Here is a 144,179-nt window from a genome sequence, read left to right as displayed (position 1 = left end):
CCTGGATGCAAATTCAGAACCTTTGCACCAAATTTTTCACATGGGCCTGTTATAGCACCACCAGGAGGCCGCTTTTTGCAAAACATTTTTTTTGACAGTACTCCTACAGATTTTGTCCAAACGTCACGCGAATCGGTGCACAGTATCTCTATAGTCATTACACGAAACCGGTCATTCAGATTTTTCATATTCCATCCTGATTGGCTAAGAATGGCTTCTAAAGTTTGCAGGAGTGCTCCGTTTTGAACAAAATGCCTCAAATCATGAACACAGCTTGCAATTTCGGTGAAATTTTGCACGCACATTCCCACTATGCCGAAGAAATGCCACTTGAACATTTTCAAATCAGCCTCATGGCGGCGCTATAACATGCCGATTACTGTTTTTATCTATAACTGCACCGATCTGTGTAAAACCTTGTATGTGCACTCCCTAGAGGTCAGGGAAAAACTTTTGCCTGCATTTTTCACATCTGCCTACCAGGAGGCCGACTTATATAAAACCCATTTTTTGATATTACCTTGACATTTTATCCAAATTTCACGCAAATCGGTAGACATGATCTTTATAGTCATGTGATCAAGACGGATCTGTTTGATCTTTCATATTCCATCCTGATTGGCTAAGATTGACATCTAAAGTTTGCAGGAGTGGCCCGTTTTGAACAAAATGTTGCAAATCATGAACGCAGTCCGATTGCGGTGAAACTTCGCACACACATTTGCACTACGTTGACAAACAAATGCCACCCTTCCAACATTGCCCTATTATAGCACCACCAGGAGGCCAACTTATATAAAACTCATTTTTTTATATTACTCCTTCAGACTTTATCCAAACAGCACGCAAATCGGTACACATAATCTCCACAGTCAACTGATCAAGACGGATCCGTCCGATCCGCCAGATTTTTCACATTCCAGCCTGATTGGCGAATTCCGAACATTGCTGCCCCACACTATCCTACCTGACCTGGCGGAGGACCTGGGTTTCACATGTTTTTTTCAACATTAGTATCAATTATGATGATATGATGTCCAGTCTGACATTGTTTTTACATTAATTAAAGTCACAGATCTCATTATTCACATTTCACTATTACTAAGGCAAAAAGAGTAAATAGGACTGAAATACACATGTAGGTGAAAGGTGAAAGTAAATATAAAAAAACAACTGAATTGACCCTCCATTGCAATAAGTGCAGTAAAGTCTGACTGCTGTACGTCGTTTTAAGAGAAACAACAGTGCACTGTTCTGCACAAGGTTTTTGATGTAGATTCTTGTCCTTGTGAAGAGTCAGTAACTCACATGACCTCCAGTGTTTGAATATGGTTTATTTTAGGAATGCAATTTTCTATGGTCTTCTTCAGTAAAGAAGCGTAGGAGAATGGTCTCTATTCAGTCATGTCTAAGGACAAGAACATCAGCATTAATGAGAACAGATTGCAGCTATTTGTTCAGCCAGTCCAGTGTGCTCCATTGCCCAACAATTAGTCTAGCAGATCACCTTTGGTACATTTCAATAACGACATTGTTTCTCTATCTCTTTGTCTCATCAGTATCTCTCATCATCAATATATATCTTGAATTGTGTTATAACTTTCTCTCTCTCTCTCTGAAGCGGTGGCAGGTAGCAGACACTCCACAGTGACCGGTCATTTCTCTTAAGGTGCCAAACTGTGTGTGAGATGTGGATAGACAGGTGCATGCTGGGAGACTCTATAGGAGAACTCTTTGGCATGCTGTGGGTTTTGTCCCCATCCTGTGACAGGCATCTCTGTGCAGGAAGTCCTACTGTTTGTCCTGGATTCAAAACAGATCAGTGTGCGACAGTGGGGGGGGGTCCATTTGATACAGGACACATGAGAGAGGAGATGTTTGACACACAAGGCCGATCTGTTTTTCCATGTTGGTGCACATTTTGGGCAGGTACCCAGGTAAACCATACGTAAACGTTCTTCTGCACATACTGTATGTAAATGCAGAAAGCCACACACACACACACACACACACACACACACACACACACACACACACACACCCCCCTTAGGTACACACATTGATGTGTCCTTATGTGTGTTAGTTGCCCAGTTCCTGTCAAAAAGAGAGTGCAAGCACTTGCAGTCGAAACAGTGAGATTGCATTGGGCCTCAGTCTCAGGGGTCGGAAAAGGTTTATTCATGACGCTGCAGATTTTTAATAGACTTAAAGTAAGCATAGTTCTCAGCCACGTGAAATCATCCCCCGAAAGCACAGCAGTAAACAGCAGACCTCTTACGCAGTAACTTTTCTCAATTTTTTTTTGTGCAAGATAGGCTGCTTGCTTCAAGTTTGCCCTCAAGAGTCTCGCCTCGGCGCTGTGCCTACAGCGTCCCACGCCGCCTGTAGCCGCATCACTCACCTTTCACTCACTCTCCGTCTGGTGTGTTCCCTGGCCTAGAGACAGCGGGGCCACAGGAGCCAGTCAGGAGACTAGATGAAAAATCATCCTCCTGCTCACCTCGCTGCACTGCCAACAATACTTTCCCATCCGGCCTCGAAAACCTGGAACTGCGTCCCGAGTCTGTTAGTTTGCATGAGACACAGTGGAGCCACGACTCTCAGCACATCAACCCAACAACCCCTAACAGGTGAACTACAAAAAAAAACATGATTTCATGGAACATGCAGCTCATCAAATCAGGTTTCAATAACATCAACTCACAACAATCCCCGACGTCTCCGGATATTGGCACTGAAGCCCCAAAATCATCTCACACAAACAATCAGGGTCTTAAGTCTGAACATATTGGTCCAAATTGTCACTATGCAAGTGGCTGGGCCCCAGGCTCTTTGAAAATCAAGACATTGATGTGACAGTAAATCAATACTGGAGTGGATCGCTGTACAGCCAGCTTTTATCACCATTCCTAATCACAGAGCCCTATCTGTTAGGATAGGCTATTGATGGTGCTTTCTTCCAAATAGCCTGACATAATGTGGCTTCCAGACCAAAGTCAGGAAACTGGTCATTGTTTGGAGGTAGAATTATTTAACACAGGGAAGTTGCCATCAAACATGTTAAAGAAGCATATTTGGTTATCAGAGATTTAGGCACTTATAATAAACCACTCCCATGACATATTAAAACGTGTACACACTTTATATGCAAGTATTTTTTTAATGATTCCATGATTCCTTGCATCATGACGCAACTGTCAATTGGCAATACAAAAATGTCAGGCCCTGAGTAGGCAACCTGGCCTGGCGGGGATCTGTTGACTTTTCCAGTTTGAGAATTTGAAATGATTTAAGGGATCACCGGCGCCAACCCTTACTGCTAGATCATTTCGATAGATAGCCCTTTATTGATCCCACTGGGGAAATTCAGGTGTCATAGCAGCCCCACAGTAGGAATGCTTTGACTTCTGCTGTCTATTTGAGCACTCATTTATTGTTCCCTCTGTCAGTGGGGATAGATTGGAACACAAGGGTGTGAAGGAGCCTATATGAGCAGAGGCAGACAAGATGTTTTAAAGTAGAAACACTTGACAGCTTGGCATAGATGTCACTTACAATCTGCCAGATATCAGTGATTAATTACGATGGGCAAGAGGAAAGATTTTATCAGCTGCAGTGTGAATGAAATATCTCTGTGAGAATTGGGAGAGGGGATTATCAGCACCTATTAATGCATCGTCAGGAGAATGTAATGGGATGATGGATATTATTCATCCCTGTTCGGATGAACAGTGAGGATGAGAACGGTGTTCTCTGACAAAAGGCTGGGTCTGCAGCCCAACATCATAAGTACAGGCGTGGGAAGAGATTCCTTCTGTAGAGTCAGGCAGGCAGAAAGAAATAATGATAGATCAGAATCAGTGTTGGTACTGTTTAATCTACAGTACATCCAAATGTCTTGTCTAGTGTTTGTGTTGTTTGACGTTTTCAGTATCCTGAGACTTTCTAAACAAACTGATTCAAAAATTAAAGGGGGGTATATTAAGGATATGCAGGCTGAATAAATATTTAATACGGCTGGGTAATTAGTATCGTAAAACAACAAATTAGTCAAACGTTAAAGCAAGTTGTTGGGTCAGTGATGTCAACTTGAACACTAAAGTGTCATTCTCTGTACTAGATTAAATACACACGTTTTGTTTGAGTATAAACAATTAGAAAATTTGGGATATAAAACAACACACACCACATACTTACACACAAACTCAAAATGTCCCCCCCCCCCTCTCTCTCTCTCCTTGGCCTCAGTGAAAAAGCAGCCCCATTCGTCTTGCCCCTATCTCTCTCTCACCAGTTCTGACATTATGCGACAGCGGAGCGAGAATCTATGTTTGGTACTAACATCAAACTGAACCCACAACATTACTGTTGTCTATCCTTTGAAGTGCCAGGAGCCAATCTTCTAAATTCAGGCCATGTATATCTGAACGAGTGTCAGGAAATGCAGACATTCAAACAAGACGTTTGGCTCCCTTAGATACGAGGCTGCAGCATCACTCCAGTTCAGTTCAAACTTGTTTCACCACAAAATAGTGCAGTAGATGTATCAGCAATAAGGAGAACAACTTACATTTGAACTCAAACATTTGAATGTTGTCACTGCAAAAACTATATCACACACACACACTGGATCGGCTGTAGAGTACAGTACATCTAGATCCCATAACCTGGATGGACGCTGTAAATGTCTAGTCGGTTAAAAAATGCAATGAATCAACTGTCTTCATTTTGGTATTGTTCAGATAAGAACTTAGTTAAGAACTACATAATGACCTAGCTTGGCCTAGGCAATGCCTGTGGTATTGACTTTTATGATGTCTCTCATATAGATATGGAACCTTGTGTAAACTCTAAACACGTACCTCCTATTGCGAGGAAACAAAACCTACACTACTTGTAGAAGAATCCATTATTATGTTGCAACGGTGGCGTTTGTATTGGTATGTGACCTGCACACGTGGCCTTCTAGTGCCTTCCTGTATCTTATTTTCAGGAAATTTAGTCATAATAAGTACAAATATATGCAATTCTAAGCTCTGACCTACAGTGTTGAAATCAGAAGACTTTGCACATGTCACATGAGAGTGTTGAGAGAGTTGATTGATTAGTTGACAGTGCTGGAGCCTGAGTTGCGACATTTAAGACAAGTCACATGATTAATCAACAGAAGATTCCCCCACATGGGTAGACCAAACCCATATAAATAGAGTGGATGCTCACTAAACAGTACGAAGTGTCCAGCAGGCATCAGTGTTACTAGTTACCAGGGTGTTATTGCTGCGTTCGTCATTTTCCATTGCGAGCTCCGAGAGACTGACGGTAAGAATTGAGAGTGTTTACATGACGATAAACGTATGTATTTCTGATATGTTTTACAGTTTTGTGTGTATATCTCATGTCAGTAATTTGTTGTTGTGTTGTTGATTCCTTTCCTAGGTTTATAACCTACTAGCCTAGGACACAGTAGTTTCAAGATGGCGGGCAGAAGGCTGCACAAGGAACTCGAAGAACTTCGCAAGTCTGGAATGAAAAACTTCAGGAGCATTCAAGTCGATGAATCAAACATAATGAAATGGCAAGGGCTCATTGTTCCTGATAACCCTCCTTATGACAAAGGGGCCTTCAGGATTGAAATTATTTTCCCCGCCGAGTACCCCTTCAAGCCTCCTCAGATCACGTTCAAGACAAAGATCTACCACCCCAACATCGATGAGAAAGGGCAGATTTGTCTGCCTGCGATCAGCGCGGAGAACTGGAAGCCAGCCACCAGAACTGACCAAGTAATTCAGTACCTCATCGCCATGGTGAACGACCCGCAGCCAGAGCATCCTCTGAGGGCATGCCTAGCAGAAGAATACTCAAAGGACCGTAACAAATTCTTCAAGAATGCAGAGGAGTTCACAAAGAAACACGGTGAAAAGCGGCCAATGGACTGATCATGCCCCTCCTCCCCTCCGATGAGCGTGTGCTCCCCTATCTCGCTCGCTCGCCCTCTTATCCCCCCCCTCCCTTCATCTCACTCATCCAACCAAATATCTTCTTCCTGCCTTCTCGCTACCTATCCCTGCCCTCCCCCTTTCTCTCTCTCACGCACACTCACTCTCTCTCCCTCCTCCCTTCCCAATACACCAGCGGTTCTCAACTCCTCAGGGTTCCTTGAGCTGGGTTCCAAATGGACCCTTACTGGTCCGTGGCTCTGAGAGTGTGCAAACGGAGCCGAGTTTCGGTTGCGTTTGCACACTCTCTAAGTTACGGGGGTCCTTGAAATGAGAAAGTTTGAGAACCAATGCTTTTCACACACACACACACACACACACACACACACACACACACACACACACACACACACACACACACACACACACACACACACACACACACACACACACACACACACACACACACACACACACACACACACACACACACACACTCCTAGCAGGCCAGGAGCAGCTCTCCTGAAGTACCAGGGCGATGGTCGCCTACAGCCTCCCTCCCCACCCAAGGACTCGCTGTGGATCCGACATGGTTCCTCCTCCAAGTCCTCCTCCCCTCTCCTCCTCTTCTCCTCCTGGTCACGTAGCTCCAGGCCATTACTAACTTTCTACATCTTTTTTTTGTTTTATGTTTTTTTAATTGTTATTAAAAAAAAAAGCTGACAAAACTTGCAAGAAAAGGAAAGTGTCTAAATAACTTTTTCCAATAAAAAACAAAACCAAAATGCATTGAAGGTTTCTGTTTTAGGTTTTCTTTTCCCCTAAGCAGTATCATGCAAGATTTAGCAGGCCACCCCCAGCGCCGACCTGAGTTTATCCGAGTTCTGTTCCATGTTTGAGGAAATGTTTTGGTTTGATTTATCCTTAAACCTCTTTTTCTCTTTCCAAACCATCAGCGGTGTATCTTTTACGTAATGCAAAAAAAAAAATCTGTATAAATTGTCTTGGTTTAAAAAAAAAAAAAAATTATGACATAGCAAGGTTCTGGAGGTGTGTGATACTACCCCCCGCTCCCCACATTCTTTCACCCATCTATCCTGAACGCAGCTTTGGACGTGCACTGTATTCTGTGGAGTGAGCCAGCTCTCAGTTCCCCCCCAAACAGTAGAATCATATCACAGTACACCTGATATTCAATACGTTGTTTAAAAAAAAAAGAAAAGAAAAAGGAATAAAAAGGGAAAAAAATGAAGGTTGAAGTCGTGTGATGATTAATTAATTTAAAAAAAACTTTACACTCCGAACATGCTGAGTTAATCCGGAGAGCATAATGGTGTTTTTTATTAATGCTTTTTTGTGTCTGTAGTGCCAAATTAAATGGCACAAAAAAGCAGGCTCTCTAAGCCGGGATGGTGTCCCATGACAGGTTTTGTTTTGTAATGTAGATATAAGTTAGAGATGATCTGAATCCATAGTTAACACATTCGGTGCCAGAGTTTTATTAAAAAAAGTGACGTTGAGTGCCAGAGATCTCACCGTTTGTAGCGCTACGCTGTTTACAGCTGCAGACTCCACGGCGAGCACCCGATTGTAAACAATATATGCGTGCACGATGGTGGATGGTACTGGCTAACACCTGGAACAATAACATCTCTCACGCGAGTCACCACGGCGGAGTGATCTCGGATCGAAAATGAGTGGTTTTCCCCAATGTAAAAAGTTAAAAAGGCACTTATGTTTGGATGAGGAACAAGGAGCCATTTTGCTTTCTGTTTCTCCTAACCCCTCTTGGTTCGCTCATTAAATTATTCCGATTGGCACTTAGTTGGTACCAACCCTAAACAAAGCAGGAATTCCCTTCGATGTTGAGTTAATACTTTGTCCTGCGGCGGTGTGGTGAGGTGAAAATAGCCGTCTGTCTGTTTCCGCCTCGAAACACCGTTGTACGACGCAGAATACGTTAAGCATTAAACCCACAGCGCATGTATAACAAACGTATAACAGGAGCCCCCTTTTGCCATGCATCAGTTGCAGATATATCCTTTTTTTTTGCCGTGCGTCAGCGCAGCACCAGTTGCAGATAATACTTGTTCAATCGCCCAGCTGTAAAAGGGAACCTAACTTTGTCACATGGGGAGGAAGTTGGAGAAGGAAACATGGTCCCCCAGGGCTCTGTACTTGGTCGCCTCCGTTTCCCCCTCCATCTCTTCACTGAAAAATACCCGGTCTACAAGCTCACAGCACATCGCAATGCAACTCATTGTGAGCTTGTAGATCAGCTATTTTTGCTGAATGTTTGCCTTTTTTTGCCTAATGTTCTACTATGACCTCACCAGAATAGGGATGCTAGGGTTAATGTGGTTAATTGAGAAGAGAGTAATATATTACTCAGTAGGGGTGTGCCGATACACTAATTTCACCAAACGATACGATACGATATTTGGCTCACAACTTCGATACGATTTCGATACGATACGCACTTTTTTTATTATGAAAAATATATGGGGGAGAAAAAAAGGAAATGCAAACAAATAATTCTGTTTTTTTGCATTATTCAGATATGCGAACTACAATAGCCGTTTTGAATATAGCAATAGTGTGACACCTGACCCGAAAAAAAAAAAACATGTTGTCACCCTTTTCACCTCTGGGCTGTTTGCATGCCTGATTATTATTATTGTAAAAAAAAAAAAAAAAATTAAACGATATTTTGTTTTCTTCAAAACGATACATATCGTCACGAAAACGTATCGCGATATATCGTGGGACGATATATCGGCACACCCCTATTACTCAGTACAACTTTTCACATATAATAACAAATACACAAATGTATACTGGGTACTAAATTGATGCTGTACACTAACAACACTTTCCCTTGTGCTTTCTCATGCAGGTTCAATGTGAACATTAGCTGCGTAACACCAAACATGGCAACATGTGGGGGAGTGAGGAGCGCTCTGGAGGAATGCCCTTCCAACAAGAGCAGCCATTTACGGTACAGTCACAACTTATATCACAGATACAGTGTACAACACGTGAAGATGGAGTGACAATGGAAACAAGCCCTTAGGGCTTTTTGTGTTATTCTTTTAGCATCATTGTATAATTGTACCACTGTACTTTTTGCAAACTGTTAATAAAGTATTCAATTAATCAATCAATCAAGACGCAAGATGATACATAATATAACACATGACAAAGCAAGATAATCATATACTGTAGCACATGACAATGCAAGATAATATGATACAATGTGTGTTAAAAAGCCATAGAAGTGTGAATCTAGACATCAAAATCTTCCACAGTGACTATTTTTAACTAGACTTTTAGAATCAGTGTGCCCTTTAAAATGCATTAAAAGTCAATGATAAATCTCCGTCTTTACTCTGGCACATTTGCACATGAATTACTGAGATTTGCTACGGTCTCTCTCTTTTAGCTGACCCTATGCTGTGAGGCTGACTCTTTCACACCTACAATCATCGCCACACCACCCTGCAGCAGATCAACCTGTTGGAGATTGGTGGAGACATCACTTTGACTTCTGTTTTTGTCTGCTTGTGTGTTGTGCTCAAGACCACCACAAAACCAATATCACTGATTAGTCTTTCATTTACTCTACTGTAGGTCAGAGCAGGATATCTTCCCCTTTCTAGTTTTCTTCCAATATCGTTTAATTTACAGCAATTACTTTTTTTTAAATTGTTTTTAAGATGTTAGTTCCATAAATAGTCATTTAAAACTGACGATAGCTGACTGCTTTGATTATGCCTTTATAGGGTTACGGTTATAACTTTACCGCATCCCTGTGATACTACCTAAGGCCTTACCTTGAAGGTGAACATTGAGACAGAAATATGCTCCTGAGCCATTTCAAAGCCATTGTTCAGTTTGGATAAATCAATGTGAAACTTTGAGCAAACCTCTTATGACACATATGTATACGTTTTGCCTTGTATCCTAATCTTGGAATAATTCTCAAAATGTAAAAGGTTGTTGGATTTGTAAAATGTATATAGGGTGACTACAATGGTTAGCAAATATCTAGTTATTTAGTTATTCATTTATTTGTCTTGACATTTTATACGGAAATGCATTAATTTCTTTGATATGGCTTATATTAGTCATTATATTATGTAGTGCCTTTTAACTTAAAAAAAATGCTGAGGCACTGCAGTGGTGATTTAGTTGCATTTGATGAGTTTCTTTTTTAGGTCGACCAATGTCCAGTAGATTAAAATAGTATTAATAAATATACAGTGTCTGATCAGAGCCGTGAGGCATCCAGAATATTTCAAACATGTGCCAGGAATTGCCCCCCCCAAAATAAATTATACATAATATATATACAGTATGTGCCTGTGGCCACCGGGGTCCCCCGACGTGGCCCCTGGTGTGACTATTTTCATGGTCGACCCCCGTCTGTGGCACGTTAGGTGAGGACTGGAGCAACGGTGTGCCTGTGGCCCTCGGGGGCCCCCGACGTGCCCAGTGGGGGCTGTACGTGGCCCCTGGTTCGACTATTGTCAAGGCAGACCTTATGGGGTTAGCACAATAAGCTGCAGTCTGTGATGTTCAGAATAGTCGAGCAGCAGTCAAACAATGGAAAAAGTGCTGTGATATCATATACAACAATACATGAAATACCATAGTATGGCCCCAACGAGGCAATTGGAATATTTCCTACAGTAAAGTGAGGTAGACTTGAATATAAAAGTCATGTCTGTCTGTCTGTCTGCTTGCCTGCCAGTCTGTCTTTAGATTGGATGGGGGCAAAAACAAAAGCTTGCCGCAAGCTGGTATAATATGACTGTGTCATTTCTTGTTTCACCTATTGTTTGCCAATTTTCTAATATAATTTGAATCTCATCGATCCTCACAACAACTGTTCCGACCTGCACTTGCATTATAACCAAAGGTCTGTATTATCTAGTTTGTGACGGAATAATTCTTCACTACTTACCAGGTCCATCCAAAGCTACCCTGTACAATATATACTTTAAGTCCAACAAGGACAGAGAGAGAAAGAATGTTTACCAGACTGAAGCAGAAATCAGGGACAAAGAGTGTTTTCCTTTTTGATATCACAGGTGGAAATTGCATTTTTCTTTCTCCCGAGGGCTTAACTTGATTTGTTCATCTTTTTCAGTTTACTTTTCTGAGTCGAAACAGCCTTCGACCTCCTATCTGTTGTCAAAGACTGATGTGTTTACAAAGCAGATCTTGCATGCTTGGATGGGTCACATCTCCGCTGAGAGAATGTGCGAAAGTATGGCGACACAAACGAGCCTCTCAGCGCACAGTTATCATCAAAGTGAATCCTTTAGTTCACATTAAAATGGGATGCATACGGTGCGTTTGCATAGTCAAAAACCTTTGAAGCTGCTCTAAATAATAGTCCTCTATTCTCCTCTACACCAGACCACTGGAGAGGAGAGGCTCTCTCATACCAACACATCTGCTACACTTATCATTCAGCAAAAAAATGATTTAAGGGTGGGGTAAAAAATATTCTACAGTTGTATTTCATTGCCATAAACAGTCAGTGAACTCCAACCAAATGTGTAAATGAGCCATTCAGATTTTTACGAGTCAGATTTATCCTCTGACAGAGCAACTTTCATCAAAGTGTCAATGTTGAGAGGCCTTGACTGTGCCAAGCACCCAGACAGATTTATAATTCAGCCTCTTTTCAGTGGCCACATTACACCATATTGTCCTTAGAAACTTATTTTTTCCCGCTCAAACTGTGGATAAGATTGTTTTTTTTTTGTTTCCTTCTGGTCAGCGTGTGAGTGCATTGGTCCTGGCGGTGGCATTGGTTTTGTCTGGGTCACCTTGGAGGCGACACTAAGGTATTAAGAGATTATTAGGGATGGCAGCTTCCCCCTGTGGAAGATGGGGGGTTTGCTGTGTGCTGCCGCATGCTCGGACCTTAATTGGCTGCGGTAACGGACAGCACCCAGCCGTCTGCTGTCCACACAGCAGTCAGGAGTCGAACCCTTTACAGCCACAGCCCGTCACGCGTCCTCTCAACCTGAAGGTCACAGCTGTAGGCCAGCATGGGAGGAAGAGCAGGTCTTCAGCACACTGTGGTGAGGCGTGTTTCCACAACAACCCCTGGATGAGGGTGAGGGAATGAACACATGGGAAGTAGAAAAGTTTGGGGTCAGGGTGAACAAGTCCGCCGGTTGTCCCACCAATGTATTTTGGACTCCCATCTGAGGCAGCAGATGTTCTTCAGAAAAGTATAGGGACGGAAATGAGCCCAGCAGGGTTCTGGTGACAGAGGCAAGCAGCCGATAAAACACTGAAGACTCGCAGGTTAAAACGCTGGAATAACTGTATGGTGCAAACGGACTGGGACAGGACCGATGCCCAGGGCCAGGACAGACGAAGGAGAAGAGGAAAGCGTCCAAAGCTGGTAAATTACAGATGAGATGCTGCTGTCCTTTGTGCATGTACAGTATATGTGATAAGAGAGGAATGTGCAGTAAAGAGCCAGAGAAGAGAGAAGCATAGTGTCCTCAGAGATATAGAGACAGAGCAGGCAAGAATCTTCCCCAAAAGGCTTCCACTAAACAAAAATATTGCTGATTAAAATTGTGCATCTAATCAAGTTAAGTCATTAAAATGTTCCACCCAGACAACCTTGTGTCACTGACAAAACATAGCCGGCAATTCTCTGAGGAACGCAATAATAGAAAATTAGTGTGAAGTTCTTGCCTTAATGAAGTATAGATTTGTTTTCTGTTAAGTTCCATTTACATCTTAGTTGAATTAAATGTTTTCCTGGTAGCCTTGAATTACTCTTCAAGTCCCCAGTTCATTTATAGTTTACATCTGCTATGAATGGAGACAATAAATTGAATAAAATATTTAAACTATACTTTTATAATTATGCTACGTTCACTTATCTTGGTGTCATGGAATAGAACACACATTTTCTTTTTTCTTTTTCCAGTTCTCATTTTTGTGTGTTTTTAAAGCGTGGGCAGTGATAATTATAAAAACTAGCAGACACCAATAAAATCATTTGTTCACACATTGAATATTGGTTGTGAAGACTGCCTTGAACCTTTGATATCATTTTTCATAGGCTATATTTGTTGTTACATCGGGGGGTGACTGTCAGTATTACAAAGAAATGTGTTCCAACGTTCAACATGTAAACACACACACACACACACACACACACACACGCACACAGTCATGTCTTTCGCCACCTGTAATACCTCACACATGCACAAGCCTTTAACACAAAAATGTGCTTGTATCTGAGAACATAACAGTTCCACAGAGATAATGTAAAAGGTGTCTCCATCCTAAAAATTAGAGGAAGTGAGAACCTCACTTTATCGTGTGAAATCTCAGCCCTCAGAACTCACCTGTAAGTTCTGTCTCAGCCTTCCAACTGGATATGTACCAGTTCTCCCTCTCTCTCTCTCTCTCTCTCTCTCTCTCTCTCTCTCTCTCTCTCTCAGACTATAATTAGGTGATGGGAGCAAGCGTGCAAGAAGTTTCAGGAGAAAGTTTCCATTACACCTGCAGGTGCATGTCAGTCCATTATGACACCCATCAGCAGCTCAGGAAATGCATTATGCATTTAGCCCGACTGTTTTTCCTCCTTACGATTAGGGTGCGCTCTCATTCATTATGCCCCACCGTCTCACGCACGCGCGCGCACACACACACACACGCACGCACGCACGCACGCACACACACACACATGTCCTCGTTTACTTCAAGGTGACATGTTTGTCCCAACTTTGCTTCATGTTTGTCCCAACTTTGCTTCATTCTGTTTACATCCAAGCACCTGAATGCATGTACAGCAAAGGAAAGATCCTTGACTCTCTTTTGCAATAGATTATTTTTTTGACAAAGAAATGAACAGTCTATACATGTTATCTAAAAGCAAATCATCATTTCCTCCTATACTTTATTATCTATCTGTACAGTATGATATGGATTATTATTATTATTTTGTTATCTACATTAACTCTGAAAGGCAATTTTATGATTGACCGTAAATTCAACAGAAACAAGATGTCTGAAACCTTTCGATTTTTAAGATTGTATTTTGGACATCTGGAGATGTATTTTTTTTTTTATATATTCAAATGCATGGCAATGTTTAAGAATACACAACATTAATTATTGAAGAGCCATGACTCCTACTGCAACCCCTCAAGTTATTTTGTGGTAGAACAGTTATTCTCTACATTCTCCATGGCAATCGTTCATGTAGATTTGAGAGAACATATCAACAAAAAAAGAAAATATCATCCTCATCTTTGAAGATTCTGCTGCACTTGATCATGGGTCAATACAACTCCAACTCGGAATTACCCTTCATTATCATTCATCAGTTGCTATCAATGTACAAATACAATTTGCATAAATGTTTGTGTGTGCATAAACGCCCACGCACGCGTGCACCCGCACACGTATAACTGAGAGACCTGCCCTCTCTTCTCCTATAACCAGACCATTCCAAGGGGAGAAAGTAAAGGTGAAGTATGGAGTTTGAAAGTGTTGAAAGTGACGTAAGATATGACTTGAGTTGACACCTCACTTTTCCCCACTTTTTTTCCTTTTTTATATAGCTAACGGCTCAATATAATTCACTTTTGACAAACTTAAAGTCAATCCACTGTTTGGATTAAGAACAAAATTCACCTCTGATTACATAATTATGTATTCATAAGCTTTCAAATAAATGATTTGCATTACAGTGAAAAGCAGTAGGGACAGAACGTTTGCAAACTGCTGGATGAAAAATTGTCCCTCTGACCCACAAAGGCCAGGACAGGTAGAGTCTATAATGAGCAATAATTGCAGGCTTGTCCTGTTTTCACATCTTACAGAAATGGACCACAATCATTATGAGTGAATAATGCTATTGAACTCTACCACTATTAAAATGGTCAAGTCAAAATGTAAAGTAATTGTAATTAACAATGAATTTGCAAGTACTGCAGATTTAGAATAGTCTTGTAATTGCATTGTATTGTATTATACAATATTTATAATTAAAAGGAGGTAAAAAAAAACAGTCAGCAGCAGTGCTAATATACAATACCAGGAGAAATGATTAGGAATGTTGCTGTCGATCAAGATTTCAAATATGTGAACATGAGTTGAGTACACGTCTCGCAAAAAATGCTAATGTAGACAAAATGCCCTTCAGAGCACCTCCATTTTTCATTTATTGCTTATGAACAGACTCTACACTACGGAGGTATGGGAACAGAGTCGGTATTATTGATTGAATATGCCAATATGAGGGTTACATGTCGGCTTTCCAACATGTCGCCTTTCCGACGGTTAATAACCCTATACCTAACCCTAACCCTAACCGCACGCGGAAGCCACGTAGTCGGAGTGGCGGGATGTCGGAATGGAAGGCAGTTCCCCAATATGAGAAATTATATTTTTATCCAAAACTCAACCAGTGACTAGAAAAGTGTACAGAAAGTTTCTGACATTTGTGTCAAAAAGCAAAAAACTCAATAAAACTCAAAGTGGAAAAAGTGTTATCCTCGCTAAACCACTTAAGACATTTTAAAGGCTGTAAAAGCAAAAAGTCAAATGAAGGTTGCATTGAGTTGTTGCCTTTGTCTGTTTTGTTTGAAGATACTGTCTGACTTCTCAAGCTTTCTTAACAGTGGTGTCATTGTTAGGTTGGTATCCTAATTTTAAAAGAACATTTTGTGTTTTATACTCTATTTATAGAGAGTAAAGATACAGGATGCAGAGGGCAAGGACATAGGAGACACGATACATGTCGGATTCAAACTCGAGACTCCTGACTCATCAGATATGGTCAGTACACTATACCAGACTAAACCAGCAACCTCCCACCACAGCTAATTTATTTTTATATCCCAAAGTTGCCATTTGTAGCTTATCAAACACGTAGTGAAACGGTGCCAAGATGAGCAGGTAATTGATGTTGTAATGGCATTCAACACAGAGGACAGAACCATTGCTACTGCCAGAGGTCGATGCCAGAGGTAGTTGAAGACTTCAAATATCTTGATGCCTGGACTGCCTCAATAAAACAGGATCTGAAGATCCGGAGGGCACTATCTGGAATGCCTTGTATGGGATGAGGAGAGTGTGGAAAACTGATATGGGAGATGACCTCAAGATGGCGTCTACACAAGAATGCTGTGAATGGCACTTGATGTCACAAGGGGCGGACCACACAACAAATGTGGACCTCTACATTGGCCTCCCGCAGGTCACGGACAAGGTCAAGGAGAGAAGAATGCAAGGCTGGCTGGGCACTGTGTCTGGCACCCGGAACTGATGGCAAGCCCACCGACACTGTGGGAGCCAACCAGAGGCACAGCTAGGAAGGGAAAGAGGCTCACCACCTACATAGACAGACGGTGACAGCGGAGCTAGCAACACTGCAGAGCTCCGGACACTTATGCTGGATGGGCGGGAGTGAGGGGTAGCAATCCAGGAATCCTGAGTTGGTGTCGGCTAGTCCGCACTCTCGCATCGCATCGTCGCATCACAGTTGATGTTGAACTGGTCTGCCGGTCGTAATTAAACCAGCTCTAATACGTGTGCCACTGTAACCATGTGCTTCAAAGAGAACATAATGGCTGTCATCCTACTCACTGCAGTCATTTGGAAAACTAATTAAGTCCCCCCCACATATACACACACACACACACACATACACCCACACCCCTGAAGCTTACAGTGCACTACATAGGAGGGGGAGGGTGGGGCGGGGGGGGGGGGGGGGTTCCAAGCTGCTCAGGGCTTGTTTGTTAAGAGAGCGGAAATTTGGTTAAACTCAAACAAATATCAGCCCTCTTATCCACAGCAGGTTGATGAAACAAAGGCAGCGGAAATGCGGTTGGTTTTTAATTTCTCACAGCGTTCCAATGCATCATCTCCTGCAACAATCTGGATGCATCCAAGGATGGGGGGGGGGGACAAGACAACAACTAAATGAGTCGCAAGCATACTCCAGCTATGGTCCCTGAAGGCAAAGCATCCGGTGCTTGCAGCGTGTTTTATCTAAATTAATCTGTTCATGAGCCTGCAGATTGTGTGGATTTAAAAATAATCGTGCACACGGACAGGTGGCGGCTTAACTTTTCACTTTCTAACCGTTAATGCAGTTTTCTTCCACAGTCTAATGAGCTAATTTATGGTTTATGCATAACAAATAGCTGCTCATAGATATTAATGAGATATGGTTGTTTGATTTTGTAATCCTTTCAGTGTCATGATATGATATTAATAAATGAAAACTATTAGGCTTGCATTTTATATCATCGCTAGATGGAGCATAATGGACAGTCTTTCTAAAAGAAAGGATTTTTCATTAACACCACAATCTAAAATTTCACTTGCAGCTGCTGAAGCAAGAGCGTCTCACCCCACTCCCCAGTTTTGTATTTTATTTCAAGATTATGTTTGGGGTGCATAATTATGACACTCATTAAAAACCATCTATGCTGAAATGGCATCAACGGGGAGAAAATATCCTTGGCAGTAATCCAAGTCATTAGAATCCCTGATGACGCTTTGTGGAATTGGCTTTTTTATTAGCAGCCAACTACAATACAGCAGAGTGGAAATATTACTGTAATAACTTATAATTATGTGTGAGACTAACTATTAATTTGAGTCAGAGAAAGAAGCTGTGACCCAGAGAGGCAGCAGTCACCGAGGTAAACAGAAGCTTCTCACCACTCATCTCTCAACATCATCACAGTACTGAACAGAGGTTTAACAGTGAGCTCACATGTTGGTTCAGTTCAATACAGGCTTCCTATTCTGATGCAGTCTATTAGGTCCAGTGGTACAGCGTTAGGCAGCAGCCACAAAACTCAACTTGAAAATGCATGCAGTCTGAATTTAATAATTGGACATTTTTATCCCTGAATGTCAGCAGAAAACTCACTGGCAAAAAAAGCAAAACAAAATGAAGGTATAATTAAGGTAATATAATAGTATTAAGTATAATAGTCCTAAACCAATGACAATTATATTGCCAATTTTGGTTTCCCTTCAGGCTTCTATTGCAATGCTAATCATCTTGATTTGAAATAAAATTTGTTTACAGCTAAGGCATTTTTTTTACCAAATACCTCAGTGTCAATATTGTGGTACTATTAAAAAATATTTACTCAGTAAGATTTTTGATAATCATCAGTAATGCCCATATAATAACTGAGGGATAAAGGCAAATAATAGAAGAGCTAGACCTGTCTAATGCAGCTTTTAAAACAAGAATTGATGCCAAATCACGATATTGATATCCATAATCCCAGGATCCCAATATCTCATATCACGATATTGATATAATATCAATATATTGCTTAGCCCTTATTCACTGCAGATTTACCAATACACAATGAATAGGCCTATAGCTACAGGTATGTATACTGTACTACAATCATGTAACATTTTGTTGCAGACTAATCCAAATGTTATACCAGTACTAAAAATGCTTAACTAATGAACCCAAAGATCCTTGAAAACGTCCAGGTTGTTTCAATTTCAATTCACAGTTCCTCATAAGACTGCAGAAAGCCCTCTCCACCAAAGAGATTAACAACCCCTCTGCTCCTGAGTGATGCATTACCAACTTTTAAAGTGTCTCTTTAAAACGGAGAGAAATTGAAGGTCGCCAGTATCCACATAAGTACCATTTAATCTTTAAAGACAAAAGGCAAAGGCAGCGTCTTGGTTTTGGTGTATGAGAAGGTGGCTGCGGGCCTCAAGTACTATAGCATCTTAATTATCCATCCATGGCTGGGATGTTCTCCCTTCTTCCACTGCTGAATTCAATCTACCGCATGTAAACTCCATCTCACTCCTAATTAAGAGTGTCTGTCCATGTGTGATATTGTTTCACATTTCAGATACACACTTTGATTTCAACGGAAATGAAGAAAACGGAGGGTGAACTTGTTTGCAGGAGCGAACAGCCGAACACACAAGACACACACGTGTCTGTGTGTGCACTCCTGCTTTTACTGTATGTGCACACATTATTGCAATTGGGTGTAGTATGTGTGCGCAATACACAGTTACACACACAGACAGTCAGAAATGTGGGATTCTGGCTATTTAAAATATAACTAGTGTCTCCAATTTAGCGCACGCATGTAACTGTTTCGCATAGCCACTGTGATTTCACATCATGTGTATTCTCTATATTCTCTGTATTATTATTATTATTCATATATTTTTCTCTTTAATGTTCTTCTATAGTTAACTATATCTTATTACACTGTTTATTGCTTTCTATTTGTATACTGTATCTGTGTTGTACTCAGGGCGTCCTCGCAAAAGAGAGCTTGCTCTCAACGGACTACCCTGAATAAATAAAGGTCAAAAAAAAAAAAAAAAAAACTCACCTCATTCAAAATTCATAATTTGCGGATGTCAATAAATCTGGTTCCGTTTCTTGTGCATTTTACAATTTTATTGCATTTGTGTGAGAGTTGATGTTTTTGAGTTTTTGATTTCTCTATCATCTAGAAATCAATTTGCATAATGTACAGGATGCAGCAGTATGGTTTAAAAATCAAAAAACAAAGCAAGGAACTAAAGTGAAGACAAAGAGAAAAAGAGTATTTGTTGACATCACATTGTGTGGGGAACCAAGACACACATGAGCTAATTAATTCAACATACTTGAGTTTGCTTTGGATAGACGACGATCTTAGTTAATTAACATTTGCTAGTGGATCATGAACACAGACTCTGTTTTCATCATTTTCCCAGAAGTTTACGCAGGCAAACAAACACGCACACAGACAAACACAAGCTATCGTCTTGTTGGCCATATGTTTTTGAGTGTTGGGTGACAGATGGATTGGCAGAATCTCAAGATGGCTGTGTGAGGTTTCTAACTGCCAGGCTTTATGGTTAAGCAGCCAGCAAATTAATCTAATTAGAAAATACATTCCTTTGGTAAGCAGTCCCTCAGGCAGAAATCATCATCATTTAAGCGGCAGGCCTAGAGAGAAACGGTTGGACTATTCAGATACATATCTAATGCCATTGAAACCATGATGTGTGAGTTTGATATTGATCATGGTCATGGTACAGTTATTAGATTTATACATTTCTTTCCCCTCTAAATACATTTCTCTCATTTGTGCATATCTGCGTAATTTTAATATATTGTGAAGCGTTTTAGCACATGGACATTAGCACAAAAAAGTCATGGTTCTAGAAACTAAACTGCCGGATCACAAACACAGATGGATATGTAACGAGCAGCATAATGATACAGCTACACATAACAATTATTTCAGACAAAGCTTCAAATGGTGTGTGTGTGTGTGTGTGTGTGTGTGTGTGTGTGTGTGTGTGTGTGTGTGTGTGTGTGTGTGTGTGTGTGTGTGTGTGTGTGTGTGTGTGTGTGTGTGTGTGTGTGTGTGTGTGTGTGTGTGTGTGTGTGTGCAGTGTGCCCTCCACACACGTGTTGTGTGTGAATGATGTGCATACAGCACGCCCTCTGCATACGAGTGACTGTGTACTGATACACACGTAAACCCCCTTTGAAGCGTTTGTTTGCACAGCGAACAGAACAGTCTCGCAGCATCTCAGGGTGCTGTGAGACTTCCCATCAGGCCAGTTAATGAGGCCTCTGGGAATGGACGCAGAGGTGTGTGTCCATACACACAAGGAATGGACCCATGGAGTGTGTTGGTCCACACACACACACACACACACACGATGTGAGAGAGAGAAACACTATGTGTATGTGCACGTGTGAGAGGGGTATGTTTGGGAGTACATTATTGTCTCCGCCAGGCCGAAAGGCATGGCGAGAGAGTATGTTTTGCCCCCTGTCCGTCCGTCCGTGTGTCCGTCCTGTCCGTGTGTTAGCAGCTAATCTCCGGCACCGTTGGCCCGGTCGCTCCGAAACTTTGCACACACACTCCCTGGATGCCAATTCAGAACCTCTGCCCCAACCTTTTTCACATGGGCCTGTTATAGCGCCACCAGGAGGCCGATTTGTGCAAAACCCATTTTTTTACATTACTCCTACAGATTTTATCCAAATCATGCAAATCGGTACACAGTATCTCTATAGTCATGTGATCAACACGAATCTGTCCGATTTCCCATATTCCATCCTCATTGCCTATGGTTGGCTTCCAAAGTTTGCAGGATTGGTCCGTTTTGAACAAAAAGCCTCAAACTATGCACGCAGCTTGCGATTTCCGTGAATTTTCACACGCACATTCCCACTAGGCTGAGGAAGAAATGCCACCCTTTTCACATTGGCCTGTTATAGCGCCACCAGCAGGTCTAATTTAGCAAAACACATTTTTGGAACAAAATGCCTCTAATCATGAATGCAGTGTCTGATTGCCGTGAAAGACCTAAGAATAAATGGCACCCTTTTCACATTGGCCTATTATAGCGCCACCAGGAGGCCAGAATAACGTACCTGACCTGGCGGAGACGTGCTCCGAGGAGCACTTTTTCTAGTCTTTCTATGTCATGGGAAAGGTTGTTAAACTTGCAAAAGTACTGTTCAACATATAGTTCGTTCATATTGATGTGTGTGTGCGTGTCTGTGTATCTGAGTGCGCGCGTGCGTACCATTGTGTGTGTCTTAAGTGCCACGTGTTGCACTGTGTCTCCGGTTTGTGTTTAATTAGTGTAATTGGTTGCATTTTGTGTTGCAATCAGCTGCAGCCGTGCTCATAGGGACGTAGCGTGCCAAACATGGCGAGGCGTACTTCGCCATGTTCAGCACGGCGACTCGCTCGCCCTGAGCTCGCTTTACGATTCTGTACCTATCGGAAAGTAACTCGAACGGTGCCGACTCGCTCGCCTGATCTCACTCAGCGGTGCCTCTCGTGGCTCAAGTCATTGCCCAGCTACTTCCTAACTTAATATTAGGGGCTGTAGGGGGCGAGTGTTCTGCGCCGGCGTGGCAAGTGGTCCGCCGCTGGGGCGAGAGACTTCCGCTCAAGCGGGGTTCACGGCCGGTGGCAAATGTTCCACTAAAGAAATGGGGGCAAGGGTGTTTTGGGGCGAGTGTTCCGGTTACCATTTATACTTGTCACACACCAAAAATAGCTGATCTACAAGCTCGCAAGGCGTTGCAGTGCGACACGTTGCAGGCTTGTTGGATCGGCTATTTTTGGCTCAGGGTTACAAATGGTCAAAAATGGTTAATAACAGCTTTACTGCCGTCCTAAAATGTTGATGTCCTCACAAGTATAGTAACACAAACACGTGTCTGTCTGTGTGTGTGTGTGTGTGTGTGTGTGTGTGTGTGTGTGTGTGTGTGTGTGTGTGTGTGTGTGTGTGTGTGTGTGTGTGTGTGTGTGTGTGTGTGTGTGTGTGCGCGCGCGCGCGTGCGTGCGTGCGTGCGTGTGTTATTCACCAGCTCAATGGAGCAATTTACATCAACACCAGGGATCAACCTATGACAGAAATGAAGCCTAAAATCCATTAGGCTGTGGATCAGTGAATCACTCAGCTCTCTGGTGAATCTAATTGTTTTCACTCTTCCTTCATTGAGCCTAAGCGCCCCCCCATGCTACTGTAAGCCTGGTTGCATTCATACAACAGAGCTTCTCAAAGTGGGGTCCGGGGACCCCCAGAGTTAAGCACATATATGGTAAGCAATACTTCAAAAACAGCGAAAATAGCCAAAGTACAAGCTCACATCGCACCACATCCGCGATGGAATGTGAGCTTGTAGGTCTGGATTTTTAGCTATTTAAAAAAAGAAAATAACACAAAATAGGGACACCAGGTTGAAAGTGGTTAATTTCACTATCAAAGTGGTTAATTTCACTGTCAAAGTGGTTAATTTCACTGTCAAAGTGGTTAATTTCACTGTTGTGTCACCAGCTAGAAGGCCATGTACTGTAAAAATGGCTATTCATCAGCTCATAGGTTCCTCTCTAGTATAGACGCAGTTGTAGAATTCTGTACTTAATGTAATCGAACAACCAAGCTCTTATGGGTGTCCCTGGCCCCACATGTTTTCATATGGGTGGTCTGCGGCTTAATACCTATCAATTTGGGGGACCTTGACATGAAATTGTCAAGGTCCCCCCAACAAACACTGCACTAAAGGAAGAATGTCGACCAGAATCAGTCATTTTCTCTGACCCTGAGAGAGCTGATCATCAGTCGTGGCTTATGAGATGAGAAAGAAATTAGAGTTGGACAATCTATCAACACATAAAACATTTTACCAATCTAATAATAGGTTAAATGGTGTAAACATTTCTGTATGTGTTATTTACTATTTCACCGAAATGTTGATGTTTGGCTTTGTGCCATTATTATAAAAGCTAAAAGTTATATATTATGTATTTATTTGGTCAAGATATATGTGCAGTGTATGTACAGAACAGTGCAAAAATAAAGGGCAATATTCATTTTAGTACTGCTCCGAGTATCACGCTGTGATATCATATTGACAAATTTAACATGAGAAAGGAGTTTAGGAAAACATGAAGAGAGTTGTTTTCCTGAAATGTTCCAAGGAGCGATGTACATGCTGGCATTATGTGATATGACACTAAATATTGACAGCATTAAAGACTTATATAGACTTATATATATAGATTTATATACTGTAGAGTGAAATACAATTTCTGGCTTGAAAATGTGAAAAGGTTTTCATTTGCTATCCAGAGATGTTAATGATTTCCACAGCAGTAAATACCTGGAGAAAGAAAAACAAACATGACAGTGAAACTGAAACGCATGAAATTAATATTTATATTGAGATGGCAGAAGACAGGGATTATCTTAGCATCACTGGGTGTTTATGGCCCAGACAAGATGGATAAAGTGAAGGAGTGTGATATGGAGTGACATGTAGCTAGAATAGGTAGTTGGTCCCATGATGAAGAGCAGGTTACAGGGGAAGTTCACCCCAAATACAAAACAGTACCGAGATTTCTGACGTTGAGATGTATGGCATCAACATAGCCCAAAACAAAGTGTCTGACAGTAAATTTGAAGAACTCAACTGCAACATCTCTGCCAAAACTCACGACCCAGTTACTCGTGATAGTCCATAGGCCTCATTGTGAACAGTTTTCAATTAGAACAATTTTCTATTAAAGTGCCTACCATCTGTCTGCAGAAGGTGTTTTTTGTCACGTCTTGTGTACCGGTACATGGCAGTAAAAGAAGGTAGAGAACGTCAATGAAGGTAGATTCCTGGCATGCTTCCTTCTGTGCGGAGAAGAGCTGCACAATTAATCAAAAATACATGTATTGTTTTTACATTTTTATCTTGTATTGTGTTAGCACAGTCTATGCGGAACATGTCCCAACATAATTTCGCTGCTTGTACCTGTATGAGTGAGTGACAAATAAACCCCTCTTGATTCTTGTGATTCTTTTGTAATTCTGCAGTATATTGGGTCAGTGTTTAAGTTGGTTCTGAGCCAACATGCCTTCAAACAGAGCTACAACAATAAGTATGAAGTTCTTTCAAATCATGTGTATAATAATGACCAGGCTTTAATGAGAACAAACTGACTTGAACTTTCCAGTGGCTGGAACAGTCTTTAAATAGTAGTTGAGAGATGCTATGAGATATTTATTCATTTCAGGGGGGAATTTATTATAGCCTCTTCCTGTCTGCCCATAGCAGAATACTAGAGAAAATTAATTATGCACCACCTTGATTGAGTTTTTGCTTCTAATTGCTACAATTTCAGGCTTGACAAAGCGCCGATTGGCCAATTTAAGCAGAGGTTAATGGGTTCTTATTATGGTTAGATGTCTCATTGCACAGTGACTGTGGCTGAACAACAGGGGGGAGGTGACTGACCATGTCTCTGAAACAAAGACAAATGATTCACTGATCTTCACTGAGTGGACCATTCTATTATGTTGCTCTAAAACCAAATTGGAAAACTTTTTCGGTGTTGAGCCTTTGGGTTCACTAGAAAACAGTTTAAAAAAAGTTGTGCTGCCTCTACAATCAGCAATAACTTGTTAGTGTCTAATTCAACTAATGGCTTTTTACTGTTGATGCATACAACTTGACTTCTGGCTTAGCTCTCTTTTCATTGTGACAAAAAGAGAGCTGAACCAGAAGGCAAAGCTCTTGATCTACCGGTCAATCTTCATTCCTGCTCTCCCCTATGGTGATGAAATGTGGATCATGACCGAAAGAACACGGTTGTCTCCACCCTCCTAAGAGATGGGTTTTCTCATCTCCCTTAGGGATAGGGTAAGACGTTCAGTCATGCGTGATAGGGCCGCTGCTCCTTTGCGTAGAAAGGAGGCAGTTCAGGTGGTTCAGGCATCGGTAACACTTTAGAATAACTATTCGTTATAAGTAGTTAATAGATCATTCATAAACTGTTAGTTAATGAGTTATTAATGACTTGTTAAGCATTTGTTAATAGTTAGTTAAGGATTAATAACAATGCCTTATAACTACTTAATAGATCATTTATAAACCATTAGTTAATGAGTTATTAATATCTTGTTAAATGTTTGTTAACAGCTAGTTAAGGAGTTGTAACCATGACTTATAGATAGTTAATAGATTAGTAACAAACTATTAGTTAATGAGTTATCAATGACTTGTTAAATATGTTTTAATAGTATGTTAAGGATTTATAAATATGTTTTATAGATAGCTAATAGATCACTCACAGAGTATTAGTTAACTGACTTATTAACTGTATGCTGATTATTTATAATGTCTTATAAATGCCTTATAACTGGTTCATAGATCATTTATAAACCAATAGTTAATGAGTTACTAATGTCTTGTCAAATATTTGTTAACAGCTAGTTAAGGAGGTATAACTATCCCTTATAGATAATGTATATATTAATCACAAACTATTAGTTAATGACTCGTTAATAACTTGTTAAATATTTACTACATGTATGCTAAGGATTTAAAACTATGCCTTATATATGTTCGAAGGATTATGAACAAGCTATTAGTAAAACACTTACTAATGGCTAGTTAAGTATTTGTTAATAGTTAATATATGTTATTGGGTAGTTATTCTAAAGTTGCAACTATTCCTCATTTACTAACATGAGTTAAGTATTTGTTAATGGTTAATTTATGTTATTGGGTAGTTATTCTAAAGTTGCAACTACTCCTCGTTTACTAACATGAGTTAAGTATGTGTTAATGGTTAATTTATGTTATTGGGTAGTTATTCTAAAGTTGCAACTACTCCTCATTTACTAACATGAGTTAAGTATTTGTTAATGGTTAAAATATGTTATTGGGTAGTTATTCTAAAGTTGCCAGTACTCCTCATTTACTAACTATTAACAAATACTTAACTTACCTTTTACAAATGATTTGATTCCCATCTACTAATACCAGAGACACGTTGTACTACAGCAAATGGGTGGTACAGAAATTTGATGTGATACTGTGGACATATTTCACATTTTGGTACCTCAACCTTGCTCTATATTTTACAAAATAAATACCACAGATGAAATAATGAACAATGTATGTTTAATGAATAAAGAAAACAGTACAAAAATAACAAATGCATCCATCTAAAATAACAATAGCAAATAAAGAAATAGTCATATCAACAGTAATACAGTAATTAGAAATAACCAAAAGGAATACCTTCATAATCCCATCATAATCCACCTTTACAGTCCAGATTAAATATAGCTTTAGCTTTATAGCAGGCCTTCTGCAGTAAGCAGTATGGCCACAGCAACACCATGTGCTAAGATTGTAGCTATGCTAATATTGTAGCTAACAGGCTAATAAGTGTTCCCAAATTATAAATCTTACTCTTTTTCATCAAACAAACAAAAACTAATTATTTACATTAACTAATAAACACAACAGTCCATACAGTTTTCATGGTTTTGCACTATATCACCTGAAATGCATAAAATAGAATACACAATGTGTACAGCACAATGGCCCCTTCTCTTGTGTCTTGTTCACAATAACTGAACAACATCCTGCTCCTTTCAAAATAAAAGGCAGTTCAGCTTCAGAACTCCATTGAGACACACTGCCATCTACTGACACAAAGTGGTATTGGTACTACACTACAGACAAGTATAGCTGCATGAACTGAACAGTTTTCCTTCATTCAGTAGAAATAGCAGATTAGAAATAGCAGATCTACAAGCTCAAGTGTGAGCTCAAGAAAAACTCAAGAAAAATGCCACTCAAGGTGTTTACTGGGCCTTTTTAGAAGCAATAACCCTCAATTTGAAATTTGTGAGGTTGCAATTATTTTCTTCTGTTTCTCTTCATCCAGAAATATCAGATCAGGAATAGCAGATCTACAAGCTCACAAAATGTTGCAATGCGTCTTGCTGTGAGCTTGTAGATCTGTCATTTCTTATCTACCATTTTTGGCAATGTTCCACGTATAAGGATAATTCCTTTTAACAGGTCGTTCATGAAAGTCCTTGCGGTCTTGTTTCCAATGAGAACCTGTGAGCAATTGGGGTTAAGAGTCTTGCTCAGGGACAAATTTCATATCATCGGCGCATATGCTGGGATAGCCTGGAATCGAACTTGGGGCAACCAGGGCCTCTGGTTCCCTAGGCGGGCTCACTAACCACTCAGCTATGGCCGCCCCAATGTTCCATGTATGTTCCATGTATGTTCCATGTATTTTTATTTTATTGTTGTATACAGTTCAGCAGTTCATGCAACTTACTACACTAGTCTGTAGTGTAGTATCAATACCACTTTGTGTCAGTAGATGGCAGTGTGTCTCAATGGAGTTCTGAAGCTGAACTGCCTTTTATTTTGAAAGGAGCAGGATGTTGTTCAGTTATTGTGAACAAGACACACCATTGTGCTGTATCTGATACATTGTGTATTCTATTTTATGCATTTCAGGTGATGTAGTGCAAAACCATTCAAACTGTATGAACTGTTGTGTTTATTAGTTAATATAAAGAATTTGTTTGTGTTTGTTTGATGAAAAAGAGTAAGATTTATAATTTGGGAACACTTATTAGCCTGTTAGCTACAATATTAGCATAGCTACAATTTTAGCACATGGTGTTGCTGTAGCCATACTGCTTACTGCAGAAGGCCTGCTATAAAGCTAAAGCTAATGTGTGTGCTGTATATCCACTGGTTAAAGCTATATGTAATCTGGACTGTAGAGGCGGATTATGATGGGATTATGAAGGTATCCCTTTTGGTCCCATTTCTAATTACTGTATTACTGTTGATATGACTATTTATTTATTTGCTATTGTTATTTTAGATGTATGCATTTGTTATTTTTGAACTGTTTTCTTTATTAATTAAACATACATTGTTCATTATTTCATCTGTGATATTTATTTTGTAAAATATAGAGCAAGGTTGAGGTACCAAAATGTGAAATATGTCCACAGTATCACATCAAATTTCTGTACCACCCATTTGCTGTTGTACAACGTGTCTCTGGTATTAGTAGATGGGAATCAAATCATTAACAATTGATTTGTAAAAGGTAAGTTAAGTATTTGTTAATAGTTAGTACATGAGGAGTAGTGGCAACTTTAGAATAACTACCCAATAACATATCTTAACCATTAACAAATACTTAACTCATGTTAGTAAATGAGGAGTAGTTGCAACTTTAGAATAACTACCCAATAACATATATTAACTATTAACAAATACTTAACTAGCCATTAGTAAGTGTTTTACTAATAGCTTGTTCATAATCCTTTGAACATATATAAGGCATAGTTATTAATCATTAGCATACAGGTAGTAAATATTTAACAAGTTATTAACAAGTCATTAACTAATTGTTTGTGAGTAATATATAAATTATCTATAAGGGATAGTTATACCTCCTTAACTAACTGTTAACAAATATTTGACAAGATATTAGTACCTCATTAACTAATGGTTTATAAAGGATCTATTAACTAGTTATAAGGCATTCATAAGACATAGTTATAAATAATCAGCATACAGTTAATAAGTCAGTTAACTAATTCTCTGTGAGTGATCTATTAGCTATATATAAGGCATATTTATAAATCCTTAACATACTATTAAAACATATTTAACAAGTCATTGATAACTCATTAACTAATAGTTTGTTACTAATCTATTAACTATCTATAAGTCATGGTTACAACTCCTTAACTAGCTGTTAACAAGACATTAATAACTCATTAACTAATGGTTTATAAATGATCTATTAAGTAGTTATAAGGCATTGTTATTAATCCTTAACTAACTATTAACAAATGCTTAACAAGTCATTAATAACTCATTAACTAACAGTTTATGAATGATCTATTAACTACTTATAACGAATAGTTATTCTAAAGTGTTACCCAGGCATCTAATAGGGATGCCTCCTGGGGAGTTTTTCCAGGTACGGCCAGCTGGGAAGAGACCATGGGGCAGACTAAGGACCGGATAGGGGGGATTATATCTCCACACTGGTCTGGGAACACCTCGGGATCCCACAGTCAGAGCAGGCTGATCTGGTGAGGGAAAGGGAAGTCTGAGGTTCTCTGCTGGAACTGCTACCAATGTGACCAGACTCCAGATAAGCGGATGAAGATGGATGGATGTGTAATGATCATGACACTGGATGAGATCGCAGCATATGAACACAGGACGTAATTAGCTCATAAACCATATAAATATAATTTATGAATCAATTACAATATAATAATACATACATATAGGTATATATATATATATTATTATTATTGAATCTTACGTCACTGTAATGTAACGTGAGTTCTTGGACAGGTTTATATAAATGTCTGTTTAATCAGAGAGAGATACATTTTAACTGGTCGGACAAAAGACACCACACATCATTACTTTCCTTGTTACAATAAAATTGGGTTTATTCAGACTTCACCGTTACAAGTATTTATAAAGCAACGCTTGGGAAACAGAAACTTATGTTGTGTATGGAGTTAATGTGGGGAGATAAGAAAACAGGAGAGAGAAAAAGTCACAGAGAGTAAAAGAAGGAATCGCATTGGAGATGCATTATTGTAAAACCTTCTGAGCTATGCTCAACTATAACAGATATTCTCTGGTAAACACAGTAACGTCGCCTTAAGATTAATGCACAAATCAAAATGGTTCAACACACCTTTAGACCCTGGATAGGGGCCTGAGTCCGGAGACTCTGGATTTCGGGAGAAAGGTACACAGCCGCGCTCTAAGCCCAACTTGGCACTGGTTCTAGCGAGTGGTCTCAGAGTTCGGGAATCTCAGTGTAAAGGTAATACTGAGTTGGCGTCGACGGTGGCGGAGGCCGGGTCGCCGAGTTGACCGCGGTGATGTCCTCTTGGAGAAGGGCGCATTGGTGCTCTTTCGGTGCTCGCTGCCGCGGGTAGACGAGAGTGAGGCCGTGGTAGGCCTCCGTGCTACGGGGACTTGTGTGTCCCTTGGATCGCGTCGTTGGTTGGATGGAGCCGACAGGAGGTCCCGTGTTGAAGAGCCCTAGGAAGGCTGGTTAACCCTCCTCGTCCTTGGTTGGTGATGGGAGAGCCAGGGAGATCATCCCTTGGCGGCTTTGAGCAAAGAGTGTTGTTCGTGTGGGATCTATATACCCTAAAACCCTTTCATGTGGTCCAATGTCCTTACTATGCTAATTCTTTATCTGATGTGGGATTGCTGACTCTGAGTCGCAGGGGGGGGGAAGCAGACCCTTCAGTGGATTTTTATGACCGAGGTCAGCCATGGGCCCCTTGGTTCATGCCCAGGTCACTTCTACACACCAAGCATCTGGAAATACAGCATAGTACTACATTTTCACATTATTGTCCATTATTGTCCGCATGTCTCTCCATGAGGTCACGTGTAATGTCTTCTTTGTGGTGAAAACATGATTCATGATTGATGCGCTCAAAAAGAGGGAGAAAGAGAGAGAGGGGGGGGGAGTTGTGTGTGTGTGTGTGTGTGTGTGTGTGTGTGGCCATTTGGTTGGCCTGGCTTTCTCCCCCCCTTTCCTGATCTGTTGTCTTATCAGAAGTGGATGGTGGTGGGACAACTTCAAACGGCTTTGTTTAGCCCCTTGTTGTTGTTAAAAGTTTGCTGACGCCACCGGCCTGGCTCCCAGCTGTTGAGAGGTTGTCCAGACGTTGGCTACAAACCCCCACTAGGCCATTAGAGGATCGAACCGCAGGTTCCGGGTCGTCTTATGGCATATAGGAATCTCAGCGACTGGATAACAGGGAGACAACACACAGCGTGGCACACATTCCATCTGGCCTTCTAGGGCGGCCACCATTAGACTTGGCAATAACCCTAAGGCGACATTGCTATAGTCTAGTGGCATGCATAAGGGCACAGAGGTGAAAGGACAGAGAGAGAGAGAGAGGAAAGAAGGTGTTCTTTCTCTATGGGATTCTTAGCCCGCCGGGCTTGGCTGTTGGCTAAGAAGGTTCTAATGGGGCCAAAAAGAAATCAATAAAACCATGCTGATATCAGGACCGTCTGTGTCCTAGAACCGGGGGAGTTAACTCTGGCCAAGGCCAGTGTTTACACGGTATGACATGGGGTTCTGAATCTCTATGGGGGCCCAGTAGAAGAGAAAAACAGAGAAAGAATAAAAACAAAAACATAGTGCCAATGAGACATTAGCCCAACATCTAACTGAACCTACAGGGTTTTCTTTGAAACCTAACAGGTGGTTTTGAGTAGGGCCACACTCAGTATGCGCTAAAGTTTTAGTTTGCTTGCCTTTCCAGAGGAAAGGGGAAGATCGCATGCTGGGATTTTTATAACAGTAAAACAAGAGCCCGTTTGGGCGGGTATTGCACCCAAAATTACCTTTGACTTAAAGTAAACTAAAATGCAAAAGAAAAATGTCTATAAAAGTGTAAGAATAAAATGCCAAAGCAAAATGTATATAAAGGTTTTTTTTTTTTTTTTTCAAAACAAAATACAACACACACGGCGGTCATCCCACCTTGTGGTGGGAAGGTAGTCCTACTTTCAACAGGCTAGGGCCTTGTTGGTGTCAAGATAAAGGTCGGGGTTGCTGTCATTGTGGGCCACCACGTCTGGCGTGGTAACCCTGACGTATGTATCGTCGTGCCCCCCCTTAGGTTGGTCACGTTTTATGAATGATAATGCAAACCATTTTTCAACATTTGACACAAAGTTTGAGAAACCTATGCGCAAAAAGTTAAAAATATACCGGACCCCCCTGATGTTTTAGATGAAACACGAACTATTGTGAAGTGGTGTCATATGAAGCATACGTTGGAACAAAGTGATTAGGTTCTCTCAAATTCTTGTCGTCACGGCCAGGGCTTTGCCATCGTGATTCTCTGGGGACTTCAGCTGGGAGCTGTTGTACCAACTCAGGGAATTCAGGTCTTGTCCCAGAGTTATACCGTGAGAGCGAGCGACCGCGGTCTGGACTACGATCTTGGGAGGAGGGACGATCGCGGTCGTATGAGGGGGAGCGAGGTTGGCTCCAGGAGGGAGACTGGCGGTCGCTTCTCCTATACTGACCACGGTCGTCTTGCCTTTCATATTGTTCCCAATCGTTTTGCTCTTGATGTGAGGGGTAGTCACCCGGTCCGTTGTTGGACCTGTCTGTGCGAGGGTGCCCCCCCCTCAAGTTCAAGGCTTTCTATTGGGCATACCGTATGGTCTTGGGGTTTAGTGCGATCTCTATCGAACGCTTCTCGGGCCAGGTTGCGGAGCTTGTTAGCTTGCGTATGTCTCGGTTCGACCCCAAGGGGAATTTGCTTTTTAATGGAAGGATGCAAATTACTTAAGAACAAGGCTTTAAAGTATTCGTTTTCTTCCATATTGGGTAGATTTTGATCGCCAAAGTACGCTCTACGCAGTTTTGCATAGTATACGTTAATAGGTTCGTCCTTTGAGTGGCGAACTCCTATGGCGGCGGTAATACCACTCTTGCTTTGGTGGTCGGCAAATTCCTCGATAATTGCCGCACGTATAGCCTGCCAGTCTTGGCGGGTTTGTTCTGTCTGCCGTCTAACAAAACTGCTGACCTCTCGGTTGGAGGTTAGCGTAATGAGTCTTAATTTGGTTTCAGACGTGACAGGGGCATATTCTTCTAAATGGTAGTCAATGTCCTCCAAATAGGTGTAGGTATCCACGTCCCCATCTGTTGTGGGGTTAAAGCGTGGGATAAATTTAGCAAGTTTTTTTAAATCGTCAGTGGTTAGGTGTTGACCGGCTGGGTTAGCGTGAGGAGACACCGTTCCGTTTCCTGACCTTGGGGGAGTACCTGTACCGTGTGGCACTGGCTGGGTTTGCCCCGGCAGGCTCAGGCCGGCTTGCCCGGAGGGGAGAGGCGCCTCATACCTTTGGACAGTTGGTGTTACAGAGGGTGGAGGGTGGCTCCCCGTATTTGGAAAGGTTTGACTACCATTTAGCAGAGCGTGACCTGGGCTAGTGTACATAGGGTGGATCCCCGGTAGGGGAGCCGGGGCTCCGCCTGACGGGGGAAGTACTTCTCTCCCTGGCGGGAGAACAGTGTCCCTATGTGCTAGTCTAGTCAAGTCATGGCTGGCAATTTGGTTTTCAATTTTTAGGCTAATGACCTGGTGTGTGGAGACTTCCAGATCATGTCTCAATTTTGCAATTAGAGTGTCCGTTTCTGAGATGTATTTATGCCATGCCTGCCTTTCCTGTGTAAAACCATGTATTTCCGCCCTTAAGGACCCCATGAGGCGTTCTCTGACAGTTACCGTACCCTGGGCGACGTTTACGTCATTCCGCAGGTCGCTAATTTGACTTTGAAAGTCAGTGTTATCAGTTTGAACATCCAGGAGTGCTTGGGTTAGTCTAGTTTTCACTAATTGTCCTTCAGAGAGGCGGTCTTGAAGGTCGAGCGCCTCTGTTTCTAGCTGAATTATCCTCGCGTCAGCGGGACCTGATTGTCCAGGCCCTGCGCTGGGGGAAGGTGGAGTTTGTTTTACGGCTAATTCCATCGTGGCAATTTGGTTTTTTAGCTGTACTATTTCCTGCTCAGCTGTTGTCAGCAAAGCAGCTTTACTTTCCAAATCCTTTACCTTGTCCTGTAGCTCATCGACCTGTTTCACAGAGGCCATCTTAATGGACAGGGCGAAAGGAGCGACTACTAGGGTTTGGTATTTGGTCCAAATACGTTCAGCTAGTGTTAGCTATTACTTTGGACAAAACTAGAAGGAGTGGTACATGCAGCAATACTGGTGAAGTAACAGTGGAATTGTACTTAGTAGGCCGTGTGAAGATGAGACAAGGTTTCCCTGATAATTATTTTGAGGTGTTTAGCTTTGTTTGAGACCTACAAATTTAAGAGGGATTATTAATCCCAGGTTCCTTAGTTTAGTTTATTTATTTTTTTTTAAATAAACGTTTATTCGGTTCGAATAGTAAAGTATCTTTGATTGAGAGAAAAGTCTTTGAAGGTTCCTTTGGGTTTTCCCCAAAATAACCGAGATTAAAAGAGGAAACAAAACTTTTCTTTAAAATTTGGAAAAACTAATCAGAGAGAAGTGAGAAAAAGTATGAAAAAAAAACTTTCAATTTGAAAAATTAATTTTTTTTTTTTTTTTTTTTTTAAACTTTAACTAAATTCAATCTCTAAAAATTAATCCAAAAAAAAAAATTTGTTTAATCCAAATTTAAAAAAAAAAAAAAAATTCTCTTTTTTTTTTTTTTTTAAATAATTTTATCCATTTATAGAAATTTCAGAATAAACGTGAACAATCTGCAGAGTATCTTTAGAAACCGGAACATTGAAAAATTTTCGGGAATTATAGCCGAAAATACTCTGCAATCGCTAGACTTATTGTGTTTCTTCTTACAAAGGAACAAAAATTAATAATCTGTTTCCAATTCTGAACTAAGATTAACTTTCCGAATTAAGCAGTTAACTTATTAACCCTTTACTTTAAAACGAGCTCAAACTTTAACTCAGAAAATTAATATGGTCCGTTGGGTTTGGATCAACCAGGCTCTGTCTGTGATTTGTCAATCAAATGACCCAGATGAAACTTTTGTCACTCCGGTTTTGTTTGTCAACTCACAGTCAAATTCTCGCCGATTCGAACGCACCGTTTATCGCTACAACCTCCAAATATAACACTGGATACCAGTCTGTCTTCACACAACGTCACCACAACAGATCTTTATCTCAAGTGAATTTCTCACTGGAGCTCGACTGTAGTGGGGGTGGAGTTCTTAGCTCCACAAAGCCTCTGCCCGTGCTGTGACGTTATCAACGGGGGAGGGGTGTGTTTACGCAATCCAAAATGGCGCCAACTGAATTGTCACGAGAGGATCAGTCAGCAGGTTGTACAGGCCTGGCGCTGTTTTGTGTTAAAAACACGACTTTCCTTCAGACAGCAATGTCGGCACAAGTTAAATTACGGATCAGTTTGAAGAGAAAAAGGATACGACTGTGGTTATTCCCTTTCTCTTCGTCTGATCTGTAAGCTTTTACTGGGATTTTAAGTGACTATTAAGCGCTATAATAGTGATTCACTCGAATTTCCCCTTCTCATGAGACTGTATTAAACTGTCTCAGAGGATACCAAAATTAACAACGGCTTACTTATAGTTATTAACTCATAAGGGTGTCTGTCGCTTGATCGACAGTGCAGTGTGCGTGATACTTGGAGCGTTACTCCAAGAAGTACCCGCACAAAGGGAGCCCGCTTTCCCTGGCTTCTGTGGAGCTCAGAGTTGGTGGAGGAGGAGTCCTACGCTCCTAGTGTCCGTGGTACGTGCTGTCACGTTGCCAACGGGCGGGGTCTGCTTACGTAATTCAAAATGGCGTTTGCTGGAGAATTTGTGAATGGGCTCTGTGCATTCTGATCAGAGAAAAAAAAACACACAGCTCTGTCGCTGTCTTTTGCTTCTTAGTCTATCTGTGGCCAAACACGATCCCAGTCTTTCACTCAGCAATCGTCACGAAACCAGTTAAATTACGGACCAGTTTGAAAAATAAAAGTACGAGTATTTTTCTTTTTCTTTATCTGATCTGTTAGCTTTTTAGGATTCTAAGTGAGCTGAAGCATTACAGTAGCGGTTCACTTTGGATCCTCGTCTCATAGACGATTTAATAAACGGTCTAAGAGGATACTAGAGATTATAACAAGCTTACAAAAGTTAATAAATCTCAGTCCAGTTTTGACGTAATTTTACCTTGGTTTAGCCTAGATTTGTGTTAACTAATCTCGCTTTCTCTTCTTATTAGAATTACCGGCTCGAGTTAATTACCATCGAGTGTCGGTGTTTATTCATAAATTGGCCATTGGTAAAAACTTTGTCAGAATTTAAAAGGGAAAGGCTCTTTCTAAGTAGCTAGTTTAAAAAGAATATTTTTCAACCTTTTGAGTGCTGGACTCACATTAAAAGAATACTTTTCCTTTTATTATCTCCGGGGGGAAATAACACTCTATTTTTTTCTATTGCCTGACGCACACACTGCCTGCAGTGGGACTCAGGGTTTAGTTAAAAAAAAAAAGAGGGCACGGTAATTTTGCTGACATACATCCTATCCAAGCGCGGTGCGCGGTCTGTTGGTTTTTGCTCTCACTGCTCCCCACGTTTGTTTTCAAACGTAGATGTTTGGTATCATTTGTCAACACAGTCTAGTATTTTCTCTCTGCTTAAAGACAAAAACCTGCCTCGTATAACGGGGCACCACCTGTAATGATCATGACACTGGATGAGATCGCAGCATATGAACACAGGACGTAATTAGCTCATAAACCATATAAATATAATTTATGAATCAATTACAATATAATAATACATACATATAGGTATATATATATATATTATTATTATTGAATCTTACGTCACTGTAATGTAACGTGAGTTCTTGGACAGGTTTATATAAATGTCTGTTTAATCAGAGAGAGATACATTTTAACTGGTCGGACAAAAGACACCACACATCATTACTTTCCTTGTTACAATAAAATTGGGTTTATTCAGACTTCACCGTTACAAGTATTTATAAAGCAACGCTTGGGAAACAGAAACTTATGTTGTGTATGGAGTTAATGTGGGGAGATAAGAAAACAGGAGAGAGAAAAAGTCACAGAGAGTAAAAGAAGGAATCGCATTGGAGATGCATTATTGTAAAACCTTCTGAGCTATGCTCAACTATAACAGATATTCTCTGGTAAACACAGTAACGTCGCCTTAAGATTAATGCACAAATCAAAATGGTTCAACACACCTTTAGACCCTGGATAGGGGCCTGAGTCCGGAGACTCTGGATTTCGGGAGAAAGGTACACAGCCGCGCTCTAAGCCCAACTTGGCACTGGTTCTAGCGAGTGGTCTCAGAGTTCGGGAATCTCAGTGTAAAGGTAATACTGAGTTGGCGTCGACGGTGGCGGAGGCCGGGTCGCCGAGTTGACCGCGGTGATGTCCTCTTGGAGAAGGGCGCATTGGTGCTCTTTCGGTGCTCGCTGCCGCGGGTAGACGAGAGTGAGGCCGTGGTAGGCCTCCGTGCTACGGGGACTTGTGTGTCCCTTGGATCGCGTCGTTGGTTGGATGGAGCCGACAGGAGGTCCCGTGTTGAAGAGCCCTAGGAAGGCTGGTTAACCCTCCTCGTCCTTGGTTGGTGATGGGAGAGCCAGGGAGATCATCCCTTGGCGGCTTTGAGCAAAGAGTGTTGTTCGTGTGGGATCTATATACCCTAAAACCCTTTCATGTGGTCCAATGTCCTTACTATGCTAATTCTTTATCTGATGTGGGATTGCTGACTCTGAGTCGCAGGGGGGGGGAAGCAGACCCTTCAGTGGATTTTTATGACCGAGGTCAGCCATGGGCCCCTTGGTTCATGCCCAGGTCACTTCTACACACCAAGCATCTGGAAATACAGCATAGTACTACATTTTCACATTATTGTCCATTATTGTCCGCATGTCTCTCCATGAGGTCACGTGTAATGTCTTCTTTGTGGTGAAAACATGATTCATGATTGATGCGCTCAAAAAGAGGGAGAAAGAGAGAGAGGGGGGGGGAGTTGTGTGTGTGTGTGTGTGTGTGTGTGTGTGGCCATTTGGTTGGCCTGGCTTTCTCCCCCACTTTCCTGATCTGTTGTCTTATCAGAAGTGGATGGTGGTGGGACAACTTCAAACGGCTTTGTTTAGCCCCTTGTTGTTGTTAAAAGTTTGCTGACGCCACCGGCCTGGCTCCCAGCTGTTGAGAGGTTGTCCAGACGTTGGCTACAGATGAAATTTGGCACACTGTTACTGTACCGCACTGCAGCACACCTATCCATACCAAGGTACACATGTGGCCAATACAACGATGAATTGAATGATTTATGATGAGTTGAATGATGTGTACTCAAATTTGACATCGCCATCGGCACGTCAAAACATTGTGATGGACGATGGCATCGTATAATTATAATTATATATTTTTGTCCTATATGTGGATTAATCAGGGATCAATTCGCTTAGTTTGCGTCTAGACTAGAGCGGATACGGAAACGGCCTCTGTGCTTGTGTATTGTGTGTGTGCAAATTACCGGATATACTGCAGTAGGCGGGGTCTAGGCCAGATCTGAGCACAGAGCAGTAAATAGAAACCGGACTGCATAACATTAATGAAAGCCTGTTGACGCACGGTTAACTTAATTGTGGGTTATTTGAATGAATACATTATCAAATGCTGCTAGCATGGTAACGTGTGCTGACTGGAAACGATATCTGTGTGAGCTGTACAATCCAACAAAAACTGTTTCTGATTTGATGAACATGTCAAGCGACGAATAAGCCATAAAAGAAGCTAAACGTTGATTCATTTCAACTGTACAATAGGTAGTTTAAAACGGCTGTAACGCTCTCGTTTGAGAGCGCAATACAAACGAGATTGAGAACGGAATAAATTGAATAAATATGTGATTTATTGTTACACATTTATAGATTTATAGTTGCAAAAGAATAGTGAAGCTGGCTGTCAACCATCGTCAATGGATGATGGTATCGACCATCGTTTCAAGCCTATGAGCCTCTTCTTGCTGTTGGGATTCTCTACTGCTGTATAGGGCATAGCAGTGGCAGCCATTTTCTTGTTCCATCGTTCCCGACCCCATTAATTTTTCCCATAATGAATTTCCAAAAATATTTATATCAATTATTTTAAGCCTAGAATCAAGCCATCCAGGATCCTGGTGATTCATGACCATAAAACGTGGTCTGTGGTCAATTTTCTTTTTCACAGAATCAAATGTTTTATGGTCATGATTCACCAGGATCCTGGATGGCTTGATTCTAGGCTTAGAATAATTGATATAAATATTTTTGGAAATCTCTAAATGAATGGGGTCTGGAATGATGGAACCAGAAAATGGCCCTAGCATGCACCTGTAGGGTATATGCTCAATAATTATCATCGTTATTGTTGCTGTACAGCACATACCTGGAGGTGCAGACATGGGTCTAATTGGCAGTGGACGATTTCACAGTCACACCATTTAATCACATATGTATTTGCTGGCTTAGACGTTTGGGGTCAGTGGAGTGCAACATTGCGGTGCAAACATATTATTCAGTGCATTATAGTGTTGTCTCCATAGAAACTGGCAAGCATTTTATAACATCAAGATCATTATTAACGTATAGACCTTAGTGTCTAGAAGGTCAAGAATAAATATAGAATGACTGTAAGAGTGTCTTGTTTAAATGCACACAGAGGATGTGAGAATGTAATAGAGAAGTAAATTGAGAGATTATTGATGTGTTGGTTACCAAGTTTCTTCAAGAAATACATCATAAAAACGCACCATGCACACTCATTATCCGCTCAAATTCTGCATTCTAAAACCATGGACTCACCCCGAGTTTATTTTAATCTCTGTGTTTTCAAAACAAAGTAATTTGTGAAGTAATCAAAGAGTTCACACTGTGAACCGAAGAAATTGACCATGGTGCTCTAGATGCAAATATTGTCTCACTAATGGCAGACAAACGATCGCAGCTGAGGCTAATGCAAGTTTTTCAACTAGAATAAATGTCAGGAATAGCTTCTGGGGTGTGCAGGGTTCAAGTAATACTTCAAGTTTACATTGTTTACTGGACATGACAGCCTGTGTGGGGAGGCAGGGCGGTCCAAATGTCAAAAGATTACCATTGTTAAAAGTTGGCAACTGGTAGTCTAATCATTATGGTGAAAGTGTTGTCAAAGGTTATTTGGAGAGAGGGAAGAAGGGGGAGAGAGAGAGAGAATGAGCAAGAGAGGAACATGGGATTATGATTAGCGATAATCATACATTTGATTAATACGCACATTTCCTCACAGATATCACTACAGTATGCCCAGCTCTCTTTATCTCTCTCTCTCTCTCTCTTTCCGTCCGTCTCTCTCACGCGCATGCACGCACCAACACGCACACATAGGCGGGTGCAGATATGGTTTGACCCAAAAAAAATTGGAACAAAAGGTTTCTCAATGGTTTATTGTAGTATCAGGTGTACTTAATAACATATCAAAAGTCTACCAAAATCGGACCACTAGAAATGTAAAATTTTCAAGATGGCCACCGCCAGTTCCTTAAAAGACCATTACTCCTCCATTATTTATCCTAGGCAAGTAATTTTGGTGTCTAACCCTATGTTTTGGTGATCTAGGAATCCAATTAGCTTATATAAATTATAGTGAAGTGATTATAAGTACAATTATGTATTGATAAGTACAATTATGTATTAAAAAATTGGTTATAAGGGTATTTATGTAAAGAATTAAGAAACTTGTCGTGACATAATGCCCAGCATTGGTGATTTTACTTATAATTCAAATTCTGTTGAAGCTTTCAACAATTTATTTTGGGAATAAATGCATTATTACTGCGTGGTACTGTGAAATTAGTGAAAACAGGGCCGCCGCGTGAAGGCTCAGTACCGCTAAACCCTATTTTTTTAAAAACTTTTTTCTTTCATGCTTTTGTATTTTACTTAGAAGTTCTGCCCGCGTTCTAGTACCCCCCCTAACCCCCCCAAAGAAAATGTCGTTTGGGGGTACAAAATCATGGGATTAAAAAAAAAAAAAAAAAAAAGTACTGTACTGTACTGTACGGTCTGTACTGTACTGTACGGTCTGTACTGTACTGTACTGTACTGTACTGTACGGTCTCTACTGTACTGTACTGTACGGTCTGTACTGTACTGTACGGTCTCTACTGTACTGTACTGTACTGTACTGTACTGTACGGTCTGTACTGTACTGTACGTACTGTACTGTACTGTACTGTACTGTACTGTCTGTACTGTACTGTACTGTACGGTCTGTACTGTACTGTACGTACTGTACTGTACTGTACGGTCTGTACTGTACGGTCTGTACTGTACTGTACTGTACGGTCTGTACTGTACTGTACTGTACGGTCTGTACTGTACTGTACTGTACTGTACTGTACAAAGCGCAAAACGAAAGCGAAACCTAACTGCAGCATGCAAACCGAAAGCGAAACCTAACTGCATCATGCAAACCAAAAGCGAAACCTAACATGCAACTGACACCGGTGACTGATTTTTTTCCCGCTTTCAGCCAGTCTGCGGATTGTAGTATAGATATTGTTTTTGTATTTTTCTCACAATTCAGTCCGTATTGTCTGCTACTACACCGTTATGTTTGGCAAGCAGTTTTGCAATTACAGTAGACCATATGCAGGAGGCTTTCTGGGGCAGCAGTTTTATTGGTCATAACTGGCACAAAGTGATTGTCCTCCAATCTCCATCCCCAATCCACCGGATTCATGTCACTCTCCATTTCAGTCCACACCATGATCTGGTAATAAACTCTTTGGCAGTGATATTTAGTCAAGGACTCTGTTGGAGGGAGATGTTCTGGGTTGACAAATGATTTGGCAGACACAATTTTCTTGCTAAGAAGTTTGTAGCGCAAAGATGAAAGTGAATCTGTATTCTTGCCACCAAACATAACTGCCATTGCCTTGCTCCCAAGGTCCTCTACCACATTTTTTGCTTGATTTGGGAGCAGATTTGGGAGCAGAAACCCATTCACCATATTGGTGTATGGTAAAGTCAGCATAGGACTGTGCAATGACACCATAACTGTCACCCATTTTCCATGGCAAGCGATGAATCAGGGAGCCACCATCAAGGACATACTGTTCAGTTGGTGGGATAGAATCCAGTATAGTTTTCTTTGATTCCTCGCTTGACAGTTCAGTCACTGCCTGAGCTAGTTGGGGTTTGTCAGCCTTACGGAATATTTATTTGGCTTCAAACAGGGCTGCAGGGAATGGGCTGAGCTCATAGGTCATTACATCTTCCAGTGAAAGGTCTCCGGTTTTTGACATAATCAGAAATCGTTGGAACAACAGACCAGGATCAATGGTTCGGTCTTTGGTAACTTTGATGCTAGACTCATCTGCAAGGGTTTTTGCCCGGTCTTTGGTTTGAATGAGATCCCAAAAATGGGCTTTCCAACATTTTTTTCAATGAACTCATTCCCAACAGTCTCAAACTCATGAATATTCACGTCTTCTTTGGCGACTACACCAGTCACAATGTTTCTCAGAGATGGGTCTAGAGAGAATGGTTTAAAAGTGCCACGTTTTTCTTTGATCTTTTCCTGGTCAGCGTGATCTCGTTTCATCCTGGAATCTGTGGATTCTCTGTGTTGCTCACTGGTCGTGTAGATGAGATCATTGAATTCCTGCATGGCATTGTTGTACTAGTTAACTTGAAATGGGAGACCATTTCAAAGGGTTTTAATAGAGTCACAAACTAAATATTGGAATTCACAATTATCTAATTGTATCTCTGCAATTTGGACAAGTCCAATGGATTCCTAGGCCCCAAAAACATACGGTTAGACACAAAAAGTACTTGTCTAGGATAAATAATGAAGGAGTTAGGCTGTTTTAATGATTTTTTGGGCATCGTGGACGCCATCTTGAAAATAACACCTTTCCAGTGATCAAACTTTGGTAGACTTTTAGTATGTTATTCAGGACACCACATACTACAGAAAACAGTTGAGAAACCTTTTGTTCCAATTTTTTTTGGGTAAGGTGCTTTTTTTTCATATATGCACCCGCCTAACACACAACCACACCCATTTCAACATTTTAGGGGCAAGGACACTTGACCTTTGTGTTGTCTGTGGTACTGTTAATACTTTGAGCGCCAAAGGCTGAAAGCCAGGACAGGAAGGCCATCAAATAAAAATATTTTTAAGTAAGGATGGTAATGTCGGTTGGTCAGTTGGTGGCATACTGAATAGTTCAATATAGTAGCAATTCTATCCTCTCCTCCAGTCTGTATGCAGTGTAATGCATTGTATTACTAGTTCACCCCTTTATTATTTTTAATTAGTTAGTCACTCACATCTACAGTATATCATGTAAACTTTACAGTTTTAAGGTTTGTGGCTGTAATATAAAAATCTGATTAAGTGAACAATTCTGCCTTCATACAAACTACAGAGATCTTGGCTAAAATGTTGGGTGGTGAAGAATGTTTCTCATCACAGATTAAAGGTAACCATCATCACAATTGTCATAGGAGGCCTACAGAGATGTGTAACCCCCCCCCCAGCCCCCCACACAGACACACACACACAAAATTTAGTGCCAAACTATGCCACCTACCTATCATTAAACTTGCCAATCACTATCTTGGCATTTTTGGAAAGCGTTTGATGAGCAGAAGGCTGCCCTTCCGTTGGACTGAGCACCTGTCCTTTTATCGCTCCATGTGCTTCCCTGGGCCAGCCTGCCTGCTGCAACCCCAGCCATTAAAACACACAGTTTGTTAAAAGTACCTCATCTCTACTTTATACTCTGTAAATCCTCCCTGACCACAACACTTTCATCTCATCGTCATCTACTCCTCTATCTTCTATCATTCATAAATTATAATTTTGTTTATGTGGATGAAAGTAGGAGAAGGATGGATGAACCTCAGTCAGTGAACAAGGGAAGTCGACAGAGGCAGCTGAAGAGATTAAAGAATGAAAGAAGAACCAGGAGGGGAGGCGAGGGGACAGCAATAAGACCTGCAAAATGTCTCTGCTCAGCCACCGTTCAGTTTGCAATCCCCCGCCCTTCGCATCCGCTCAATCTCTACCCATTATGGTCCATATGTCTCCTCCAGCCTGTGAAGCTGGAGGCATCACAGTCATTTCCATCTCTGCCTTTCTCTCGCCTCAAGTGAACAGCTTCACAGGTAAATGACAAAGCTGGAAGCAGAGCAGAACTTTCTGTTCCACGTTCAGGATGCTGAAAATTGCCCTTTTCTTCATTCTTCCGGATGTCTTTGGTTCAGGCATAGCTCCTCTGTAAGTGGATTCAAATGCAATCTTGACTACAACTTGTCCGCATTTTCTAGTGCATCCATTTGTGAAATTTACTGAGTTTACTGTGAACAATGAAAAGAAAAACAAAGTGTGTATCCTACATGTCCTACTGACGCAAGATGCATTCATTAACAGCACAGCAGAAGTATTCTAAAGCTGAAAAGGATCGATATGCCCAGTACCGCACCCGAGATGTTCATATGTACAGAGGCCAAGTTTAAAATAAGAATTGTATATATTAAATATCAATACGAGGCAACTGAAAAACACGTTTCTTTCTTCAATGGTAGTGGATGGAAAGAGAGGTTTTTTGTTCAACCAAGCAAAAGCAGCCAATGGGCGCGAGGAGGGGCGGGACCACGCACAGGACTTGACAAAGGGTCAATTGCATGGTCCCCCTGGGCAATGTTATCAACTAGAAGTTCTGCCCGCTACGCGGGCAGAATTCTAGTACCCCCCCCCCCCCCCAACCTCCCCAAAGAAAATGTCGTTTGGGGGTACAAAATCATGGGATAAAAAAATAAATAAAAAAAACTGTACTGTACTGTACTGTACTGTACTGTACTGTACGGTCTGTGCTGTACGGTCTGTACTGTACTGTACTGTACGTACTGTACTGTACTGTACTGTACTGTACTGTACTGTACGGTCTGTACTGTACTGTACTGTACTGTAATGTACTGTACGGTCTGTACTGTACTGTACTGTAATGTACTGTACGGTCTGTACTGTAATGTACTGTACGGTCTGTACTGTACTGTACGGTCTGTACTGTACAGTACTGTACTGTACTGTAATGTACTGTACGGTCTGTACTGTACTGTACTGTACTGTAATGTACTGTACGGTCTGTACTGTACTGTACTGTAATGTACTGTACGGTCTGTACTGTACTGTACGGTCTGTACTGTACTGTACGGTCTGTACGGTACTGTACTGTACTGTACTGTACTGTACGGTCTGTACTGTACTGTACTGTACTGTACGGTCTGTACTGTACGGTCTGTACTGTACTGTACTGTACGGTCTGTACTGTACTGTACTGTACTGTAAGGTCTGTACTGTACTGTACGGTCTGTACTGTACTGTACTGTACTGTACTGTACGGACTGTACTGTACTGTACTGTACGGTCTGTACTGCACTGTACTGTACTGTACGGTCTGTACTGTACTGTGAGACGTGCGTGGTGTGACTGTCTCCCCGTTTTTTTTTGCAATACAAAGCCGTGACTATAGCACAACAGATCTGTGTGTGTGTGTGTGTGTGTGTGTGTGTGTGTGTGTGTGTGTGTGTGTGTGTGTGTGTGTGTGTGTGTGTGTGTGTGTGTGTGTGTGTGTGTGTGTGTGTGTCAACATACCACCTCCGTGACTAATGTGATGCAACGGGACTTTTGAGATAGCCATGCCCAAAATAGGGTGCCTTATTCGGATACATGCGTGTGACGGCCCGCCCCTGCCGGTTCTCTGAATTTTTATTTTTAAATAGGCTCTGTCATGATTAAGTGACCACACATATGAAGTGAAACAACTAAATTCTATCCAAACTATATCTTATAAGTAAATTCCGTGCCTCAAAGAAGAAGTTATAGAGCTTTGTGAAGTTGAAAAGTCCGGAGAAAGTTGGCTACAGAAACAATGGACCGAAACAATGGCTGCCGTTCGTGTTTGAGCGACGACGCTGATAGGCTGGGAGAGTGAGGTTGGTTGGGTTGCCATGTCATGTCGAGGTGTTGTAAGCGTGAAGTGGGTGTAAATTGGTTAGAGAAAGTGCGTCGACGCATGCGCAGTGCGCAGCTTTGTGTTTTTTCATGAAGCTGGTTGCTTGTTGCTCGCGCACGATCTGGCAACAGCGGTGCATACGCATGCGCAGTGCGCAGTTTTTGACAAACACATGAACAAACAAACAAACACATGAACAAACACATGTTCAGCGAGTTTGCGGATTGTAGGTTAGATAGCAAGTTGCTACGTGTGCAGTTTGTGAATTAAGTCGCACAAATCACAATGTGGTGTTAAGTGGTGAAGCTGCACTGTACAGACTGGCTGCTTGTCATGTGTATCTAAAGAGTACCTCCATACATTTCCACTCAGACCCTGAGGGAAGGTGCATGAGACTGAAGAGGTGGAACTTTTTGAAGTTGCACCGCCAATCCAACCGATTATGTCTGAATCATAAAGTGTCGGGGGCTTTGTCAGAGTACCCATTGTACCAGTCTGTCTATGTCCCTTTTGTGAACGTCCTGTGATCAAGATGGATCTGTCCGATTTTTCATATTCCATCCCGACTGGCTGAGATTGGCTTTCAAAGTTTGCAGGAGTGGCCCGTTTTGAATTAAATGCCTCAAATCATAAAGGCACCGTCCGATTGCTGTGAAACTTTGCATGGACATTCCCACTAGGCCAAGGAAGAAATGCCACCCTACATTTTTCAAATCAGCGCCATGGTGGCCCTTGGATTATTACGCAAATAAGCCACGCCTATTTCCACCTGTGACTGGAATCCAAATGTTGCTGGCATGGCCCACAAATAAGCTCCCTGGCCTGGCGGAGACCTGTGCTCGGAGGAGAAAATTTTTCTAGTCTCCCTCTGCACTGAGTAAAAAAAAAAAGAAAGAAGAAGTGCTTCTCAAGAGAGCCCCAGAAAAGCATTCCGTTCTGATGTAGCCTACATGCAGGTTGGGCACTTTTGCGTAGGAAAAATGAACTTCTCTTCGGCAACGTCTTCGGCATGTCTAAAATATTTGACAATTAAATTGTTCAAAAGCAAACAAACAAAAGCAACTTGAATGGTCTATCGGGGTCTATCAAAACTCCTGACACGTAGTAATTAATCGTCATGTCACATGCTTTGATTTACACCAAGCGTTCAGAGTCTGCATCATCACAGACTGTCAATGCTAAAAGGATTTTTAGAAGAAAATCAGCTGCAGCCTCACCAAATGTATCCTTCAGACATAAGCTGTTAGTCTTATCCGAACACTGTACAGAGAGTGTGCAAACCTTTCACATTGGTGTGGTGCTTCTCTTATTTTTTGTACTCGATGATGAAAGATCAAACGTGTGTACATGGATGAAAGACAGAAAGAGAGAGTGTCCGTTACACGTTTCTATGAAGGGCTGTGAATGTGCCATCCATTGTCAGGGTTTAACGACTGTTAAACAGTGGTGTTTCAACGAGAAACTGCATTCAAAATGAGAAATAATCAGAGAGCTGCAGGAAGAGGACAATGTAGAGAGAAAGATCGGAAATGGCAGCCGCTTCTGTGATGATTTGGCTGTCATGTCGATAACAGGCCTGGCTTGTCTTATTCACATGTGTATACCGTCTTCCATTTTCTGATTTTCTTCTTCTTCCATTCCTGACATACATTTACATAATACCCCCAGCCCCATCATACACACACACAGTAAATACAAAATTAAATATACATGGCAGAAAAAGGTTATTGATGTCAAAAATCTAATCACGTAGAACTTGGCATCCAACTACATGGCTTTCACACTCCATGCGCGTTGAGTACAATGGAAACAACGCCTCCCACCCAGGCTTTTGGTGTCATCCTTTTAGCATTTATTTTTTTCAAACTGCTAATCGTGTCCAGTCTGTTACATCATGTTATATCTATGGCGTGAGTCGTCAGACATACTGTATCTGTGACGTATTACTCCAGATTTGACCAAGTTTTCAGCCTAAACAGAGCCCTATTACTTCCATTATAAAAGTTAAAGTTAAATAAAGTTTCAAAAAGTAGAAAACATAACGTGAACAGAGTTCACTAAGAGCTGGCCAGTGTCTAAATCTCTAAATAAAACAATATGACATTAATATATATGAGTGGAGCAGAACTCACTGCACTGCATTGATCATGTCTCAGAAATTCAACTTCAGAGATGTTTTATTTGTCAGTCCACACAGTGACCTTGGCTTCATACGTACGTGTTCAACACTCTTCATCTTCACCATGTAATAAATGTCAAAACAGGGAGAAATGATTGAATTAATAAATAAATAAAAATCATCCTGCGGTTCCATGTGAACGTGGGCAGAAATTGCTACAGTACATTGTGACAAAAATGACTGATATGGTGATTATGTTCCCTGCACACACCAGGGTTTCGATACAGGAGTCATTCTAGTGATTAACTTGTCAGGAAATCAGCAATCAGGAGCGGCCTAACAAGCGTAAACTCTCTGGAATTGGCAGGTTAACCACATGAACCCTAGCGTGACAGCGTCCCTGTTCTGGGTGGCGAACATTCAGTGAAAATAGCAGATCTACAAGCTCACAACGCAACGTGTTGGGAGCTTACTGATAATCTATTTTCGCAGAAGATATTTAGTGCTGAGCGGAAACAGGAGGGGGGCCTCGTATAGGGAGTTAGGTCAACTAAGTACAGTATATTAGGGATTAAGTGGTTAATAAGTAAGTATGGGTTTGAGTGATGGGTTTGTTGATATCCCACCATGTTCGCTTCTCATTTGTATACAGTAACTCTAATGGCTGATCGGTTGCCCTGGTTAGGGTTAGAGTTTTGTAACTCTGGTTGATCTATACCCTAGCCTGGTTAGGGTTAGAGTTTTGTAACTCTGGTTGATCTATACCCTAGCCTGGTTAGGGTATAGATATCAGATATCTCTTCCACAATCTTCTAATGCAACAGAGTCTGCCTCGCATAAATTGTGAGATTTATGCAAGGCAGCAAGCTAGATAGGATTTGACTCATTTGGTTTCCAGTTGGACTTATTTATGCGACTGCAAAAGGTGAAATAGAAGTGGGGGAGGCAGGACGTCTGCTTTATTTTCTACGAATTTTCAGCGCTTCCGATGTACCGACTGTTAATAAAAATGTATCAATATAGATGCCTAGATATAATATAGATAGCGAAAGCTAGGTAACAAAGCTTTATCAATTTCAAATTGGAACATTGTAAATTGTAGTCTTCCTTTGACTTATAATCAACAATCATTTACACATAATATGCATATATTCCAAATGATATATTATATGATATATTATATCACCCTGCAGCAGCAAAGAATATGAAAAAGCAGCACATCCATTAAAGTATTTTTAGCTGTGTGATGACTGCCGGTAATTTTTTGCACCCAGCAGCGCTTTGAAGCACTTATTCTATGACCCATTAAATTACTGAAAGACCTTTTAAATGAAGCAGTACGAACAGAACGCTAACAATTAATATGGTTCTGAACATCATCAACACAATCAGCACTCATAAAACCAGCCAAAAAACGACCATAAAAATCGGATTCATAGACAGTGACTGATAGCCCTTCACAACTCAAACGGAAAAAAATAAGCTTTGGGTTATAGAGAGGAAACAATTAAAGCTTCATACGCTCTAATGCAGTCTGTGTGGATATTATCTGTGGTTCAATAGTACAGTGGGCCTATAATATCAATATTTTCAGAGGCCATTAAGCGGCAGGAGAGCCATTTTTTTATCCTCATTTGAAGCCTTTGGCAAATTCGAAAGCTTTTATTTCAGCTGTTGAAACCCCCACTTACTGTCAAAAAAGAAGTTTAATTATTGCAAAAGCGTAGACAACAAAGTAACCACAGCCATCATACCTGCTCCAATAAGCTCCCTCATTATGATGAATTATCTATGCTAATAGACAAGTTCTCTGGGGTCATCATTTCATTTTACATTTCCACATTTCCACCTTTATATTCTGTCCTCCATTTCTATGTTCTTCCTCCCCTTTCTTCCTCTTTTTCCCCTTTTGCATAAAAGGACAATGAATTCACACATTATCCCTCAGTGTGTTTTAATAAGTTTTCTCTCTCCATTCTGGGTCTATCACTTTTATTCAAAACTCAACTACAACTGGCCATTTTAAAATGGCATCCATTAATACGTGATAGTTTAAAAAAGATAAAAGTGTCCAACAAAAGCCTCTATTCTTCGTCTCTCTTTTCTCCAGGAGGAGCGGCGTCCTGGGATTGGCTGCAGAAGACAAAGCATCCGTCCACAGAAAGGTCTGCTCAGCGGCAGACACACCGTGAATAGAATGGAAGAAGTCACTGCTCCTATTATTATTATATATTAAAGTGTGTGTGTGTGTGTGTGTGTGTGTGTGTGTGTGTGTGTGTGAGTGTGAGTGTGAGTGTGTGTGTGTGTGTGTGTGTGAGATAAGGTCTATTCTCTCAAGTACAGCACTGTCAGGAGCAGGACTCAGTCATTGGTAACAATAATGGTGCTCTCTGTGGATCTAAGGTTTAATCACAGTTGGAGAATAAAGTTTATGCACCAATGTGTTCAGGCTGTCTGAAAACATAACGTTTTCAGACAGCCTGAACACATTGGTGCATAAACTTTATTCTCCAACTGTGATTAAACCTTAGTTACTGTACATGTACTTTATGTGTACTGAATGATGTGCAATAGATCATACATAACCAACCGGTCTCATCTCGTGTAGACGTCCAATACTGTCCATACTGCTTACACCTGGTCTGACTCAATTCTTTACCATTTTGAAAACATTTTTAAATAGTGAAAATAGCTGATCTACAAACGACACGTGAGCTTGTAGATTGGCTATTTAAAAATAGTTTTCAAAAGAAATGCCAAAAGTTTAAGCATAAGGGGTATGGCGGCGGATTCATGAAAATGTGTAGTTAGTTAGTAACCTTGACCTTGGGCTTTGTACTTGGTCTACTCTTTTTTTCCCTCTACACCAAACCTCTTTGACGAAAATAGCCGATCTACAAGCTCACAACGTGTCGCAGCTTATAAATCGGCTATTGTCTGTGTTGTAAATTGTTAAATAAAACTGTGAATAAATATGCTAGGATTCAAGTGGTTAATGTAGAAAACAAAGATTTGGTGGCCCCCCTGTGTTGTGTCTCTGATCTATGTGCCCTGAGACAACTTGCTGTGATTCAGCACTATAATACAGTTGAATTTAGTTATATAGCGTTTAGCTAAGTGGTTAAATAATTGAAAAATGCAAGTGCATCATTAACACATTGAATGCCAATCGCGTAGATCTACGCGAACCTATTTAAAGCCGCAGCGTGCCAGTCGCGTAGATCTACGCGAACCGCCGATTCCCATGTTAATCGCCCAAGGTGCACTTTCCGATTTTTTTTGATCCATTTCCGTTTCCGGTTTTCGGTCGGAAACGGAATTATTCGGGTTCCGGTTTTTTCGATCGTATCCGCTTCCTGTCTGGGATCCTGTTTAAAACTCGATTTTCTCGGTTTGTTGTTTTTCTCCTCGCTGATCACTGTTTAGCGTGTATCGGCTGTAGCTTCAAGATGGCGGCTCGCATTTGGAAACTGTTTTCGCTGGACGTTTCTCACGGATCCGCTGTGTGTTTAGAACCAAATGAACGCGCACTTTTAACTTATTTAGCGAGGTCTGTGGCGACATGATAAAAACAAAAAAACAACAATAAAACGCTGGCACTGGTGAGTACATTATGAGATTAAACTCTGGCATGGAATGTGTTAATAACAATGAATATTTAATTTCATAGCAGTTCATGTTTTTTTTTTTTTACTTTGACTAAACAAGCAGCGCTTCTTGAATTACTGCAATGTACCTGTAATGACCTCTACAGTAAATGCTCTGCATTTTTGTACCTTTTATCAAAAGCAGTTTGCAATGGGTATTTTACATTCACCCATACACACACACAGTGACGGCCGAGGAAACCCTACAACTTCAAAACTATGCCAGGAGCCAGGGATCAAAGCCGGGAACCTTTCGGCTCCCAGACACCACCTCCTGAGCCACTGCCATCCTCATGCAAAAGGAAAAGACAGAATCACATTGCCTTAAAGTAATACTAGGTAACTTTTTCAACAAAACTAAAGTTAAATTGTATATCTTTTGTGAGTGGCAAATGTTTCACAACACCCACTCCATGAATTTCACCCCCGAAAGCCTTTTCTATTATAATTTCTATTGAAAAAGGTGGCTCGTGAGCCTTTCCCGCGAAAATGACGTCATCCGGCCGGAAAACGGAAGAGGAAATGCACCGGTTTCCTGTTTGGCCAGGAACTACCGCACCGGTTTCCTGTTTGGCCAGGAACTACCGCGCTAATAACAAAAGGGAAACTCACGCTGATTTTAAGAGATTGCATGATTTGAAGGTCGAAAAACTACAGAAAAAGAAAACACAGCTCACGGTAACTAAAGCTCCACTGGCTAAGAGAAACGATCCACAGATCGTATAAAACAATTAAAAGAACGCTTTTTGAAACGCTTCCGTCTTCCGGTGAAAACAAATGGAATTCTGGGTAACAGAGGAATAAACAAACGGCCTGCAGTGACGGTAATGACCAGCAGAGGCTGCTAAAAATCGTTATTTGTGGACCTGCACTGTATAACTTTAACTTAACACACGCTGTGCTGCACATCAAAACAATCACATATTGTGGTAGATTGTAACAGCTGATGCATGTATGAGAGAGGATACTGACTGACTGACAGCTCTTGTATGTTGTTGTTGAAAGCAAGTCCGTGGGTATAGCAAATTATGTATTACATTTATATTAACCCATTCAATCCGGGAATGCATCTCTGTCATTTTAGATTTCTTTGGGCTACTAAAAAATAGCAGATATAAAAGCTCATAGTGCAGCTTGTAGATCTGCTATTTTTTTTTAATCGTGAAAATGTATGGAAATCTTTGGATATATATTTTTTTATTATTATTTTGTTCCGGGCGGCGGGGTCCTCCAGAAGATTTGAGTTACAAATGTTCGCTTTAAATATATATATATATATATATATATATATATATATATATATATATATATATATATATATATATATATATATATATATATATATATATTTAAAGATTTGCACAAATGTGACCTCTTTAGTCAAAAAGTGGATACTCAAAGAGATGAGAGACAAGCTCACTCAACAAACGTACTGTAAGTATCACTTCATTACAGCCGTTATGGCACACCAGTTAACACAACTTACCACTTGAAGTACATTTCCAGTTGGCTCAGTCCCTCCTCACACAAGAGGGCTGAAGTGGAATCAGTCATCTGAACACAAAATCCATTCGCAGCCGATTCTTCCACGATTACTTTTCCAAGGTCAGCGATGCACACAGTTACTCAACCAAAGGAAGCTCCACTGACATTGTACGTTGCCGATTCAAAAGCTGTATGGGTCAGAACTCGTTTTATACTCAGCAGCAGTTATGTGGAATGGGCTATACCTGCAAGCCATTAGCTCAATGGTTCACTTTAAGGCCTCACTAAAGAGCTGGCTGAATAGCAGCAGGACTTACCTCAACCACAAGCTAGTCGAGTGGCAAGTTTTGGTATTTGCTGTATTAGTTGTTTATATTATTGGGAGTTTCTTAAAAAATAACTGTCTTTGATAAATATGTATTGTTTTATTATTGCTTGTTGCATTTAAGACAGACAGACAGACAGACAGACAGACAGACAGACAGACAGACACACACACGTTATCATGGCTCTGTCATGAAAAGTGTCAGAAATCATGCATAAAATATTCCCAATCAGTGCAGATCTGAAACTTCACTGTGTGACATTCAGGCATGCAAAGCATTTTAAAATGGAGATAAATTATACACAAATTGCAAAAATAAATTGAAGTGATGGCCAAGATAGCATTATCTGAGGAGTGTGTGTGTCTGATTTAAAAACTCAACTCAACTTTGGGGTGGCATTGATTTACTCTCTGTAATACTCAGACTCTCTCCAACCATCCGTAAATCAGCTCTGTTCTCAAGGCTGTGTGTGTGTGGGTGTGTGTGTGTGTGTGTGTGTGGGGGGGGGGGGGGGGGGGGGGAGGCTCGCTCTCAAAATGTCATTTGTTAAAACACAATTACAGATATTGATACCTGCAGCAGATGCTGCCTCTTACTGTAAGTCCAGTAGGCTGAAGAAGTCTAACGTTATTCACTGATAAAACTACTGATAAAACTATATGTTATGATGAAACCAGAGTCCTACAAATATGTTGTTTCAGCTGAGTGGACAATAATATTTCATGTATAAAGTGACAGGCTCTCAGAGTCACCGCTGTACTCATATATAGCCTACTGTGTACAAATATATGCAACCCTTGCTTAGCCTGGGACCAGACAAATCTGCCAGTGCGAAAAAGGAAAAAAAAAGCCCTCTGCGATTTGGGTCTGCATGGCACCGCTCCGTTGTGAATCCATTTCCTGCTCCCGAAGTCTGGGGTGACCAATCAGGGCCCAGTATTCAAATATGGGAGACTGTAATTAGTAGTTGGTTCTAACCAATCGCGTGCAGAGCCAGTCTTTTGATCCCGCCCCTTGGGGAAAAAAAACGTCCTCATAGAAGCACCAGACTCATATCCACACAGCGATATAGTCTGGCCACGCGAGGCTAACCCTTACTATCTCTTGGGAGTCATTGCTACCTCCCCTGGTCCTTACACTATATCTCTGTACGCCTCTCCATCTGCTGTGCGCCTACTTGTACTGTATATGGGGGGGGGGGGGGAATTCAGTGAAGATCACAGTCTGAAAGGGAAGCCACTGGTGCATATACTGTATGCCATCACACAGCCTGCTGTGCCATGCATGTGGAAATGTGGCATTTGAAAAAAATAGAAAAAATAACTGTTAAAGAAAAGGGATTTTTTTTAAAGGGATGGGGGGGGGAGGAGCAGAACTGTGCCAGCACACCGCACGCCAACAAAGCGGCTGCCTGCTTCTTCAAGGGAGCTGCTGTATGGTGCTAAGACAGAGTGGAGAGGTGGAGATGCGACCTGTCAGGGAGAGAGTGTGCGTGTGTGCGTGTGTGTGTGTGTGTGTGTGTGTGTGTGTGTGTGTGTGTACGTGCACACGCACGCCCACAACACACACACACACACACGTGCATCTGTGTGTTGTGGGGGGGAATTAATTCCCATCACCCTTTCGGCTCCAGCAACTTCTCATTTATATTGTAATGCAAATCCAGAGCATGTCCCAGATGGTGCTTTTCCAGCATGGTGGGTGCATAGAAATATGATTATTTATCCCTGACGCTCCTCAAGTCTTTAACTCTCCATCCTCCTGTCTCCACTGGCACTAGTTTAAGTCTGTACACTGTCATGTGTCTCTCCCTAATGATACCGAAGGGGGGGTGAAACACAGAGAAGTGCCTCATAGATGACAAGAGAGTGAGAGAGAAAGACAAATTAATATGAAAGTTGAGATAAAAAAAAGAGACTCAAGGTACGCAGCGACCTTGCCTAAGCATCACACTGAGTAGGATGTTCTAATGTGTCTAATGACTCACATGCTCTTTACGTCACCTCTGCTGAGCAAACTCAACTTACAAGACCACATCTTTGTTAAATGTCATCTATCTCTCACACACACACACACACACACACCCCCAATGTGGGACACAGAGGAGTCCTTTTGTCGGCTGCAATCAGCCAGGTTAGCATGTTAAATACTGTTTGTCACATTTATGTCAGTGAACAAAGCATCAACATCACACATCTTGCTGTAGAATCCCCAACCCACACAGCATTGAAACCTGACACAAAAGACTCAGACAAAGCAGTAGACTGAAGAAAACATTTTGAATGCTATCAAGAGAGACCCAGAAAGGGAATTAAGAATATCTGTATGAGCCAATAGCCATAGCAAGAAAGGTAATGCCTTGTTAATATCGTTCCGTTTCCCCTGCAGTCCATGCAAGTCCATTTACAGACTGTAAGTGAAAGCGTTTTGTAGTCTCTGCTGACGGGAGCAGCAGGGCGAGGTCATGCACAGCAGCATCATATAGCTGGGAGCTGCATTTTTGTGTGAGAGATGGGAGTAATCCTGAGGGACTGCGTGCTCCTGTAATCAGCTGTGTATTATAAGTACGTCTGATGTGTTGATAGCATACCTGCTCTTTCATCGTCTATACACTGGATCTGCTGTCTGCCGCAACACCATTTATATCACAGCTCCACGCTGCCAGCGCACAGTATTAGATCACAATCCAGTGTCAGACCAAATCCTCCAACCTCTCTAGCTTCATATCATACACATTGAGACAAGCACAAGTCTCTCCAGCTCTAATCCCTTTAACATACTGTAAAGTATTGAGCAAAGGGCCGTTCACACTGAGCACTACAACTATAACTATAAAAAATATAGTTTTAGAAATCATTCTAAGTCAAGTGGATGGCAGAGTTCACAGCAAATATTACAAAAATACAATGGTGAACGATATAGTTATAGTCATTGTTATAGTCTCATCTTCTCATCTTGATGTGACTTAAAAGCCTCTCTGGTATTGTTCCGACTCTAGAACCCTTATTAAATACCAACCTCCTTACAATTTAGGCATTTAGCAGACACCCTTATCCAGAGCGACTTACAAGTGCGAAATCGGCATGAACTCCAGTCAATAAACAATAAAGGTAAATAGTCACATGAATAGAGTGCAGAGTAAACAATGAACCTAGCATTAACAACGTAACAATAAAAATCACATTCTTAACATTTGAGGTCGAGAAAAAAAAACTAAGACAGAGAAACAAAATCATGAGAACAAATGACCAAGACACTATGTCTACACACAGTAAACTAACACCAAGAAGGGAATACAAGGAGAGTCAAGTGCTAGGGGGTGAGGTAGAGTCTGAAGAGGTGAGTCTTCATACTACGCTAGAAAATTGAGAGCGAATCTGCAGTTCTGACTGCAATGGGGAGATTATTCCACAGTTTGGGAGCCAGGAGGGACAAGAGTCTAGGAGTGTGTAGTGTTGAATCAATCATTATATCAGTTCTCCTGGCAGTCAACCTCATGTCGTCACTCAGACTACACCCAACCTTCATCTGAAATGTCAGTTTTAATAACTTCGATGTAACATAGGCCCTTAATATAAATGTAGTTATGTGCAGATTAGCATATGTCATTTTTCTCAAGCATCAAAAGTAGAACAAATTAAAAGCAATCTTAACCCTAACCCTCTAAATTGTGTTATGTAGCTTTTCCCTGTTAATGCGCCTCCCCAGTCAAGCATTCACTAACTGCTAGATAGTTGGCTGCTCACTGTTTTTCTTGTATAACAAGACTGAAGACTAAAAGCCCCGCTAGAGGCCCCAAGAGGCTGTGCTTGCGCTTTAAACGCAACCAGACCAAATTGGTTTTGACCAACTGACACCGTTACATCTTTACAGCCCGATGGGCTCACCAGTGGGGATAAAAAATAAAGTAAATGGCGGGCATAGTACATTCAGCAGCGTTCATCCTGCAATATGCCCATTATATTTTAAGACATCTTGTGTGCAAAACATTTAGCTTGAGCATGGGTGCTGGAGGCAACATAATGTAACCGGTTCACACAAACCGGTTCATCCTCCAGGGAGCATGAACGTGATGTTGTGCTCCTCACAGTCATCTTCTACTGGGCTGTCGTCATGCATCGCGTTCACCTGCCCACGCACATAGTCAGCGGTTGGCCACAGGCCTGGATGGTCTCCATAGCTTCACGTTGCTCACCATCTGTGCTCAAAGCAAAGCCTCACGTTGGCCACTACAGCAAAGGGTCCGACTGAACCTGGGAGGAGAGATCAGTGAATGCCGGTGACCATGCACTCCTCACTGAGCATGAAGAGAGCCCATCATGAGAAGGAGATAGAGAGAGTGTGTGTGTGTGTGTGTGTGTGTGTGTGTGTGTGTGTGTGTGTGTGTGTGTGTGTGTGTGTGTGTGTGTGTGTGTGTGTGTGTGTGTTCTCTTTCCAAGTTTTCATATTTGAAATCTATGACTATAACTAACTAATCGAGTGGTCACTCGATTATCACCTGCGTTTAGAGACGCATCAACCTCTCAACTGATTTATTCAGCTAGTCTTAATTTAGTTATGACACTAATTGGAAAAACTGATCTACAAGCTCACAAAGCATCACACGACTGCGGCCCTAGTATAGTGCCCTGGGGGACTCCGGTCAAGTATACCGTTTAACACTGGTCTTAGAGTCCCCACACAGTTAGGTCAAACTGAACTACTGCGACTAGCAGCTTTTGCCCGTCATCGAGTTTGTAGCACTTATTTTGATTTGACCGATTTAGCACAGCTCTCTGCATCCCACCACCGCCATCTGTAGGCCACAGTGGTAACGGCAGGCCTCGGAAGGATAACAGCTGCTCTCTCTTGCACGGTGTCTGCTCAACCAGTCAGCACACACATTGTGCCCGCAAACACTGCCTTCAGAATCAATTACTTACACACCACAGGTCACATAACAGTTCATTACTGTTCAATTACCACGGAATGTTCAATAGCAAGCCCAATGCAGGGGGAAAAATTTCAACCTCAATGTCAGGAACACATGGACAGAGTTCAAGCAAATACACTGAAGCAGATTAAACTGATGACAACAGCAGGAAGTTCGACAAACCTGGTTTCTAACGGAGTACTGAGTACTGACACACTAGCATCTACAGTAGAATCTCACTATGATGTCTGTTGGAGACAATAATATATTCAAGCTTCAAAAGAAATGAGTACCTAATATTCATTAGGTACTCATTTTAATGAATAAAATGTAGAGTATGTTAATACAATATAACTAGTACATCTGCAGTGGTTGGAGATGGTCACCCTACTATTCCATTGAGACATTTAGATCCTGGTGTCAGGTATGGATACAGTATGGATGCAGTACTGGTTATTATAATTTTTTCATTAGCTTTAAGAGGCTTTACACCTAATTGGGCCAGTCCTAAGTGAAACCATTTTTGTAATAAATATTTTAATATTTTATTTATATCAAAACGGAACATGTCATTGTATTTCTCATATAAGAACTATGACCTATAAAAAGGGTTATCCATTAACCTTGAAAGCAAATCTTGTTAATTGGTGGCACAAAATTTGTAGGGGTCATGAACTCAACTCTGTTGTATGCCAATTTGACTGGGCCTGGCTCCCGGTCTATCTCCTCTGAGGCTGTCAAACAGGGAGCTATTTTAACACGCTGCTGGTAAACAGTGTGTTAAAATGTTGCTAGATTTGTGTTCAGTGTTTTTCTATCCTATTGTGGTAGCTTTGTTTCATCAGCTTCCCCATTTCCTGAGCACCCCCTGGTTCTCTGCCTCCCCATTAGCCAGCTGTAGCACTTGCTTGAAGTTTCATCAGATGATACTTGACTAGGTAGCCAGGAAATGAAAAGAGGTGGCTGAAATTGATAAATCACCAGCAAACACTGAAAATGCTTTTATGGCGGCACCATGCAGAGTGCACTGCAGACATCTTTCAAGTGTGCTCTTTGAAATACAGTTTGTAAAGTTAGCACGTTATCATGGAATAGAAAATATATATACCTTTTCATCAGTAGCATAGCCTGTTTTTATTTTGTTCATTTTCCATCATTATATTTTTTTTCAATGATGATATACCAGCAGAGGAAAAAAACATTATTTAACACTATAAAACATGGCAAAGTAGGTCGATATTTTTTTCTATCTTGAAATCGATCTGAACTTGTGTTGCTTATTTTATCACGTTTAGACACACTCTCTCTGACTACATTTCAGATATTGACGTGTGTGTCGCCAAGGTGTGTTGTGAGTGGGAATTCGATCGGACCAGCGGTTGTCCAGAGCTGAAAATCCACAAAACTGTCCATCTGTGTGTCAGTATGTCATGTGCCCATGCATGTGGAGGTCCATGGAGAACGCACTGAATCTGTGTGAGTGTGTACGTCCGTGTCCTCCGGAACTGCCCGACTGGTCGACTAAATGTGGAGATATGGGGATCCCTTACCTTCTGACGCCATGTTGACGTCAGGAGTGCCGGGCATGCAACACTGCATGTATGACTCACATGAGGGCGGGGGAGACGCAAGTGATGTGAGCGAGGCAAGTCTGTCTATGTCCCCTTTTTACTCACATATGGAGATCCCAGATGTCATCAATATGACATGACAGTACTGACGTCAGAGACTAGCCTCTAAGCACTATGGTAGTGGGTACCGCACTGGGTCCTCTGACAACGGCTACAACTAGTACTTTGACAAGTACAATGGGTATTGCCTAGTCCCCTAGTTGTATTAAATTACTACGTAAATAAATCCAGAACCTGGTCAACAGTGCTTCTACAATAACACTGAAGATTGCATATCCGGTATTTGAGCAACAGAAACCAATCCACAATTGAGTTTTCCATGATCCCAAAATACATTTTACATTTAAAAAAAAAGTACAATTATTTCAGTCCTTACCTTATTCACTTTCTGCAGCCTGAGAGATGAGCGTCTCCAGCCAATCAGACGTCTCCAGAGTGTCCCAGCCAATCAGACGTCTCCAGGGTGTTCCGGCCAATCAGACAGTGTGTACCGGCCAATCAAGACGTCTCCAGTTTGTCCCAGCCAATAAGAAATCCCCAGAGTGTTCCAGCTAATCAGATGTCTCCAGTGTGTCCCAACCAATCAAAGAGGCACAACATCCCTGAAACACAATACCGCATAATACTCATTGTTTTTATGGTGGTAGCTATAAAGTACAGTCAGTCATCATATAGAAAAACAAGACAAATTGACCTCCAGTTTGATGATGACGAAAATAGTGTCACCCCACACAAAACTAAAATCCCAAAATATGAACTCTTTCACTGCCAAGAGTATTTTCATAAAGTACTCCCCCAGTGCCAGCAATTTGCGTGTTTTTTAATTTTTTAATTTTGTAATTTTTCATTCAAATAAATTATCTGATTGGGTTTTTAAACCCATACGACAGTTCTACCAGTAGAGAGCAGCAAATCGACACATTGATCATCTCGTTGAATCGCTCGCCCCCTCCCAAACAGGCTTACTGTACGTCACATCCGGTGATAAACCGGATGTAACTTTTTCGACAATCGCTGATCGGGCTAAATTACGATGTGATACACGACTACGATGACTGATCGTCACCCAGACCAAAGAGAATAGAAGTAGACCTCTCCGTTCGTTTTTTATACCGTGTGAAAAACAGTGACTTTCCCTATTCTGGCCAAAAATGACCGCGGAAAAAAATGAGAACCGGAAACGGAATCTGCGTCATGAAACCGGAACCCAATGAGTCTGAAGGAATCAGAAAGCGAAAGTGATCATGAAAAATAAACAGAATAGCGCGACCACAGTAAAAAGTAAAAACTCGGGATTTCTCGTTCTGGCAGGGAGGGTATTCAGAGAAAACTCGGGATAACTCGGGGCTTGGCACTGAGAGAGTTAAGTCCACAATCACTGGAACCAACAAATCGCCTATGTTTCTGTTTCTGTATTTTACCTCTGTTGTCACATAATGATCCGGTCACATTTCACATTATCAGGGTTTGTTAGGGAAAGCTAAGGTTTTGACAGAGGAGCTGAATTCTGCATTATGTCAGGACATTGTATTCCTCTGAAGACTACCATTAGCTACCATTGTGGCAGTGAAGAGAAGAGTGACGGATCAAGCTCACGATAAGGCTGTTACCCCATGCAGCCATTAATGTAGTACAGTTATGTAAAAAAAATTATAATGGCTTTCATATTTCATATAGAATACATATTTCTAAAGTGGCGTGCAGCGCTTTTGTAATTTACTGCGTACTGAAAAAGTTTTTAGTGCAGTGAATAAAATGTACATGAATATATTAGCTTCAAAGCCATAAATCGAGCCAATAAACAACGATAGATTCAAAGTGTTGAATTATTTTGTAGAACACTGCATGTTTGATCGCTTCTTTGTATGATCCATGAAAGACTTGTTTTCTCCCTTAATCCATTAAGACCGGGAAAGCATCCGGGTCATTTCAGATTTCTTTGGCTATTCAAAAATAGCAGATGTTGAAAAATCGTGAACATTTGAGCAAATCTTTGAATATGTATATTTTTTAAAGCGAACAATAACATTTGTAACTCAAATCTTTGCTTCTAGAATGGAGGTCCCTGGAACAAAATATTTTGAGATGGGGGTCCGCAGCCAAATACATATTTTGACATGAAAAAGTTTGAGAAGCACTGATATTATAGCAACATACGTTTTTTTTTAAAACTGTTAGGATTTAGAAGACATTTGTAGAATCAGGTTTTAATGGGCTAAACACTCCCTGCAGAGAGTGGACTCGGAGACGAGAATAAAAGCAAATGGGTGACTAGAGAAAGTTGACTGGCAAGCATTCCCGTCTCCCCCTGTGTACTTTCCAATACACAGCCAAGATGGCCATATTGTGTCTGAACAAATCGAATGGTTGGCGCTGTGACGAGGCAGTCTCTCTCTCTGTGTGGTGCAGAGACACAGAGTCAGCAGAAGCGTGCTCCTTCATTCCCAGGTCACCACATGATGCTGCAGGCTGCAGGGAGCCTCAGTCATTTTAACTCTACTGTTGGATGGATGAACTGTCATTAAGCCTTTTGGCTGGGAGGCAGGAATATAATGTGTCGTGACGACTATAATGTCCAAAACTGCAAAAATGCTAAAATAGCAGATCTACAAGCTCGCAACGTGTCGCGTCGCAACTCTATCACTATTATTATTGTGACAAAGTTCCTGCTACGTGGATACTGTGTCCTACTTGAATAATTTAAAGAGAGAACAAACAGTTGATGTCATTCCACACACTGCAAGGTATTTATAGGCTAACTGCTATATACTACGTCCATAAGGGAGTCATATGTAGGTTATAGTCCTGGATCTCACAAAAGACACAGAGACCTTGTTGCATTACACTTACAAAGACAAATCACAGACATATACACTCATTCACCCACGTTCACTGTAACCACTGACTTGCCCTGGCCTTACAACAGACATCATTCTGACCATTGTACAAGGAATAATCATTTCCCTAGCGACACATTAATACAATCCTCACTATACTCATAAGTGGCCATTCAGGGCTAAATGTACCATACACATGTATACATGGCCATTCAGGGCTAAATGTACCATACACATGTACATTATCTCTCTCTTTCTGCATCTCAGAGACGCAATCACACAAACAAGCTCTGCTCTCCGAGGCCGATTACAAACTGCTGTCATATCAGCAGAAGGGCTCAGAAACCCCTTTGCCATGGGAACAGAGATGGTTGCTCTCTCGTGGGTGATTAATGTCTGTTTTTTATGACCATGCAGTAAAGAAAAGGCTTTCTTTCACACATGCGTGCGCACACACACACACACACAAACACTTCACCCATAGATACACAAATCCATTACCACAACAGACATTTACAAGCAAATAAAATGTATTGTATGTGTATGGCCTTTAAAACCTGTCACACCTCCTGTGTCAGAGCTCTGGGGGGGAAAACTGCCCAGAGTGAGCTAAAATAATCGATGAAGGAGAAGGAAAGAGTGGGAGTGAAAAAGGAGTGAGATTAGTGATGTCTTGCTGTGCGCTCACTGGAACGCTAGCAGGCTAATTGCTTGGAGACCAAAAGCGAGGAGCTGGACAGAAGAGGGGAGCAGAAGGAATCAATGGTTAGAAGTTGTGGTGATGTATGTGGGTGGGAGCACGTGTAACAGAGTAGCCCTGCCTGGGGTCAAAGGGGGAGTGAATGGAACAGAGTAGCCCTGCCTAATATCAGCCCACTGGCCATGGGGGGGGGGGGGGATTCCCCTTTGGATGGGAGGTAGATGTTTGGTTTCCCACGTGTGAAACCCAGGTTCAAATCCTGGGTGTTGCACATGCATGGCGAGTCCTCTCCTCCTCTCTCCAGGAGCCGACGTCACCTGTGAGGATGCTCTGCCCCTCCCTCTCCTCCTCGCCCCCAGGACACTGTGTTGCCTAAGGATGCTCTACTCCTCTTTTCAGGAGCCTGTATCACCGGTAAAGCCTAATTATGCTTCACCGTACGACAGTGTCGCAATGCCTAAAATAGCAGACTCCCAGACTCCCAGCTCACAATGCGTCATGGATGTGACGTGTTGTGAGCTTGTACAGTAGGTCGGCTATTTTTGGCACACGACACACGTCATGCTGACCATCGGGCACCAGCACATTTACTCTAAATATGATATCTATGATGATCCTTGCAGGCTATATGCTTGCCAACTCCAGCGAGTTGCGACCTGTTATAGCGTCACCATGAGGCCGCTTTGAAACATTCGGAGTGGCAGATCTTCTTTGGCCTACTGGAAGTGGTGTGCGTGCAAAGTTTCACGCCAATTGGACACCGTGTTCATGATTTGTGGAATTTAGTTTAAAACGGGACCGTCCCGCAAACTTGTTCTCATGACTGCAGAGATATGGTGTGAGTTTTGGACAAATCTGTAGGAGTACGTAGTAGCAAACCATTTGTTTTGCCGGCCTCATGGTGGCACTATAACCGATAGCCGATCTGAAAAATGTCAGGCCAATTGGTCCAGCGGTGATCGAGCCAGTTCCGGCCTGGTGGTGATAACAACATGTTCTGAATTTTGTAAGCAAATGTGAGACATTTAGTATGCAGTAGCCATTTGTATTTGGACTCGAGCAAGCAGTGCATTGCATTTGATCCATTATGTGTATAAACAAAATGTACACGGGTAGGGTATTGGTTTAAATTAAGTGTTTTATTATTCTACAGTTTGTAATGTGCTACATCTTGCTTGGTTTAGACAAGCCTCCTACTGAAATCAATAAACATATTGTTGGACAAGTTTCAGCTATTGAAACAGTCAGCTAGCTTCATATTGAAAAGACCATAATCAATAATCATCTACTCTAAGTAATATCCCTTTACTCTCAGATATACAGATCAAAAAACCTCTCCCTCCTTCTGAGGGATCGATGAATAGAAGGATAAGAGGGGGGTCACTGTAGCAGAGGCATGAGGCCCTTGGGGCCTCTGGGATGTTATAGACAGGTAGACAGGTTTGTCTTCAGCCATGAGGAAACAGCAAAGACCAAAGTCACAGCACCAACGCAACATTGTCACTGTCTCAGGGCTGACTGGACACACTCTGTATGAATCATGTGGTACATTACTGCCTCCAAGTGGTGAAGAAGAATTTGGAAATGGTAGTGGATAATATTCAGCTAGCTTTGCATGTCATTTGATTGGTTAGGGGCACTTTAGAGTTCCAACCAATCAAATGGCTACAGCTTGCAGCTGGTTAAGTTTAGGCATGGATTTTGGTGTGGTAATACATTTTTAGACGGGTGACGAAGTCTCCCGTCTCTATACACAGCTTTGAGGAATTTGGCCTTAGCCCCGCCCCCCTATAAGACCTTTTGGAAGTGCACGCCCACAATTCCACGTCAGAGACAGAGCCCCATTTCAAGCACAGACACAGGCAGGCACAGGTCAGGTAGGCAGGCTGTTGCTGCCTCACCTGCCTCAAGCGCACACACACAGTTAAACTTAAAGGACTTTCATTTACGAGTGTGTACACGTTTAGATGACAACGTTCTCTCTAGTGAAAACGTCAAGGTGTCGTTGCGTTCTCACTTTTTATTTTGCCTTTAGACGGTGACGCACCACTGATTGAAAACGCTGTAGACAGACAGACAGACAGATAGATAGATATAAAATATTATTCATTTTCAAGATCCTTTTGAAAATAGCAGATCTACAAGCTCACTGTGAGCTTGTAGATCGGCTATTTTCAAATAGCCAATGTACTGTAGTATAGGTTTAAAGTGCTAATGTAGTCTTAGTCTAGTCGCCTCTTTGGGGCTTGTTTTCATAGAACTGGAAACTCCCACAGACGTATAGGGACTGACCTGCTTCACACTGTCACCTGTCTACACATAACATCTTATGTCATACGTCCTTGTTCCATTACGCGTGGCCACTGTGCACCAAAGCTCAGACAGCTTGACACATACAATCAATCATAGAAGGTTAAAAGCAGGGTTTTAAAAGTGTCAAGCACAAAAGGATATTGCTGACAAAAGTACACAACACTTTTATAAAAAAATACATCCTAAATAAAAAGTATCATAACTACGTCTTTGGTGTTTACAACACACCAAACCGTTTGAAAACCGGATAAAAATTGAGCAGGCTATGGTTATTTCAATAGTACATGCACCATAGACATAATGTTATGAATGACTGTCGCAAAATGGCCGCGGTTGTGCTACGCCCCCTTGAGCCATCTAGCCTTTGAATGCTCAACAGCATAGATATTAGAAACCTAGATACCTCATTGGCCTCTGCAGTTCATTGGGGCGACTTGTATCGCAATACACGGCGGCTCTTCCGTCTTCCGCAGGGAACCTGTCACTCAAAGTGACTACTGGCCAATCACAGCGCTCACAGTGCGTTGACTACTGGCCAATCACAGTGCGTCTTTTCCGGGACTTGTCAGTGCAATGGTTCTCAACCAGTGGTCCGGGAACCACCAGTGGTCATTGAGGGGGTTCCAGGTGGTACCCAGCTAAATGATGGAGAGTTGATAATAACCAAATGGACCCTTATAGATCTTTAAATCTTGAGTATAACATTTCACACTGTCAAGAGTCAAATTGTTAAACATCTGCATTACTTACTAAACAAGTACACAATTAGAGAACGTAAACAATTGTTATTTTGACAACAGCTTATCGAACGATAACATATTCTACGTTTTGGGTGTGAGAGGCTAAAGCTTATCAAACGGTGTTCCGTGACTCAAATGCTGAATAAATAATGGACCTTGATATGAAAAAGGACCAGTCTCTTATTTGAATTTCACAAATAGAGTGTGGAGTTTGCCAAGTTCCAACTAACTAGATGCTGCGCACAGCTGTCAGCTGCTGCCTCTCAAAGGGTTAAGAGCTGGGTTACAAAAAGACCCGCCCCCACCTGCCTCTGATTGGCCTACCGAACTTCCGCGTGTGTGACGCACAGGCAGCCCTGCGGAAGCAGGAAGCGCGCCCGAGATACAGACGCTTCAGAGCCGAATGAGGCGTCTACCTTTATATGTCTATGCTCAACAGTACCTGTTTGTTGCCAGCATGATTGGGCTGGACCATAGCAGGATAACAGAGGGGGGTTATGATGTGATGTGTGTTTGCAATTGCTAATAATGTTGAAGTAGAATCATTATTGGTGTTGTTCATTGAGTTTTAATAGATGTTATGAGAGTTAATGTTATCTGTATTTATGTATGTGTATTATTCGGTAATCTACCCCTTGACATGGTTGAGTCCAAACTAATTGCCTCCAGCTGAGTATAAAAGGCTGCCAGCCACAAACACACTAATTTGGTGGTAGGATGAGAGCTGGACACCACCATGTCATTTGTGTGGAGAGCATCCATGTATTTTTGTATTGTCTGTGAAACAATCAGAATAAATACACCTTTTTGGTTGCACCCTATCAAGGCCTCTGTACTATTTCCAACCGCACAGTCGGGCATCCTAATAGGTCTGTAACTGAGACTGAGAGTGTACAAATGGAACCACACGGACCCATAGGGTCTATTTGGTTCAATTTGTACACTCAGAGTTATGGGCGTCCTTGAAAATAAAAAGTTTGAGAACCACTGTACTGGCGGACTCCTATGTGCCATACATAGTGTCATAGTAAATGACTGACGTTCAGTAATTGGGTCTTATGATCAAAATAAGAACATTATAATGGTGTGTAAAACAGAACATTTAAGAATTTGTGACAGACAAGGCCACGTCTTTGCCACGGACACATTTGGCCGCTCTCTCACTTGGCAGTGGCAACAAGCAACAAAGTGGTCAATCATTCATTTCCAACGGTAGCTTGATTGATTGATTGATGTACTTTATTTAGTAAGACATGAGAAACAGCACATGGAAGTTCAATTCACAATACAAGGTCTACTAAACTGGATAACTCATAAAAGCACTAAGCTTGTTTAAAATGAGTTCCCACGCACACAAATCATGACGACATAAGAGACAGACAGATATACACTACTACAGGGGTCTTCAACGTTTTCAGGACATGGACCCCTTAGCCGAGAGAGAGATGAAGCAGGGACCCCCACTACATATTGTATAAAATTGTGTTGCAGATTTTAAAAAGTCATAGATTTCGTAGAGTTTCGTACAGCACTATCATCAGTGTATTAGTGTGTATTTTCAGACATTTAACCACTTGAACCATCAATACTTAGTCTGCTCTTTTTCCCCCCTCTACATCAAACCTCTTTGCCCAAAATAGTCGATCTACAAGCTCACAACGCTTCGCGCTGCGAGGCGTTGTGAGCTTGTAGTTCTGTTATTTTCTCGCTAATGTTCCACTCAGAATAGGGATTCTAGGGTTCAAGTGGTTAATGTAAAAAACATGATCTTATCACACAAAGATTTGGCGGCCCCCCTGTAGTAACTCTGAGGACCCCCTAGGGGTCCCGGACCCCCTGTTGAAGACCCCTGCACTACTATACAGAACGTCATACGATCAGCTTACAGGTTACTGGTATGAAACATAAGAAATATGTACAAGAAAGAAAAAAGGGGGGGGGGGGGGTTAGGTTAAGACTTTGACAGGGGCCAGTTTGGAATTGCAGCCTCCTGAAAGCTGGGCCTCTGCAACATTGTTTCTATGCCTCAAAACAGTTGGAAGTATCAAACAGGTTTGTGCTGCCCAGACTGGCAGAAAGGGATGTTTATAATAGATTCTGATTGCATGAAAGTTTTATTTATTAGAACGAATTATTTTAGTATAAATATACACTTAAACCCTACTGTGTTGACTGGAGTCCCCCACAGTCTACATTAGGAGCTGGACACGTATTTCCACCCTGCGTCCTGCGCCATAGACAAGCTAAACACAGTAGGGCAGTGGTTTTCAACCTTTTTCATGCCAAGGACCCCTAAATTGATATACATTTGGCCGCGGACCCCCATCTAAAAATGTTTTGTGCCAGGGATCCCCAGAAGCAAAGATTTTAGTTAAATGTTCGCTTTCAAAATATATATTCAAAGATATGCACACATTTAAGATTTTTCTAAAATAGCAGAGTGCCGTGCTATGAGCTTGTAGATCTGCTATTTTTGAATAGCCAAAGCTAAGTGGTGAAAATGATTGCGACGCTATGTTAACTCATTTCGCTGGGGATCCCCTGGAACCCCCTCCCCCCCTCAAGACTGCCAGAGCCACCCCCCTCCTGAAGAAACCGACACTTGACCCCTCTGAGGTCAAGAACTACAGACCAGTGAAGGTTTCCCTTCAATCCTTCATATCTAAAACTCTCGAACGTGCTGTCTTCAAACAACTGTCCTCGTACCTCCACCAGAACAACCTCCTGGACTCCAACTAGTCTGGGTTCAAAGTGGGTCACTCGACAGAGACTGCCCTCCTGGCAGTGACGGAGTCGCTCCATGCCGCTAAAGCGAACTCTCTCTCCTCCGTCCTGATACTCCTGGACCTGTCTGCAGCGTTCGACACAGTGAACCATCAGATCCTCCTCTCCACCCTCGAGGGGATGGGTGTCTCAGGCTCTGCACTCTCCCTGTTTGCATCCTACCTGACAGGTCGCTCCTACCAGGTGATGCTGAGAGGGTCTGTGTCAGAACCACACAGGCTCACTACTGGGGTTCCCCAAGGCTCGGTTCTGGGTCCTCTTCTTTTCTCTCTCTACACTACATCTCTTGGTGCTGTCATCCACTCCCATGGCTTTTCCTACCACTGCTATGCCGATGACACCCAGCTGATCCTCTCATTCCCCCCCTCTGACACACAAGTGGAGGCACTCATTGCTGCTTGTCTGGCTGACATCTCGGAGTGGATGTCGACGAACCACCTGAAGCTCAACCTGGACAAGACCGAGCTGATGTTCCTCCCGGGGAAGGGTTGTCCGCACCGAGACATGGCCATTACCATTGATAATGCTGTGGTGACGTCAACTCGGACTGCGAAGAATCTGGGAGTGACCTTGGATGATCAACTGTCGTTCTCGGCAAACATTGCATCAGTGACACGGTCCTGCAGATTCCTCCTCTACAACATCAGGAGGATTCGCCCCTTCCTCACGGAGAAGGCAGCCCAGGTGCTCATCCAGGCTCTTGTCATCTCCCGCCTGGACTACTGCAACTCCCTCCTTGTTGGTGCTCCGGCATCTGCCATCAGACCTCTGGAGCTTGTGTTCAGAAAGCTGCGGCTCGTCTGGTGTTCAACCGCCCCAAGTTCTCCCACACAACTATCCTTCTCCGTTCTCTACACTGGCTCCCCGTAGCGGCTCGCATTCAGTTTAAAACCCTGGTGCTAGCCTGTAGGGCAGTGAAAGGAACAGCTCCTTCTTACCTCCGGGCTATGGTCAATGCTTACACCCCTGCCCGACCACTTCGGTCTGCCACCTCGGGGCAACTGATTGCCTCGTCACTCAAGGGTCCTTCTGGTTGATCACACGGTCACGACTTTTTTCTGTTCTGGCCCCACAGTGGTGGAATGAACTTCCCACTGATGTCAGGACAGCAGAGTCACTGGCATCTTTCGCCGCAGGCTGAAATAGAAAACCCACCTCTTCAGGAAACACTACCCTTCCTCTTTGCCTGGCCTACTTGTTGTTAACTAGTTGTACGAACTCTTGTTTTATTGTTGTATTGTTTTATTGGATCTTGTTTAGTCAATACACTTATTTGTTTTAGCTCGTGCTCATTTGATTTTGCTATTTTGTCTCTTCTGTTTAAGAAAGTAGGTAGCTGATATATTGCACTTTTACCTTAGCGCTAGGTATACTCTTGGTTGCTTGTTTTTGCAGGAAATGCACTTAAGACTTCTGGTGACTTTGGATAAAAGCGTCTGCTAAATGACTGTAATGTAATGTATACTCTTTCTGGGGTCAAAAGTTTTAGCCCCTCTCTGTGGTGCAGATTGAAGTTTACATTGTTTACATTGTCAGATCACACTTAGAATAATATAATACAAATAATACAAATAATCTTGCCTATAATTCTACTAATTAGTCATTGAAATGTTTGCTGACTAAGTTACTGTCACACCTGTGTCTAAATTAAATGATCCAATTTATTTATTTTTCCACATAATTTAGCTTTTGTGGAGAGGAATAAAAATCAGTAGCCTGGGGACAACATTGTAGACATACTGTAGGTGTGTGAAAGACATGTCCCCACTATCTTGAAAATAACTTGAATTGTCCCCTCCATTAGACCCTCTGAAATTGTATGTATCACACGTGTTGTATGCTTTACTAATCTGCAGTGGTGTACTCAACCCCAGTAATTGACAAAGTATAGATACTCCTGGTCAAATATTACTCAACCACAAGTGAAAGTTCTGTCAAATTTTTACTTGAGTTAAACGTATTGGAGTAAAAATACTTAGGTAAGTAAAAGTAAAAAAATAAGGTTTTGACCAATGCAGCAGTACTTTATATGTCATTTTATTTACAAAATTACAAGTTATTTTAAACACTGTCTTCTCTCCGAAGCCTGAAATCCATGAGCCACAACACAACATGCATCAGTACCGCGGGAAGTAGGGGTGCGGGGGGTGCACCCCTACTCCCCCCAGGTACCGAATTTAGGTGAACCGAATAAACCGAATTTAGGTGACCAAAAAAACAAAAACGACCAAAACCGTGAAAAAAAATTCACGCGCGCATACCGCACCCTTAACCTAAAAGGTCTTCCCGCAGCTATGACATGCATAGCAATACATCGGCGGCAATCTGGGAACCCAGCGCCAAAAGAAAAGGAAAAACAGCACCCTCTGCTGTTTTTGACTATCTCAGTTGCAGAATCTGTTCTTGAGAACATTGTCGTCGGTTACTTGGAACAACTCAGCAGTGGTGTAGTGGCTTCTTCCGTTCGTTTGCACCATCAAATCGATTTTCACCAGCAGCTCAGTGACCTCAGAGGCATCCTTGGGTTTGTCGTTGAAGACATGATAGCGACCCTCACATTTTCTGATTAATTCTTGCAGTTTTGGACTCTCTTTCAAAAAGTCTTCAACTGGTTTACCTTTAAGCCCGTCACCAACAGTGAAGAGAACCATGGTGTATTTGTTTGACATTTCACCGTATACCAACTGAATAATTTCCACATATTTCAGCTCCTCTTCTGTGACTGGGATTCTTCCCAGTCTGATCACAATCAGGAACACATGGGGTCCAGGAGCAGCAAGACAAAAACACTGTTTTAACGCATTCATGACTTTGTCTTCACTAATATTGGTGTCAAACAAACATCCTGGTGTGACAACAACAGAGATGTTTCTACCATCCACTGCACCTCTGATTTTCTGACAGCTTATTGCCGGAGCACATGTGGGCCTACAGGCTTTATAACCCAGGATGGTGTTGTGTCTTGCAGCTCCAGACTTCCCAAACATCACAATGCGAACTTCTTCATCATGTGTTTTGACAGCTGGTGGATTCAAATGAAAGGGTTATGGATGATATGCATATTGGAGGTTTATGTGTGTGTGTCTGTCTGATATGTCTGTCTTGTCTGATATGTCTGTCTGTCTGATATGTCTGTCTGTCTGATAAGTCTGTCTGATCTGTCTGATAAGTCTGTCTGATCTGTCTGATCTGTCTGGATGATATGCATATTGGAGGTTTATGTGTGTGTGTCTGTCTGATAAGTCTGTCTGATCTGTCTGATAAGTCAGTCTGTCTGATAAGTCAGTCAGTCTGATAAGTCAGTCAGTCTGATAAGTCAGTCAGTCTGATAAGTCAGTCAGTCTGATAAGTCAGTCAGTCTGATAAGTCAGTCAGTCTGATAGATAAGTCAGTCAGTCTGATAGATAAGTCAGTCAGTCTGATGATAGATAAGTCAGTCAGTCTGATAGATAAGTCAGTCAGTCTGATAGATAAGTCAGTCAGTCTGATAGATAAGTCAGTCAGTCTGATAGATAAGTCTGTCTGTCTGTCTGTCTGTCTGTCTGTCTGTGAGAGAGAGGGGGCACATACGTGTTGCCATGTCTGTCTTGAAGTTTGTGTCTGAGAGAGAGAGAGAGAGAGAGAGAGACAGAGATTAGGTTGGTATCATTATAACAACAGATCTGCATACTCTATAAGACAGATGATTAAAAACAAAAAAACAATCTATAGCAATAGTTTTTCATCACATAATCAAATGAGATGCAATACAGTCTTTATACTGTAAGCAGGGGAGTTGTCATATAATAGCGGCACTTCTTAAAAGTTTAAATTATCAACAAAATCTCAAACAAAAAATGATTAACATATCGGCCTGTTGACCCATTTCCTTGTCTTATTTAGCTAATGGGCAAATGTGTTCAATTTAGCCCCAACAGATAGACATCAATGTGGTGACCATTTGACAACTATTGCAGGACATTGACATGCATGATGATGAAGTAGGGTATATCTCTGCTGTCGGGCAGAAACCAGCTTTTTTTTAAAAAGTGGAGTTAGGAGGTTTTGTTCATCATTGATAAGAACAGCTGAATGGACCTCAAGCTCACAATGAGGTTGGAAGTCAAAAGGGGGTGGAGCCTGGAGTCAGCAAAACCAGCTAACTCCACTGAATTGGCATCCAGGGAGTGTGTGTGCACACTTTTGCTGCGATCAAGCCAACGGTGCCGAAGATTAGCTGGTCACAGACGGACGGACGGACGCACGGACACACAGACACACGGACACACGGACACACGGATGGACGGACAGGGGGAAAAAACATACTCTCTCGCCATGCCTTTCGGCCTGGCGGAGACAAAAATGCAAACGTGTCAAAATGGAGTTAGCTGGTTTCTGCCCGACAGCAACGAATTAAGTAACTTGACTGATAGCCGTTTCACACTCGGGTCCCGGTGCGCACTCCAGACCGCTTGGCTAGTGTGAATGTTGCGAATCGTCCCCCGAAACGGGTAACCGTTCCGTTCCCGAAACCACCTCCGGAGGCAGTTTCGGATCCGGATCATGCGTTTTCGGGTACGGTACGCTGCAATGTGAAAGCAAGCGTACCATTAGACGGAAGTGGCCCGCTATTTGGAATAGGTGACGGTATATAAACTCGACAAAAACAGCCAACAAAAACACGTCGCAGATCAATCCACAGGGGTTCAACCATGGCCGTAACATATCCACACCAAGCAGTAGCACAGCAGAGCAGTGCTCTCTGTAGGCTGGAATCCAACCGTTGCGGCATCCAACCGTTGGATGCCGCATGTGTTGGACGCCTGTATGTTGGATGCCGTCTGTCAGCGCAGCACCGGTTTGAAAAAAAGAAAAAAGACACACCGACATTCCATAGGCTAAATCAATGCATTTTGTGATCGCATCGCACAACTAATAGCCTACTAAAACTAACGGGGAATACCAGAAAATAATAATATTTTGACATACGGGAGAAACGGTTGGTGCGGATATTTAAATTGGATAAAATAATTATTGCGGTTGGATAACGGGTGGATAATTAATTTGTACATGCGGATTCAGATGACCATGAGAGGCCATCCGCGCATCTCTACTACATATCTTTGCTGTTAGGAAGAAACCCTGTATCCCATATTGCTTTTTCATCATAAATGAATGCCCTATTGTCATACAGTGTCACACAAAAGTAGCAAAAATAGCCAAGCTACAAGCTGAAAATGCGGTGCAATGTGACACATTGAGCTTGTTGATCTGCTATTTTTTATATTACAATATAGAGCAGATAACCACACAGATCTTGCATTGGCCCTGAGATTCCATCACTCACCTCACAAGAAAAGGAGACCTGATGATGAGACAATCCTCCTGATGGTTTTGGTGGCTCTATGAAAAGTGTTTTGACAGCAGCGAGAACCTATCAGTGGATATAAGTGTAATAAGTAAGTTAGTGAGTAATATTAACTAGTCTGACATATAGGTTTCACTGAGGCAGCACCACCTGCGTGGTGTGTGTGGTAACTAATGGTACCTTGTGTTTGGGATCGTTATTGTATGTCTAATGTGGACAATACTTGAACAGACTTTATGATAACTACATGTAACTAATCAAACCTCTAGGAGATTACATCACTGTTGATAATACTCACTGACACTGCACCCCCTTATTTTATGATCTTTAATTCATACATTTCCTGTATCATTATCGGTTAAAATATCTCAATTATGCCAAATAATTCAGATCCTTTTCTATAGCAGGGACACGTCTTTCACACACCTATGTCTACATTTGTCCCCAGTCTGATACTGATTTTATTCCTCTCCACAAAAGCAATGTGTGTGCAACAATTAAATTAGATCATTTCATTTAGACAAAGATGTGACAGAAACTTAGTCAGCAAACCCTTTAAGTGACTGATTAATCAAATCATTGCCAATATAACTATTGTGTGAAAATAAAGAATACACAAGTTCAATACAAAAAAAATCAAACAGTTTCAGACATATTTCAAATTTCTGTAGCATTTCCTAAGTTTATGAAGCCCATATCTATAATACATTATAAACGTACATCATGCATTTTAATCTGCTTATAACACTAATAAATATTAGCACTCAGTAATGTCATAATTGCTATTATTCTCCCGGACATTTTTGGAAAGGATTTATTATAATGTTCATTGTCAATACATTATTGTTATGTTACAATGTATTATACCTGCATTATAGTGTGATTACAAGTCACTATATGTAGTCAATGTGTGCTTTAAGTGAAAGTAATTCCCGAAGCTGTAGGCAGAAACCTTTGGTGCATTTTTTAATGTTTCTTTACTTTAAACACCCAATGACCATTATAGTGACATAATCACACTTTAAGGCATTATAACAATGAATATAATGCAATGTGTAATTATTATAATGGATTATAGCTATGACAATTATAATACACTATTATCCTCACCAAAAACAAAACAAGTCTGTAAGTGACCAATAATTATAATATTTTAAATTCTAAGTCTACATGACATTTTCTTTTTACAATGCTATGTAGCATTATGAGTATTTATGAGTCCTCATGTTATAAGCAGATTATAATGTATTGTAAGTATATATATATATATATATATATTTGACTGTTTAAGGCATTATAGACATGGGTTTCAAGGGAAGTGTCACCGGTTAGGTCACACTTTCCCATCTACATGTCCCTAAAAGACAAGAGGTCTGGGTATCTTACCTGGTTTCAATGTGTAAATCCTGATGTAGGTCTGGAGAGACAGAGGAAGTATGAACAGGCTATGAGGTTTCATCAACAAGGAGCAGCTCACTGACACATCTCTGGTGTCTCCCTGTCATTTTATACATGTCAGTGCAATATGCAATTCCTTCAATGGGGGAGGTCAGATATCTATCTCTACTGTTTACATTTGACCTGATTAAGCAAAGTTCAATCTGCAACACAGAGAGAAGGAACAGCAAAGTAGGAATAACACAATCAACAGTTGACATAATCAAGGTTCAGTGCTTGTTTAGTACCCGAGGGTCAGTGTGCAACAAAAGACTACTGCAGATTACTGCATGGGAGAACCTATCCTACTGTAGCCATTGTAAATATGAAATGATTCAATACCGAGCAACTGCATGGCCTTTTCCCCTAAAATATTATCAGAATGTTTTTTTATTTCCTGGAACAGGGGTCTTTTAATTCCTGCTCGTGTCAAAAGGGACAGAGCTACACCCACCTAACACCCATGTTGAGTTGTCAACAGCAGATGATACTTTAATTCTACAAGTTAGGCCTATTAATTCTGTCATCTATGTTATTTCTATGGCTGTGTGTCTACAAAGCACCAACCCATATACCACCATCATAATCAAGTGATTCATTCTCTTCCTGGGGAATGAGACAATTCCCAAAGTCCATGCCAATGTTGTGTATGAATTTGACGATGCAGTCTGGCGTCTGGCATTTTGTTTTGAAATACAAAATGACTTTCCTTTTTCGTCAGGGCTGGTATGGCCGACTCCATAGGATGAAGAAGACAAAGAATTTAGAACCTGAGAGAGAGAGAGAGCTCAAGAAGATCCAACAGGAACATATTTATTTGTTGAGATCTTAAATGGAACTGCATTCAATTCAATTCAATTCAAATGGCTTTATTGGCATGAGAAAACATACGTTTACATTGCCAAAGCAAAAGTGGAACAATACAATAAAATAAAATAATGTGTGTACAATTAAAAGGGAATATATATAATCTGGGGTCATCAATATGTCCGTCACAAAGACTTGGCCTTGTCTGTCACAAATGTTTGAATTTTCTGTTTTACACACTATTATAATATTCTTATTTTGATCATAAGACCCAATTACTGAACGTCAGTCTCCAGGTTTTCTTCAGAATATGTATGACACTGCTTTACTATGACCCTATGTATGGCACATTAGGAGTCCGCCAGTACAGTGGTTGTCTAACTTTTTATTTTCAAGGACCCCCATAACTCCCCAGAGTGTACAAATTGAACCACATAGACCCTATGGGTCCATTTGGTTCCATTTGTACACTCTCAGAGTTACAGACCTATTATGGTCATTCAAGGCTATCTCTTTATGTGTTTCTGGTAGTATTATTGTCTGCTCATTTTGTATGTCTGTGGCAAAAATTTAATTTTGACAAAAATGTCCACCATAAGCTAACATGGAGATGACCCCTGGATATAATGTGTACACAGAGCTGTTACATTGCAACTGAGCGTAATCTAACTTACAAAACCATAAGAATTGTGCATTTGCTGTCATAAATAGTTAGCCTATATATTTACCCACATAGGAAAGGTTAGCTTGGGATAAGCTTTTGCTAAATTGTGCACAAATAGCAGCTTTTTTTCAAAAGTGTTTAAAGGTAATTGCTCTGTTTATTTGTACAGTGTTTCTTCAATTTACAATTTAAGCATTTAGCAGATGCGATTTACAGTAAGCAAGGAAAACACAAGGTAATACATCAAATGTGTAGAAATAGTAATCTAGGATCATAGGTAAACCAAGAACCTATCATCATGAGTCTAAACAGTAGAATATCCAAGAAATCAATGTCTATGTACCGAGGTCACTCGGTGCAGACAGTGTAGGAATACACACAATGATTAGTAGTCTTTAAGGTGGTTGTGTTCCGTTTGATATCCTTCTCCTATCACAGCAGCTCACTCTCTTGCTGCTGTGTTTGCACATTGTTGTTCTTCGCCCAGCAGATATGGGAGTTTTTTGTCATCAGTCATGTTTTCAAACTCTAATTGGGTGATTGTAATCTGTGGGAAATATGTGTCTCTGATGTCTTGGTACAGTGGGCAGGCGGTTAGGAAGTGTAGCTCAGTTTGCACTTTTTGTGCGCAGTGGGTGCATATTTTGTCTTATAGGGAGCCAGGTCTGCCTCTGTACTTGACTCCAGTACCAAGCTCCGCACCATGGGGAACGGGCCTTCTGCTCGGCAGCACCGCGCCTGTGGAACAGCCTTCCAACGATTAAAGCACACCGCAGACCCTGGACTTCAAAACAGGCCTAAAAAACTTAGTAGTATTTTTGTGTAAAAGTTAAGTTAAGTTTAGACATGGGTTTGGTGGAGCACCTGGTCAAAGCATAATTATACCATAAAGGCCAAGTACTTCTCAGCTGGCCAGGTTCACTCTTTGTTGAGTGTCATCCCCTCTTTCTCTCTCCACCATGATCAAAATAAAGAGGGAGAAAAAAATGTAAAGAAAAAAAAAACGTTCCTGTTCAAGTGCCATAAATTAAATGCTTCAAGTGTCGTCACATCCAAACTGAGGTCCACAGTATACTGTACATAGAGGGAAACACAGGTTTCCCAGACTAATTAGTTACCTACTGCATGGATGCCAACTTGCCATTGCTTAACTTCTAATGTAAAAGGACAATAAATATCAATAGGCATTTCTAAATGTAAAGTCTTCACATTTCAACGTACAGCTACACCACTGCATAATTCCTTTGCCATAAGCAATTAAAAGCAAGTGCCATGTCTTGTATTTGAACACCCCACAAAATAGGTAATAACAATAGGCCTATAGGTAATAATTCTAGTTATCACAGAGTATTTCCTTGAGATTCATTCATTGGGACACACAAAACACAACACAAAGTGCAGATAAAGAAATAACATTAAAACTCCAATAATGGCATCAAGGGAAGTTGCTATACTGTTACTGTATGCTACAGTGCCAAGTGGGAGGTCAAAACCATGCTCTGTATTATCCTGCAATAAAATTATGTGGTTCCTTACTTTGAAAGTACTTAAATCTTTTTAAATCTCTGCAGCCCACCTTGAAAACTCATAAGATTGTAGTTGTAATGTAGGCCTACACATTATATTAAAAAGGTAGGGTAAGTGATATTTTTGGGTTAAAACAAAAAGTTTATTGTTAAAAGGTTAAAGCACTATATTCTGATAGTAATCATTGCTATATAGTGTTTGTTCAGTAACAGGAGTCTCCCTGTTAACCTGACGCCGTCAAATGGAAGAAGCTTGCGACACACAATCAAATGCAAATGAGATTTCCGGAGGGAGGGGGGTTTACCAGGCTATCTCCCTGTCTCTCCAGCTCTTACATTTTGACAAAATGTCAGCCAATCAGGAGAGAGTACCCATTTATCAGCTGCCTTTTGATAGTGTTCCAGTTCAAAATTTGTTTGCTAATTTTTTTTTGTGTAATCACTTCCAAATTCAGTTGTTTAATCTATATCCTGTTTAAGTTCTCTATCCTGATTGGATCAAGTTGGTATCCTGACCTGAAAATGCATTTTCTGTTTAATAAAGAGCTGGAGAGACATGGAGACTCCCGTTACTGAACAAACACTCTATAGCAATGAGTACAATCAAAATATAGAGCTATTTAACACTTATTTTAACCAAAGAACTTAACCCTACCTTTTATTTACAGATTTGTATTGACGAAGTCAACACAGTCAAGTATGGAGGCTACCTACCGTTACAGCCTGCTGCTGTCTAATGACTGGACACTTGGCATGCCGTGTGCTTCCTGGCAATTTGTAGAATCCATAAAAAGAGATGTCTATGTAATTATGTTTGTCATGATATACCGAAAGCAGGAATGGGAAAGCTAATCAGAATTGCTGACAGCTGTAGCATGCAGATGCTATCAGACCTCTTGTCCATGGCGATATAATGAAAGCGGGTCATTTTCAACAGGTAACAGCTGGTCATGGTTAATTTGTTCAATTATGCGGGGGAGGATGCAGGCTGAGGTTGTTTCACAGCCCTAAGGGACCCCCACACCGTCTCCACCATTTCCCCCCTTTCTTGCTTCTGTGCAGAACCAAAACAACCCACAGGCTTTATAAAAGGTATCATAGAATAAAGGACAAACTGATGGTCACTCTGTTATTGTGCATAATGCTTTCAAATGGCAAGGTTTTCATTGAAAAAGTCACCAGTGGCCTATTGAATTTCAATGATAATCGAATCTCCATCTTCATGATAGCAGTGGGAAATGCCATCTCAAGGCAAGTCTCTTACAGCCGATGATCTGCTGGGACCATATGTGGCAGTTGCGATGGTTTTGCCATATGCCCAGCAACATAATTCGCATAATGCTTTTCAAACCAATAGGTAACCACTTCAGTCCTAAGTGTGTTGAAGAATACACAACAAAATATACTTTTTGTACAAGCCTATACGTATATACAGTATATATACACAGACAGTATAGGCAAGTAGTACTGGTCCCTTCATCAGCATTGAGTTCCGAACTTCCACAAGAAATCATGAACACACAAACACACACGCACACCATACCAGTAAATGGTGTAAAGTGAAAGAGGGTGTGCTAAATAGAAGGGGAAAAAATGCAATTATAAATCTAATTCAAAATGTCTCAGATGTCTGAAAGATAAGTAATGTCAAGTCAGATTTGTTTTTCTCAAACTGACATGCCTGATCCAATGAGATAATCTAAACACGTCCTGTCCTCAGCTTGGCAAATCCTTAAAGTTTCACACATTTACAGATGTGTGAAACTTGGCATTTACAGACTTCTTGTAATGCCTTATGTGATTTTACTATTAGTCAACAAGAAAGTGTAATAATTACTTATTATTTATTTGTGATGTTAAGAGGCTAAAAACAGGGCAGTGAAGTGAAAAGTCGAAACAAAGACGGCGAAAAAAAAGATAGCCATGGGACAGTCGGTCCAATTTGTTTTCCACTGGGGACTCCAATGGGTCCCCAGCAAAATGAGGAACAGTTTAAAGTAACACTTAAAGGGATACTTCACTTTCACATAAAATAAACATTAAAAATATATATTAAAAAAAAATGAAAGAAGTTATGGCAAAATAAAGGCCCCCTCACACATTAGTAGGACACTCTAATGCGTGAGGGGGCCATGAATTTTCCATAACTTTTTTCATTTATTTTTAATATATTTTTTAAATGTTTCCCCGGCCCTAAAGTGAAGTATCCCTTTAAGCACTATTCAGTGTTTTGGCTGATGTGACCACTGCACTAGCTCGTCAAAATCTTGGTGTCTGACAAGATCTGACTCGATTGACATAAATGACAATGAGCTGAGACGTGTTTGGCACATGCTACTCATTTTTTATTCTGCCTAAAAGGTTAAATGTCTGCTTACCCTGGCAGTTTGTCACTAGCAAAAGTTAGAAAGATCCAAAATGCCACAAAACATTTGGGAACGCTGACTGCAAATAAAGTGCCTGCACGTTCCAGGCATTTTATTTGCAATTCACAGTAGTTTAGTATAGCAATTCACAGTAGTTTGGGCAGCAGAATGCATGCATTTACCTTTTCCACTATGACATGATCACTGTTCATCACCTGACCTGACAGAACAAAACTCTGACTGGTCAAATCAAAGACAAATCAGTAGAAAGCAAGACTGCCAAACTTTACTTGACATTCCTGTATTTGTGCAAGGAAGCTTTTTAGTGCTGGACGCCGGGGATGCGCCATGACACTCATAGGTGGCAAACCTCACACCGGAAGTTCATGAAATACATTGCAGTGAATGGAGGCGGCTGGACCAGCACATGAACAAACATTATTTCGGAACAATTGCGACCTTTGTCATATAATGGATTCAGGAATCTAAAAGAAGACATCACAGGTTGTTTTCTAATCACTTGCTTTTAGATGTGCACATAATTGTATTGAGGCATCTAAACAGCGGCAGGTATCGTTTCTAGGGCTGTGAATCGTCTGCTATCTCACAAATCAATTCGATTCCGATTCTTGGGGTCACGATTCCGATTTTTATCGATTTTTTCAAAACTAACGATTCTCGATTCAAAATAGTTTTTTTCCGATTAAAACGATTCTCGATTCAAAACTATTCTCGATTCAAAACGATTCTTGATTCAAAACATAGGATTTCAGGATCTTTTTATCATTTTATCAACTGATAATAATGTAAACACACAAAGGTAAATCCAACATCCTCCCAAATTTTTTTTTTTTTTAAATCGATTTTTTAAAAATGAGAATCGATTCTGAATCGTCCAACAGTAGAATCGCGATTCGTATTCGAATCGATTTTTTCCGACACCCCTAATCGTTTCTGTCTCGGAGGCATCGCGAGATTTGGTTGCCAGACAGGAAATGGTGGACAGTGGTACAGGTGGACGGCGCGATACTTTGGCCGTTCAAAAATATACTTTGTGCTCTTTAGATACCTCTATAAAATTATACAGTGTACACACATCAAAAAGCAACACAGCAGAGAACAACGTGTGATATGTCTTCTTTTATTTTCCTGAGCCGAGTATTTTATAAAAAAGGTCTCAATCGTTCAGAAATAGTGTTTGTCCATAAGCTGTCCAGCCGGCTCTCATAGACTCCGATGTTATTTCACCGACTTCCAGTGAGAGTCTGCCACCCAGTGTGACGAATCTGCCGGCTGGAATTGCATGATAGAGAAAATGACTTTGGCTTCCCTTCCGTAAAAAAGATATTCCTTGTATTTGTGTAACGTAGGGGCCAACCCCTTTAGGACACCAGACCAGTGGTGGAAAAAGTACTCAAATTCTTTACTTAAGTAAAAGTACCAATACTGCAAAATAAAAATACTCTGTTACAAGTAAAAGTCCAGAATCAAAAAATTACTTGAGTAAAAGTACAAAAGTATTGGCATCAAAATGTACTTAAAGTACCAAAAGTAAAAGTACTAAAATGTTTGAAAATAGCAGATCTACAAGCTCACAACGCGTCGCTTTGCGACGCGTTGTGAGCTTGTAGATCGGCTATTTTCAAATAGCCTATGTGTAAAATAGGGCTAAAGTGGTTAATGAATGTTTTATTATGTAATAATTTATATCTGCAAAGTAACTAGTAACTAAAGTTTTGAAATCATTGTAGTGGAGTAAAAGTACAATATTTGCCTCTGAGATGTAGTGGAGTAGAAGTAAAAGTATAGGAAATTGGAAATACTCAAGTAAAGTACAAATACCTCAAAATTGTACTTAAGTACAGTACTTAAGTAAATATACTTAGTTACTTTCCACCACTGCACCAGACGTAGGTCTTGAGTCTATTAATTCAGACGTGAACATGAACACATTATGAACGATTATTTTGCCCCATGGTCACTGAAGTAAATAAATCTTCACAGGCCACAAAATGTTCCGAAGATTTTTTCACATTAAAATGTTGATTTCAGACGGACAAATCAGGAGGAAATTATCTTTGTTTGAGACAAGTCTGAGTCAGCAGCAGCACAACTCTCACGAGATGTAACAAGGAGGTCTGAGGTCAAAGCTCACCGCCCACTTATGAGACTGCAATTGTGTACCATTTCATACTTGTGGTGAGGCACGGGATGGGCCATCGGTAATATATTAAAAGATCTTTGGACAAATTATTGTAATCATCCAAGCGATGTACAAGGCACACTACTAGGCTAGCTAATCAATGGCCATATAAATGGTTATATTTGAACTCCTCCCTCTCCTCAGTCCTCAAGTGTCACATCTGGCTCTGAACTCTCATCTACAAATGTTATAGATTGTGCTTATGACCAAGAGTCACATTTCTGCTATAGTCACCAAGAATACATGAAGAGTGCATGGGTTGGGCACCAAAACATTGTGGGCACTACAATCTGGCCGCCAAAACAGAGTGGGTACCGGAAATACTGGGCACCAAACTAAACAGTGCTTTACTTGGTACGGCTGGGTCCCAAAACAGAGTGGGCACGGCATATACTGGGTAGCCTACCAAAACAGAGTGGGCACTGGGCACTTGGTAAATCTGGGAAGAGAAACAAATCCAATAGGACAATACACAATACATATAGCACCACAGGCTTCTACTAAAACAATACATATAGCACCACAGGCTTCTACTAAAACAATACACAATACATATAGCACCACAGGCTTCTACTAAAACGATACACAATACATATAGCACCACAGGCTTCTACTAAAACGATACACAATACATATAGCACCACAGGCTTCTACTAAAACAATACACAATACATATAGCACCACAGGCTTCTACTAAAACGATACACAATACATATAGCACCACAGGCTTCTACTAAAACGATACACAATACATATAGCACCACAGGCTTCTACTAAAACGATACACAATACATATAGCACCACAGGCTTCTACTAAAACAAAGCAAATATGCTGTCTATATGATATTAAATATAGGCCATGCATCACCAACCAAAAGGCACAACCAGCCAGCGCAAAAAAAACAAAAACAAACGCGCAACCCATTGTAGGCCTACAGTACACCATCAAATCGATGTAGTAGGCCTATACAAACTTTTTCATGGCTGCCATTTAAGTAGTGTAAGGCATGTGTGTGTGTGTGTGTGTGTGTGTGTGTGTGTGTGTGTGTGTGTGTGTGTGTGTGTGTGTGTGTGTGTGTGTGTGTTAGCCTCTTTCCAGTTTCCACCCATGTCAAAACTGTCTGAGAGGAGCAGAGGACGGAGGTGGTGCTGCTGGTTTATGATCCAATAAGCAAAAACAGCATAGAAATGTATAATTTACCTTTCTCTTGTCTTCTTGACTTAACGTCGTCACTATCATCGACGTTCAGACAGGTGTAAAGCCAAATTCATTTAGGCTAATAATAAATAGGCCTACGCCTATCAACGCTGTAGCCTACGGCTACAACAGTAACAAAAATAACAAAAATAACACCACAATGCGTCCCTTGCGCCAATGTTGAGTTCAGTCTTCAGACATATTTGGTTTTGGGTATCTGGTATTTTTTTAAGAAAATGTTGAAATGAAACATTTTTCATAAAATTCGCACTCTTCTTATTTGCGTGTTTCCTTTGTTTTGGAACCACAACTGGGTCGGCTGACGCATCTCAATGACCAACGTTACGTCATAACGTCTTGCTCCAAACAACATCACAGAAAACAGCTGACAGCTCGAGCGTCACATTGAAAATGCCGCCACACACAGCCAGCTGGCAGCTATTATAATCTGATTGGACAAACAGTAACCTCGCGTCACCAGTCTAGACAAACAGTAAGCTATGTGACGTCCAATCAGATTGAAAATAATTATAAATATTAATTATTAAGTCTTTCGGGTATTCTGTGCATCTTTAGCATTTTTTACTAATAGAAAATGTCTTATAGATATATTACAGGTATTATTTACACCAAGGTTTTAGTGCAGCATAAGATTCAGTGCTCAGTATTTTCTGGTGTTAAATAAATGAATCATTTAAAATGATCACCATGACCATAAACTGAGTAGGGGGTGTCAAGCAGAGGGCTTGGGGTTGATGCACAGTAATAGGATATCATCACCACCACCACCACCACCATCATCATCATCACACAAATTATATTCTGATTTAATTTTGTAATGAGTAACAAGGTGTCTAATTTCAATGTAGAGGAGTAAAAGTATCATATTTTTTTCCCATTTAAATCCTCAAAAAACTACAGTAGTCTACTTTAGTGTAACTCCGTTAGTTTACACCATTGCATTTACAGTAAGGCTGCCCTTTCAAAAACATCAAACTGGTCTTGCAGTCCCACAAAATCCCTCAATCCCATCAAGATGATGTCCCACAAAGGTACCATGACTAGGTGTCCAAAATAGCACATGTGGCCTCAATTCGAGTAACTCTTTTCTTACTATGATTTCACATATCGAATGCCCCTCTACTATGCATGTAACGTCTTCACAGTGTGTTGGTTAACTGCACCAGCAATTTTCAACTTCCTTCCATAGTCTTGCACAACCTGACGAGGGGCAAATACCCAGTGAAAATATTAGTGTGGAGTGAAAACAGGGGGGGGGGGGGGGGGGGGCTAGTATAGAGCCTCTGCATAGGACTCTATACTATAGGACTCTGGTTAACTAAGTATATTGGGTTTAAGTGGATGCATATGAGCACAAAGAGGAGCTGGCTCATAGTTTGTCATGATTTATAACATTGTATATACTTCATCTTTGCAGCATATCAAAATGTGAAGATTTTATTAACCCATCTTTATACAGTAGCTGTCACTCAGCATCATTATCCTGACTGAGGCAGCAAACCGTCATGATGCAAAATCAAACAAGAAAGCGGAATCGAGTTCAGTGTCCCAGAGTAACATCAGCAAATATAGCCTGACAACTCATACAGGAGAGGACTTAGAAGTCTCTGCAGAGCATATCAACACAAAGACAAGGATCTATGTTACTACTGGCATGAGATACCTTGTCTGCAGGGGTAACAAAATAAACAACTTTGTAAGCCCCAAAGCCGCCGTCTCTGAAGTAATATAAAGCCGTGATTTACGGTGAGCTCTGACGGAGATGTCCATCTGTGAGTGTGTATGTGTCTGTGAGAGAGAGGAGTGTGTGAGTGTGTGTGTGTGTGTGTGTGTGTGTGTGTGTGTGTGTGTGTGTGTGTGTGTGTGTGTGTGTGTGTGTGTGTGTGTGTGTGTGTGTGTGTGTGTGTGTACTGTAGTGTCTGAGAGTGTGTGCTTGTGAGCATGCGTGCGTGTGTGTAGGGGGGTTGCTTGCTGAGGTAAAGCTTTTTTGGGGGTCATTGATGATACCCAGCATGTATCAGAGTCATAAAACAGACAATCTGCCAATACCAGATCCCTGACTGTCAGATGTGAATTTATTTAAATAAAATGTCTTAAATTCTAAAGTGGTACAACAGTGCCCTCGTCTGGGAACAATCTGCACAGACAATGACGTAGAGGACTATAGATCCATCTTTTAAGACAGTGCTTTCAGTTTGAAGAACTACTTGCAAAAACAAAGGACTAACATGATTGACCTGTAAGGTAGAGACTGTAGCTTTCAGTTAATGGCATCATAGCACACAGCAGGACTACAAATACAAAACATTTGGATGTGATTTGTGCTGCTTTTGAATCACTGTCAGATGGTTGACAAAAAGCTGTGAAGCACCGCAGTACTGAATACCAACACGGTTATTTTCTATTCTTATAGTCAACATTTCTCAGTTTACAAATGAACAGGATTTGAAGAACAATTCACTGACTACAAAAGAAAACAGAATCCCCTTTTGTTTTGTTCTTTTAATGGAGATCAGTCTCTCAATCCTCTATAAAACAATAGCAATTAGAAACCTTTTTAATTAGAATATTTACATATCAACAAGTGGCTGTGCAAAATTTACAATACTTGGTACATATTTATATCTCTCCACGTTGCACATTATCTAAAATAAAGATGAACGAATCCAGAGTCAATGTGGAACAGTGAACTGAGAAATTATACCAATACTGATTGATAAGCAGAGGGATATCAATACTGATTGATACGCAGGGGGAGATCAAGATCATTCTTGAAAAGACAAATTTGCTCGATGTGAAAATACCGTCAACTGACAAATCTACAAAAGTTCAAACCAAAGTATATACAATCATAAAATTGCCAATAGACATTCTTTCATAAATTGCCAAAAAGGTATAAAGAACAAAATTAGTAAGTGCTCTATGAAATATAAAGAGATATAAAGTGGGCGCGACCATCTGACCAGCTGATCTATCGAGAGCAGTCCAGATTCCTCGTTACATTTCAATGGTTCACCATTATGGCCTCTCTCCATTCATAAATATGAAAATGTAGACAATCACCTGCAGATATAAAGAATCTCTTGATGGAAAAAAAAACTGCCATCGGTGACGACTTATTGTGACTCCGATTCCTTTTCACTTCTCCAAAAAATATGCTCCCTCAACATGTTTAACCATTCCTTCATCCTGCTCTGCTCATGATTGACAGCTGTCTCAGAAACCATCACAGTAAAGCCTGATTATACTTTGTCGCACTGCTGTAAACAGCAGATTTACCAGTATCCGCAACACATTGTGAGCTTGTAAATCTGCTGTTTTCGGCACGCAACTCAGTCATACGACGCCGGACACATTAGGCATAAGAGTGCTACAGTGGGCCGAGATGTGAAATAACCAATACAATGCTGATTACATTTTATACAATTTTACCAACAAATATGTTGACATATATAAATAATTTGCTTCCAACCAAACAACGCCAAATGAAGAAAACGCACAACAAAACATTAAAAATATACATTTTAAAACACAGAAGAGGACTGACAGGAGTGTTAAAGCAAGTTATTTTTAACAGAATCATCAAGTTAGACAGTTATGATTTATATGGCTTTACTTTGGCAAGAAGGCAACTCAGCAGATGTCAGAACTCGTAATCTCTCTAGTTAAAACAATCCACAGGCATTTAAAAAAGCGCTAAAATATACTATGATGTGAATGGAAAATTGAAATAGCATCCAGAACAAAAATTCTGTATTAGTGTGTTTCACCCAGAAATGTCTGATATCAAACACACCTAGCGTTATTGTGGAAGTGTAAAATCAGCCACGTATACCTGAACATTGCACAGTCATCAGAAATGTCGTTAAAACGTTTGCGTTGCACATTATTGAGTTGCTGCCCGAAGGACGACGCCCCGCTGCAGCGACCGTGTGTCGATGTTTCCAGACATTTTATGCGTCAACTCAGCTAAAAACCTTTTGCCTCCAGGGCAGCAGGGGGCAGTGTATGAGGGTGAGGTGCAGCAATACGCTCGCCCAGCCGCCTGTAGGGGGAAACGGGGCCGGAAAGCGTGCTGGAAGCAGGGTGACGAGTTCATGTGACATGCCAAGTCCTACCACCATTTGACATGCTACGTCACACCATTATACGCCGTCGTGTGACATGCTGAGTCACACCGCCTCTATCCATTGCAGCTGCCAGAGGCCTGTGCTTTAGGACAGCGATTCTCAAACATTTTCATGTCAAGCCACCCTAAATTGATATGTACTGTATTTGGCCACAGACACCATTCTGAAAGATTTTGTGCCAGGGACCCCCACAAGAGACGATTTGTCAACAATTTTCGAAAAATAGACCTAGCCGAAAAATGTAATAAGGCATAAGTGTTAAAACCCAAGGACCCCTGGGGGTCCCCTGACCTCACATTGAGGACCACTGTTTTAGGAGGCTGTTAAAAGTGGAAATCCACTTGTTCCAGATGGCGCCCTTTTCCTCAAGTCTCTGCTTGTTGTCACTCAGTGTTGAGTAATCAGAGTAAGAAAGAGGCTTTGTGAGTTTGACAGTCGGCTCGCTCCTCCGTCGATGGCGTCCAGTTTGGGCTGGTCACGGTAGTCTGTGTTTGCGCCACGTGTGCTATTTGAGGAAGCCTCTATAGAGCAGGTGCGAGTGACTGGTCCCTCTCTCGTTCTCCAAGCAGAACAACAGGTCTCTGAGGTTGACTCTGGTGATGCGCTGGCGGGTGAACTGTCTGGAACCCCCGACGCTGCTGCCTCCTGACTGGGAAGAGCTGGACCCTGAGCCCTGGGTGGTGTGGGAGGTAAGAAGCATGAGAAGTTAAGGGGAAGTAATGTTGTTAAATCAGCCCCATCCCCCGTTAACAGAGTTTAAAGACCCTGCTCACGTGTCCCCTGGTGTGATTTAAAACATTAATTTTAGTAGTCTTTTTGGCAACACTTCTGGTCTGTCTATGGTCCGTTAGCACTGGGATTCCCACAATTATGAATATATAATCCGTCTTCACTGGACTAGCAGAAAACGGCACAGAGTACTGTCGGCTCAGTGTGCCATTGATAACGACATGGTCTCCCTACCCAATCGTTAGCTAAAGTTGTGAACTAAATTGCACAAATCACAATATTTTAAAGCGCCGCTATACATGGGAAATCGGGATGGCATTGTTCCCATATTGACGTGTGGTGATGGTCTACATATCATTTGGCCAAATGGAAATAGCGATCTATACTTCACCTATTATAGTACAAAACTGCTTCAGAAGAACAATGTTGGTTCAACTAAGAGATCTGCTGAGAAAGGTACGCGTTTACAGGCATAGATGATAAACAATAATTCAAACATAGCAAGTTTCACTTCCTAACCGATTTCCTGGTTTTGTGACATCATGCACATAGCGGCGTGAGCTGTGATTTGACTGGTCTATTTTTGAGGGGACATGCATACAGACATTCATACAGACTTCGTTCATGCTGTAAAAAAAAAAAACGTAAGGCACCTCTGCGCTGGCACTGCTACCGGGAGAGTCCGCTTTGCGTTTCTTCCTTGGGCCGATGGCTGCCAGCGCAGTAAGGTTGGCTTCTCTCTGCCTGATCTGGTTCAGCTCATGTTGCTGCATCTGAAATAAACGCAGTCAAGGATCACATTTCGCTCATCGACACACATACAGTATATGCATAAAGACGCCTCGCATATACAGCCGTCATGCAGTAAGGGGTTCAGACTTACCTCTTTGGCTTTCTGTTTGAGTCTGAGCTGCTCTGGGTCCTCTTGCCGTGACCGAGACTGCAATTAACACAGGCGCAGGAATGTTTTAATTAGTTCAGACTTGTAACTAGATGGTGCTGGTAACAGCAATTACATTGGTGGTGATGGATTTTTCTGTGAACCGCAGTGTGTTTCTTGCCTTTGCCGCCTTCATGAGGATCTCTCGTTCCTGCTCTTCCTTCCGTTGCTTTTCCATCTGGTCCAACTGTTCAAAGAACTTGAGCTGGACGCGCACGTCGCTTACCTGTTCGTGCCGCTCATCTTCCTGAAAGGTGGATAGATTTAAAAAGGTGGGAACGAGGTTAACAACATTGTCAAACTGTGACTCAAGAGGTCTCAAGATTTTTCCATCACTTTCACGTGAAAAAACAGTTTTTTTTCACCTTGAAGGTTATGTTTTTCTGCTGTGCCACTTGGGATACTTTTTCCAGAACGTTTTGCAGCCGTTGCTGGGTGGCGTGGGAAATTAAGTTGATCACTTCTGGGCCCAGCTCACTGACACCAAACTTCTTGCCTGTCACAACACATGCAGAGCAGATACATGGAGTGTGACCTTTAACTAAGTTACTCTCTCTCTGTGTGTGTGTGTGTGTGTGTGTGTGTGTGTGTGTGTGTGTGTGTGTGTGTGTGTGTGTGTGTGTGTGTGTGTGTGTGTGTGTGTGTGTGAGAGAGACCATACCTGTGTGGGCCAAATGTCCCCACAAGTATAGTAGAATTTACTTTACTTCTGGGACAGTGCACATTAATGAATATTTCAATCAATAAATATGATATCATGTAAATATGCTAGATTTGGCTGTAAGCCAATTTCCATCCGCAGTCCCACACACAAATACACCACAGCTACAACATGGCAAAATATTGAGAACATACAACTGCCTAAAGACAAATTGAGTTCCATACCTAGTTAAACCCAATTAAAAACCAACATACCTACCAAAGTCTAATACCTTAACAATAGAATATCTAAAGCCTAATTTGAAATATCTAAGATGTTAAAAGTATCAATGGAGACATTTTTAACCATTGTTTTAGTTGCGTTCTAAAAGTACACAAGGTGGAGCTTTCCCTTTGAGTGACTGGGAGGCTATTCCATCGTAATTTGAGAAATAGCCATTGTGAGGACCACTTTCCTGGTCCTCACAAGAGAAATGGCTGTTTTGCAGTTAAAAAAATGTTGGGAAAAGATTCATGTTGGGGTTAGGGTTAGAATTAAACATTTAGAAGTTAAGTTTAAGGGATGGGATTAGTTTTCCCTATTTTATACTTTGATGTGCAGCAATGTCAAACACTGAAAAATAGCAGATCTATAAGCTCACACAGCGCCACACTACGATGCCTAGTGAGCTTGTAGATCTGCTATTTTACGGCTATTTTCAAATTTGCCGTCCAAATGTTTTGTAATACAAACGTGTGTATGCGTGTGTTTGTGTGCACGCGTGAGTGCACGCTCACCAATCTCAATAACTCTCCGGGTGAGTAAAGAGGTGGACAGGAAAGCCTCATCCTTGCAGGATCGGGTCACCGTGCCAACAAGCTCAGAGTTGGTTGCTAAGATACGGGCGCTCTCCTCTAACAAGTTGACTCCTGCCATGGAGGCCACGTCGTTGATGTCATCGTCATCCCTGGATGGACGGAGCGTAAATCAATCTGTCATCAAATCTGTCATGCCTCATCGTCACTGAAAACACCGATGTGTGTATCAGATGTTCAGAGACGTTCAGTTTCAAATAGGGATGCACAATGAATCGTTCATCATGTCGGTATCGGACAATATTTATGAAAAATCGGAATCTACAAAATAATCTGATACTTTAAGCCAATATTCTATTTTGTAATGTGAAGTTGAAAAAGCCTTTTGTAATGATTAAAGGCTGCATCAGTGTCTACCTGTAGAACAAATAAAACCAAACAAGTTGGAAACATGTTAAAAAGTAAACCCTACTCGAAACTTGTCTTGCAATTTAGGTATTGACCAATTTGACTATGCAATTAAATCGGTAATCGTATATAGGCCACAATTTCTATATTGTGCATCCCTAGTAAGTACATCCATGTTTGTATATCGACCAGAAACTCATGCCACCTCTGAATGTCATTAGAAAGCAGAGTGGGACATGTGCATGAGATGGGTGAACATAGGGGGATCACTCTGGTTAAAACTGCAGCAGTGGTCCAGGAGGTAGTAGCTGCCATCATTTTGTACTTCATTACCTTATTTTACAACCTTTTTATGATCATTTTACAGTCTCAAATAAATCGCATAGACTTATCAAATAATTAAAAATATATTTGACGGTTGAATGAATCCATTCAGAAAATATTTGGAGTCATACCTGTAGGCTCCTCCCCCTCCCTCCTTCAGTTTGTTCTTCTGTGCAGCGTTGAGAGATGACTGGACCCCCGTTAACGCTTTGACCCCTGGAGCCAAAGACGGCTTCACCACTGGAACTAATACACACAAAGTTGTTTCGTAAATGAATGCCCTACGATCATACTACAGCGTCACACAAAAGCGTAAAAAAAAGTAGCAGATCTGCTACTTTTGCCATTTTTCTATTAGAACAGGAACATCTTTGTCATTATTCAACTACCTGTAATGACCAAAATTTGGAGCAGATACCAATCCCCAATAATTTTACGATACCAATTTAAAAAAAGAAATAGGGAAATATACAAAATATAATATACGATTTAGTCTGTTTTTGTTTCTTTTAACCACATGAATGAAAGGAGATTTGGTATGAATGGGAAAAAAGTAGGGGACCAAGTATAGACCCCTGATGGACCCCAGTCAACAGTATTTAGGGTTTAAGTGTTTGAAACAGATTACATGCTTTATTTTGTAAGAGACATTTTTGTTAACAACCACAAGGTGGTGCCGTTTCCTCACTGTGCACAGTGAACACAGTGCCAGACCAGAGTGTGGCTGGATGGAGATCCAGGCCAGTGCACAAAGAAGTGTAGACACAGTGGTGGAAAGTAACTAAGTACATTTACTCAAGTACTGCACTTACTGTAAGCACAATTTTGAGGCACATTTACTGTACTTGAATATTTCCATTTTTTAATACGAAAGTATTGGCATCAAAAAAATATAGTTACTCGGAGGTACCGAGACTAGGGGGGGGGGGGGGGGGCGATGATTTACGATTCTGTCCCTATCGGGACATAACTCGGACGGCGCTGGGTCGGCTGAAGGTGACTTCGCAACGCTCGGCACGGCGACTCTCGCGCCTAAGCTTGCTTGGCGGTGCCTCTCGTGGTTCAAGTCACCTTGAAAAAAAAGTTTTACTGGCAGTGTGCATACAACGTTAACCCATCGAGGCCTGAGGTTCCGATTCTGCAAAATGTCTTCTAAATCCTAACGGTTTTCTGAAAAACGTATGTTTCTATATCAGTGTTTTTCAAACTTTTTCATGTCAAGGACCCCCAAAATGATACGAATTTGGCCGCGGACCCCCATCTCAATATTTTGTTCCAGGGACCCCGAGAAGCAAAGATTTGAGTTAATGTTTGCTTTAAAAATAATATATATTTTGAAAGATTTGCACACATTTTCACGATTTTTCAAAAATAGCAGATCTACAAGCTCGTAGCGCGGCACTCGGTGCCGCGCTACGAGCTTGTATATCTGCTATTTTTGAATAGCCAAAGTGTAAAATAATGCTTTTTAGCTCAAATCGAAAAGTGACACAGATGCGTCCCAGGTCTTAATGGGTTGTTAATAGGTCATTGGTCCAGCGGTTGCGAGATTACACACACACACACACCCCCCCACACGGCTAGCCTCTTGCAGAGCCATTCCAGCCCGTAAAAACACTACGAAAAAAGCTAAGAGAAAGGATGTTCTCAATGAGGAATTTAGGAACTTGCATAAACACACATGGATAATATATATTTTTAAAGCTACGTGTTTACACACTCAACGTCCATCCAAACGTACCTGTTTGTTGCTGGTACTGTTTGACCACCTGAGGCTGACTCATGATGATGCGACTGTGGCTCTGTCCTCTGAGCGTAACCATGGGCGACTGGGCCAGGGTCACCTGGGGCCTCACCATTGTCCCTGGCAGCTGGGATGCTGGGACCTACAAAGAGACATGGTGAGACACACACACAGACAAACAGGACAGAGAGCCATGCAGGACAAAGGAGAGTCGTGACAAAGTGGAAAATGTGGCTGCGCTCGAGGAAGGGCTGGGTGGACAAAATCAAATATCACAATATGTTTGACCAAATACTTCGATATAGATATTGTGATGATACAATAATGTGGCAATTATATAAATGTTCTGTTTAAAGTTTTCACAAAATGTTCAAAAATAGCAAATCTGCATCTCATGGCACACAAGACGACACAATCCCTATTCATTATTCATCACGTGCAAAGGGTTTATAATGCTCCACTTCCAATGTTGTCTGCTCATTTCTTTGTTTCATCACTTCCAATTGCACTTTTGTAGGAGTTTGTAGGTGTAACATTTTTATCCCAACCTTAATTTATTTTCCAAGAGAGACGCAAGCCCCCTGTTACAAAACAAACACTGTATAGTAAAGATTACACTCAGAATATAGACACTTATTTTACCACAACAAACAAAAAACACTTACAATTAAAGCTACAATCTGTAACTTGTTATGTCCATTGTCACTTTCTCCCGAAGGAGCAAGGCAATTCCAGTAACTTTATTGACATTGACAACCAGTCTGTGTCCTAAACGACAACAGAGAAGGAAGACCACCTCCAACCACTGCAGATATGCTAGTTATATTTATTAACATACTCTACCATACAGATTGCTTAAAATAATGTCATTGCTTAAAATAGCCTGAATTTCTATGCCCAAAAGAAACTACTTTTCTCAGAGGAGCCACTGAAAACGGATGCGATTTAAGCGAACTTCACACAACACGACAAAAATTCTGCAGCTTGGTTTAATTAATAATACAGCTTTAGTCGGATTTCCATTACTCTTCCAAATCCTTAACAAAATGATAATTTTCCATTACTTTCCCAGGGCCTGGATATTTGCACTTTCAAATTAACTGACGTTTCCAGGAACCGTGAAATGTGCTTTATATGCCATGTCCAACACGATGATGATGATGTTAGTCACACGATTAACGCCAGAATTAAACTGAACGCCACACGGCCCTGCCTTGGCAGCGTGGTCACTGAAGTATGAAGAATTTGACATGTCAATTAAAGTATCAAAAAGGAAACAATGGCTCCAGCTAAAGGCAAGCAGTTCTTACCAGTAAAATCCACACACCAGAATGCTGCCCCCATTAGGCCTTTCACAATTATTACATCATCGTCTAATCACAATTATTTGATATACCGGTAACCGCAATTATTTTTGCATAATCGTCATAATCGTATCCATGTTGAAAAAGGTTCATACATTTTTTTTTAAATAGCAGAAATAGTTGATCTACAAGCTTACAACGCGCCACTTCGTGACATGTAAGCTTGTAGATCAACTAGTTCTACTGTTTTGAAAATGATTAAAAGTGTCAGTAATTTCTTTGTATATTTAAGTTATTTGTCATTTCTGCCCTGTACAATTATTGATTACGTAGCCTAAAAGGCAAGTTAAGTAATTTAAGTTTGTATTCATATGTTCAAAGCCAAAAACACAATTAAAGGGATATTTCACTTTTTTATTTTTTTATGGGTAATTTTATCGTCTACTCAGGCTTTTGTGAGCCCCCCAGACAGTTTTTAAGTTGCTTGATTCAGTATTTAGATAGACACGCCCGCTTCCTATACAAACCCATTGTAACTTCAAACTCCTTTTTTAACATGTTAGATCCATCAAAAACACCCGTCCTTGGTTCTGGAGACTCATCCTGCCCTCCTAATACGATTACTTTTTTCATTTATTTTATTTAATGTTTTTATCGTATTTAATCGTTTTCATTTTCCAAAAGAAATATAAAAAATAAAAGAAAAAAGTAATTGAAAAAACACGGTCTCCTCACATATTAGAAGGACAGTATCAGTCACCAGAACCAAGGACGGGTGTTTCCGATGAATCCAACATGGTTAAAATGGAGTTTGAAGTTACAATGGGTTTGTATAGGAAGGGGGCGTGTCTGATAAAATTTATATCAAATATCTAAATACTGAATCAAGCAACTTAAAAACTGTCCGGGGTGCTCCCAAAAGCCTGAGTAGACGATAAAATTACGACGTTTTTTTTAAAGCGAAATATCCCTTTAAATCGTTAATCGCAATTATTTGAGTGACAATTAATCGTCAACTTAAATTTGTAATTGTGACAGCCTCAGTCTTACTTACCTGGCTAAGGTCTGAGGAAGAGCCTCCTGGCTTGAAAAAAAAAAAACACGATGGGAGCAGCATTCTGGTGTGCAAATTTTATTGTTTTTTCATGCTGATTTTTTCTATCCAGGACCTAGCCAAGCCGGACAGAATGTGCGTGCCTTTTGTCACTTTTGGGACACCTTTTTCATAGCAGTTCTTACCAGGCCAGGTTTGCAGTGAGGCGTCTGGGTGAGGCCGATGACTGGAGCCTTGGTTCCGGCAGCAGTGCTGGCTGTGGCGGTGTTGGTGGCGAGGGGGGGACGCAGCACCACGGCGGTCAGGGCTGTGGACGTGGCCGCGGCAGACTGAGGGGTGGACGTGGGAAGCTGGCTCTGGTGGATGAAGGCTGTCGAGTCTGGAGTCAATTGACGAAGCGCAGGGAGACTTCTCTGGAGAAACGGGAAACAAAGCGAGAAAAGGAAGAGGGAAAGAGGGAGGAAATGGAGAGAGAGCAAGAGCGAAATGCTTAACTCATTCAGTGCCATTTTTTCCAAACGTCCAGAGTGCCAAAGACGTGTAACATGTCCAGACCGTGTTTTCAGTGTTTACGATATAATGGCAATCTTCGAGCTCACAGCGCGCCGCAATATTCTTTCGCGCCGTCATATTTGATTTAATGTCCATATCGCCCAGTACTACACACAAGGTACATGTCTGACAGCATTCTGGTGGTCCATCAGGTCAGCTAATAGCCATTTGGTCTCACCTTGAGGAAAGGCACAAGATATGGCTGTGGTGATGAGTTGAGCTCTCGATACAACCTGCTGGTGAAGTCCTCGGCCTCAATCTTCGCCTCCTGTTGCACAGTAAATTGAGGAGAGAATTAGAGATGGAAAATATTCTGGGGCGCCGATGGCCTAGTAGTGGTTAAGGCGCATACCACATCCACATATAGGCTCTAATGCAGCCCGACAGCGAGTTGCGGGTTCTATTCCCGAGCTCAACAGCCTTTGTGTCACTCCCAGTCTCTCTCTCCCCGTTTCCTGTCACTCTCCACTGTGCTATCCAAATACCATAAGGTAGAAAAGCCCAAAACATAGCTTTAAAAAAAACAGATGTAGTCAGCACAACAGGTTCAATATATAGTGTAATGGAACAAGCAAGTAACATTAACTCCCAAATCAGGTACTTGGCTAGAACAAACAAAGAAACTTATATTTGTCTTAGAAATAATGAGAGCATTAGTCTAGTGTCATTATGACTATAACTGTTCCTCTTTGTATATTAAAGCTTTGAAGAAAAAAAAAGAGAGATAAGCTTCAAAGGTCTCAAGATAGAATAATGAGACGACTGTTTAATCTTCATCCTGGAAAACACCTTGCCCACTGCACTTCCTCAAGTCCTCAGCAGCACACCCACCAAGTGTGAAGTGGATCGGATGAACGGTTCACAAGATACAAGTGGCCGTACCGAGCAGGCCGTTTATGGAGAACCACTTATCCGATCCATTTCACACTGGACACTGCCTGTCCTGTGTCAACAATTCACACACCACCTTAAGTGTGAAGTGAATCGGACGAACGGTTCTCCAAATGGGCAAAGGACAGACAGACAGGGTGTAAAAATGCATTTGCTCAGTTAGGGTGATGTTTTATTTATTTTTATCGTATTTGACCATAGCTGTTTTTCAGAATATATTAGTTTTGTTAGGGATGTACATAGCCATAACTCTCTAACAGCACCACGATATATACTGTAAGTGTTTGGAAATTGATGGCTGTTCAAACTTCCAGTTTGAATCAAAAGCATTACCATGTTGTCTTGTTTAGTTAGAAAATATTATAATGGGTAAGAACTACCGAACAGAATGTCGGAAAGGCACTGCCCAAGTTCTTATGACGTAGTTTTGTTTATATTGGCCTGCCCAAACAGAAAGACGTTTGTGTTCTGCATGAATGAATGAGGCATATGAAGAGTTTGTTGCAAAATATTCACCAACGCATTTTCCGATTGTTTATTCATCATGCTCCTGGTGTGTAACGACCACAAAAGGTGACAGACAAAGTCTGCGAGAGAGATTGCGAGAGAGGAGGGGGGGAGGGGGGTCACATGAAGACGCGTACCAGCAGGTTCTTAACCAGCTCTTTGACGTTGGCAGTGGTCTCAGACGACTGTTTTCCACTCGACGCCAGCTTGATCAGGGTCGACAGGAAGTTCTTACACTTTTTCACATTCTCCAGAGTCTCCTGCTTGCAGAAAAAAGAAAAAAATCAAATCAAGTGCATATACTACGTTTGACAAATGTAGCAACACAAACGAAAACTCATGACACAACTCACACGACACTGCAGTTGAAGAAGCAGTTTGTCAGATCATTTAACCAGTCTATACATTGATATGGTATGGTTGTGGTTTGTTGGGTCATTCATATACCGTTATCAAGCATGCCACTATTTGCAGTAACACAGGTATATTACTCACAAACCCATCTGACCTGCCTTACCCACCTAATTCAGTTTTTCACCTCTATGTGTAACCGTTTTAATCCTCTTTTCTAGGATGGCACCCATATTGTTTTTGGGTACACAAGGACACACACGGACAACGAGCCAAGGCTAGAAAAATTACTCACAACACTGATTTGAGTAGGGGGCAGAGGGACCCTGTGCGTTACCGCTGTGGCTGCGACTCCAGGCTGCATGGCAGTAGGAGTCCCCAGTGGCTGTCCGGGAGTCGAGGCCGTCCCTCCCAGCATGATGGTGTTCTGTGGGAGTTAGTGGACACATGAGCAAATGGACAATGGAACACAAAGACAATGGATGAACCTCCAGGACAAAGTATGTCCTTGAGGGGTAAACGGAAGGATCCCGGTTCGCATCCCGGTGCCGGTCTACGTGTCCCTGAGCAAGACTCTTAACCCCTAACTGCTCCACAAGGAGGGTGCAGAGACAGGAGACCCAGGGCAGAAAGAGGGGAGACATGCGAGATATGATGGGAGTTGGATTCTAACTCAGGTCCCCGTGACTCACAAAGAGCATATAGTCACAAACAGTTACATAGTGAGCTGAGCATATAGAAAGTCACTAACACACAATATAGAGCACCAACTAGCTGAGCCACTAGGCCCGCCTTAAAGGGCAAGACCACTTTGGTAGAGGTTTGGGTTGTGTATTTACCTTGCCATGATGTAACTCCAAAGGTGGACAAGAAATCAAAAATAATTGCTCCATTGATTAGAAATTGATCATTCTAAATTTGCTCCTCATTGACTTACATTGTACGGTAAAACAGCTCTCAAAGTCACTCTATAAGCACGTAAACGAACACGAACAAAGCTGATTCAGACAATATAGAACATCACCAAACCCAGTACTAATTTGTTTTTTTAATAAAAATGTTAACTTCCTGAAGATTTTTGCTATTTGAAGATCCGGATCCGCAAATCCAGTCCAGGTTTTCTTAATAAAAATAGCAAAATCAACGGGAAGCATTTTTATTTACAAAAAAAAAACAGTACTGGGTTTGGTGATGTTCTATATTGTCTGAATCAACTTTGTTTGTGTTTGTTTATGTGCTAAAAGAGTGACTTTGAGAGCTGTTTTACTGTACAATGTTGTAAGTCAATGAGGAGCATATTTTTAACTATCAATTTCTAATCAATGGAGCGATTATTTTTGATTTCTTGTCCACCTTTGGAGTTACATCATGGCAAGGTAAATACACAACCTAAACCTCTACCAAAGTGGTCTTGGCCTTTAACATCTTTAATTATTAAAAGCGCGATGTATATTACAGCCAACCTTTCCATTCTTTTTCTCAAACCCTTTGCGCTACTCCCACCCTAATCAACGTCTATATTGTCACATCACAGGTTTACTGGTGTAATGAAATGGGTGAAATTATTTTTTCGTACAAGCTCCCATCATTTTTAGTTTTCAGGAAAGGGAAGAATACACATAGAAAGAAAGAACAAGGAAAACAGGTCAGATATTCAAATATTCCTGAAGTAAGTATTGTGAAAGACATACAAGCAGGTCAGGTGTATTATGCATACATGGTTAGAAGAAATGCAACGGTATTTGTGGTTAGACAAAAGCAGCATGGTTAACCATCATGGTTTACCACCCTAGCATCCAAATAGAATATCTAGAAAATAGATCTACAAGCCCACAACTGAACTTGTAGATCGGCAATTTTTTGGTGTAGACGGAAAAAAGCGGCCCAAGTACAGAGCCAACTCAGGTCCAGTTTCCTAAGTCTAGACTAGAGGGATTAAGTGGTTAATAATAAGCATGCATCAAGTTAGCCCTAGAATGTCTGTGATCTTACATACATTTCATGTATTCCAAATACACAGTCATAGATCTCTCTCGGTCCCCCACTGTGTAGTGCCCATCTGCGCGGCCATAAAAGTGCTCTAAACTCCGTCTGTACTCACCCAATAATTAATTCCTAAGACGTGGAGTCATATTTTGTCCTCTAGTTTCATATCCATGTGAAAGTTCTGCCAGAAAACGTGTGTTTAGTCAAATATCTCCACTTATTCACGAGCTGCACACGGACGACTTCTGTGCGACGCGAGGGGCCAGGAATGATTGCAGCACTGAATATACGTAACTTCCTTTAGGATGCACAAATGTTTGGGACACACAATTGGCAGGTGATGATTCATTACCCCGCACCAATAACAAGCACCTGTCAATTGTGTGTCCCAAACATTTGTGCGTCCTAAAGGAAGTTGTATATTCAGTGCTGCAATCATTCCTGGCCCCTCGCGTCGCACAGAAGTCGTCCGTGTGCAGCTCGTGAATAAGTGGAGATATTTGACTAAACACACGTTTTCTGGCAGAACTTTCACATGGATATGAAACTAGAGGACAAAATATGACTCCACGTCTTAGGAATTAATTATTGGGTGAGTACAGACGGAGTTTAGAGCACTTTTATGGCCGCGCAGATGGGCACTACACAGTGGGGGACCGAGAGAGATCTATGACTGTGTATTTGGAATACTTGAAATGTATGTAAGATCACAGACATTCTAGGGCTAGCATCAAGTGGCAGGGTACCTGCAGGACAGGGGGCCTCTGCAGCGTGGTGGTGGCTTGCACAGTGGTCTGGACTGTGGAGCCCTGTTTGATGATGCAGTTGGGGCTCATCTGACGAGCAATCAAGCCTGGAGCCTGGTGAACAGAGAGGGCTTCAATGTGTTGGAGAGGTTAGGCAGAGTGCAGACAGATTTACACCCGCCGGGGGTTGGAGTAATGGTGAAGAGACCGTGAGACCATAGTCATTTGTTTCAGTGGAGGCTTGAGGAGCAATTCAAGTCCTCAGCTGTTGAATGTCTCTAAAGCGTTAGGCCCTAAAGCATTGGTCCCAAACCGTTAGGGGATGGGATGCGCACAAGTTAAAATTGTCCAACTCATGCAGTGGGACACTAATGCATGCTCAATACGACCAGGTATTTAACAGGTTTTGCAAAAACATACTATAACAAAATTAATGAACTAATCTGTGCGTCAGCAGGCTTAACACATTGACTGCCAGAGTTTATTCATAATGTACTCACCCCTGTGCCAGCGATTTTCGTGTATTTTTTTTGTTGTTATTTTGTAATTTTTCATTCAAATAGTTTGTCTGGCTGCGGTTTTAAACACACACGACAGATCGACCAGCAGAGAGCAGCAGATCGACCTCTTGATCACTCGCTCGACCCCCCCCAAACAGGCTCAAACAGTCCATACGTCATATCCAGATGTGACGTTTTCGCAGATCGCCGATCGGGCTTCAGTTCGATGGTATACACGACGACGATAACTGTTCGTCATCCAGACTAAAGAAAATAGAACTAGAGCTCTCCGTTAGTTTTTTATACCGTGTGAAAAACCGTGTTTTTCCGTATTCTGGCCTAAAATGCCTAAAAAAGGCCTTCCGAGAACCGGAAACGGAATCTGCGTCATGAATCCGGAACCCGGTGAGTGTGAAGTAAACAGAAAACTGATGAAAAATTCACAGAACAGCGCGATCACAAGAGATTAAACAATGAAAAGACAAAAGAACGCATATATGCGATCTTTTGAATTTTGGCAATCAAGCGATGGATTTGAAAGAACGCATCAATGCGATCTTGGCAATCAATTTGTTAATAAACCAGGTAATAAGAATGCACAGTTTTGCGTTTGTTTTTTAAGTCTGCATCTGCACCCAGAATCAAAGTTACTTAACAGGTGTCATTTTCTGGAAACTTGAATTGGAATATTGGTATCGTTATCAATCGATTTCGGTCTCCGTTTAGGTGGGCAGCTGCATGTCCAGTAGTACCTGTACAGAGGTGATCTGGACAGGTGGAGTGCTGGTAGGCGTTGCAGGTCGTGGGGTCATGGCACTTTGGGACTGTGACTGGGCTAAGGTCTGGGCTAAGGCCTGCTGGTGGATCATCAACAGCTGTCCACTCTCGCTGCGAACCAGGACCATCCCTGCAAGGGGGGCAAAGGCCAGACACATGCATGGAGGGGTGAAGGGTCATGGCCAGTGTGCAATGATCATCCTTTTGACATTTTTCTGTATGGAAAGGCATCTTGTAACCCAAGCTGCAAATATTACAGCTCAACATCGCACCTGAAAGCACTCCAAACCCTTACAAACTACTTAAAAATAAATGCAGCCCATTCCACCGTATATAATATTTTAAACAACACTGATGGGCAAAGCAGATAATAAAAACACTGTCAGATTAACAATAAATACCCTGATAGGCAATGCAGAGCAGATAATAAAAACAGTCAGATTAACACTAAATACCTGTTGACATAATAAAAGAGGCAGATTGCCGTTATCTGTGACAGGACAATAAGACAATCAATAGATTGCAACAGCACTGAAATGGTTTAAGAGTGTCTCAGATCTCTTGATCTGAGTGTGATGCAATTACAACCTCGTCTGTGCACATCCCTTCTGGGCAAGTAAAGTCAGCCTGCTGACAAAATGTGAGCTAGTACACAGAGTTAGTGTCGAAGTGTCCTTGGGCAGGACACTGAACCCTACATTGCCTCCAATGAGTCCGTCGGCGCTAGCTTGCCACCATTGGTGACTGTGTGAATGTGGGAAAAGTGAGGACGCTGGCGTCAACTGTTCGCCGCTTCACCTCCCAATGCCCCCCCCCCTGTATGAATGAATGAACCATTGTACAGCGCATTGAGCACTTGGAAAAGCACTGTAAAAATGCAATTCATTATTATTAATACACACCTCTCCAATCGACAAATTCACAGAAGAGTTTCTCAGAATAACACAATGTGTTGCTTTTCTGTCTGGTAGCAACATAATGTGTTCACTGCTAAAAGTTAGTGCTGCTTGGTTGCAGTTTTATTTCACATTAAGTGATTCTCTAAAAAAAATAAAAAAATCTCAAAGTGGGTCTGGAGACTGGAGATCTGGTGGTCCGCCTATTTATACGTATGAATTTGGGAGTCTTTAACATGAAAAGGTTTGGGAAACACTGCTCTAAAACATGTGTGCCCCGAACATCTGTCAAAATGTAAGATACCAGGAGCAGTGGTTCTCAAAGTGGGGTCGGAGGTCCAGAGATCCTCAGCTAAATGAGGAACAGTATAACCACTTTGTTTTACCTAATACATGCACAAAAAGAATAGGGACGCCAACTTGAGCGTGGTTAATTTCTCTATAATTTCACCAGCTAGAAGGTAATCCAATGAGAGAATGTACTGTGTAAGAATGCCTATTCAGATCATTGGTTTCTCTCACTCCACCTACAGTATAGACAGATGTAGAATGCTGTTCTTAATCTAAACTTTAAAACTCTTCTTTTAGAGCAAATATTTTCAAATGGTTGGTCCACGGCTTAAAACTTAACAATTTGGGGGTCCTTGACATGAAAATGTTTATGGAGAGGCACTGACCTGGAGGGAGCTGAAAGTTGTGGATGTTGGGAGCGCTCTGCTGTGGCTGTGTGAGTCGAGGGGCCAACACTTGAGGAGCGATCGCCCTTATTCCAGCAGCACCAGTGGCCGCGACAGTCGACGGCACTGAAGTCCTCACGTTTTGCAAGACAGTTGCGTTTCTAACAGCGCCCGTCGATGCGATGGGAGCTGCGACTTGCCCCGCAGTCTGAATGATCGTTTTCGGAGACTCAAATCTGTTGACCAGCGTGGTGGTGCCTGCCAGACCACTGACAGCCGGCGTTGTGAGGAGCACCGTGGCGGGGTTGTTGCCGTTGCCCCCGCTTGGCGAGGTAATCGTGGGAGTTTGCATAGGCGGCCGGACGAGCGTGACCGTGGGCACACTGGTGGGCACCGCGGTGGGCACACTGGGCACCGCGGCGGGCTGAGACGACATCATGGTCGAAGAAGCGATGACATTGTGCATCGAAGAGGGCTGAATAATAGCGTTCGACGTCGTGGCTAGAACCACGTTTCCTTTGGCCACAGAGCCGGTGGTGGCGGGTCCGTTGTTGACAACCATGACAGCGGGCAGTGAGTTGCTGACACCGCCTCTGTCCCCTCCTCCGGGAATAATATGAGACTTTAGAAGCACGTTACTCCCATTCAAAGTTTGAACAGCGGGCGTCCCAGGTTTAGCCCCCACCATGGAGACAACGACACCGCCGGCTGTCACCGTCTTGGCGTGACTCTGGGAGCCGGCTGTCATGATCATGGATCGCGGCAGCGGCGGGATCGACGCCGCGGTGCCGGCGACTGCAGCTCCATCCACGGCTGAACCGCCACCGCGTGACCTCGCAGTGTTGTTGTTGTTGTTGATGACACCTCCTTGTATCCCTCCTCCTCCTCCTGTCCCTACGAAGACATCAGGGGAAAAACACGAGAAGAAGCAGCGGGATAATAATCCAAACCTCAGTGAACATCATCATAATAATAATAATAAAGTAGGGTTTTTTATCAGCAGCAGCAACGTGTAGGTAGGCCTGTCACAATTATTACATAATAATAGTCTAATCACAATTATTTGAGATAATCGCAATTATTGTCATAATCGTCATAATCGTTTCCATGTTGAAGAAATATTCATACATTTTTTAAAAAAAGCAGAAATGGCAGATCTACAAGCTTACAAGCATCACGACCTTTTTTTTAAATAAAGAATAACATTAATATTGCAGTAATTTCTTAACATGTACAGTATTTCACAGTTATTTGTCATATCTGCTCTGTGCAATTTTTTGATTACGAGGCAAACAAATGTTTTTTTCCCCAATGTTCAAAGCCAAAAAACACAATTAAATCGTAAATCGCAATTATTAATGTGACAATTAATCGTCCATTTAAATGTGTAATCGTGACAGTAGACAGCTTTAACAACGTGACAAACATGAGCTAACGTTCAGCTAACTGGGGGGAATCTTAAAGGATGATACTTGGTTGCGTGCCGGTTGTCTCGCACACACACACACAGACACATACACACTGACACACTGAAAATAAGCAGATCTACAAGCTCACAGCGCGTTGTTAGTGCGCAGTGCATGGCACGCAAACAAGTATATAAATCAGGCATTATTACCTGCTTTAGCGAGCCCTTGTGAAAGCAGTCCCATCTTGGTGCCCTGGACATCGGGATTATTATGACTCCCACCGCCTCGTCCAGCCGGGCTGCCGGTGTGACTGACCGCAGACTGGACCCCCCTGACCGCGGACCCCTGACCCGCGGCTCCTCCAGTCAGCTCGGACTCCAGGGATCCGACTAGGTCGCTGACTACTTTCTCGTCCACCTCCGTGTTGAAGAAAACATCGTCCAGCAAATCGGAGCCCGCCGCCATCTTTGACCCCCTGTTTACGCTACGTCAGTGTTGCCAGGTTGTTGTGCGAGAGAAATGAGCAACCAAGGCCTACGAAAACAAGCCCAAAAGAAGTGCCTAGGCAACGCAACGGCTATTTGAAAATAGACGTTCGCGACGCGTTGTGAGCTTGTAGATCTGCCATTTAAAAAAAGGGTAATTCGGATGTTTTTTTTAAAACATTTTAAAAACACAAATCTTGTAGGGGGGGGGGGGTATCCCTGGCACAAAATATTTGCAGTTGGGGGGGTCTGCACTCTGCAGACAAATACATAATAAAATTTTTAAGAACCACTGGTTTAACATTACACATCAAGCCCAAAATAAGCTGCACTTTAGAAAACAAGCCCAAAAAACCGCAACCACCAATATTTACAAGCAACTTTATCGAAAAACAAGCCCAAAGTCGCTTACAATAAGCGGACATGGCAACCCTGTTTACGCTACGTCCGCGGGACGCATGCGCCGATTGGATGGGCCCCGCGCGCCCGGCGCTCTGATTGGTCGCTTTCGAGGAGTAAAAACCCTTGAATTCAAAATTGTTGCGAGGCTGCGTCTAGCGTATATGGGCTGTGTTGCCATGTCGGCTTATTATAAGTGACTTTGGGCTTATTTTTCTGTAAAATTGCTTGTAATTTGTATTTCTTTTTTTGGGCTCGTTTCTAACATGTACTTGCTTATTTAGGCTCACTTCCAATTATTATTATTTATTTATTTAAACCAGTGGTTTCCCAGTGGTTCTCTGGCTATTTTCAAATAGCCGATGCATAGGTTTAAAGTGCTCATGTGCTTCTTTTGGGCTTGTTTTCCTAGACCTGGTTGCTCATTTTTCTTTCACATAATATGGCAACACTGATGCCCGGGCTGCATCCATCTGCAGACCGGGCCCACAGCGTGAGGGACCTATGAAGTGATGGGACCCTGGCTGCAGCTGTACTGATCATAGGGTTAGTTATAATATATATGTATGGTACAGATGCCATATGTTTCTGCATTTATGAGTTAATAAATGCTAGTATGAAAATAACACCACTAAAAATAAAATAATAAGGAAGACTACTTTAGTGTCATTTTATTTATAGCCTACAATCCACTCCACTGTTTCCTGTTGGGGAAGTAACTTTATTATTTATATAGCTACTTGGTATAGGCCTACATGTGCACTGACTGTAATCATGCATACATTCAGTTTTAATATTGGGTGTAAAAAAAATAAGTGGAAAAATATTTGAAATAAATTACACACACCTTCAAGCCATGGGCCTCTCACTCCATAGGTCCCTCACGTCGTGGGCTCGGTGCCGGTCGGCGCTACGTTGAGTGTGCTCCATGGAACCCTCCCCACATGCCACGGCGATGCACTTCTCTCCATCTGCAGACAGTCCTGGTGGAGAGTGGATGGTCTCTGTGCGGTTAGATTAACTTGGGATGCGTTTGTGTGTATTTTACAGTGTTTTGTAGACAACTCCTTTTATTTTCTTCCAGAAGGCCCAGAGAGAGTAGCCCCCCCCCCCCCCCCATTTTGTTTGACTATTCCAGATAAATATTGTGAAAAACACAGATCGTCCATTTCCAAAAATGTTGCCTCTTTCTTACATTTGACAATTTGGCCAATGTTTTATAGTAGTTTGTTACTTTTGATGCAGTAATTGTCTTTTTTGGGAATTAAAAAGGTCTTAAAAGTCAGACCATGCAAGCTGAGAAGCTCAACACAATGTTCTGTTACTTGACGAGACTGACATTGAAATGAGAGGCAGCAACAAGAGTTTTATCTTATCGTATTAGTTCTGTTATACCCTGCCCGTTCCATTTAATAGAAGTACTACTTTCAGCGTTTCAAAACAGACACGAAATAATAACAAAACATTTAATATTGGTTACAATTTTATTTATTCAGATATATCCAATAACAAGTATCGAAGCAAAGAAATTCAATCAAAAATCAATATAAACAAACTTATTTAACGTTTTGGGAAAAAATAAATAAAACTCAGCTGAACAAAAGTAAATATTCATGTCCTTTCAAATAGTTGGTAGGACAAAACAAAAAAAAGTGCTCCCCATGAGCCAAAATTTGGTAGGCTTTAATGAAACAAATTATTCAGATGGAAATATACAATCAACACAAAGTATATACACCGAGCCATTCTGCAGCCTGTACAACATCCTACAAAGTGAACTGTCAATACATTTCCAACAGTATGCAAGTCAAAAAGGCTGAATACAAGCATTCACCAGGTTTTACAACTGTGGATTGGTTGACTTGTCAAGTCATACTATTAGGATGAAGGCCATGTCCTGGTCGATTAACCACTGGCATCCCTATTTTGGGCAGACACAAAGAAATATAAATAAATTAAATCAAAATGGTTAACAAAAATGTTCCCTCGTTATATTTTAAATAGCACATCTACAAGCTCACAAGTATATAGGGCTTAAGAGGATAATTCATATAACAATATCCAAGCAGCTTATTACTGCTTTTTGTACAGTCTTTGTGTCAAGCTCTGACCTGCACTGTTCCCATCTGGCTCTCAGGCAGAGTAAATGCTGCGTGGGGCGCCGTAGCCCCGTCCACGGTATCCTCGGTAGCCACGGCCCCTCAGGAACCTACCAGGAACACCGAAAGTCTCAACATTGCGCTTCCGCTCTTCTGCCCAAGTTGTTCTGGAATAGATGTGACACACAGAGTATAGGGAAGGCACTTACTCATAAGAATCAGAGTTTTAGATAAGACATATTTGACATAATATATAATATCATATAATATCATCAAATTGAACATGCATATAGTAAGGATTTAAGTAAGGACAATATATTGATATTATCATGGACCCCTTTAACTCTGAGAGTGTACAAATGGAACCAAATGGGCCCTAACGGGGTCCATTTGGTTCCATTTGTACACTCTCAAGAGTTACAGACCTGTAAGGACTCATTTGGAATGGACTCATGGAACCCTGAGGGTTCCCGGACCACTCTTTGAGAACCACAGCAATAGGCTTAAATGGATTTACCTGGATTTTATATCAAAGGAGAGGTTGTCAAAAAAGCACTTTGCTTTGTCATAGAAGCACTTCGGCCCAAAAACATTATCCTCAGACGGTGGATCTCCTGGTTCTTCCTTTTCCTCCCCTTCATTATTACCATCTGAAAAGAGATTAAAACGCATCATATTTTTATACATGCAGGATGAACAATAAGGCACCTGCAAGTGACAGCTTCATCATTCGACTCAAAATAGCTTTGTCTTTCTTGTACATTTGTGCAGGCAACCAACCTTTGATGGTCAACCTGTCATGCATCTCCCTCTCCATCATCTCCTTGATGAACTGTGCATTAGCTGAATCGAAGTCAAAGTCTGTATCAAACTTTAGGGGGCTACGCATAGGATCCTCCACCATGGGCTGGCCTCTTCTGTAGTTCCTGCGTCTACGAGGTCCTAAGGTATACAGAATTTTCTTTTTCTTTTACTACTGCCATTTTGTACAGGGCTTTTTGAGTCAGCCAGTTTAATAGACATTACTTTATTTTCCTTGTAAACTCAGGTTTACACCAGGTATAAATGAGTGGCTGAAATTATTTTTGTTCAGGCTTCCCATAAATTGCAGTTAAATTCAATAAAAAATAAATGAGAGTGACAGAGTAAAAATATAAAAACTAATATCAAGTGTGTGACAATGTTACTGTATGAACATTTACCTTGCCTTCTTCTTGGTGGCAGTCTGTTGTCTTCATTCCTGTCCCTCTCCTCTTGACGTGTCCTCCGCTGGGTGTAAGACACATCTGGGGTTGACACGATTTCTTTAAGATGCAAGAAGATTACACTAGATTTTCTTCTGAGTGTGACAGAGTTTCACAAATTGATGGAATAAAAAAAAATCCTACACAATGCTCCTATACTCAAAGAAAGAAGCACAAGTGTATATACAACTGCTGCATTTGAGTGATTAGGAAAATGCAACACAATACGATAATACAGACAGCCTCCTTACTGGTGCCTCTAGTACTCCTGGGCTGGGGGGCCCCCGGTCTTGTCCTCTGGGGTCTTCCACTGTCACACCAGTGGTCCTGGGGTGCATTCCAACCTCGCTGCTGTGTATATGTCTCTACAGGTAAAGTCTGGATAGCTTTCTCCACAGAAGGACCCCTTCTAATCGGTGGTCTATGAAGAGGAGGCCCTGCATGAAGAAGACCAAAGCCATTTAGTTCATGTTGTCATTTCAAAGCATCTGCTGAAAGATATGACACTACTCAAAGAGTGTCGGCTGATTTTAGTGTCATTTTAATTAAAGGGATATTTCACTTTCAAACATGTTTGGTGTCATTTTAACATCTAGCCTACTCAAGCTTTTGTGAGCCCCCCAGATAATTTTGTTGCCAGATTCCCTATTTAGATATTTGATATTCATGTAATTAGACACTTCCTATACAAACCCATTGTAACTTCAAACTCCATTTTAACCATGATGTCCTTGGTTCTGGTGACTCATACTGCCCTCCTAATACGTGAGGGGGACATATTTTTGATTACCTTTTTCATTAATTAAAAAAAAAATTTAATTGCATTTTATTTTTCTAATTTCCACAAAATAACATCAAATAACATTAAAAAAAAACACGGCCACTTCACGCATTAGAAGGACAAGATCGGTAACCAGAACCAAGGACGGGTGTTGTCAATGAATCTATCATGATTAAAATACAGTTTGAAGTTACAATGGGTTTGTACAGGAAGGGGGCATGTCTGATAAAAATGAAAATCTAAATACTGAATCAAGCAACTTAACACTGATGGGGTGCTCACAAAAGCCTGAGTAGACGTTAAAAAGCGAAATATCCCTTTAAGTGGACGCTTTTGCTCACATGCACTTACCAAGGCCTGCAGCATACGGTTGATTAAGGACAGAGCTGACAGCCAGGTGGTTATAGGAGGGAATTCTTAAGGAACTGAATGGTCCTCCTTGGGCTGGGAATATGCATGGGGAGCCCCCGCAGGAAGACTGGAGCAAATAGATATTAAACGTATAATCATCAATTGTGAAGCATTCTGCCCATTTTTGGTTATTAATGGAGGAATGTGATTCTATACCTGCACTATGGCTGGATCCTGGGGTAGGCCATGGTAATGAGATTTTGGATGTTCACATAATGCAATGTCTTTTATGTCACTTCCTCTGAAAGTGATGTACTCATACAAATCATTTTTGGGTGGTGTTGGCCTGTCTGTGGGGCGGCCCTCTGTTCCAAAACACTGAACTGAAGAAAAGACCAATTTTACAATCCCAGACTGAGGAACCGTAACATTTTTGTAAACTTTACCTTTACACCTTGAACCTTGAAATAGCACAATGATCTTAGACCACCGTTTCCCGGGACTCGGGACCCATCTTTGGGTTGGTGGACAACATTTTATGGGTCACAAGTAGCTAAATGTCAAAACATTAAAAATAAATGTAATGCTTTTTCTAAAGAATTTCTTGAATAAAAAAAAAATATCATAAATTAGATAAATCTTTAAGAAGTAGTGAAAATAGCCAATCTACAAGCTCACAACGTGTGCGAAGTGTCGCGTTGTGAGCTTGTAGATCTGCTATTTTCACTAGTTTAAGTACCAGGCAAATTTCTCTTTTGGGTCTTGAGCTAAAAAGTTTGGGAACCACTGTCTTAGACTTTAGGCATAGCTCAATGCAAACAAAAACAAACAAACAAACATAAAACAACAAGATGGACGACAGACTAGCATAGGCATGAACAACTCACCTTTTGCCAGTACTACTGTGGAGTCCACAGTGTCAATTGTATATAAAATGCCCTCATAGCGATTGTGAGCTTTTGAAATGAGGCTTATTTTACAGCCAATGTAGGGCTTTGCGCCGCTCATGGCTTATTTGTGACAAATGACAGAGTTGTAAACTCTTCGGATGTTATTATGAAAGACAGAAGACGCACCAAACAGCGACCGGAAGTAATTTATAGAATGACGTCAACGCTAATTAATTTAGATAGATGCACCTGAGTTTGATATCCCCAGCAGTGGAAGAAGTACTTGCATTTTTACTTAAGTAAAAGTATCAATACCCTATTGTAGATATAGTCTGTTACAAGTACAAGTTTGGTATTAAAAATGTACTTACTAAAATTACAAAAGTATTGGCATTAAAATATATTTAAAGTACCAAAAGTAAAAACTTTATGCAGAACAGCAGAAGGTCCCATTTCACAAGTTTTCAAATGTATAACATTTATAAAAATCCTTTGAAAATAGCAGATCTACAAGCTCACAATGCGTAAGCTTGTAGATAGGCTATCATATTATATCATATTATATTATATTATATTATATTATATTATATTATATTATATTATATTATATTATATTATATTATATTATTATAGGCTATAGACTAAGATATTTCAAGATATTGTACCTGCTGTTTAATCCAGCGATCAAGAGAGGGAGACTTTTTCTATTGACGCCATGTGTAAATGACGGCCACAATCTGATCTGATGTGAGATACATAATATCTTAATATGTAAGTATCTCATAATATTATGCCAAATGGAACATAAGTTAGATCTTGAAGCTAATTCAGTTCATTCTTTATTCGTTTATATTTCAAATATAAAGTGCTTACTACATGGCCACGGATGTTAAAATTATGTACGGTCTCTCAAAAGTACCCTTATGTTTCGTATTGTTCAATAAAAAGTATTTTAATCAGATTGGTGGCCATGTTCTCATTGAGTTATATTGTATTAGAGTGCAATACACTTCCCAACCGATAGGGTCACGTAGTTGAAAGCGTGGAGAAAATGCAGAAAAAATTGCCACAAATCGGATTAAAATGCTTTTTATTGAACAATACGGTAGATACGGGTATTTTAGAAGGCCCGTACATAGTTGTAACATCCGTGGCCATGGGGTAAGCACTTTATATTTGAAATTTGAACGTTTATGTAGATGTACTGGCTAAAAAGGGAGAAAGTGCAAATACTATGTTGAAGTTCATCCATGACTGTCATATCATATGACAGTCAATGTATGTTTTGTAATAATAATCAAAATCTACAAATTAACCAGTGACTAAAGTTTTCAAATAATTCGAGTGGAGTAAAAGTATAATATTTGCCTCTGAGATGTAAAGGAGTAGAAGTAAAACTATTGAAATTGGAAATACTCCATTAAAGTAAAAATACCTCAACATTGTACTTAAGTACAGTACTTGAGTACATGTACTTAGTTACTTTACATTCACTGATCAAAAGATACAACGCACTTCAGTGAGAAAAGTGGTAGCGGCTACTCAATCTGTGGACTATACCAAAAACAGAGCAAGCTGGGGGGTTCCTCTATCCTTGAAAAAAACGTTGTATTCTTTATGGAGTTGTTTGCATGGAGGAGAAATGATATGTTCCTAAAACATTGTAATCTATTCAAATTCATTGAGGGGAAAAATTAAGTGCTTTCATGACCGAGCATGTATAACAGAACTGATTCCCTGAATACCCCTATTTCAGAGTAATGGTGAAACTGTGTAGCCTAATAGAGGGGGCTGTGCTCCAGATAATAAATATTAGAATAAAGAGCGTATTATAGGCTATTTATTTCCCATATGACAACATGTCGGTGGCATTTTCCTCGGCGCGCCCCAGGGGGGGTAATAAAGGGGAGGTGACGCAACAAACGATCCAAAAGGTAAAAAGCCGTTCAGGGCGTTAATTTATGTTTTTAAAAATATATTAATATTGTATTATTTCATGGGTGTGAGCGTGCGATCTATAGGCCTGTCACAATTAGGCTATTTACATAATCGTCTAATCGCAATTATTTGAGATAATCGCAATTATTTTGTCATAATCGTCATAATCGTTTCCATGTTCAAGAAATATTCATACATTCAAGCAGAAACAGCAGACCTACAAGCTTACAACGCTGCTAAGTATAAGTATAAATTTAATAAATATGTCAACAATTTATTTGTATATTTAAGTTATTTTGCCCGGTGCAATTTTTGATTAGGAACAGAAATTAAATTTGTTACAATGTTAATATTTTTCGTAGGCTACGTGAAACAGATATAGGCGATATGTTTGGTATCAATTGATGTTTTGAATCTTATATGGTTGCCATTTAGAGCCTAGGCTATATACTGTATATTAAACATATAGCCTATGGTAATTTTTCAGACATCTTTTTAAATATGAATACACATTGTGACTCCTCAAAATAGAGGCAGGCATCCCAATGACAATTCTGTAGCACATGGTGGAAAGAAAGTGAGAAACGGTGGGACTATCCGAACCAGACAGTTTTTATTTTTATCCTTGACCGAGCCATGTGTTTAAAGGGATGGGTGCTGCTGTCTGTCTGCCTATCGGTGAAATAGACCAGTGGTTCTCAACCTGTGGGGCGGGTCCCCACATGATTTTGTGGGGGTCCCCAGATGACAGTTAAGTGACAATTTAAGGGCTTTTAAGAACATTTTAATACCTTAAAACAAAAAAGAAGAAGAAAGAAAAAGACCATTACTGTAGCTACTGCATCAAAAGTAATAAACAAACTATATCCTACTGGTCAAACATTGGCCAAATTGTCAAATAATATAAGAAAGAGGAAATAATTGTGAAAATAGCCGATCTACAAGCTCACAACGCCTGGAGGCGTTGTAGATCTGCTATTTTCACAATATTTATCTGTGGAGTCAAACAAAATGTAATGCCTCAACTCCTACATTCCAAGTGCTTGTCAGGGTGGGGGTCCCCTCCCCAGGGCGACCCCCCAAATATTGTTTTGGGGGGTCACGGCCTGAAAAGGTTGAGAACCACTGGACTAGCCCACTGACGCCTATTACAAAGCAAAGCTGACTTTGATGTAACAAATGACGGTGAGATGCCAAGGATAAAGCAAGCCTGCAGGAGGAGAAACTGTCTCCGTCCTAGTTCAGTGTCTCTCCAAGGTTCTATGGTAAAATTAAACATAAAGGGAAAAAAAACACCTGACCCAGATTGTTCTGAGAATAGACAGGCGTGTGTGTGTGTGTGTGTGTGTGTGTGTGTGTGTGTGTGTGTGTGTGTGTGTGTGTGTGTGTGTGTGTGTGTGTGTGTGTGTGTGTGTGTGAGCGTGTGCGCGTGCGTGCGTGCGTGCGTGCGTGTGCGTGCGTGCGTGCGTGCGTGCGTGTGCGTGCACGTGTGTGCGTTCGTGCACGCATGTGTGTGCACTGTGCAGGTGTCTGATCTTAAAGTTCGGAGTCCAGACCCCCTTTTTTTGTTTCTGAATTATAGCATGTTCCCATGTAATTTAACATACTCTGTATTGTAATATTTTCTCCCCCAAAGATGCTGGATGAGAATCATCATTTAATACAATGCATAATGGATTACCAAAGCAAAGGCAAGACAGCAGAATGCACACAGTAGGTGTCATGTGTTTCCACATTGAGGCTTCATATGTCAGTGTGCAGACATAGGCCTATACAAAAGCAATCATAGTGGTGACATTTTCACGGCTCTGTGCTTTTTGACAGGTATCAGCAGGTCCTGCACAGAAATCTTGTTTATCTGGCGACAATAGCAGACTCCAATCAAAATATGCAGTCACTTTTACCTGCGGTAAGTCTGCCTCATCAGGTTTCAGGGATAGGTATTCAAGTAATAATTATACTTATACTGTGCTCACAACGTGAGCTTGTAGATCGGCTATTTTTGTTGCGTGACTCCTTTATACAACGAAGTATCAGGCTATACTGTTCTAATCCACACACGGCACCTCCACCATCTATCTCTTTACTTTGACACCTATAAATTGTGACATCCATCAATGTCGTCCCTCCGCAGCCTCCCACTCCCAACATGTCGATGGGACCTGGAGGCGTGGGCCAGAGCGGGGGTCACTCCCAGAGCAACCTCAATGACAGTATGGCGCCGGCGGGACCCCCAACCACATCCATGATGCAGGGTCAAATGTCCAATGGTGAGAGATCGTTCCACACAGGAGTTCCACACGTACAGACTTGTCACGTGTGCTTTCTTTCACACAAAAGCAAATGTGCACACACAGAAGCACACACACGCTTGTCGGTCCTTGGTCTCGAGTGCATGTCTTTCTCTGACTCTGCCGCATGTCTGCTGCGTCCACTTTGACTTCTTGCAATTAATTAACTTACTGCTTGCAAGCGTCTGTGCTCTTAGCTTTTAGTCCAGCTAATGCTCTATATAGCCATACAATTCTGTGTTCCATTACAGCTAACTTGTGCCTTCCGATCTATCCCTAATCCTTTAATTTATTTACTTTTGCACCCATGACTAACATAGCCCATCACTCAAGCCCTATACCACCCGCAGAAGCTTCCGGTAAAGATGAACTGAATGTGTTCCCATGATGCCTATATGAATATGATGATGGTGATGATGATGGTACTACTGCATTGGGACTGTGCGTGTTGTGTCGTCAGGCCCCAGCCACGTCCCCACACAGTCTGGTCCCTCCTCTACCCTCAGCCTGATGGCCTCAGCCTCCGGCTGCGGTCCCCCCGCTCCCTCCTCGCAGGGCAGCATGATCCATATGACTCCTCCTCTTCCTCTTCCTCTTCCTCGTCCTCCGCCTCTTCCCGCAGCAACCTCAACATGCAGTCTAACCCAGGTGAGCCGGGTTTAGAGGGATCCGGTCCAGGTGTGGAGGAATCCGGTCCGGGTGTAGAAGGATCTGGTCCGAGTATAGAGGGATGATCCGGTACAGGTGTAGAGGGATCCGGTCCAGTTCTATGTGCTAAGCTGTTGAATAGACTATGTTGGGGCTTAGAAGACGCAGGCAGAGAGGCCGACAATCATTTCTCAGTTCTCAACTCAACTCGTCTTGCCCTAAATCACAACATATCTTAGCCACTCAAGCTCTTGTTGACCGGAGTCCTCCCAGGGCTCTATACTAGGCCCTCTTCTGTTTTCACTCGACACACAAGTTCGGAAATGCGCACCAGAGCGCACTCACATATTGGTTTGTATTGGCCAGTGTGCTCAGTGCTATATTTCTGAACGCACCCTAAATATCTTCGCAGAAAATAGCCGATCTATATGTCTATTACGGCAAGATATAGACATGTGATTTCTGCCCTTGTTTTAAATTTACATGGGGACAAAGAATAACAACGATCAACACATTGCTCTTAAAACCAATACATTTTTCAGATGCAGAATTTGACATTCCATAATTTCTGAATCCCTCCTGTTGCCCAGACAACGGACAAACTAAAACAACCAAACACATTCAGTTCATCAGAGAGGTCCTGCTTTTTTTGTTCCTCACCTCCCCGCTCCAGGCTTAACCACTTTTGCCCTATGTATGTCACACTCTGACCCTGTCCTCAGCCCCGCCCCCTGTCTTTCCATTGCTGGCCATAGAGTTAAAAATAATAGAGAGGGCACCCGAAATCCCCTCCCATCCACTTGCATTGAGTTGCTCACCCAGCGCATGAAGCGAATTCACCCCTTCTTCCGGGTTGGAAAGTGTGATGGGCGTAGCCTATTTGGGGCCACTGTGATATGTTCTGCGTCACAGAAGTGACGCGTTTTACATCACAGAGGTGCGCGGCCCTGTGCGCAAGCTTGTGCGCAAGCTCGTGAGTCGAGCCCATTGGTCGAAACCGTTTTCGCTCGTACATTGTGCAGTGGCCCCGTCCGTTTAAGCTGCAGTACCTACGAATGGCCAGCATGTCCAATGCGCTTCAATGCAACCACTGGGTTCTGGGGGCTTGTTCCTGGCTAAGGATAAGGATAATTCCTTTAACAGGTCCGTTCATGAAAGTCCTTACGGTCTTGTTTCCAATGAGTCAGCAATTAGGGGTTAAGAGTCTTGCTCAGGGACAAATTTAATTTCATCGACACATTTGCTGGCCTGGCCTGGACTTGTACCTGGGGCAACCAGGGCCTCTGGCTCCCTAGGCGGGCTCACTAACTAACCACTCAGCTATGGCTCGCTCCTTCCCCCCCTTTTACTGGTGATCAGGAGACTGGTGACACCTGTGCGCTCAACTGCCCGCTGTGCCACTGATTGACTATTACCCTGGCCTATTTAACTGGGCGTTCTCTGTTGGCCCAGAGGGCTGTTAGATACGGTCAGGGACCTGACCCGGGTAATACTTGGACCAATAAACGGAGCAACAGAACCAGGAGAATGCAGAATAATATCCTTTACTTTCAGTCAGGTAAAACAGGAACAAAGGTACACTTCGGCAGAGGGAAAATAAAAAAAGGCAACGGCAGGACACAACACAGGGAGAGTTTAACACGGTACAAACAAACAATCGGTCACACGACATAAAGTTATGTTATGTTAGTTAGTTATCAGTGGCACAGCGGGCAGCTGAGCGCACAGGTGTCACCAGTCTCCTCATCACCAGTAAAAGAGGGGGAAGGAGCGAGTCAGGAATGGAAAGACGGGGGGCGGGGCTGAGGACAGGGTCAGAGTGTGACAATGTACTTCAATGTACGAGAAAATAGCTCACAACATGTGCCATCATGGCGAGTTGTGAGCTTGTAGATCTGATATTTCCACTGTTTTTGAAACATTTTTCTAAAAGAAATAAAAAAAAGAAATAAAAAAAGCCCAGAATAAGGTCCCCAGGGTTAATGTGGTTAATTCTCTTGATCTCTGACCTTTGAGATGCAGCCCTTCTTTCTCTGGTTGTCTGTGTGTATTTATTGTTGTTTATGCACTCATATCACTGGCATTCCCTTGCATTTGTACTTAAAGAGCATCTTGAAAGTATTTTAGAGAACTATGTTTTTTAGTTTGTTTCTTGATTTTTTACTTTACACACTCTTCCTCGGTTGTGAAAACAACATGTATGCCGGTAAGTGCTGTTGCTGATGTTGGCGATCAGTGCATCTGTGTAGATCAAAGTGTTGTCCGGGGACCCCCAGGCATCCTTGAGGGGGTTCCAGGGGGTCCCCAGCAAAATAAGGAACAGTTCAACTTAAGCAATTAAAAAAAAAAAAATAGTCGAGCCATGATGTGACGATGCTGTGATCTTGTACATCGGCTATTTTTGAAGTTTTTGCCAAAGACATGAACAGAATAGGGACGCCAGGTTGAAAGTGGTCTAGAATGTAATCCAATAAGAGAATGTACCGTATAAGAATGCTTATTCAGATCATAGTACGGTAGTTGCAGAATTCTGTACTTAATCTAATCCAATCTAAACAAGATCTTCTTTAATGGGTGTCCCTGGCACCACATCTTCTCAAATGTCGGGGCCTGCAGCTTAATGCGTATCAATTTGGGGGTCCTTGATGTGAAAATCACTGGTGTAGAATAACGCAATGAGGTCATCTCTCTCCCATAATCCCACCTACCCTCCCAGTCTCCATGATGCAACAACAGTCAGCCACCTCACACTACTCCCCGGCCCCCGGGGGCCAACAGCACTATCAGGGACAACAACAAGCCATGGGCGTGATGGGCCAGGGTGGCCAGGGAAACAGTATGGTGTCTCAGAGGCCAATGGCTTACCGCTCTTCACAGCAAGGTAAGTGGAGACCACTTCTCTCTTCACGCTGCTGTGGGTTGGCAGTGGGAAAATGATTGATTATGCAAATCATTCTGATTGATCAGCTTCGGCTTAGCGTGTTCGTTCGTTCGTTCGTTCGCTCGCGTGTGTGCGTGCGTGCGTGTGTGTGTGTGTGCGTGTGTGTGTGTGTGTGTGTAGAAAGATAAGGTAAATATGTTTTTTTGTGTGAATATACAGTAGCTTGAATTCGAAAGTGCTTCATATTTGAATTAGCAAGCTGGTGGCTTGATATTTTGCAGTGAAATTAATACGAAGTGGTTGTTGGAATGGTTAAAAGGTGTTCAATAAGTGTGTGTATAATGTCAAATGTTTATAACGGCTGTAAGCTTGAAAACTACAGTGGATGTGATATTTGTATGATGAGTGTCTTCATCATTGGTTTCTGTGTGACTATCTGAAAAGTCAGAGCAGATGTTGAAGCTCTTTGGTTTTAGAGTCTGTCCTCCTGGGTGCTTGTGACTTTAAGAGCCAGATGGAAATATATCACTCTTGTCACATCAGATCTCGATCTCTAAATCATTTTACCCATGATGCTATGTCAGCATGAACCTAATAATAGCTCCTAACGTCTCGTCTTTTGAAAGATGTGGACTGGACACGTGCCTCATTGCTTGAACAGGATGGGAGACGGTTTCCAGGGTAACAGATGTAAGGCATCATTCACTCTACCGTACCACACTATGATCCTAACTTGACTAGATTAAATATTTCCACATAGGGGGGTGTTATTATTATTATTATTGTTGGTAACATTATATCCAAAGTTTGTCTGGGTGCCTCGCTCACCAGCCAGCCTCTGATTGGTTGTAAGGCTGTTGCTAAGGCTCTTCTGTGGTTCCTGGGTGATAATAGGAGGTGATATCAGAGGAGGTTTTGCTACTGATGTAGAAATTAACAGGTTCCTTTGAACACCTTATTCCTTCAATTTTCCTTCACTTTTGATTAGATTTCAAACTGGTCTGCAGATGGTTTTCGCAGCTTTTTTGTCGAGTTTGTCTGGTTTCTTTTTATCTCTTGCTGCGGATGGTTTTCGTAGTATTAAGTTTGTCTAATAGGATGGGAAGACAAGGAGTGGAATCTGGAGTTTCTGCACACTGACACCAAGCAGAGATCAGATTCTCCCTGATAACTGGCTTTTTCTTCTCATAATCACCCTGGGATATAATCACTTCCATGGCATTATTCATTAGTAGTTTATTCAGTTATCCATGACCGTTTCCAAATTGGGCTTGAATACTTTTTTCATGAACATATGTATTTTTGTACAAACAAAAATTCATGGTCAGTGAGTGAAATTAGACATCATAAGCTCTCAGCAGAATCAAGACACATAAAATTGGACATTCTTCACTTCCTCATTGAATAAGGGATCCTAGCCAAAGTCAAAAGTATCCATGATATCATCTATCAGTATTCAATCTCTCCCCTGTCCTTCATTTTCAATGACACACGCGTGCGCACAAACACACACACACACACGCACACACACACACACACACACACACACACACACACACACACACACACACACACACACACACACACACACAGCTCCAGAGCCCAGTGTCCAGCATGCCCAGTTCCTCTAACCACCACCAACACATTGGCCAGTTGGTCCGACCGCCTCATTAATCCATCGGTGGTGTCGCCTGTCTTGCAGGACCTGCAAAGCAGTACATGGGCCAAGACGAGTTCTACGGAGAGCAGTCTGGGCACAATCAGAGCTCCAGCGAGCAGTATTACCCTGATGGTAATCATGCACAGCCTTAAACCTTATGAAATTCGTACCCTCTCTCGGTCATGGCCTTTCTTTTCCTCACTGTGAGAGTTGATAATGCACCGAAAGAAGTTGGGAACGGGGCTGATGTTGATCTGAATTATGTTTCTTCCAGTGTGTCTTGTGTCCATACTGTCCCCTTTTGGTGTGCAGAAATTTCAGATTTCATAAATTGTTTGAGCAGTTTGTCGCGGACAGAGCGCAATGCAATTCCCGGGGTGTTTGTGCCTTGTGTGTCACAGGAGTTCATATTGAAGTTGGAGGCCCGGCAAATGTTTTTTTGTGTGCTTGTCTTTCTGCCACTGTACATGTATTGTGAATGTTTACGCTTCCAACTGTGAGAGGGATGAGTCGCTGTGGCATTTGTTACGTGTTGAATGCCGCCTTCTGCAGGTCATGGGGAGTACTCATATCAACAGTCGTCGTATGGTGAACAAGGCTATGAGAGGTCCTTTGATGAATCTTCACAACACTACTATGAAGGAGGTAGGGATGCAATTATTCATTATTTTCTTAGTGATTATTCTAGCTATGACTTACATATGAAGCACGTTTTTATATGGGGCTATATATTTAATGTCAACAAATTGACACAAAAACTATTCTAACTGATTTATTATAATTGGCTAAATCGATTAGTATGATTAATCACCTAAGCCCTATTCTATACTTAGTCAAAAACGGTGTCATGCAAAAAATAATGCCACCTGTTGTGAGCTTGCCTTGGAGATCTGTTATTTTTTGCTATTCTTTCAAATAGATTATTTTCTTAAAATATATTATGTTTTAATATAATTGATTAGTTTGATTAACTGTTCCTCCTCTAGAAGGAGGTACCATGTAGCCTTAAAATAATTCACTGAATTATTGCAAAGAACTATTGCAGAATTCGGTCTCTGACTCTGTACAGTAGGGTGTGCTGTTTTCCAGTGTCACGCCATTTATATTCCAAGCCCTAATGATTATTTGTTGTCTATAGGTAGTACTGTCAAAGCACTAGATTAGAACATATGATAAGTGTCAGTAAAGATGAATGTGTGTGTGTGCCTCCAGGTAACTCTCAGTACAGTCAGCAGGGGGCGCAGTACCAGCAGAGCTCTGGCCAGCAACAGCCGTTCAGCCAGCAGCAGTACTCCTCACAACAGGGCTACGCTGGACAGCCACAGGGATATGGTAAATATGCATTTAATATAGACTGTTATGTTAAGAGATAAGCTACAAACTCACAAAGCATTGCGATGTGACATATTGTGAGCATGTAAATCTTATTATATTTGTCATGCAAAGAAGTATGTAGAGTTTAAGTGGTTAAGAAAATGCCCAACCTCTTTTTTTTTTTGTACAAATGGAACACTGCATACACACACAAACTGGTCATAGAATGTTCATGTATGAACGACTCGCCTGCAGGTGCTGGGCAGAGTGCCTCCTCCCAGTACTCCCAGTATCAACAGGTTCAAGGACAACAGTATGGATCCTACCGCTCCTCCCAGGGTGCACCTGGAGGACAGGCACAGAGACCGTACACCTTTGAACAGGTATGTTACAGACGATGTAACATAGACATCTCTTAATATATGCAACATATTAAACTACTGTATGTTCAGCCAAACTCAAATTAGTACACCATGGAATACTTTTCGATTTAACGATAAAACACTTGAGCACTTCGCCCGTTTTCAACCTTATCTTCATATAATTGGTCCTCACTAATGCTCATTATAAGTGCACAATTTCCATCTATTCGCTCACGTGTCTCATTTGTGGGCTGTGGACAGTTCAGAAACCAATGACGTCATCGATGGGAATTCCAAGCTAATAGAAACTACAGCCTTTCTCTTCCTGGAAAGTTGGCATGCTGAAATAGAAGCCATTGTTCTTGCATTAATAACATCATCTTATACCATCTTATAAATGAGCATTAGTGAGGACCAATTATATGAGGATGGGTCAAAAATCTATGAAGTGGGCTTTAAGGAATGCATTAACTTTGTGTACTACACTTATCGTGTAAATAATCTGTCATCTTTTATCTCATAGGGTCAGTATGGAAACTATCAGCAATAAAGTATCACTTATTTTCCTTGTTTGATGAAAATCACACGGGGAAGGATCCGGAAAGTGAAAGACTCAACTGTGGTACGATGTATTGTATCCTCTTGTCTTATTCATCATCCCTTTAGCTGAGAAAATAGCCGGAACAAACATGACCCTCTCCTCAACTACTTCGCTCTCTCTTCAGGATCAAAGCTGAACGATATAGTTCTGTAACCTTAACCCTATTAACCACTCAACCCCAGTTCTTTGACGATATTTTATACTTCGTCACACAGCGGTGTTGCACCGCGAAAATATAAAGCCGATCTATAAGCTCACAATGTGTCGCAATGCGACGCGTTGTGAGTTTGTAGCTATTTTTTTTAATGTTTGCCTATTATTGACATGCCCAAAATTGGGACGCCAGGGTTAAAGTGGTTAAAAGCCAGGGTAGGTCCAGGATGAAGTCAGTTAATGCCGAAACTACCTGAGAGATCTGTAGAGATGTGTCATGTTGAAGCCTCAGGACCCTGCCTCTATATACCTCCCTGTTTCTATTATAACTCACCTTTTTATGCTGTGTCGTTTTCATTTATTTTACTTTCACCAGCTCATCTGTTTTAAAGATTGTAGCTACAATTACGCAAGTTAGGCTGAAGACACAAGGAGACATTCGCTAATATTTATTCAACAGACTAGATCGGTGCTTTAGTCCCTAGTAGATACAGTGTTATCTCATGATAAAGGATTAAGAAGGTGGAAATGTTGATCCTTATGCCTGGCTTGTTCAGGGAAGTTTGTCTGTGTTAGTCAAACTGTGATGTGTAGGTGTGTGTTTTCACTGTCTTAGTGTCTGCATATGTCTTATTTAGCTCATAGACACAATAGATAGAGGGCTGGCCTGGTTCAGTCTTAGGAGTGTGTATTTTGACCATGATAATCATATCTAATGTTACAGTAGTTGTTATGACGCTGAACTTTTTTTCGTGGTAGTTATTCTGCACGCACAGATATCTTAGAGTTGCAGAAATAAAAAGTGACACTATATTGATCCGATCGTTATTTTATATGATTATGCTTTGCCACTTTGTCTGCACTTTAAGTAAGTTACTGGTAACTGTGTACTTTTTTTATTGCAGTGTGATTACTAACTGTTTATTAAGAAATAATCCTCAAAAAGCCAAAGTAACATGGATAGAATGGTAGAATGTCCCCAGCACCTCTAATTTAATAAGTGCAATACACTCAGTCATGTTGGGTTGCTTTTCATTGTGGCTTCTTGTGTAACGTTAATACAATCTACGTGTACTTTTATGTTATAGCAAAAGTTTATAGGTGCTATTATTTCATTGTTTTTTAAATAACAATTTATTTACTGTATTTTATGTGATGTATTTACATATCACTTAAGGGTTATTTGTAGATGTAAAATGGCATACTTTAGCGTTATTTTCAGTGAAAGTTTAACATTTATTAAACTGCTGTAGGACGGTGCAGATAGTAAGACAACAGTAACTCCTACAGTACATGCACGCTTGCCTTATCTTTTTTGTTTATTTGCTGTATTGTACGTTTTCATCACGTTCAGAATGGGCAAGTGTTTTATTAATTTCAAATGTCAAACAAAGAAAACCTCTGGTTATTATGCCAATAATCACAGACAGTTTATTACACAAAAATGTGATTCGTAAAGATGCTATGATTGTGAGAGTTCAACTCTGGGGTATGCTATAGTATTCATCTTGGCTGTGAACAGCTAACACTGTATTTGCCATATTTTTGCAGGGTTATGCTTAGTTTATGTTCCATCATACAACAGTGTCACAATTTCGTGCCGCTTTGTGAGCTTGTAAATCACGATTTTCAGTGCATGACACCGTTGTACGATGAATTATAAATTGGGCTGAAATGGAGATGAGAAGATGCGTGTAGTTAGTATGTCAATCAACTAAATAACTTTATTATCCACTGAACAGTGACAATCATAGGCTAACATCTGTATCATTGTTTTCCTGTGTGTGTGTGTGTGTGTGTGTGTGTGTGTGTGTGTGTGTGTGTGTGTGTGTGTGTGTGTGTGTGTGTGTGTGTGTGTGTGTGTGTGTGTGTGTGTGTGTGTGTGTGTGTGTGTGTGTGTGTGTGTGTGTGTGTGTGTGGTAGAGAGGGGGAGGGTGGTATGAATACACGAAATATGAATGTTGATTTACTGTAGACTGCATTGCCTATTCTTTTCAGCTGTCTTTTGTTACTGTTTAATAAATAACACAAATTGACCTTCCTTTTTGGTAAACATCTTGTTTATTTCATTAAGGACATTCTACCATTAGGTAGAATCAAAGTGCTGCATTTATTTTTAAATGTTAGAAGACACGAGTTTGCAGAAATATGACTAGTAGTGAAAATGATCATTAGTATTATCTAGAAGTATCATTAAGCATTATTTATTTATTTGCTTTATGTGAAGTAATCCCGTGGTGGAAAAAGTACTCAAATATTCTACTTAAGTAAAAGTATATCAATACTGCAATGGATAAATAGTAAAAGTAAAGGTCCCGTATTCAAAATGCACTTGAGTAAAAGTGCAAGTATTAGCATCAATACTTAAGGTACCAAAAGTAAAAGTACTCATTATGGAGAGAATGTCCCCTTTTCACAAGTTATCATATATAATAATATTAATATAATATATTTTTTGAAAATGGCAGATCTACAAGCTCACAACGTGTAGCGATGCGATGCTTTGTGAGCTTGTAGATCGGCTATTTTCAAATAGCCAAAGTTTAAATAGGGCTGAAGTGGTTGATGTATGTTTTGTATTAATAATCACAATCTACAAAGTAACTAGTCTAGTAACATATGTTTTCTAATAATTGTTGTGAAGTTAAAGTAGCCTAGTAAAGCCTACAATTGCTGTTGAAAATAGCAGATCTACAGACGCGTTGTGAGCTTGTAGATCAGTTATTTTCAAATAGTCAATGTAATTTTCTTTTTTGCAATGGCAGATTCGTCTGGAACCAGGCTACTTCTTTTGGGCTTTTGTTTTCATAGACCTGGTTGCTTGTTTCTCTCGCGAAACCTGGCAACACTGCTCAAATTAAGACCGTTCTCTCGGGCTTCCGTAGTCATGTGTAATGCGTGTTGCCGTTTGCTTTAGTAGTACGGTAGCAGGTCAGGAGTTCATATTTAACAAACTTACATATCTAGTTGTCAATATATGAGCAAACTTTGGACAACGTCTTGGAGTCGGACATTTGGACACATTTCTTCACGTATAGCTTGACTCACTAGTTTTATGCGGTTAAATGGCATGACTTTTCTGGCTAGCATGAGTTGCTACTAGCATTGGTGAAGGCATCGAGGTGACATAGTGACATAAAGTCAACGTTAGCCATTATTATTAACGTACTGCTTTTATACATCATGCCATTAGAATAGCAGCACCTCTCTGCCGAACGTCACCATGTCGGTGACAATGTCGAGGGTTCACATGTGGATTAACAGCCACCACAAAACACTAGGACACATAGTTGGACTGAATAGATTGGTCTTGTTGACGTCCAGATGTTGTGCAGCTGCTCCTGCTGGTGGCACCAGACATGTCACCACTACCTGTGCCCAGTGGGCCAAAGCCAGAGCAACCCCCCAAAAGAGAGAGCTATCTGAAAAGAAACTGGTAAGCTATGTGCATTTATTACACAATGAATTATACAGTCTGAGAAAATTAAACATCTATCTTTATGGCTGTGTTATTATAACCCAAAGTTGGAATTAGTGGATGAGGGGTGTAACACATAAAATAAAAAGGATAACAAAACCACAATTAGAATTAACCACTAAATAAATACACAATCAAGTAAACAAAAGGAATAACTAAATTCAGTAAAGATCACAGTGATCACAATCACTGGTGTGTCACTACAGGTAACCAACAACTTACATGAAGTGAAACAAACACACTTTACTAAAGAGAGACACAGTTACTATACCTCACACACGCTCTTACAGAGAGACACCCAGTCACTACAGTAACTCACTACCTCATGGTAAAGATAAGGTAAGCTTAGTTATTAGAGAACACACAGACAGAGCCACTGCTCTGCTTGGCAGCCAGGTGTTGAATCAAAGTGCAGTATGTTTCACAGGCCTTTTTATACACCAGGGAGTGAGTGAGTGGCTGATCAGTTGCACCAGTCTCCAGGGGGGGGGGGGGAGCAGGATCAGGAAGGAGACACAAGAAACATAGCCTCGATCTCCAGGCTTTTATTGTTTCGTTTTGCTAAAAAATACAAGAAACATGAAGCACAGCCACTAAACCCCACTTGACTAAACCCAACCTGTAACAGGCTGCAACTATCAATTATATCCTTGGTGCTGTTCTTACTTTTTTTTTTAATAATCAAGAAGCACTCTCGTAGCTTATAGATAACATATTTTCACTATTTTTTGATAATCGAGTAAATCGATTAGCTCGATTAACGGTTGTACCAGTAATTTATTCGACTCGGAAAATTAAACATCCTCACTCAACAGCATGGCACTTCAAGACATGTGTTGTGTTGTGCAAACAGTATAACAGTATTGTACATAATCATTCATCGTGAACCCAGACTGTTCATTACTTCATTGTCAAAATCTATAGGCAATGCAAGTGTGTTTGTACAGCACATTGCAAGACCAAGACAATTCAAAGTGCTTTACACAAAACAATAACATCATTAAGACAAAGCGCAAAAGAAAGACATTACAAAAGGACATTTTAATATAATTAAAGAGTAAAAACAATAGAAAATAAGATACAACAAACTAACAAGAAATCTATCTAAAGCGTAATTAAAAGAAAAAGAAACAAAGTTCTCAGCGAGTTTGTTCCAGATTATGTGGTGCATAAAAACAGAACGCTGCTATCAATTCCATTCTGATTATTGTTTGTTTGTGTTCCATAGAGCCGTTACTTTGTCGACTACCGCAACGTGAAGCTGTCTGCGGGGTCCGGCGGGAAGGGGGCCTGCGGCTTCCACAGCGAGCCTCGTAAAGAGTGGGGGGGTCCCGACGGCGGGAACGGCGGCGATGGAGGAAACATCATCATCAAAGGTACAACCTGGCTTAAACCTTTCTGTCAGTGTGACACAAGTCCTCTGTTTTTCAGTTAACTTTGCAGCGTTCTAATTCAGTTTGTTTGTGCTTCATCCACACAATAATAGATGTATTAAGCCAAGTGGCTCTGTTTAAATGTGGGCTTGTCCAACCCACATGCTGTTAAATAGTTGGGCTTTTGAGGCTAAATCACAAGCACTTTTTAGTTAAAACTAATAGAATACGCACATCACTTGGTTGAGGTGCTGGGTTGGAAAGTAACATGAAGAAAAATAATAAACCCGCACACTCATCTGCTCCAATGTACATTTATTGACGTTTCGAGCCAAGGCTCTTCATCGGGTCAAAACTCTTTTGACCCGATGAGGGGCCTTGGCTCGAAACGTTGTCAATAAATCTACATTGGAGCAGATGAGTGGTGCGGGTTTATTCTTTTTCTAACATTCTTATGGGCTCGGGGGCACGGTGGCGCAGTCGGTAGCACTGTCGTCTCACAGCTGCTTTTCTGTGTGGAGTATGCATGTTCTCCCCGTGTCCCCTAGGTTAGGTACCCTCACAAAAACATGCAGTAATCCTGGTCTCTATACTGCCTCCCCTTGGTCAGCCTGGGCGCCTGATGGAGGGGAAAGGAACTGGTTGGAAATAACCTGTTCCTTCCACACGCTACGTCCTACCGGGGAAACTCCCCCCTGTCAGGTGATAAGAAGGCTTGTTAGCTCTCATGCATTCAAGGAGGCATGAGCTCGGCTCTCCCTTGGCTGGCAGAGGGAGTTTAGCGAGCGCCCAGTATTACTTAGACAATTGGCACTGGGTGAAAAAAATTGGCGTTGCAAAATCGTGGGATAAACATAATAAGGCTCATAAACAATGAACCTCAGGGACACTTTCTCAAGGTATAACTTTGTGAGGTGAGGTGGCACACGGCACATGGCCTTCGTCTGCTCGCCGTGGTCACTCGCTCGCCTCATGGAGTGCCTGCCTTGTTGTCAAATAATTTAAGGATGTTCAAGTAACAAAAATAAGCGCTCCTCTTCCCCTCACGGAGAAAACAATATAGTGTACAGACGGGTTCAGTCCATTGTTAAAAGGTTTCATATAGACATACTGTAGTCACTGTCCATCTGTTTCTCACAGTTTATTCTCCACTGTGTGTTATCATGATGTGACCATAAATATCTATGTTATTGGCGCGCTTCCAGTTGACCGGATGGTCAAATCCCTGGCACAGGTTACTCCACTGTACAGAGGAGAAAATGGCCACGCAGGAGGCAGCAAGAACTGTTACGGTCGCAACGGCCAGCCCACCTTCCTTTATGTGAGTTCATGTTCACTTCTTAAACACTTGCTGTTGTGTATGCAGGGTTCCATTAGTAAAAAAAACTAAGGGGGGGACATTTTCTTAAGCACCTATGCCCTATATACGTCATCCTACGACAAATAGCATTAGCAACAATAGCCGATGTAAAAGCTCCACCTTGTGAGATATTTTCACTTTTACAATTGTTAAAATACTTTGGCACACCTAAGATAAAAAGCCTTTAGCAGGTGGGAAAATATACAGTGAACATCTACAATAAAAAATAACTGCACACTTCCCAACCTCCACGTACAAGGAGCACAAATGTATTTAAGGTTGCAGCGTTTCGGTCACAGATGACCTTCTTCAGGCATGATGAGTTTTAAATAAGTTTGGGAAAATGTTGAAAATGTAAAAAAATCTGTGTAACCAGAAGCAGAGGTAAAAAACATATCATATTCACCAACGACAAAAATTAATGACCAGAGTAGAGGCATGGATCTTTCCTCACCGCCCCAAACAAATCGAACCCTGCACAATCATAGTTGTGTTGTTTATTCTTTTAATAATATTGTTATTAACCCTTTAAGACCTGAAGCCGATTGTACATGTCTCCTAAATCCCAACAGTTTTCTGAAAAACGTATGTTTCTATATCAGCGGTGCTCAAACCTTTTCATGTCAAGGACCCCCAAAATGATATGTATTTGGCCGCGGACCCCCATCAAAATATTTTGTTCCAGGGACCCCCCAGAAGCAAAAATTTGAGTTAAAAATATTCGCTTTAAAAATATATATATTCAAAGATTTGCACACATTTTCACGATTTTTCAAAAATAGCAGATCTACAAGCTCGTAGCGCGGCACTCGGTGCCGCGCTACGAGCTTGTATATCTGCTATTTTTGAATAGCTCAAAGTGTAAAATAATGCTTTTTAGCTCAAATCTAAAAATGACACAGTTCCAGGTCTTAATGGGTTAATAATATTGTTAATAATAGAAATGATCGTGGTGTTGTTTTGACGTGTTTGCTCTCCGGTAGGTGCCAGTTGGCACGGTGGTGAAGGAACAGGGGAACATCGTAGCGGACCTCTCTGATCACGGCCAGGAGTTCGTGGCCGTGTTTGGAGGGGCTGGAGGGAAGGGGAACCGCTTCTTTCTGTCCAACGAAAACCGCGCTCCGATGACGGCCACTCCGGGAACGCCGGGCCAGGAGAGAGCCCTCCAGCTGGAACTACGCACCATGGCCCATGCTGGTCTGGTGAGTTTTTACATGCTACGCTAGGTCAGAACACACGGTCCGGGGACGCGCAGGGGGTCCTTGAGGGGTTTCCAGGGGGTCCCCAGCTAAATGATTGATAGTTAAAAATTAACCCATTAAGACCTGGAACTGTGTCATTTTTAGATTTGAGCTAAAAAGCATTATTTTACACTTTGGGCTATTCAAAAATAGCAGATATACAAGCTCACAGCGCGGCACCGAGTGCCGCGCTACGAGCTTGTAGATCTGCTATTTTTGAAAAATCGTGAAAATGTGTGCAAATCTTTGAATATAAATACTTTTAAAGCAAACATTTTTAACTCAAATCATTACTTCTGGGGGGTCCCTGGAACAAAATATTTTGATGGGGGTCCGCGGCAAATACACATCATTTTGGGGGTCCTTGACATGAAAAAGATTGAGCACCACTGATATAGAAACATACGTTTTTCAGAATACTGAGATTTAGGAGACATGTAGAATCGGCTTCAGGTCTCAATGGGTTAAGTGGTTAATTATGTTTCCGGCTTGTTGCTACTGTACAAGGTATATTTTAAAAGCTTTTTTTTTTTTTTTTTACCACTTTTAGGTTGGGTTTCCAAATGCGGGGAAATCATCACTTCTAAGGGCCATCTCCAACGCCAGACCTGCAGTGGCTGCGTACCCCTTCACTACCCTGAATCCCCACGTGGGGATCGTCGAGTACAGGGATCATGAACAAGTGGCAGGTAACACCTAACCCTTAACCATGAACCCTAACCCCACCCCTTCACTACCCTCAACCCCCCATGTGGGGATCATTAAGTACAGGGATCATGAACAACTCACTGGTCATTCATTTATTCTGCACAATAATGTTCTCAAATGGTTTGTCATCAGACAAGTCCAGGTGTGCCTTGGTGTTTTGTGACAACCACAGATTATTATTGCTGTATATACAACAAAGTTATGAATTATGGTTAATGTACTATATCAGTACTTAAACTAATTTAAAAAAGAAGCTAATTCTTATATATTTGAACCACTTTCAATCTGGCGACTCTATTTTGGGCATGTCATTATAGTTGAAAACTTTACATTGTAAATGTATTTTGTTATTTATTCCCCCACAAAAAAATTTAAGGAAAAAGATAAAGAAAAGTAAATAACCCTTGGGCACAAAATGTTTGAATTCCACTGCTATAGAGAATAAGTACAAGCCATGCATTGCAGAAGTAATATTTCTGCATATTATGTTGCTATTCACTTCTCAAATGGAAGAGAATGAAAAGAATACGACTCTTTTTCCAGTGGCGGACATCCCAGGGATAATCCGTGGGGCCCATCTGAACCGCGGCCTGGGCATCTCCTTCCTGAAACACATCGAGCGCTGTCGTTTCCTCCTCTTCGTTCTGGACATGTCCACTCCCGAACCCTGGACGCAGCTGCAACACCTGCGCTATGAACTGGAGCAGTACGAGCCCGGTCTGTCTGACCGGCCTCATGCCATCGTGGCCAACAAAATGGACCTTCCCGAGGCCCAGGATCAACTGGAGATGCTCAGGAGTCACGTCACCCAGAGGATTATTCCTGTATCGGCGCTTACAGGACAGAACACAGAGGATTTGATCCTCCACCTTAGAGAGTTGTATGATGGCAACCTCCAGGGTGTGAAGCAGGACAAGTCCACCAGGTGGCAGTAAACTTGTGTAAGAAACAGGGGGTGTTTGTGCTTCAGGTGAGGAGCAAATATGCTGTCTCTCACAGCTGTGTTGGGCAAGTTACTCAGGGAGTGTAATAAGTTATTCTTTACTTATTACTCCTTTAAAAAGTAATAATATTACTTAACGTATTACTTGGTATGAAAAGTAACTAGTTATTAGTTCAACACTGCAAAATAGAACTGAGCAATATCTGATTGAGAGGAATTATGCTTCAGAACTCACCTCTGTATCCTAATAGTAAAAACCTTTCTGTGAGATTTCATATGTGACGACTAGAATTTGTTGCGTGTTTGTTTATGACTGAAATGTAAAACGTATTTAAGATTTTGGTTAATACATTTTATTTGAAAACAAAGGTCAGGTCTTATGTTTTATATTTTAGTTTTGCATGCTTTATTCATATTGCACAAATATTTTTTATATTAGACTCTAGCATCCACATGGTGACATAATATGAACATCAGTTATTTATTCCTTCACAGCTAGTAAGTCATCTCTCATTTAGTGTTGAAGTAAACATCACATTAATTGAAAAGGTTATCAGCCCACATTTAAAAGAATCAAACAAACGAGTGGATTTCCAAAGCAGGAGCAGATTAATCCCGTTCTGCTTGTGTGGAGCAGCGGTGAGGGACATTTTCTTTTTGTTTTGGAAGGCTGATAAACAAACCCACGCTAGCAGAGTGTGACACCGAGCTGACCTCTGCCCTCTGCCTGGCCTGTTGTGTGCACTGGGTTAAGCCGTATTTATGCTTAGTTGCATGCTGGTGTCGCGCACCGAGAAATAGCAGATCTACAAGCTCACAATGTGCTGCAGCGCGACGAGTTGTGAGCTTGCAAATCGGCTATTTTTCTGTGTGTGACACCACGCGCAACGAAGTATATCATCAAGCCCTTTAGGGCTGTTTACTGGCTGCTGATGCTGCTGCTGTTGCTAACAGGATTTCTAGAGGTAAGCGTTCGCAGGGTCAGGCAGTCACACATGTTATGATGATGTACTGTATGTTTTTGCCAACATCATTTTGTTCATTTATAAATAGTTGTGAATGTAGGTTGTTGTAAAATGTGTTTTAAAAAGATGCTTTGTCCTTTTCTATTAATCTAGTAGGCTACGTACCTGTCATAAATGGCTCACCAGAGCTCCCATTTCATTCTGGTTGAGAGTGAGACATGACCTTTGGTCATTCATCTTTTGATTGATTGATTGATTGATTTTTTGCAAACTTTATTAACAGTTTGCAAAAAAGGCACAGTGGTACAGATTTATACAAAAGGATGCTAAAAGGATAACCCCCAAAAAAGCCTATGGCTTATTTACATTGAGGTCCTGTGTATTCAATTCATCGAACATTGATTTTCATATTTTAAATTCATATTTTATATTTTTCAAATTTCTTTTGAGGCAATGTAGTCACAATCTATGGTGTGACTGAGTTTTGCTAAGTGATGAACGGAAAGAAATCCCAAATACAACACAAACAGATTTTTTTTAATGTACAAAGATTTTAGGGTTAGGGTCACATGACAAACATGAGTTCACGGATGCTACGTTACCAGGCAATGTTGATGACAACCTAAACAGTTCTACAGTAGTAATGTCTGACAAGATAACTTTTTCCCTTTTTGCTTCAGTGGGATTCAGTCAATCTCTATTCTCTAAGATTAACGATGAGTGGCTTGAGAAAAGGAATAGCCTAATCAGTGTGGTTAAAACCTATGTGCCCGGTGTCTCTGAAGCCTGATTAAGTATAGTATATGCTTATTTCTATTGCAATTTTGGTCTTAAATTTCATTCTAGGAGAAGTAAAGACATTATGGTAACGTACAAGCAATACTAGCTCTGCAATAGAATAATAAACGTCAGTGTCAGGATTAAACTAAATGGCATTAAATCAGTCGGTTCTGTTGAATTAGCTATTATGTAAAATAGTAATATCCAGTCAGGGTGAAGTGTTGACAATTTATTAGGAAGATTCAGGCAGAGAAACAGCATTTACAGCATCAGAGCTCTGGCCTTCAGACATCCCATCGGGGGAGAAGCCTCCTGAGGTGTCACATTGGACACCTGTTATACCCAGAGTAGATGCTCTCCCTAAATGGAGATAAATATAAACAGGCTATACTAAGTGACAGTACAATAGTAATGCTGACTAGTTAAGTTAACCTTTTAAGACCGGGAAAGCAGCTGTCATTTTAAGATTTCTTTGGCTGTTCAAAAATAGTAGATATACAAGCTCATAGCGCGGCACCAAGTGCCACGCTATGAGCTTGTAGATCTGCTATTTAAAAAAAAATCATGAACATTTTGTGCAAATCTTTGAATATATATATTTTTAAAGCCAACATTTTTAACACAAATCTTTGCTTCTTCCAACTGGCAAATATCTTCTAAATCCTAACAGTTTTTTTGAAAAAACGTATGTTGCTATAATATCAGTGGTTCTCAAACTTTTTTCATGTCAAGGACCCCCGAAATTATATGTATTTGGCTGCGGACCCCCATCTCAAAATAGGTTGTTCCAGGGACCACCCTGAAGCAAAGATTTGAGTTAAAAATGTATATTATATTCAAAGATTTGCACACATTTTCACGATTTCTTTCCAAAAAATAGCCCAAAGAAATCTAAAAATGACACACAGATGCGTTCCCGCTCTAAATGGGTTAAGAATGTCCATGTACGTCCATACTAAAACAGATTCTGCTGACAGAGTTCAGTCCATGGGAGAAGTCAGCTGTTGGATTTGACAGCTGCAGTCAAGGAACTATGGTTTGAATACAAATTTAAAAGTTTAAATAAACAGAAATGATCTTGAACAGATTCTAAAATTGCTATTACATAGCCATAAAAAACAAATCCCCATCCCACGGGGACCCCCTGGTGGTTAAGGGGTCCCACTGCAGTCACTTATAATGCAAACACTAAAAAACAACACTGCCTGGGAGAAAGGAAGCTGTCAACCTCGCGGAGGGAGATGGACCCAGGATGTTTATGGGTGGTGATGCTGGAGAGTGAATGACCTGAATGGCGCTACAGATTTAGAGCCCCACGGTCTCTCCTCCTGTGCTTTTAAAGGACGGGCCTGCGGTACGTCAAACAGCCGGCCTGAAAGCAGTGTTGTCCTGGTGTGTGTTGTCCTGGAGGCTGCTGTGTCATGCTTTCAGTTCTGTGTGAGTGGACCCTCATACGACCGCTCTGTGCCAGTTCCATTGAGGTCAGAAATGCTCAGTGTCTCCTTTCTCTCACTGATCATGACAGAGAGAGGAGCTGCTGCTTTATTTTTTAGAACATGATCTTTATGTTTTGTCTTTTGTGTTGAAGTCTGCTTGCTCTCTCTCTCTCTCTCTCTCTCTCTCTCTCTCTCTCTCTCTCTCTCTCTCTCTCTCTCTCTCTCTCTCTCTCTCTCTCTCTCTGCTCTCTCTTGTTCTCCCCACAGGCCAGCATGTGAGAGGAATGGACAGTGAGAGTGAGAAATCGGCCAGAATTCTATGGGACTACCTCTGTCTGCATCAGCCTCTGGAAAAGGCAAGGATGGTTTGATCACATGAAATCACAATCAAACTTGCTTTTATGTGCCAAATCAATCTAAAGCCTCTAACCTGAAATGCCACAATTCAGCAGTTCCCAACCTTTTCTAGATGTTGAAAAGGTTTTCGCAGCCCACCCATTCTGACCACTTAACACAGCAGTGTTAAGTAGGCCTAGTTTGACAAATTCTGAACAATTTGAGTACTGTACTTTTACTTCGGTGCTTTGAGCATATTTTTCTGCCGAGTACTTTTACTCAAATAACATTTTTGAACATAGGCCTAGTTTTTTTATATTGTAGTATTGCTACTTTTGCTTAAGTAAAAACAATCTCAGTACAACTTTAAGGTACTTTTACTTTACTGGAGTATTTCAAATTTTCAATACTTTTACTTCTACTCCACTACATCTCAGAGGCAAATAGTATACTTTTTTTATAAAACTTTTGTTAGTTACTTTGTAGATGTTGATTATTATTACAAAACATACATTACCCACTTCAGCCCTATATACATTTTGGCCATTTGAAAATAGCCGATCTACAAAATACTTTTGTACTTTAACTCAAGTAAATTTTGAATTCCGGACTTTTACTTAGTAACAGAGTATTACTACAATGCAGTATTGAAACTTTTACTCAAGTAGTGAGTAATGTGAGTACTTTTTCCACCGCTGCCTCAGAGTGACGTCATCATTGGTCTGGGTTGTCATGACCTGCGTGTGGCTGAGAGGTCAGCTGATCTCTTCCTGGAGGGATGGGCTCCCTGGCTGCTCTTCACTGGTTACCAGGGCAACCAGACTGCAGGTCAGTTAAGGGCGTGGCCATTCTGTCTCTCTAAATGGACTAGTAAATGCACTTTTTGTAGCGCCTTAGGCAACATTTTACTGGGAACACTTCCGATTCCAAGACGCCTGCTCTACCTCCTGAGCTACTGCTATACTGTCTGTCTGTCTGTCTGTCTGTCTCTCTCTCTCTCTCTCTCTCTCTTTCTCTGTCTCTCACGCACAGTTCTCACATGAGAGCCGCTCCTGTCTGTGAGCGTACCAAGCCCCTAAGACCCCCACACTGTGCTTGTGATAGTGACACCCTTAAAACACAAACACCACATTGTTTTCTGTCATTGTGGTCAGCAGTGATCTGTGCATGTTTTAATGATTAAAACATGCATTAAAATGTAATCAGGTGTGTGGATGAGACGAGAGGCTGATGTTTTCATGTTTTAACCAGGTGTGTGGATGAGACAAGAGGCTGATGTTTTCATGTTTTAACCAGGTGTGTGGATGAGACAAGAGGCTGATGTTTTCATGTTTTAACCAGGTGTATGGATGAGACAAGAGGCTGATGTTTTCATGTTTTAATCAGGTGTGTGGATGAGCCAAGAGGCTGATGTTTTCATGTTTTGTCAGGTGTGTGGATGAGATAAGAGGCTGATGTTTTCATGTTTTAATCAGGTGTGTGGATGAGATGAGAGGCTGATGTTTTCATGTTTTATCAGGGGTGTGGATGAGACAAGAGGCTGATGTTACTATGTTTTAGGCGTGTGGACCAGGCGAGAGGCGGATGTTTTTATGGAGGTGGCGCTCAGAATGGGGGTTCCCAGACACAGCATCCTACTGGAGACTGAGGCCACAAACACTGGAGAGAACATACGCTTCTCCCATAGGGTTCTCAAAGAGACCAACACCCCAGGTAAAGGATATGTTGTCCTAGTATTACCCACGAACAAGTTGTGCCTTCTCCTTCGATTTTATATCAACATTATGATATGAGCGTAGATATCTTCTGGGATTTGGGATATCGTAATATAGTGATATGGCATTAGTGTTGTGTTGTCCTGGTTTTAATCACTGAAGTCTTATTTCATACTTTGAAACATGTTTTTAGATCAGCTGTTTTGAAACTGTAATTAAAAAAGTACGATATCACAACACGATATTAATGTCACAATATCGATATCAAGGTATTTGGTCAAAGATATTGTGATATTTGATTTTGTCCATATCTCCCACACCCAGTAAACAAAACAATCTCTGTACTTGGAATAATAGACTGTACCACTCTCATCCACACATTCTCACTGCTCATTTATCTTAACTCTTTGACTGCCAGAAATAAAACATTGTTTACTAAGCCACTGTCAGCGATTTCTGAGTGTTTTCACTAACCTTTGAAAAATCATAGATTATTATAATAAGCAAAGATCCACCCGCCGATCACTTTAAAAGATGTAGGGGGGTCTCGTAGAATCTGAGAAAAAAAAAGTGTGCTGCCGCGATAATCCATTCCATAGGTGTGGGCAGTTGAATGTGGGTTGTTTTAGCCAAAAAGCAACAGAAAGCAGAGAAAGGGCAATCTTTCCAAATCCATTAACATGGAAGTGAGTGTGGCTGCTTTTTTTGTGATCACATGATTTGCTGCTTCATTGGTTCACTGGGAGTCAAATGGTGATTCATGTATTAGCGAACAGCGTCATCTAGCATAAAACCACTGAAAATCTCATCATTGGCAGTCTGCACCTTAGCAAATATGACGAGAAATCTCAACATTGGCAGTCAAAGAGTTAAAAGGATAGTGCAATGATTCTGTATTTGAGATATTATTCTCCCTTTTGGCTTAATGGTGATGCTTGTGTTCTTCCGGACCATGGTTCAGCCTCCAGGCTGATCCTGGTGCAGCAGCCGTTCATGGAGCGGCGGGTTTGTGCCACCTTCCTGCGCCAGTGGCCTGACGGGGTGGAACACACCCGTGCCATCATCACTTCCCCCCAGATGGACATCTCTGCATACCCCCACCCCTCTGTTGGCACTGCCTCGGACCTGATCACTTACATGCTGGGTAAGAAAGACTGTTATTACAACTGAAATATACATCATGGGTGCAACAGTTAATTGAACAAATCGATTCAATCGATTATAAAAACGAATCGATAATCGATTTCGGTGGAAAGTCTGTCTATTTCTTAAATAAATAGAAAAAAATGGCTAATCTACAAAATCTATAAATTAACGACGTGTCGCGATGCGACATGTTGTTAGCTTGTAGATCGGTTATTTTCGTACAACACTGTTTTACAACAAAGATCAAAATAGGGCTGAGGGTTAATCAGACTAATCAATTTAGTTCAATTAAGAGTTTTTTGTGTAGATTCGTCAAGTGTTTTTTTTTAACACACTTTATGATTATTCCATTAATCAGTCATCTATATAATAATCGTGGAGAAGATAATCGACAGTTGCAGCCCTAATACATTTATTCATATACTGTACAACACCACATTTTGTTGCTTATTGTCTCTCAACATACACAGTATGGATATTGACCATGGTTTGGTTGTTCTTGTGGTCTTTGGTCCTCTGTTGTTCAGCTGTACTGGAAAGAATCCTTGACTATCCTCAGAAAGGCTTCCAGGTGGAACAGGAAGTGACCCCGAGTGTTTTATCCGCCTACCATTGGTTCCTACAGGCAGGATACTGCCCCAAGTGACATACTGTGTATCGCTGCTAATGGTTTTTTTAGGGGCCAGCAGTGGCTCAGGAGGTAAGAGCGGCCACTTGGGAATCCGAAGGTTCCCCGGGTCCCTGATGAAGACACCGAACCCCTGACTGCTCCTGCTGAGCAGGGTGGTGCCTTGCATGGTTTCCTCTGCTGTCAGCGTGTGTGAATGTGTGTGTGAGTGGGTGAATTTAACCCATTCAATCCGGGAACACATCTGTGTCATTTTTAGATTAACTTTGGCTATTCAAAAATAGCAGATATACAAGCTCATAGGCTATGAGCTTGTATATCTGCTGTTTTTGAGTCATAGCGCAGCACTGAGTGCCGCGCTATGAGCTTGTAGATCTGCTATTAATTTTTTTAAACCGTGAAACTTCGTAGGGGTGTGCCGATATATCGTCCCGCGATATATCGCGATACGTTTTCGTGACGATATGTATCGTTTTGGAAAAAAAAAAAAACAGCCCCGAGGTGAAAAGGGTGACAACATGTTGTTTTTTTTCGGGTCAGGTGTCACACTATTGCCCTATTTGGATTCAAAACGGCTATTGTAGCTGAAAAGCTACAAGTTTGCGTCTGAATAATGCAAAAACAGAATAATTTGTTTGCATTTTCTCTCCCCCATATATTTTCATAATAAAAAAGTGCGTATCGTATCGTATCGAAATCGTATCGAAGTTGTGAGACAAATATCGTATCGTATCGTTTGGTGAAATTAGTGTATCGGCACACCCCTACGTGAAAGCGAACATTTGTAACTCAAATCTTTGCATCTGTGGTGTCCCCACCAAGATTTGCACAACATTTTCACGATTTAAAAAAAATAGCAGATCTACAAGCTCATTGCGCGATGGAATGGGCTAATGCACATTGTAAAGCGCTGAAGGATATAAATGCACCATTTACCTTTTAAATGCACCGTTTAACTCTGAGTGTACAAACGGAACCAAATGGACCCGTAACGGTCCATTTGGTTCCATTTGTACACTCTCAGAGTTGCATAATAAATTATGGATAAATTAATTCTGTATAGGTTTCAGAGAGTAACATTTTTTGGCGATTGATCTATTTAGATTGAGAAGTTATTTGCTGAGATCATAGAATGTAATTAAAACAGCGGTGGTGCTGTGATAAGCACTGCAATGAATAGAATGTATAGAAAAGTATAAACCCTATACAGAATATTTTTTCACCGCGATGATATTAATAAAAGTTGACTCCAGGTACAGAACTTATGCCCTGATTATTGAATACATGCATGCAAAATACTATTGTGATACTGAGGACCATCCCAAGGTTTTTATTATCAGACATATATTTTGGGAACATCACTAGTATTTGAGTCACTTGTTAGAATATGTGTGCCCCTTTTGTGGGACACTGTTGTATGACGAAAAGGGGGCATTAATTTACGGGGATTTAAAAAAAAAAAAAATTATGGAGATAAGGTTTCTGCCCGACAGCAACAGTATATAAAAACTGTTTGAATAAGGTGTTCTACATGCGCCTTGGCATAGATTGTACAAGTCTCTGGAACTCTACTGCTCTACTCTATTCCCTCATTTGGTGTTTTAATAATGGTGGAGGAGAGCGCTGTCTAGCATGTCGGTCCAGATCTCCCATCAGGTGTTTAATTGGGTTGAGATCTGGTGACCGGAGGCCATACTGTAGCATTATGATTCATTATCATTGTGTGCACAAATCATTGTCATACTCATTAAACCATTCGGTGACCCCTCGTTCCCTGTGGATAATCCTGAAAGAGACCATTCACATCAGAATAAAAGTGTTTCATCATAGGATAAAGATGATCACTCAGAATAACCTTGTGTTGATTTGCAGTAACCTGTCCCTCTGAGGGAACAAGTGGCCCAAACCATGCTAGGAAATTGCCCCCCCCCCCAGCATAGCAGAGCCCGCAGACCCCCTCACTGTGTAGGGGTCAAGCATTCAGGACTGTTCTCTTGGTGTACGACACACATGCACTCGCCCACTTGTGGAGAATATAATGAAGGATGGCTCATCTGACCATTATCACAGTTTCCCCCCCCACATCTCCATAGACCAGTGTCTATATTTTTGCACCCCTGAACTCTCCGATGTGCCTTTGTCTTTGTGATGAGGAGTTTATGCGCTGCAACCCTACTACAACATTCCTCTATGCAGTTGTTTTTCCTTACATATCACACTAACGCACGAGCATTACGGTAATCGAATGTGATCGAGCTTTCGACCGCAATTTCTATTTACTGGTGTCTTTCCCGTTTTAAAATTCAGATGTCACTTTAGTCGGGCGACCCGATAGCCAAGTGGTTAGGTGGCGAACCACATGGGCTCAAATGCCCGACAGTGACTGTCGGGCATTTGGTTTGATTACCGGACATGCAGACAGACAGACCATTTTCTGCATGTCATTCCCCTACTCTCTGAGTTTCCCGTCTCTCTCCTTTGTACCTACTGTATCATCTAAAGGCTCAGAAAAGCAATAAAATGAATGAATGGTAGCGATAAAAAGGAAGGATTCAGCGCATTGTGGTAAAAGGATGGCAAAATAACTCCATGGAGCTTCTCACAGGGTTTTATACTGGCTGCTGGCTGATTGGCAATGACGACCAGGTGCTGTCACGCCACCTCCAATCATTGGCTCAGCAAGGGAAAAAACACAACAGAAGACACACACACACACACACACACACACACACACACACACGGCCCAATTTTCTATAGGCCCGTAATAACAGGGGTCCTTGGACAAACACATATCAAAGTGACATGAAAACGTTTGTTAACCGCTGGTTCAGAGGTCCTGCATGGCTGGCTGGCAGCTACTACTGATGTCCTGTGCTGTTCCAGGGGCGATTCTACCATATGATCAGACCTTTAGAGGGGCTCAGCCCTATAGCCACTGGATAACAACTACTACATTCATGTTTTTCGATGATATTTGAATTTACAACAATAATACTTTCAATAAATAACTAGTAAGTAACATAAGTTTACACCATTATTATTATATTAAATTATATTATTATATGAAACATTGATTATGCTGTTTGCACAAGTATTCAAGCGCTTTCACTTTTGCAAACCTCAATTTGATTAGGTACTGTAGACAGTGTTATTTTCAGAAGCAACCTTAGATGGGCAGTCTATTGTAATGTATACTGTAATTATGAAATGACCACAAAACAGGGACGCTAGGGTTCATGTGATTAATAGATCAGTCATTCTAGGGGTGTGGAATACTGACATTAATAGATCCTGGAATACTACCTGGCATCGTGTTGGTAAGTAAATTACTCTTACATTTTTTTTTTTTATCAATTTTTTATTTATTTTTCAAATAAAGCAAACAGGTGAGATCACCAAAGCACACAAAGAGGCCATACTCAGGAAAACTAAGACAAAAAAGGGAAAGGAAAAAGAAACTGATAATAATACACATACACACATGTAGACATACAACAAAAAATAATAATAAAAAATTAATAAAAAATAAAATAAAAAAGAATACAAAACTCGGTCAGACAAACAAACTCGCAAAGAGCTAAATAAATGAGACAAGTCAAACAATAA

At 41.4% G+C, this 144,179-nt stretch overlaps 7 protein-coding genes across 7 annotated transcripts; 4 read left to right on the top strand and 3 right to left on the bottom strand.

Annotated features, from left to right (window-relative positions):
* The first annotated feature begins 5,465 nt into the window (after positions 1-5,465).
* LOC308096968 (ubiquitin-conjugating enzyme E2 L3-like) lies at positions 5,466-6,276 on the top strand. Its single transcript, XM_080444498.1, has one exon. It carries the CDS (start codon positions 5,475-5,477, stop codon positions 5,934-5,936), a length of 462 nt encoding a protein of 153 aa, XP_080300624.1. The 5' UTR covers positions 5,466-5,474; the 3' UTR covers positions 5,937-6,276.
* A 65,526-nt stretch (positions 6,277-71,802) lies between these two features.
* LOC308096597 (GTPase IMAP family member 9-like) lies at positions 71,803-72,405 on the bottom strand (the record flags this gene model as incomplete). The annotated part of the gene is made up of 1 exon (XM_080444012.1): positions 71,803-72,405. The coding sequence occupies one exon, from the start codon at positions 72,403-72,405 to the stop codon at positions 71,803-71,805; it is 603 nt and encodes a 200-aa protein (XP_080300138.1).
* A 15,061-nt stretch (positions 72,406-87,466) lies between these two features.
* LOC308096333 (transcription initiation factor TFIID subunit 4-like) lies at positions 87,467-106,832 on the bottom strand (the record flags this gene model as incomplete). The annotated part of the gene is made up of 16 exons (XM_080443741.1): positions 87,467-89,790; positions 90,500-90,619; positions 90,730-90,786; positions 90,908-91,033; positions 91,152-91,282; positions 92,224-92,393; positions 93,105-93,219; positions 94,715-94,859; positions 97,261-97,488; positions 97,806-97,895; positions 99,163-99,285; positions 99,672-99,803; positions 102,109-102,222; positions 103,361-103,515; positions 104,959-105,852; positions 106,577-106,832. 16 exons carry the CDS (start codon positions 106,830-106,832, stop codon positions 89,623-89,625), a joined length of 3,024 nt encoding a protein of 1,007 aa, XP_080299867.1. The 3' UTR covers positions 87,467-89,622.
* A 2,552-nt stretch (positions 106,833-109,384) lies between these two features.
* Positions 109,385-112,734, bottom strand: lsm14b (LSM family member 14B; the record flags this gene model as incomplete). The annotated part of the gene is made up of 8 exons (XM_080444011.1): positions 109,385-109,517; positions 109,868-110,000; positions 110,131-110,292; positions 110,553-110,636; positions 110,846-111,031; positions 111,727-111,853; positions 111,943-112,109; positions 112,614-112,734. 8 exons carry the CDS (start codon positions 112,732-112,734, stop codon positions 109,385-109,387), a joined length of 1,113 nt encoding a protein of 370 aa, XP_080300137.1.
* A 1,741-nt stretch (positions 112,735-114,475) lies between these two features.
* Positions 114,476-124,260, top strand: LOC308097207 (calcium-responsive transactivator-like; the record flags this gene model as incomplete). Its single annotated transcript, XM_080444867.1, is given in 12 exon segments — positions 114,476-114,550; positions 116,191-116,267; positions 116,379-116,463; positions 116,689-116,824; positions 117,306-117,425; positions 117,428-117,493; positions 120,210-120,374; positions 122,077-122,166; positions 122,587-122,679; positions 123,247-123,366; positions 123,604-123,731; positions 124,234-124,260. Coding segments are annotated over 12 exon segments (1,182 nt in total).
* A 3,106-nt stretch (positions 124,261-127,366) lies between these two features.
* On the top strand, positions 127,367-134,651 carry mtg2 (mitochondrial ribosome-associated GTPase 2). The gene is made up of 6 exons (XM_080445637.1): positions 127,367-127,900; positions 129,171-129,318; positions 130,521-130,636; positions 131,659-131,877; positions 132,467-132,605; positions 133,168-134,651. The coding sequence occupies exons 1-6, from the start codon at positions 127,688-127,690 to the stop codon at positions 133,557-133,559; spliced, it is 1,227 nt and encodes a 408-aa protein (XP_080301763.1). The 5' UTR covers positions 127,367-127,687; the 3' UTR covers positions 133,560-134,651.
* A 2,381-nt stretch (positions 134,652-137,032) lies between these two features.
* On the top strand, positions 137,033-140,591 carry LOC308097507 (uncharacterized protein SCO4629-like; the record flags this gene model as incomplete). Its single annotated transcript, XM_080445319.1, has 5 exons — positions 137,033-137,104; positions 137,789-137,912; positions 138,645-138,797; positions 139,761-139,943; positions 140,473-140,591. 5 exons carry the CDS (start codon positions 137,033-137,035, stop codon positions 140,589-140,591), a joined length of 651 nt encoding a protein of 216 aa, XP_080301445.1.
* Between the last annotated feature and the right edge of the window lie 3,588 nt (positions 140,592-144,179).

The sequence above is a fragment of the Gymnoscopelus braueri genome (assembly GCF_963280865.1).
Source record: "Gymnoscopelus braueri genome assembly, chromosome: 12".
Taxonomy (NCBI): domain Eukaryota; kingdom Metazoa; phylum Chordata; class Actinopteri; order Myctophiformes; family Myctophidae; genus Gymnoscopelus; species Gymnoscopelus braueri.
The sequence above is the reverse complement of the archived record's forward strand: the minus strand, read 5'-3'. Positions and strand labels throughout refer to the sequence as shown.

What these genes read in the sequence shown, in the direction of transcription:
- mtg2 (XM_080445637.1), top strand. Translation starts at nt 127,688, where the DNA reads ATGTCGGTGACAATGTCGAGGGTTCACATGTGGATTAACAGCCACCAC. An exon ending in AGCTATCTGAAAAGAAACTG is followed by an intron (nt 127,901 to 129,170) that starts GTAAGCTATGTG and finishes TGTGTTCCATAG; the next exon opens with AGCCGTTACTTTGTCGACTA. An exon ending in GGATCATGAACAAGTGGCAG is followed by an intron (nt 132,606 to 133,167) that starts GTAACACCTAAC and finishes CTCTTTTTCCAG; the next exon opens with TGGCGGACATCCCAGGGATA.
- LOC308096968 (XM_080444498.1), top strand. Translation starts at nt 5,475, where the DNA reads ATGGCGGGCAGAAGGCTGCACAAGGAACTCGAAGAACTTCGCAAGTCT.